Source organism: Chroicocephalus ridibundus, chromosome 1, assembly GCF_963924245.1.
Source record: "Chroicocephalus ridibundus chromosome 1, bChrRid1.1, whole genome shotgun sequence".
NCBI lineage: Eukaryota > Metazoa > Chordata > Aves > Charadriiformes > Laridae > Chroicocephalus > Chroicocephalus ridibundus.
The window spans coordinates 134,024,221-134,168,399 of record NC_086284.1 but is presented as its reverse complement, the minus strand read 5'-3'; the positions used below and the strand labels follow the sequence as shown (position 1 = coordinate 134,168,399).

Here is a 144,179-nt window from a genome sequence, read left to right as displayed (position 1 = left end):
AAAGGGGATTTTTGATGGAATCCTAATCAGCACCATCTGGTGATCCTCACTGGGATTCTCTAGGAGAAGATAGAGAGAAAAGAGTCAGGCAACACAGCACATCTAAGAACAGGTAACCACATGGCCATTGTGGTGCCAAAGTGTATTAGTGCATGGGTGAACAAACCTACTGCAGCCTGGCTCTGGTGAAAATTAATATATAGCTGAAGAAAACCAGTTTGCAGTTGCAGATAGTGTCATATCATCTATGCTTTTCCTAATTAACAGCATTTACACTTTCAGAAAGTAGGATCCAGATAACATTTTAAGGAAAAATGCCATTTTTCCAAAGTTAAGTGCAGGCAACCTAGTGCTGACTCTGAACTATAACACTCGATGCAGAAAGTGAAAATAGAAAACCAAATGTTAAAATGCTAGTTACATTGAAATACATGATAAAGCTTCCACTAATTTCATTAGAGTCAAAATTCCACCCTCCGTTTTTAGTTTCAGTCTAGTTTCTTATGCACTACTTAGAGTCATTAAAATTATTTTTACCAGGACGTCTTTAAGCTGTCTACGATGCTGTCTGGCTATTCAGATTTCAGATGTATACACTGGATACCTAGCAGACAGATGGGGAAAGAAAAAAGTGGGGAAGGAGATGGTCAAATGAGTCTAAAAAAGAAAATCAGGAAAAATTAAAAATGCTGATGCGGGACATAATTCTGTAAAGTCATCCAATGAGGGTGTAAGAAAAGATAAATAGGAAGAATCTGAATTGAAGAGGTTATATCACAGAACATCTCTGTATCAGGGGAAAAATTCATACATAATGTACACAGAGAACCACAAAACTCAAGCATTCATATTTTCAAACACAGACAAACAGAGTTTTGGCAAGAGGCATTATTGTCTAGCATTTAGCCCTGTTTTTTTCTGATCTCAATTCTTTTCTGCATTGCCATGAGCTTATGCAAAAAAAAAAAAAAAAAAAGAAAAAGGAGATAGTTTTAATAGAAATGATGGAGCTCACAAATCCTGTGACACTGGCATGAGAAACACAGTTGATGTACCATTTACCTCTTTTCATAGACTTATAAACTTAGTATCCTTATTGGCACCAAGAGAAGTCACCAGGGATCTAGCACACTTATTTTTCCTCAAGCAGAGTGGAAATAGTATTAGCACGGCAGAATCAAGCCTTCATCACAATATCAATACTTATTTTGCTCTATAGGTATGTGGGGTGAGGGGTTTATTACTCTGTTATGTCTTTGTGCTCTGGATATGAGCAACATTTTGTGACAGAAACTAAGCTGACTAACTTCAGTAAGAAAACATGCTCTACTATTTCTTTGCTAAATAACAAAACACATTCACTCTTGGCTTTTTTGGGAAATTTTGTCGGTTAAAGATTTTGTAGGTTATACGTTCAGGGGGCAGTCAATTTCTGTGCTTGTTTCTTTTTATTTTTAAAACTTTAGGATAAGGAGGAGAGATTGAGGTGAAATAAACCAAGAAATTTCAGAAAAATCTTGACTCAGAAAACTATCAGAGAAGTGCTAGAGCTGAGAAGTTTGTGTACATCATGCTCATTTTCAAGAGTGTTTTGTATGGGATGTTTGTGACGGGGCTGATGCTGAAGGGAGCTTCTGTCTAGCATAGCCAGAGTTTTCTACAGAATGGGGCAATAAACAGGTCTCAGCAGAAAACAGTACCTCAGCATCAGAGCAGATGATGTGTCAAAATGTGCTTGAAAATATCTCTTTAAGGGAACAGAACTTGAATTTTGGCAAAACAGGATGCGGTTTGACATATACTCAAAAAAACACATTTTGATAACGCATCAGCCCTTCTTACCACAACACCACACCAGCCTCTCAGGATGCGGCACAGGGTGCAGCTCTCTGTTCACCGTATTACAGTTGGACAGAAATAGTGACACATACGGGCTTTATGAAAGCTGGTGGGTTTTTTGGCTCATGTTATCACACAATCTTCTTGTTACTGAAGTCTGCAGATGGGTTTTGCATGCGCAGCTGCTGTTTCTGTTGTGCAACACACAAAAAATGAAAGACTTGTAGGTTTGGGGGAGCTGCTGACCTGCTTTTGCAAATTAAAAAAAAAAAACGAAAACAAAAAAACCCCAACATGTTTTTTCTAGGTATCTCAAAACAGCAAAACAAAATGATAAAAATCATATACTTGCAGAAAAATTTTGATGTGAGAGGACTCTGGGCTACCTGTTGCGACTTCATCACCATCCACATGGAAGAGCAGCAGTGGGTAATAGTCCGAGGGCCGTACCAGGCTAGGAAGTTTCCTAACGATGTCCTTAACCTGGACACCTTGCTGGAGCTTGTTCCCACTCGCTTCCACTGTGCCTCTCCAAAGGCCCCTCTGTTTAGGCAGCTGGAATCATGTAATTAGCCAACCTTTAGCCTTCTCCTCTGAAGTTGAACAAAATCAATTCCCTCAGCCTCTCCTATTATGTTTCTGCTCCAGACCCCCAATCATCTTAGTGACCCTCTGCTGGACTCTCTACTAATTGTTGATATCTCTGTTGTACTGGGGCTGGGGCGTGGTAGGAGTGTCTATGGGCAGTAGAGGTAGCATTTAAAATACAGCCTCAGAAGTGCTTCAACATGTTAATTGCATTCTTGCTAAAATGCAACCAAAAATGTAATTAGACCTCATTGCTGAAAGGGCTTGCTGCTTATTCATAGTCAATTGCTTTTCTGCAAAGCTGCTCCCCAGCCAGTCAGCTGATATTTAAAGGACTCAAATAAAGGTTCTTTCGCCTTTTCTCCAGGGGATGTGTCTGTAATCCAATAACTTCCAATGAAGAAATGCTGCACAATAATCACAAATTGAAATTTTCCTTTGAAGATCAGTACGTTTACCCTGAATATGTGGTAATATATCCTTTGCCCTACAGCATTTACAATATAATTTGACATAATTCAGAATGGGATAAGAATAATCTCAGAATGTGGATGCTATGTTGAATGTTCCCATTCTACATCCTTTCTTTAAACCTTTCCAAAAGACTCTGACTGGACACATTATTATTCTTCTTTATTTCAGAACCAGCAAATTATACAGTGACTTTGACACATCACAAGACCCTGCTTAGTGCTTTCTTGCTCTAGGACAATTTAGGACAATTTGTTATATTATCATCATGGAATGTTTACACCAAAGAGTATTTCATGCTATCACTAATCCTTCTGCATCGATGACACTATCTGGGAGAATGATGTTGCTGGGAAGACACTGTTATGTCTTTTTGTATGAGACACAAGGCTTTTCACACCAAGCCTGAAATATTCCACCGGGAAGAGATTATATGATAAACAAAATTACATTCACATCCTGCTTGTTCATCCCTCTACGTTTTTGTTTTCAAGATAGGGATGCTTTCTGGATCAGTGTTAGTTTTAGGGCTTAGATCAAAGTCAGACAAAGATTTTGAATGAGAAACATCACAAAGTTGCCTGGGAGAAAAAAACCCTCAGAACTCACCCATAGAGAGAAGGAATAAACCAGATTAATATAAACTGTGTTGCTGCTTATTAAACTGTGAGAGAGGTATAAGCATCAGGCATAAAGAGATAGAAGTGACACACACATCATGTGTGTCACTATGTAGCCAGAAGTAAACTGGATAGTTAGAACAATTTCTGAATAAATGGAAATCTACATGTTATTTTACCTGAATGTGAATGCATTCTAAATTGCATACTACATTGTACTATCTCCCTTTCCTCTTTACACCTCCAAACACATGAAACTTTTCATGACTGTGTCTATGCACTTGCAGACCATGGTAATGGCTTCTCTTTGCAATTTTAATCCAAACTTTTGCATATTAGTTCTGTTATATCATCTTTTTTTTTTTCTCATTACTATTGACAATCTTAGTTCTACAGATTTCTTGTGATTATGGTAACCTTTCCAAGCACAGTGAAAAGCATTGTGCCTTTCACTGCTTGATAATATTCAAAGGGGAATGACAGTGCACTTATGAGACACAATATAGTATTTCAGACTTAGACATATGTATATTTCAAGTAACTGTTATGTGTCAGGTAACAAAAAGTCTTACGGACAAATAATCTGTGGCTGTGTAGATTGCAGTTTCCATTTCCTTTATTTAATGTCTGCATTTTGTTAACAATCTTTATTGACTGTTTTGAAGAGATAGAAAATAAATGGATTGTGGAACCAGAAAGCACCTCACTGCAAGCAGGCTGCCTTAGCCACTCTAGGAGAGGTCCCCTTTTGTGTCTATCTATGTCTGCACTTTGTTAACAATCTTCATGGATTGTTTTGTTGAGATAGAGAGAGAGATTTCCCTGATCAGGAAAGAGGAGTTCAGCAATTCAGCTGCACTTCAAAGACCTGTTCTGAGTGGCCAACTTCTCGGCAGCACCCGGTTTGTGAAGAGGCTATTGGCCTACATACCCTTCTCCTGTGCTGAGAGCAGCTCCCCTCTGAGGGAAGGTGCTGCAAAGGAGAGAAGTTTATGTAAAGAGAGCGAGTGACTTTGAAGTGTTGTGTCCAAACTGCTGGCACAGAAATAGACAGCTGAATGGTTCATCTTCACAGACAAAATATCCAAATGGAAGTTTGTGAGGTTTAACCGGTTAGCTTTGTATCCCGTGGGAATGTCACCCTCTTGTTCCTGATTTGCACCAAGGGAATAATAGATCAATTGCATTCCCTTCCCTGGCTGCTGCAGATACCAGAACATAGTAACGTGATTATTATTCTGACTGCATGTCAGAGTAGCTTTCTCATCTTCTTTCACCACAAGACTTGAGGTTTGGGTGATTTCAGCTCCTATAAGACAAAGCAGAAGAAAAAAACACGGTAAAACAAGTAAGCTACGTTCTCCCAGCAGCAGAGCAGTTATCATGGCTCTACTGATGCCTTACGTGCTCCAAAGAAGTACATGGCCACACACCAAGCTGTCCACACCCTCATTTCTGCCTCAGCAGTCAGTGAGCATGCCCCTGGAAGGGACTTATATAGGTCCATTTCACACGGTTCTCTTACACCAATAGCAGAGATCCCTGTAACAGCTGAATCTATGCTGAAAACCAAGCTCCTTCCTGCAAGAAGAGTCAAGCAAGAGTCAAGCAAACTCTTTGTTTGAAGTGTTTCTGTTGAAAACACAAAGATAGTTTCCGATGGGCTCAGGTGGAAGTTTTTCTTATTCTCTCAGGCAGAGTATTGTCATACATGGCGACTGTCTTTTGATTTACCCTTGTATATTTTATTTTGCCTTTTGATATTGTGTTTCCTGAATAAAATGGAAAATATTCAGTGTAACCGAGTAAAGCTCGGGGTTTTTTTTGTATTGGTGACTGTTGGATTTTTCTTTGTGGACAAAGAGCAAAGAGAATACGTATGCTCAGACCTTAATTAGTTTGCTTGAGATATTTGAGATATTAGGCACTTTGTGCCAGGTGTTCTATCTGTTGCCTTGATTTTGCTTTTTCCAATCTCCAGTAACTCAGCCCTCTGCATTTGCTACTTGGCCATGCTGTGTCTCTTACTTTCCCTCCTTTTTCTGGACTCTCCCTCTATTCCTGGGCCTCCCTCTCCCATTACCTTTCCACCTTCCTGAAAAATTAGAAGGTAATGCTATTCCAATGGTGCTTTTTAAACATTCATCTTCCACAGAATCATTTTACCATATTTTTCCTCAGAGAGTAACTCAAAGCCCAGTAGAATGTTGAGTTTCAGCAGGTGACTAAAAAGCACTTCAGATCACGGGAACGACAGAAAGTCAGGAGATAGAACTATTAGACTGTTGTAGACTGAATATAATTGTAAGGTCAGCAGATTGAGGCAGGCTGCCGTTTGGGATACAGGTGAGGGAGAGGGAAGAAATGGATTTGTAGAAAGCACGAGAGAGGTCACTGGGGATTGGGGCCTGTGCCTAGGACACTGAGGTAGAGGGAAAGACCTAAGTCCAGTTTATCTATGGCAAATACCTCTACAGATTCTGGTCAGTTGCTCTTCTGGCTGAGGTTATAGGCCTGGATTCTTAAGTCAAATCTCCTATTCTTTTACTGTCGGTATGGGACGTTCTCAGCTTTCCCTTTTGCTCCTGGGCTTGAAAACTCCCTGGCAAGACAGTGTTTTTCCCTCCGGCATTGAATCTTTCATGCCTTCATGTGCCATCCTTGAAGTAACACGGTTAAAATTATCTCTGAGCATTCAATTAGCAGCACAAATGCTGCTAAAGCAAGCCTCACAGCTAGCCATAAGCACAACAAAGAGCGGCTCTGCTTACTGTTGGCTGAGGTCTGAAAACCAAAACCACTCCCTAGCCCAGAACCCAGCTTACTGCCTGCCTGCCTCTGACTGTTCCCTAAAGAGGATTTATCTTGTTCTGGAACGCCTGCTAGCGCTCTCAAGACCATCGCTAACCTGTTCCACTACAGAGTTAAACAGATCAAAGGTGCCATGCCGGCTTGGTGGATGGCCACACCACGAGGTTTCTCAGCTTCCACATTTGTCTCAACAACAGTCTTGAATGTACCTGAAGGTGCAGCCTTTTCTCGAAGCTGATTTTTTCTCTGAGACAGAGAATCCTTGGTCAAGGATGCAAACTGTTGCAGGTACAGACCAAAATCTTTCAACCACCTCCACGCTCATCTTGTTGATTGTGGAACCAGAAAGCACCTCACTGCAAGCAGGCTGCCTTCGCCACTCTAGGAGAGGTCTCTTTTTCTGTCTGTCTACGTCTGCACTTTGTTAACAATCTTCATGGATTGTTTTGTTGAGATAGAGAGAGAGATTTCCCTGATCAGGAAAGAGGAGTTCAGCAATTCAGCTGCACTTCAAAGACCTGTTCTGAGTGGCCAACTTCTCGGCAGCACCCGGTTTGTGAAGAGGCTATTGGCCTACATACCCTTCTCCTGTGCTGAGAGCAGCTCCCCTCTGAGGGAAGGTGCTGCAAAGGAGAGAAGTTTATGTAAAGAGAGCGAGTGACTTTGAAGTGTTGTGTCCAAACTGCTGGCACAGAAATAGACAGCTGAATGGTTCATCTTCACAGACAAAATATCCAAATGGAAGTTTGTGAGGTTTAACCGGTTAGCTTTGTATCCCGTGGGAATGTCACCCTCTTGTTCCAGATTTGCACCAATGGAATAATAGATCAATTGCATCCCCTTCCCTGGCTGCTGCAGATACCAGTACATATAATCGTGATTATTATTTTGACTGCATGTCAGAGTAGCTTTCTCATCTTCTTTCACCACAAGACTTGAGGTTTGGGTGATTTCAGCTCCTATAAGACAAAGCAGAAGAAAAAAACACGGTAAAACAAGTAAGCTACGTTCTCCCAGCAGCAGAGCAGGTATCACGGCTCTACTGATGCCTTACGTGCTCCAAAGAAGTACATGGCCACACACCAAGCTGTCCACACCCTCATTTCTGCCTCAGCAGTCAGTGAGCATGCCCCTGGAAGGGACTTATATAGGTCCATTTCACACGGTTCTCTTACACCAATAGCAGAGATCCCTGTAACAGCTGAATCTATGCTGAAAACCAAGCTCCTTCCTGCAAGAAGAGTCAAGCAAACTCTTTGTTTGAAGTGTTTCTGTTGAAAACACAGAGCAAGTTTCCAACAAGATCAGGTGGAAGTTTTTCTTATTCTCTCAGGCAAAGTATTGTCATACATGGCGACTGTCTTTTGATTTACCCTTGTATATTTTATTTTGCCTTTTGATATTGTGTTTCCTGAATAAAATGGAAAATATTCAGTGTAACCGAGTAAAGCTCGGGGGTTTTTTTGTATTGGTGACTGTTGGATTTTTCTTTGTGGACGAAGAGCAAAGAGAATACGTATGCTCAGACCTTAATTAGTTTGCTTGAGATATTTGAGATATTAGGCACTTTGTGCCAGATGTTCTATCTGTTGCCTTGATTTTGCTTTTTCCAATCTCCAGTAACTCAGTCCTCTGCATTTGCTACTTGGCCATGCCGTGTCTCTTACTTTCCCTCCTTTTTCTGGACTCTCCCTCTATTCCTGGGCCTCCCTCTCCCATTACCTTTCCACCTTCCTGAAAAATTAGAAGGTAATGCTATTCCAATGGTGCTTTTTAAACATTCATCTTCCACAGAATCATTTTACCATATTTTTCCTCAGAGAGTAACTCAAAGCCCAGTAGAATGTTGAGTTTCAGCAGGTGACTAAAAAGCACTTCAGATCACGGGAACGACAGAAAGTCAGGAGATAGAACTATTAGACTGTTGTAGACTGAATATAATTGTAAGGTCAGCAGATTGAGGCAGGCTGCCGTTTGGGATACAGGTGAGGGAGAGGGAAGAAATGGATTTGTAGAAAGCACGAGAGAGGTCACTGGGGATTGGGGCCTGTGCCTAGGACACTGAGGTAGAGGGAAAGACCTAAGTCCAGTTTATCTATGGCAAATACCTCTACAGATTCTGGTCAGTTGCTCCTCTGGCTGAGGTTATAGGCCTGGATTCTTAAGTCAAATCTCCTATTCTTTTACTGTCGGTATGGGACGTTCTCAGCTTTCCCTTTTGCTCCTGGGCTTGAAAACTCCCTGGCAAGACAGTGTTTTTCCCTCCGGCATTGAAACTTTCATGCCTTCATGTGCCATCCTTGAAGTAACACGGTTAAAATTATCTCTGAGCATTCAATTAGCAGCACAAATGCTGCTAAAGCAAGCCTCACAGCTAGCCATAAGCACAACAAAGAGCGGCTCGGCTTACTGTTGGCTGAGGTCTGAAAACCAAAACCACTCCCTAGCCCAGAACCCAGCTTACTGCCTGCCTGCCTCTGACTGTTCCCTAAAGAGGATTTATCTTGTTCTGGAACGCCTGCTAGCGCTCTCAAGACCATGTCTAACCTGTTCCACTACAGAGTTAAACAGATCAAAGGTGCCATGTCGGCTTGGTCCATGGCCACACCACGAGGTTTCTAAGCTTCCACATTTGTCTCAACAACAGTCTTGAATGTACCTGAAGGTGCAGCCTTTTCTCGAAGCCAATTTTTTCTCTGAGACAGAGAATCCTTGGTCAAGGGTGCAAACTGTTGCAGGTACAGACCGAAATCTTTCAACCACCTCCACGCTCATCTTGTTGATTGTGGAACCAGAAAGCACCTCACTGCAAGCAGGCTGCCTTAGCGACTCTAGGAGAGGTCTCCTTTTGTGTCTATCTATGTCTGCACTTTGTTAACAATCTTCATGGTTTGTTTTGTTGAGATAGAGAGAGAGATTTCCCTGATCAGGAAAGAGGAGTTCGGCAATTCAGCTGCACTTCAAAGACCTGTTCTGAGTGGCCAAGTTCTCGGCAGCACCCGGTTTGTGAAGAGGCTATTGGCCTACATACCCTTCTCCTGTGCTGAGAGCAGCTCCCCTCTGAGGGAAGGTGCTGCAAAGGAGAGAAGTTTATGTAAAGAGAGCGAGTGACTTTGAAGTGTTGTGTCCAAACTGCTGGCACAGAAATAGACAGCTGAATGGTTCATCTTCACAGACAAAATATCCAAATGGAAGTTTGTGAGGTTTAACCGGTTAGCTTTGTATCCCGTGGGAATGTCACCCTCTTGTTCCAGATTTGCACCAATGGAATAATAGATCAATTGCATCCCCTTCCCTGGCTGCTGCAGATACCAGTACATATAATTGTGATTATCATTTTGACTGCATGTCAGAGTAGCTTTCTCATCTTCTTTCACCACAAGACTTGAGGTTTGGGTGATTTCAGCTCCTATAAGACAAAGCAGAAGAAAAAAACATGGTAAAACAAGTAAGCTACGTTCTCCCAGCAGCAGAGCAGTTATCACGGCTCTACTGATGCCTTACGTGCTCCAAAGAAGTACATGGCCACACACCAAGCTGTCCACACCCTCATTTCTGCCTCAGCAGTCAGTGAGCATGCCCCTGGAAGGGACTTATATAGGTCCATTTCACACGGTTCTCTTACACCAATAGCAGAGATCCCTGTAACAGCTGAATCTATGCTGAAAACCAAGCTCCTTCCTGCAAGAAGAGTCAAGCAAACTCTTTGTTTGAAGTGTTTCTGTTGAAAACACAGAGCAAGTTTCCAACAAGATCAGGTGGAAGTTTTTCTTATTCTCTCAGGCAAAGTATTGTCATACATGGCGACTGTCTTTTGATTTACCCTTGTATATTTTATTTTGCCTTTTGATATTGTGTTTCCTGAATAAAATGGAAAATATTCAGTGTAACCGAGGAAAGCTCGGGGGTTTTTTTGTATTGGTGACTGTTGGATTTTTCTTTGTGGACGAAGAGCAAAGAGAATACGTATGCTCAGACCTTAATTAGTTTGCTTGAGATATTTGAGATATTAGGCACTTTGTGCCAGATGTTCTATCTGTTGCCTTGATTTTGCTTTTTCCAATCTCCAGTAACTCAGTCCTCTGCATTTGCTACTTGGCCATGCTGTGTCTCTTACTTTCCCTCCTTTTTCTGGACTCTCCCTCTATTCCTGGGCCTCCCTCTCCCATTACCTTTCCACCTTCCTGAAAAATTAGAAGGTAATGCTATTCCAATGGTGCTTTTTAAACATTCATCTTCCACAGAATCATTTTACCATATTTTTCCTCAGAGAGTAACTCAAAGCCCAGTAGAATGTTGAGTTTCAGCAGGTGACTAAAAAGCACTTCAGATCACGGGAATGACAGAAAGTCAGGAGATGGAACTATTAGACTGTTGTAGACTGAATATAATTGTAAGGTCAGCAGATTGAGGCAGGCTGCCGTTTGGGATACAGGTGAGGGAGAGGGAAGAAATGGATTTGTAGAAAGCACGAGAGAGGTCACTGGGGATTGGGGCCTGTGCCTAGGACACTGAGGTAGAGGGAAAGACCTAAGTCCAGTTTATCTATGGCAAATACCTCTACAGATTCTGGTCAGTTGCTCTTCTGGCTGAGGTTATAGGCCTGGATTCTTAAGTCAAATCTCCTATTCTTTTACTGTCGGTATGGGACGTTCTCAGCTTTCCCTTTTGCTCCTGGGCTTGAAAACTCCCTGGCAAGACAGTGTTTTTCCCTCCGGCATTGAATCTTTCATGCCTTCATGTGCCATCCTTGAAGTAACACGGTTAAAATTATCTCTGAGCATTCAATTAGCAGCACAAATGCTGCTAAAGCAAGCCTCACAGCTAGCCATAAGCACAACAAAGAGCGGCTCGGCTTACTGTTGGCTGAGGTCTGAAAACCAAAACCACTCCCTAGCCCAGAACCCAGCTTACTGCCTGCCTGCCTCTGACTGTTCCCTAAAGAGGATTTATCTTGTTCTGGAACGCCTGCTAGCGCTCTCAAGACCATGTCTAACCTGTTCCACTACAGAGTTAAACAGATCAAAGGTGCCATGTCGGCTTGGTCCATGGCCACACCACGAGGTTTCTAAGCTTCCACATTTGTCTCAACAACAGTCTTGAATGTACCTGAAGGTGCAGCCTTTTCTCGAAGCCGATTTTTTCTCTGAGACAGAGAATCCTTGGTCAAGGGTGCAAACTGTTGCAGGTACAGACCGAAATCTTTCAACCACCTCCACGCTCATCTTGTTGATTGTGGAACCAGAAAGCACCTCACTGCAAGCAGGCTGCCTTAGCGACTCTAGGAGAGGTCTCCTTTTGTGTCTATCTATGTCTGCACTTTGTTAACAATCTTCATGGTTTGTTTTGTTGAGATAGAGAGAGAGATTTCCCTGATCAGGAAAGAGGAGTTCAGCAATTCAGCTGCACTTCAAAGACCTGTTCTGAGTGGCCAAGTTCTCGGCAGCACCCGGTTTGTGAAGAGGCTATTGGCCTACATACCCTTCTCCTGTGCTGAGAGCAGCTCCCCTCTGAGGGAAGGTGCTGCAAAGGAGAGAAGTTTATGTAAAGAGAGCGAGTGACTTTGAAGTGTTGTGTCCAAACTGCTGGCACAGAAATAGACAGCTGAATGGTTCATCTTCACAGACAAAATATCCAAATGGAAGTTTGTGAGGTTTAACCGGTTAGCTTTGTATCCCGTGGGAATGTCACCCTCTTGTTCCAGATTTGCACCAATGGAATAATAGATCAATTGCATCCCCTTCCCTGGCTGCTGCAGATACCAGTACATATAATTGTGATTATCATTTTGACTGCATGTCAGAGTAGCTTTCTCATCTTCTTTCACCACAAGACTTGAGGTTTGGGTGATTTCAGCTCCTATAAGACAAAGCAGAAGAAAAAAACACGGTAAAACAAGTAAGCTACGTTCTCCCAGCAGCAGAGCAGGTATCACGGCTCTACTGATGCCTTACGTGCTCCAAAGAAGTACATGGCCACACACCAAGCTGTCCACACCCTCATTTCTGCCTCAGCAGTCAGTGAGCATGCCCCTGGAAGGGACTTATATAGGTCCATTTCACACGGTTCTCTTACACCAATAGCAGAGATCCCTGTAACAGCTGAATCTATGCTGAAAACCAAGCTCCTTCCTGCAAGAAGAGTCAAGCAAACTCTTTGTTTGAAGTGTTTCTGTTGAAAACACAGAGCAAGTTTCCGATGGGCTCAGGTGGAAGTTTTTCTTATTCTCTCAGGCAAAGTATTGTCATACATGGCGACTGTCTTTTGATTTACCCTTGTATATTTTATTTTGCCTTTTGATATTGTGTTTCCTGAATAAAATGGAAAATATTCAGTGTAACCGAGTAAAGCTCGGGGGTTTTTTTGTATTGGTGACTGTTGGATTTTTCTTTGTGGACGAAGAGCAAAGAGAATACGTATGCTCAGACCTTAATTAGTTTGCTTGCGATATTTGAGATATTAGGCACTTTGTGCCAGATGTTCTATCTGTTGCCTTGATTTTGCTTTTTCCAATCTCCAGTAACTCAGTCCTCTGCATTTGCTACTTGGCCATGCCGTGTCTCTTACTTTCCCTCCTTTTTCTGGACTCTCCCTCTATTCCTGGGCCTCCCTCTCCCATTACCTTTCCACCTTCCTGAAAAATTAGAAGGTAATGCTATTCCAATGGTGCTTTTTAAACATTCATCTTCCACAGAATCATTTTACCATATTTTTCCTCAGAGAGTAACTCAAAGCCCAGTAGAATGTTGAGTTTCAGCAGGTGACTAAAAAGCACTTCAGATCACGGGAACGACAGAAAGTCAGGAGATAGAACTATTAGACTGTTGTAGACTGAATATAATTGTAAGGTCAGCAGATTGAGGCAGGCTGCCGTTTGGGATACAGGTGAGGGAGAGGGAAGAAACGGATTTGTAGAAAGCACGAGAGAGGTCACTGGGGATTGGGGCCTGTGCCTAGGACACTGAGGTAGAGGGAAAGACCTAAGTCCAGTTTATCTATGGCAAATACCTCTACAGATTCTGGTCAGTTGCTCTTCTGGCTGAGGTTATAGGTCTGGATTCTTAAGTCAAATCTCCTATTCTTTTACTGTCGGTATGGGACGTTCTCAGCTTTCCCTTTTGCTCCTGGGCTTGAAAACTCCCTGGCAAGATAGTGTTTTTCCCTCCGGCATTGAATCTTTCATGCCTTCATGTGCCATCCTTGAAGTAACACGGTTAAAATTATCTCTGAGCACTCAATTAGCAGCACAAATGCTGCTAAAGCAAGCCTCACAGCTAGCCATAAGCACAACAAAGAGTGGCTCTGCTTACTGTTGGCTGAGGTCTGAAAACCAAAACCACTCCCTAGCCCAGAACCCAGCTTACTGCCTGCCTGCCTCTGACTGTTCCCTAAAGAGGATTTATCTTGTTCTGGAACGCCTGCTAGCGCTCTCAAGACCATGTCTAACCTGTTCCACTACAGAGTTAAACAGATCAAAGGTGCCATGTCGGCTTGGTCCATGGCCACACCACGAGGTTTCTAAGCTTCCACATTTGTCTCAACAACAGTCTTGAATGTACCTGAAGGTGCAGCCTTTTCTCGAAGCTCATTTTTTCTCTGAGACAGAGAATCCTTGGTCAAGGATGCAAACTGTTGCAGGTACAGGCTAAAATCTTTCAACCACCTCCACGCTCATCTTGTTGATTGTGGAACCAGAAAGCACCTCACTGCAAGCAGGCTGCCTTAGCGACTCTAGGAGAGGTCTCCTTTTCTGTCTGTCTATGTCTGCACTTTGTTAACAATCTTCATGGTTTGTTTTGTTGAGATAGAGAGAGAGATTTCCCTGATCAGGAAAGAGGAGTTCAGCAATTCAGCTGCACTTCAAAGACCTGTTCTGAGTGGCCAACTTCTCGGCAGTACCCGGTTTGTGAAGAGGCTATTGGCCTACATACCCTTCTCCTGTGCTGAGAGCAGCTCCCCTCTGAGGGAAGGTGCTGCAAAGGAGAGAAGTTTATGTAAAGAGAGCGAGTGACTTTGAAGTGTTGTGTCCAAACTGCTGGCACAGAAATAAACAGCTGAATGGTTCATCTTCACAGACAAAATATCCAAATGGAAGTTTGTGAGGTTTAACCGGTTAGCTTTGTATCCCGTGGGAATGTCACCCTCTTGTTCCAGATTTGCACCAAAGGAATAATAGATCAATTGCATTCCCTTCCCTGGCTGCTGCAGATACCAGTACATATAATCGTGATTATTATTTTGACTGCATGTCAGAGTAGCTTTCTCATCTTCTTTCACCACAAGACTTGAGGTTTGGGTGATTTCAGCTCCTATAAGACAAAGCAGAAGAAAAAAACACGGTAAAACAAGTAAGCTACATTCTCCCAGCAGCAGAGCAGGTATCACGGCTCTACTGATGCCTTACGTGCTCCAAAGAAGTACATGGCCACACACCAAGCTGTCCACACCCTCATTTCTGCCTCAGCAGTCAGTGAGCATGCCCCTGGAAGGGACTTATATAGGTCCATTTCACACGGTTCTCTTACACCAATAGCAGAGATCCCTGTAACAGCTGAATCTATGCTGAAAACCAAGCTCCTTCCTGCAAGAAGAGTCAAGCAAACTCTTTGTTTGAAGTGTTTCTGTTGAAAACACAGAGCAAGTTTCCGATGGGCTCAGGTGGAAGTTTTTCTTATTCTCTCAGGCAGAGTGTTGTCATACATGGCGATTGCCTTTTGATTTACCCTTGTGTGTTTTATTTTGCCTTTTGATATTTTGTTTCCTGAATAAAATGGAAAATATTCAGTGTAACCGAGGAAAGCTCGGGGGTTTTTTTGTATTGGTGACTATTGGATTTTTCTTTGTGGACAAAGAGCAAAGAGAATACGTATGCTCAGACCTTAATTAGTTTGCTTGAGATATTTGAGATATTAGGCACTTTGTGCCAGGTGTTCTATCTGTTGCCTTGATTTTGCTTTTTCCAATCTCCAGTAACTCAGTCCTCTGCATTTGCTACTTGGCCATGCTGTGTCTCTTACTTTCCCTCCTTTTTCTGGACTCTCCCTCTATTCCTGGGCCTCCCTCTCCCATTACCTTTCCACCTTCCTGAAAAATTAGAAGGTAATGCTATTCCAATGGTGCTTTTTAAACATTCATCTTCCACAGAATCATTTTACCGTATTTTTCCTCAGAGAGTAACTCAAAGCCCAGTAGAATGTTGAGTTTCAGCAGGTGACTAAAAAGCACTTCAGATCACGGGAACGACAGAAAGTCAGGAGATAGAACTATTAGACTGTTGTAGACTGAATATAATTGTAAGGTCAGCAGATTGAGGCAGGCTGCCGTTTGGGATACAGGTGAGGGAGAGGGAAGAAATGGATTTGTAGAAAGCACGAGAGAGGTCACTGGGGATTGGGGCCTGTGCCTAGGACACTGAGGTAGAGGGAAAGACCTAAGTCCAGTTTATCTATGGCAAATACCTCTACAGATTCTGGTCAGTTGCTCCTCTGGCTGAGGTTATAGGCCTGGATTCTTAAGTCAAATCTCGTATTCTTTTACTGTCGGTATGGGACGTTCTCAGCTTTCCCTTTTGCTCCTGGGCTTGAAAACTCCCTGGCAAGACAGTGTTTTTCCCTCCGGCATTGAATCTTTCATGCCTTCATGTGCCATCCTTGAAGTAAGACCATTAAAATAATCCCTGAGCATTCAATTAGCAGCACAAATGCTGCTAAAGCAAGCCTCACAGCTAGCCATAAGCACAACAAAGAGTGGCTCTGCTTACTGTTGGCTGAGGTCTGAAAACCAAAACCACTCCCTAGCCCAGAACCCAGCTTACTGCCTGCCTGCCTCTGACTGTTCCCTAAAGAGGATTTAGCTTGTTCTGGAACGCCTGCTAGCGCTCTCAAGACCATGTCTAACCTGTTCCACTACAGAGTTAAACAGATCAAAGGTGCCATGTCGGCTTGGTCCATGGCCACACCACGAGGTTTCTAAGCTTCCACATTTGTCTCAACAACAGTCTTGAATGTACCTGAAGGTGCAGCCTTTTCTCGAAGCTCATTTTTTCTCTGAGACAGAGAATCCTTGGTCAAGGATGCAAACTGTTGCAGGTACAGGCTAAAATCTTTCAACCACCTCCACGCTCATCTTGTTGATTGTGGAACCAGAAAGCACCTCACTGCAAGCAGGCTGCCTTAGCGACTCTAGGAGAGGTCTCCTTTTCTGTCTGTCTATGTCTGCACTTTGTTAACAATCTTCATGGTTTGTTTTGTTGAGATAGAGAGAGAGATTTCCCTGATCAGGAAAGAGGAGTTCAGCAATTCAGCTGCACTTCAAAGACCTGTTCTGAGTGGCCAACTTCTCGGCAGTACCCGGTTTGTGAAGAGGCTATTGGCCTACATACCCTTCTCCTGTGCTGAGAGCAGCTCCCCTCTGAGGGAAGGTGCTGCAAAGGAGAGAAGTTTATGTAAAGAGAGCGAGTGACTTTGAAGTGTTGTGTCCAAACTGCTGGCACAGAAATAAACAGCTGAATGGTTCATCTTCACAGACAAAATATCCAAATGGAAGTTTGTGAGGTTTAACCGGTTAGCTTTGTATCCCGTGGGAATGTCACCCTCTTGTTCCAGATTTGCACCAAAGGAATAATAGATCAATTGCATTCCCTTCCCTGGCTGCTGCAGATACCAGTACATAGCATTGTGATTATTATTTTGACTGCATGTCAGAGTAGCTTTCTCATCTTCTTTCACCACAAGACTTGAGGTTTGGGTGATTTCAGCTCCTATACGACAAAGCAGAAGAAAAAAACACGGTAAAACAAGTAAGCTACGTTCTCCCAGCAGCAGAGCAGGTATCACGGCTCTACTGATGCCTTACGTGCTCCAAAGAAGTACATGGCCACACACCAAGCTGTCCACACCCTCATTTCTGCCTCAGCAGTCAGTGAGCATGCCCCTGGAAGGGACTTATATAGGTCCATTTCACACGGTTCTCTTACACCAATAGCAGAGATCCCTGTAACAGCTGAATCTATGCTGAAAACCAAGCTCCTTCCTGCAAGAAGAGTCAAGCAAGAGTCAAGCAAACTCTTTGTTTGAAGTGTTTGGGTTGAAAACACAGAGCAAGTTTCCGATGGGCTCAGGTGGAAGTTTTTCTTATTCTCTCAGGCAGAGTATTGTCATACATGGCGATTGTCTTTTGATTTACCCTTGTGTGTTTTCGTTTGTCTTTAGATATTTTGTTTCCTGAATAAAATGGAAAATATTCAGTGTAACCGAGGAAAGCTCAGGGTTTTTTTTTGTATTGGTGACTGTTGGATTTTTCTTTGTGGACAAAGAGCAAAGAGAATACGTACGCTCAGACCTTAATTAGTTTGCTTGAGATATTTGAGATATTAGGCACTTTGTGCCAGATGTTCTATCTGTTGCCTTGATTTTGCTTTTTCCAATCTCCAGTAACTCAGTCCTCTGCATTTGCTACTTGGCCATGCTGTGTCTCTTACTTTCCCTCCTTTTTCTGGACTCTCCCTCTATTCCTGGGCCTCCCTCTCCCATTACCTTTCCACCTTCCTGAAAAATTAGAAGGTAATGCTATTATAATGGTGCTTTTTAAACATTCATCTTCCACAGAATCATTTTACCATATTTTTCCTCAGAGAGTAACTCAAAGCCCAGTAGAATGTTGAGTTTCAGCAGGTGACTAAAAAGCACTTCAGATCACGGGAATGACAGCAAGTCAGGAGATGGAACTATTAGACTGTTGTAGACTGAATATAATTGTAAGGTCAGCAGATTGAGGCAGGCTGCCGTTTGGGATACAGGTGAGGGAGAGGGAAGAAACGGATTTGTAGAAAGCACGAGAGAGGTCACTGGGGATTGGGGCCTGTGCCTAGGACACTGAGGTAGAGGGAAAGACCTAAGTCCAGTTTATCTATGGCAAATACCTCTACAGATTCTGGTCAGTTGCTCTTCTGGCTGAGGTTATAGGCCTGGATTCTTAAGTCAAATCTCCTATTCTTTTACTGTCGGTATGGGACGTTCTCAGCTTTCCCTTTTGCTCCTGGGCTTGAAAACTCCCTGGCAAGACAGTGTTTTTCCCTCCGGCATTGAATCTTTCATGCCTTCATGTGCCATCCTTGAAGTAACACGGTTAAAATTATCTCTGAGCATTCAATTAGCAGCACAAATGCTGCTAAAGCAAGCCTCACAGCTAGCCATAAGCACAACAAAGAGCGGCTCGGCTTACTGTTGGCTGAGGTCTGAAAACCAAAACCACTCCCTAGCCCAGAACCCAGCTTACTGCCTGCCTGCCTCTGACTGTTCCCTAAAGAGGATTTATCTTGTTCTGGAACGCCTGCTAGCGCTCTCAAGACCATGTCTAACCTGTTCCACTACAGAGTTAAACAGATCAAAGGTGCCATGTCGGCTTGGTCCATGGCCACACCACGAGGTTTCTAAGCTTCCACATTTGTCTCAACAACAGTCTTGAATGTACCTGAAGGTGCAGCCTTTTCTCAAAGCTGATATTATCTCTGAGACAGAGAATCCTTAGTCAAGGGTGCAAACTGTTGCAGGTACAGACCGAAATCTTTCAACCACATCCACGCTCATCTTGTTGATTGTGGAACCAGAAAGCACCTCACTGCAAGCAGGCTGCCTTCGCCACTCTAGGAGAGGTCTCCGTTTCTGTCTGTCTATGTCTGCACTTTGTTAACAATCTTCATGGACTGCTTTGCTGAGATAGAGAGAGAGATTTCCCTGATCAGGAAAGAGGAGTTCAGCAATTCAGCTGCACTTCAAAGACCTGTTCTGAGTGGCCAACTTCTCGGCAGTACCCGGTTTGTGAAGAGGCTATTGGCCTACATACCCTTCTCCTGTGCTGAGAGCAGCTCCCCTCTGAGGGAAGGTGCTGCAAAGGAGAGAAGTTTATGTAAAGAGAGCGAGTGACTTTGAAGTGTTGTGTCCAAACTGCTGGCACAGAAATAGACAGCTGAATGGTTCATCTTCACAGACAAAATATCCAAATGGAAGTTTGTGAGGTTTAACCGGTTAGCTTTGTATCCCGTGGGAATGTCACCCTCTTGTTCCAGATTTGCACCAATGGAATAATAGATCAATTGCATCCCCTTCCCTGGCTGCTGCAGGTACCAGTACATAGCATTGTGATTATTATTTTGACTGCATGTCAGAGTAGCTTTCTCATCTTCTTTCACCACAAGACTTGAGGTTTGGGTGATTTCAGCTCCTATAAGACAAAGCAGAACAAAAAAACACGGTAAAACAAGTAAGCTACGTTCTCCCAGCAGCAGAGCAGGTATCACGGCTCTACTGATGCCTTACGTGCTCCAAAGAAGTACATGGCCACACACCAAGCTGTCCACACCCTCATTTCTGCCTCAGCAGTCAGTGAGCATGCCCCTGGAAGGGACTTATATAGGTCCATTTCACACGGTTCTCTTACACCAATAGCAGAGATCCCTGTAACAGCTGAATCTATGCTGAAAACCAAGCTCCTTCCTGCAAGAAGAGTCAAGCAAACTCTTTGTTTGAAGTGTTTCTGTTGAAAACACAGAGCAAGTTTCCAACGGGCTCAGGTGGAAGTTTTTCTTATTCTCTCAGGCAGAGTGTTGTCATACATGGCGATTGTCTTTTGATTTACCCTTGTGTGTTTTATTTTGCCTTTTGATATTTTGTTTCCTGAATAAAATGGAAAATATTCAGTGTAACCGAGTAAAGTTCGGGGTTTTTTTTGTATTGGTGACTGTTGGATTTTTCTTTGTGGACCAAGAGGAAAGAGAATACGTATGCTCAGACCCTAATTAGTTTGCTTGAGATATTAGAGATATTAGGCACTTTGTGCCAGATGTTCTATCTGTTGCCTTGATTTTGCTTTTTCCAATCTCCAGTAACTCAGTCCTCTGCATTTGCTACTTGGCCATGCTGTGTCTCTTACTTTCCCTCCTTTTTCTGGACTCTCCCTCTATTCCTGGGCCTCCCTCTCCCATTACCTTTCCACCTTCCTGAAAAATTAGAAGGTAATGCTATTCCAATGGTGCTTTTTAAACATTCATCTTCCACAGAATCATTTTACCATATTTTTCCTCAGAGAGTAACTCAAAGCCCAGTAGAATGTTGAGTTTCAGCAGGTGACTAAAAAGCACTTCAGATCACGGGAACGACAGAAAGTCAGGAGATGGAACTATTAGACTGTTGTAGACTGAATATAATTGTAAGGTCAGCAGACTGAGGCAGGCTGCCGTTTGGGATACAGGTGAGGGAGAGGGAAGAAATGGATTTGTAGAAAGCACGAGAGAGGTCACTGGGGATTGGGGCCTGTGCCTAGGACACTGAGGTAGAGGGAAAGACCTAAGTCCAGTTTATCTATGGCAAATACCTCTACAGATTCTGGTCAGTTGCTCTTCTGGCTGAGGTTATAGGTCTGGATTCTTAAGTCAAATCTCCTATTCTTTTACTGTCGGTATGGGACGTTCTCAGCTTTCCCTTTTGCTCCTGGGCTTGAAAACTCCCTGGCAAGATAGTGTTTTTCCCTCCGGCATTGAATCTTTCATGCCTTCATGTGCCATCCTTGAAGTAACACGGTTAAAATAATCCCTGAGCATTCAATTAGCAGCACAAATGCTGCTAAAGCAAGCCTCACAGCTAGCCATAAGCACAACAAAGAGTGGCTCTGCTTACTGTTGGCTGAGGTCTGAAAACCAAAACCACTCCCTAGCCCAGAACCCAGCTTACTGCCTGCCTGCCTCTGACTGTTCCCTAAAGAGGATTTATCTTGTTCTGGAACGCCTGCTAGCGCTCTCAAGACCATCGCTAACCTGTTCCACTACAGAGTTAAACAGATCAAAGGTGCCATGTCGGCTTTGTCCGTGGCCACACCACGAGGTTTCTAAGCTTCCACATTTGTCTCAACAACAGTCTTGAATGTACCTGAAGGTGCAGCCTTTTCTCGAAGCTGATTTTTTCTCTGAGACAGAGAATCCTTAGTCAAGGGTGCAAACTGTTGCAGGTACAGACCAAAATCTTTCAACCACATCCACGCTCATCTTGTTGATTGTGGAACCAGAAAGCACCTCACTGCAAGCAGGCTGCCTTCGCCACTCTAGGAGAGGTCTCCGTTTCTGTCTGTCTATGTCTGCACTGTCTTAACAATCTTCATGGATTGTTTTGTTGAGATAGAGAGAGAGATTTCCCTGATCAGGAAAGAGGAGTTCAGCAATTCAGCTGCACTTCAAAGACCTGTTCTGAGTGGCCAACTTCTCGGCAGTACCCGGTTTGTGAAGAGGCTATTGGCCTACATACCCTTCTCCTGTGCTGAGAGCAGCTCCCCTCTGAGGGAAGGTGCTGCAAAGGAGAGAAGTTTATGTAAAGAGAGCGAGTGACTTTGAAGTGTTGTGTCCAAACTGCTGGCACAGAAATAAACAGCTGAATGGTTCATCTTCACAGACAAAATATCCAAATGGAAGTTTGTGAGGTTTAACCGGTTAGCTTTGTATCCCGTGGGAATGTCACCCTCTTGTTCCAGATTTGCACCAAAGGAATAATAGATCAATTGCATTCCCTTCCCTGGCTGCTGCAGATACCAGAACATATTATTGTGATTATTATTTTGACTGCATGTCAGAGTAGCTTTCTCATCTTCTTTCACCACAAGACTTGAGGTTTGGGTGATTTCAGCTCCTATAAGACAAAGCAGAACAAAAAAACACGGTAAAACAAGTAAGCTACGTTCTCCCAGCAGCAGAGCAGGTATCACGGCTCTACTGATGCCTTACGCGCTCCAAAGAAGTACATGGCCACACACCAAGCTGTCCACACCCTCATTTCTGCCTCAGCAGTCAGTGAGCATGCCCCTGGAAGGGACTTATATAGGTCCATTTCACACGGTTCTCTTACACCAATAGCAGAGATCCCTGTAACAGCTGAATCTATGCTGAAAACCAAGCTCCTTCCTGCAAGAAGAGTCAAGCAAACTCTTTGTTTGAAGTGTTTCTGTTGAAAACACAGAGCAAGTTTCCGATGGGCTCAGGTGGAAGTTTTTCTTATTCTCTCAGGCAGAGTGTTGTCATACATGGCGATTGTCTTTTGATTTACCCTTCTGTGTTTTATTTTGCCTTTTGATATTTTGTTTCCTGAATAAAACGGAAAATATTCAGTGTAACCAAGTAAAGGATGGGTTTTTTTGTATTGGTGACTGTTGGATTTTTCTTTGTGGACAAAGAGCAAATAGAGTACATATGCTCATATGCTTTATTCCTTCTCCACCTGTCAGAACCAGTATGCATGATCTTATTTTTGGAAGAGCTTATCTGGGAGCCTGCTGTAGCCTTAGCATGCACCAAAAATAAAGGAAACTTGGCTTGTTCCTGAATCAAACATCTAAAAATGTCTTTTCCCTTAGTTGTCCCAGCAGTACCTGTATGAATTGTAAACTCGACTTCCAGCATTCAGAGTGATACCACTCTGACACACTCTTTTAACCTATGGTAAGAAACTGATCATTGTCCTATCATGGTATTTTGGATGCACAGTGGGAATCATCACAGCAGTCCTATTTGCCTTCTATAGCTTTGAAATGAGGCCCCAGAGATGATTGCCAAAATCAAACAGATCTGTGCTGCTGAAACTATTCTTTCTTATTTAAGTGAAAGGATACCATCTGGTGGAATGAAGGGTGTTTACAGTGATCCTTAGGGGATGAATTTCCCACAGTTCTCTTTTGTTGCATTGGCAGAACTGCAGGGAAAGGGAACTGGAACTAATGCACCAGAGATACCTATCTCTGTCCTTAAACTGGTTACTGTGAATTGCTGAATTGAAAGTATTGACTCAGAAATACACAAGTTCTTTATTTGCAGGAGAAAGATCTCAGAGCTGATGTTGAGAATGGCATTTCACAAAGCCAATATAATGAAGCTGAGGGAAGAAACGAGTGTGTGAAGGAGCTGATGAGGTACTTAAATAGATATGCTGTAAAAGTTGTCCTAAGGTCCAGGTAAATGGGCTGGAAAGAGAAACCTCCTTTCAAAGAGAACACATAGTTAGCGTTTTCCTCCAGGCTTACGTGGACTGGAGGCAGAGGAGTGGTCTACAGCAATAGGTAAGACATTCAAGGAAAGTATCTAGATTCGAAACGACGTTGCTGGTGTTTCAAGCCAGGATCTGAATCCAGACAAACCAACTCTCTAGTGTACTGTGTTGTAGGGTTTCTTTTCAGGGAGAAAGCCTTTAGATGAGCCATCAGGAGACTGCCAACATGAGAACAGCCAATTTGTAAATATGTTCCATGAGAGGTCACTAGCGCTTTTTCTAACAACAAATGCAAAGCGGGATCTGCAGGGTAATGGTGCATCTCACCCAGTAACACAACAAAAAGTATCTTCTGGGCAAGCAGCTTGCAGCTCCTCCTAGTAACTGAATGTATTCTCTTACTGCAGAAAGACTCCAATGTTGCTGATACAGAGCTGTGCACTACAGATCACTCGAATCACGGAATCACGGAATCACGGAATCTTCAGAGTTGGAAGGGACCTCTAGAGATCATCTAGTCCAACTCCCCTGCTAGAGCAGGATTGCCTAAAGCACATCCCTCAGGGCTGCATCCAGGCGGGTCTTGAAAATCTCCAGAGAAGGGGACTCCACAGCCTCCCTGGGCAGCCTGTTCCAGTGCTCTGTCACCCTCACTGTAAAGAAGTTTTTCCATGTATTTGAACGGAACTTCCTATGTTCTAGCTTGTGCCCATTGCCCCTTGTCCTGTCGCTGGGAACAGGACAGGAATAAAAATGCCTCACTCACTAATGCTCAACCAAGCTGCATTTCACCCTGGTTTTGCTTTAGAACTCAGCATCGCCTTCCTTTTGCACACCTCACATGATTTTTTTTACAAAGGAGGTGTCCCTCCTAGTTTACTGGTCTGGATGTGTGATCGTGCTGCCCTCTGCTGCCCCTTATTTTTTTTCGCTGTCTGCAAAAAAGACAATGCTACTAACACTAGCTGAAAGGGCTTTAGATCATGTGACAGAGACACATCACTGAACAGATTTCTACTCCTAGATGCCTTGGTTTTTAAAGTGTTTAGTCTAGGATTCTTCACATCTTCCAGTTAGTTAGCACAAAAGGCCAAATTGGTGGCCTTCTATGATGGTGTTACAGTGTTAGTGGTTAAGGGAAGAGCAACTGACATCATCTACCTGGACTTACGCAAAACATTTGACGCTGTCCTGCACAGCACCCTTGTCTCTAAATAGAAGAGACATGGATTTAACTGATGGACGGCTTGGTGCATAAGGAACTGGCTGGGCGGTTGCACTCAAAGAGTTGTGGTCAATGGCTCAATGTCCAAGTGGAAACCAGCGATGAGTGGTCTTCCTTAGGGCTTGATAGTGGGACCAGTCCTCTTAACATCTTTGTTGGCGACATGGATGTTGGGATTGAGTACACCCTCAGTAAGTTTGTTGACACCACCAAACTGTGTTGAGGGGTTAACACACTGGAGGGAAGGGATGTCATCCAGGGGGACCTAGACAAGCTTTAGAGACAGCCCATGCAACCCTCATGAAGTTCAACAAGGTGAAGTGCAAGATCCTGCACATGGGTTGAGGGAATCCCAAGCACAAATACAGGCTGGGCGGAGAATGGATTGAGAGCAGCCTTGAGGAGAAGGACTTGGGGGTGTTGGTGGATCAGAAGCTCAACAAGAGACAGCAATGCGTGCCTGCAGCCCAGAAAGCCAACCACATGCTGGGCTGCAGCAAAAGAAGCATGGACAGCAGGTCAAGGGAGGTGATTCTCCCCCTCTACTCCTCTCTCGTGAGACCCGACCTGGAGTACTGCGTCCAGTTCTGGGGCCCCCACCCCCAACAGAAGAAGGACATAGACCTGTTGGAACGGATCCAGAGGAGGGCCATGAAGATGTTCAAGGGGTGTGAGCACTTCTCCTATGAGGACAGGCTGAGAGAGTTGGTGCTGTTCAGCCTGGAGAAGAGAAGGCTTTGGGGAGGCCTTATAGAGGCCTTTCAGTACCTGAAGGGGGCCTACAAGAAAGCTGGAGAGGGACTGTTTACAAGGGCATGTAGCGATAGGACGAGGGGTAATGGCTTCAAACTGGAAGAGGGTAGATTTAGATTAGATATCAGGAAGAAATTTTTCCCTATGAGGGTGGTGAGGCAGTGGAACAGGTTGCCCAGAGAAGTTGTTGAGGCTCCATTCCTGGAAGTGTTCAAAGCCAGGCTGGATGGGACTTTGAGCAAACTGGTCTAGTGGGAGTTATCCCTGCCCATATCCAACAATGCTGTAACCCCAACATAGAAGGCCACCAAATTTTCCAGCACAATTTGCCCTTAGTGAAGCCATGTTGGCTGTCACCAATCACCTCCATATTTTCCATGTGCCTTACCATGGTTTCCAGGAGGATCTGATCCATGATCTTGCTAGGCACAGAGGTGAGACTGACTGGCCTCTAGTTCCCCGGGTCTTCCTTTCTTCCCTTTTTGAAAATGGGGGCTATGTTTCCTCTTTACCAGTCTGCAAGAACTTCACCAGACTGCCACAAGTTCTCAAATATGATGGATAATGGCTTGGCAACTTCATATGCCAGTTCCCTCAGGACCTGCGGATATATCTCTTTGGGTCCCATAGACTTGTGCACCTTCAAGTTCCTTAGATGGTCTTAAACTTGATCTTTTCCTACCACAAGTGGTTCCTTATTCTCCCAGTCCCTGCCTTTGCCTTCTACAACTTGGGTGGTGTGGACAGAGCTCCTAGCTGGTGAAGTCTGAGGCAAAAAAGTCATTGAGTACTTCAGCTTTGTCCAAGTCCCAGGTGACCAGGTCTCCCATTTCCTTTTGGAGAGGGCCAACATTTTCCGTAGCCTTCCTTTTGTCACTGACATACATATAGAAGCCTTTCTTGTTGCCCTTGATGCCCCTGGCCAGATTTAACTCTATCTGGGCTTTAGCTTGCCTAACCTGGTCCCTGTCTGCTCAATTTCTCTGGATTCCTCCCAGGCTACCTATCCTTGCTTCCACCTTCTGTATGCTTCATTTTTCTGTTCTAGATTATCCAGGATCTCCTTGTTTATCCATCCTCCTGATGCTTTTGCCTCACATCCTCTTTGTTGGGATGCATGACTCCTGAGTTTGGAGGAGGTGATCTGTGAACATTAACCAGCTTTCTTGGGCCCCTCTTCCCTCCAGGGCTTTATCCCATGGAATCCTACCAAGCAGATCCCTCAAGAGGCCAAAGTCTGCTCTCCTGAAGTCCATGGTACTGAGCCTGCTGCACAATTTCCTCGCTGCCCTAAGGATCTTGAAGTCTACCATTTCATGATCAGTGCAGCCAAGGCTACCTTTGAGCTTGACATTCCCCACTTGCCCCTCCTTGTTGGTAAGGACAAAGTCCAGCATAGCTACTGTCCTCCTTGGATCCTCTACAACTTGGAGAAGGAAGCTGTCATCAATGCATGACAAGAACTTCCTGGACTGCTTGTGCCCTGCTTTGTTATCCCTCCAACAGATATCGGGGTTGTGGAAGTCCTCCATGAGAACCAGGGCCTGTGAACGTGATGCCGCTCTTATCTGTCTATAGAAGGCCTCATCCATTCCACCATCCTGGTCAGGTGGCCTGTAGCAGACCCCCACTGTAATGTCACCTGCCCCTGTGTTCCCTTTAATCCTGACCCATAGGCTCCCAGTCAGCTCCTCATCCACTTCCAGGCTGAGCTCCATGCACTCCAGCTTGTCATTGACATAGAGGGTGACACCTCCTTGTCTCCCCTGCCTGTCCTTCCTGAAGAGCCTGCATCCTTGCATTCCAACACTCAGTCCCGGGAGCCACCCAACCACATCTCCGTGATTCCAGTAAGATCATAGCCCTGCAGGTGTGCACACGTCTCTGACTCCTCCTGTTTTTCCCCCCTTATTCCTGTTTACATCTCTCCTTCTAGTAAATGGTACTTATGTGAAGCATCCGCTGTAAGTCAGTGGAGGCTGATACCCCTAACTGCACGTTTTGGTGTGCTTTGGGATGCTTGGACGTTGATCAGCGTGTTCTGTTAGCTAACAGTACCACTTCTGTCCACCTAGTGGCAATGTTCAATTACAGAAATACAAAGTGAGGTCCTCTTCGGGGCGTTAGAGGCCCCTACACGCGGCTTTTGAAAGAATCACTCCTGAATTGCACGCTTCATGTGATTTTACACACATAGTGGACTAGACTTCCATTCTGTCTTGGAAGAACTAGGGAAATGCTAGACCCTCCACGTATTATCTTTGGCCTCCGAACTCCTGTATGCAGACTTCAGCACAAGGAAAATTCTATTACTCATTCTCAAACACCTCCGCTGGCTCTCTATTGTCTTGAGATCCAGTTCAAAAGCACACTCCCTTCTCCAAGTTCTTCTTCAATTATTTTTCCTATCTTTTTCACAGACATTAGTCCTCTCTGTTCACATCCTGGACTCTAATAGGACAAGAGGCTGGAGAGCAGCCCTGCAGAAAGAGATCTGGGGGTCTGGGTTGATGGCAAGCCGAATATGAGTCAACAGTGTGCTCTCACAGACAAAAGGGTCAACCATGTCCCGTGGTGCATCAAGCACAGCATAGCTAGCCAGTGGAGGGAGGTGACTGCCCCACTCTACACCGCACTGGTGCAGGCCGACCACAAGTACTGTGTGCAGTTGTGGGCACCTCAATATAAGGACATCAAACTGTTACAGTGTCTCTAGAGGAGGGTGACCAAGATGGTGAAAGGTGTCAAGAGCAGGAGGTCACTTGGTTTGTTCCGCTTAGAGACAAGAAAGCTGAGGGGTGACCTCATCGTAGTCTACAATTTCTCAAAGGTGGCAGTGGAGCTGGAGGTGCTGATCTCCTCTCTTTGATGATGAGTGATAGGACATGAGGAAATCATAGAATCATTTAGGTTGGAAAAGACCTTTAAGATCATTGATTCCAAATGTTGACCTAACACTGCCAAGACCACCACTAAACCATGTCCCTAAATGCCACATCTACATGTCTTTTAAATACCTCCAGGAATGGTGACTCACAGAAACACAGAATCACAGAATTTTAGGGCTTGGAAGGGACCTTTGGAGATCATCTAGTCCAACTGCCCTGCCAAAGCAGGTTCACCTAGAGCAGGTTGCACAGGAATGCATCCAGGTGGGTTTTGAATATCTCCAGAGCAGAAGATTCCACAATCTCTCTGGGCAGCCTGTTCCAGTGCTCTGTCACCCTCGAAGTGAATAAGTTTTTCCTCATGTTGAGGTGGAATTTCCTGTGTTCCAGCTTGTGTCCACGGCCACTTGTCCTGTTGCTGGGCATCACTGAGAAGAGCCTGGCCCCATCCTCTTGACACCCATCCTTTAGATATTTATAAGCATTGATAAGATCCTCTCTCAGTCTTCTCTTCTCCAGGCTAAACAGACACAGCTCTCTCTGCCTTTCCTCACAAGAGAGGTGCTCCAGTCCCTTGATTGTCTTTTTAGCCCTCCGCTGGACTCTCTTCAGTAGTTCCCTGTCCTTCTTGAACTGGGTGGCCCAGAACTGGACACAGTACTCCAGATGTGGCCTCACCAGGGCAGAGTAGAGGGGTAGGATGACGTCCCTTGGCTGACCATGCTCAACCACTTCCTTCCCTGGGCAGCCTGTTTCAATGCTTGATAACCCTTTCAGTAAAGAAATTTTTCCTAATATCCAATCTAAACCTCCCCTGGTGCAACATGAGGTGGTTTTCTCTTGTCCTATTACTTGCTACTTGGGAAAGGAAACCAACCCCCACCTCACTACAACCTCCTTTGAGATAGTTGTAGAGAGCGATAAGGTCTCCCCTCAGACTCCTTTTCTCCAGACTAAAGAAACCCAGTTCCCTCAGCTGCTCCTCATAAGACTTGCTCTCTAGACCCTTCACAAGCTTCATTGCCCTTCTCTGGACCCGCTCCAGCACCTCAATGTTTGTCTTGTATGAGGTCCCCAAAACTGAACACAGTATTTGAAGTGCAGCCTCACCAGTGCTGCGTACAAGGGGATGCTCTCTTCCCTTATCCTGCTGGCCACGCTATTGCTGATACAAGCCAGTATGCTATTGGCCTTCTTGGCCACCTGGGCACACTGCTGGCTCATATCCAGACAGCTGTCGATGAACATCCCCAGGTCCTTCTCCACCAGGCATCTTTCCAGCCACGCTTCCCAAAGCCTGTAGCATCGTGTGGGGTTGTTGTGACCCAAGTGCCAGACCCGGCACTTGGCCTTGTTGAACCTCATAAAATTGGCCTCGGCCCATCCATCCATCCTGTCCAGATCCCTCTATAGAGCCATCCTACCCTCAAGCAGATCAACACTCCTGCTCAACTTGGTGTTGTCTGCAAACTTACTGAGAGTGCACTCAATCCCCTCATCCAGATGACTGATAAAGATATTAAACAAAACTGGCCCCAATACTGAGCCCTGGGGAACACCACTTGTGACCAGCCACCAACTGGATTTAACTCCATTCACCACAACTCTTTGGGCCTGTTCTTTTACCCATCCAAGCCATGAGCAGACAGTTACTCTAGAAGAACACTGTAGGAAATGGCATCAAAGGCTTTACTAAAGTCTAGGTAGACAACTTCCACAGCCTTTCCCTCATCCACTAGCATGTCACCTTGTCCTAGACTAACCATAGATCAGGTTAGTCAAGCAGGACCTGCCTTTCATAAACCCATGCTGACTGGGCCTGATCACCTGGTTGATCTGTAAATGCTGTGTGATGGCACTCAAGATGATCTGCTCCATAAACTTCCCTGGCACCAAGGTCAGACTGACAGGCCCGCACTTCCTCAGATCCTCCTTCCAGCACTTCCTGTAGATGGACATCACATTTGCTAACCTCGAGTGAACTGGGACCTCCCCGGTTAGCCTGGACTGATGATAAATGATGGAAAGTGGCTTCGTGACCACTTTCACCAGCACCCTCAGTACCGTTGGGTGGATCCCATCCAGCCCCATAAACTTGGGTATGTATATGTGGTGTAGCATGTCACTAACTATTTTTCCTTGGATTATGGGGGATTATTCTGCTCCCCGTCCCTGTCTTCCAGTTCAGGGGGCTGGGTGCCCCAAGAACAACTGATCTTACTATTAAAGATTGAGGCAAAGAAGGCATTAAGTACCTCATCTTTTTCCTTATCCTTTATCACTATGTTTTCCCCCATATCCAATAAAGGATGGAGATTCTCCCTGTCCCTGTTTTTCTCACTAATGTATTTATAAAAACGTTTTTTTATTGTCTTTTCATTCCATTGAAATGGAATGAAACTGCCGCAGGCAAAGTCCAGGTTGGACATCAGGAAAAGGTTCTTCACTGGGGGGGTGGTTGGTCACTGGAACAGCCTCCCCAGGGAAGTGGTCATGGCACCAAGCCTGTTTGTGTTTAAGGAGCATCTGGACTACGTTCTTAGTTGTATGGTTTAGTTTTAGGTAGTCCCGCAAGATTCAGGGGGCTGGACTCGATGATCTTAAAGGTCCCTTCCAACCTCAGCAATTCTATGATTCTATGATTCTATGATTTCCCACCCCCACACCCTTAGTGTTCAGCAGATTTACTGAACAATGGCATTTCAATAATTTCTGGAGGCATTTTCAAGTTTAGCTTTAGTTTCCCACATAGTTTCTGAAGGATTTTCTTTCTTTTTCCAGCTTTATTTTTGGTGGGAAGAGAACAGTTTCAGCCACAGACTGCAAGAGCAAGGGGTAGTGAAAACCCATCCCTATTATGGGATACTTAGTATTAAAGGCCTCATACTCTGGGGACTGGCATATGTCCATTTTAAGGTACATCAGCTGGGTTGCTGCTAAAAGGGGGGTTCTTGCCTGCCCCTCCCCAAGCTGCACATCCTCTGCCTTACCATCCATCTTCCAGCTCTAGCATTTGTACAGGTCCATAAAGCTTCCTACATGTACTCCAAAATTTTACATATAATTTTCGCTGAATTAGTTTTCAGACAGATCAGTTCCTTAATCCAGGTCACTGCACAAATCTCTGCTGTCAGCACAGAGAAGGTCAGGAGGACATACAGCTCAGGGCAGAGAAAAGAGAGCCTAAGGTTTTCTATCTCAGTAGAGGCTCATATTCTTGTGGAGTTGAAATGTCTGTGGGACAACAGCCGTAAAAGCAGTTCCCATTTTGCACTACGGTGATTTTAAACTGTTTTCTACAAATATGTTGTCACCACCAGGTTCCTGAGCATGCCTGTCTGTGCATGGGAGGTGGAATGAGTGAAGGGAGAAATTAATGTTTCCTCTTGAGATGTTTCCATGTCTTACAAGTAATTAAGCATTCCCTGGGGAACAAACTGGCACGGAGGCTATAGACTGGGACCCAGGAACTGCCAGGCTACAGAATTGTTCTGTCCATGAAACGCTTCTTCTGCCAGCAGCTTTATGTATCTAGCCATTCATTTCCTTCTCTGAATAGCTCCTGAAATAAGTAATCAATAATAAGTGAGTGTTTCATGCTAAACAAAATGAATTGCTTTAACACTTCCCACATTCTTTTTCTATCAGAAAGAGAAGATTTTTATTCCAATCCAAACTAATTTTGTAGTTCTCCTTTCCTATTCATCTTTTCAGCCCAGAGCTAAACTGAATCTGCAGTTATCTATGTAATCCCTTACCATAACCTTGAGCAGGCTCAGAGACCCTGTACTTTGACATAGGGTGGCGCAAGCTGCCCAGTTTGGGAGCCAAAGAGAAACAGTCAGTTGGGAGCTTACATTCTCTTACAGAACCTCAGCTCCCTTCCCTTGCAGCTTCTTGAGAGCGTTTAAAACTTCACTGCTCTGCCTTTCAGCTCCAGTAACTTACGGTCCTTATTTTTCTACTGGGCTTCCAAGAACAAGTTGCATGTTATGGGATCTTTTTAGCGGGGCAATTTTGCTTAAACCCCAGGGCACTTCAGAAATGTAACTTCCCTTCACATCTACTTAACTGTTGATCCATTTTTTCGGCTTGAGCATAAGCATGCAACAGAAAGCAAAGCTTTTTGAAATCTTATGCAGCTTTCCGGGGTCATTCTTCAGATGAGCAACAGTCACCTGAATCTAGCACAGAACTGCTTTAAGTATGGAATACTTCCAAACACTCTTATTGAAGCAGCAAAACACTAGGATAATTGCAGTTTATTTGAGCCCTTCTTCCTTGCAAGTCAAACAAACAATACTGAAAAAAATGCAGTGGTACTTTGTCTATGCTATTCCAACAGGAGTTTGCAGTTCTTGTTCACAAATCCAGCAGAAATTAGAAAGCTCATACTTAGTCAAGAACCAGGGTCACAGCATATCTCCAAAGGAAGTGAGTGAAGTATGAAACATGAATCAACATGGATCAGCAGGTAGAAAAGGCTAGTCCCAGGTACTTGATAGAATACAGAAAAGACAGCAAGAGATACATCTACCTTTATAAGAAATATACCTGTACATTCATAGTTTCTAGGAAGTTCATAAGACTTAAGTAACAACACGCACAACATAAATATACATCTCCCTCACTTAGGGCTGCACATTTCCATTCCTGACCCATGGCTGTATGGCTCATGAATTTTAGTCTTTCCCCCTTTGGCAGCTTCAGAAACCCCGTAGTGTCTCATATCCCAGGAAGCTCCAAATTAATTTATTAGGTCTGAGCATTCAGGTAAAAAGCTAGCAGCCAATATTGAACTTCCCCAGCTGGATTGCAGGTCTACAGAGAAATGACTAAATATACTCAAAGTGCCCAGTCTCAGCATGGAACTAGGCTTGCTGCAGAACCAGTCATGAATTCCCAGGCAGCTATTTCTCCTTTTAAATGTTCCCCAAATCCTGGTCCACAGCATAAATGACTGGTTTTCTTTCCGGGTATTAGCATTACGAACACTAGCACTCAATCTGTGTGATGAGCGTGTCAAAACACTTGGATTGTATAGGCAGACTGCTAGAAAATTGATAGATAAACAGACATTTAGACTGCAGCTCCAGTGAATTGGCACAAGTCTAGCTGTTTCTCCACCTTTGAGAATGTCATGAAAATTTGCAACTGGCCCATGCCAACTGGGGAGAGAGTTTAGGATGTAAAGTATAGAATTACAAGGGTAAATATTAATTAACGTGCATGAGGTGTCTCAGCTGAATTGGGGCAACCTGAATGTGGTTTTACACATGATTCTTACACCCTTTAAACGTTTGGGTACTACATGATTTGACTAATCACTAACACCCACACTAATAATTACTAATCATAGTAAAACTCTGCAAAGCAAATATATTTTTTGCAGCATTCTTGCTGCTTGTCTGTTGTCCAGACGTTCCTGGAGTCAGTCTTGCTAAAATTACTTATCTATGAAGCCAGATGATGCTGGGAGGGTTTCAAAGATTTGGGCTAGGATGGTGGCGTTATCTTGGTTGTCCAAGATATCCTTTATCCTTCATGGAAATGGCAAGCTTCCAAGAAGCAAAGTCCTTATTTCCAGGACCGGGCTGTCCTTTAATTTCTTTTACTTAAGCAGGAACAATGATAACATCTTCATTAAAATTTCACTACCTTCTGACAATACAGTGTATAATGTGAACTAATATATATATATATTTTTATTAACAAAGTTAATACATTGTCATACTATAAAGACTGGTTGATGCAGTAGTTAAGGAAGGGAATTTTCATAACAACTGATACAAATGCTTAATAAAAATAGTCATTAAAAATACAGGTGGGTGCACATTTGGCTAATGTAGATTGTGGTTTTTCCTCTCTTTGGTTTAGATTTATTTCCATTAGAGTTCAGGAAACAATGCTTTAAGCAGAAGTGAGTGATGGCAGAGAAGGAACAAAGCGGAGAACAAGTCTGCTCTGTAAGCAGAAACACACTGCTTATTTCAAGGCAGAACTTAAACCCATACGACGCCTCCTTACTTGTAGAAAATCTAATTATTTGTAATAAAGATTAAAAAGTAAACAAAAAAAGATGCCTGACTCTATACTAATGGCTACCGAGGGCCAGTGTAGAGACTGTGAAGCTGCAGGGACTGGTCTTTCACACTCCACTTGGGGCTGCCCCTCAGTGCTTTTCCACTTCTGAACTTCCCTAAATTGTCTTCAGTTCTCTCTTATTAATTTTCTGTAAGCTTGTCCTCTTTCTATGCGGGGCTTTCTTAGGGAGAAAATACCTTTGTACTTCACCAAACACATCAACAAACAAAATGAGGCCATAACATATGGCATCTGTATGATTATTTTTCAGAAATCTGTGAAGGAAAATGTGCTATTGTAGACTTTTGAAGCGACACATCTGCCCTTGAAAAAAATCTTCTTGAGGATTTTATCCACTGAAAATAGTTCTGCTTCAAAACTGCTTGTCAAACATGTCCTCTCATGTATAAATAGTACCCTTCTTACTCTTTCCTCTGCTTGCTATTCTATTTGCTGTTCCCAGCTCCTCCCTTTCTTCTTCAGATCCCTTTCTTTCCTTGTCTGTCTTTTATAGTTGCTATGTGTATCTTGCTTTCTCTACCTCTGTCTCCCACCTCTCTCACTCTTACCCTCCTTTTTCTCTCTTTTTCCTTTGAAATTCTATTCCCCTCGTGTTAGCCTCACCCCGCCCTTTTATCCTCCTCAGCTATTCTCTCATGGGTGGTTTTTTTTTTTCCTTTGGTCTGTGTGGCCTGCCCTGCACATTCCAACTCTTTTCTCTTCAAGACCTAACATGTTTCACACAGTGAGGAGATTATTTATGAAACGGATTATGCTTTGCTATTCTGACGATTGTTTTAATAACTGCACCTTCTTCTTTTGCTTTAAATATTACGAGATGTGTTTGTGTGTCTGGGTATTTGCAACTCACTATTGTGTAGAATTCTGTCTCTATAAAATGAATGTCTATGTAAGTTGGAGCACATGATTGTCTGCTTCAGTGGTCTCCAAACTTTTTTGATCACACACCCCTCTTGGTAAAAGACTTTAGTATACACCCCCCATATACATATATTTACTTATTTATAAATTATATAAATGTACAACAGAAGTTCTAATATTATCTTCCTGCACCATAGTGGGTCTTCTCGCACACTCCTTGGGATGCATGCACCCCACTTTGGAGACCGCTGATGTATATCTTGCAGCCACACTGTTGCATAAATTATGCTGGGTTAGTCACATTAAGATTGACCTGAGAATCGGATCCATCCGTGGTAGTTTGGGATGGAGAGCTTTTGTTTCTCTGTTTCTGTCATGTCTGGGCTGTGATTGTTTGCATTTTGAGGGCTGAGTTTTTCTGGTGTGATGTGATAATCTGCCTAGTAGAGGAAGGTTTCAGAAACTGGAAAAGTTTTTCAAGATATAAATGCACACATTGCAAAATGCTGCAGCATTGAAGAAAGAACATTTAAACACTGCCTTAAAATTAATCCCTAGTGAAGGTCTGACTGTTGTCTTGTCTTCCACCAAGTGAGAGTTTAAAGAGGGTTTGGATGTTGCATGTGCATGTGTGCCTCCCTGTAGCACAGGAACTTTTCCCGAACTTCCCTATTCAGAGTAGCAGCTCACTCATGCTTGGCTTTCATTCCACAAGAAGGAGGAGAAGGAGGAGGAGGAGGTTTTGGGGGGAATATTTCATTACCATAAAGGGGAGGAAGTGTTTCTGCAGCTATTGAACAAAGCAGCTAGTTAACCTCTTTCCCGACCCCGCTGCAATGGTACAGTCCCACCGCTCCTTTCTAGGGGCCAGATGCTCCTCGTAGTACTAAAACGAGGAAGAAAGGAAAACATATGTGCAAAAACGTACTACCGAACTGAGTAAGGACGAGATTCCAAGAGGAGCTGAGTATCTGCAATTTCTCCCGAAGTCAATTTCTTTTAGTCTTTTAGAATCCGGTCGGGGAAAGGTGGTGGTGGGGGGGAGTTGGAAGGAAAGAGGTCTGTTGTAATTGGTGTCTAGAACCCCCACAGAGAGGATTAAGAAAGAAACTATGCTGTCTGGGAAGAGGTAGGTATTTGTGTTATTCTGCATTTATACAGAACTACTAAAAAAGGCTGTGCTCTGTGGAAACTATCCCTAGCTTTTTAAACGCTGGGATGTGGCACTATCTGCTAATAGTACTTCTTTTAAGCAGAAGTTTATACATTTTACCATGCAGTGGGGTGTCATATGTGCATTTGTGCTTTTGTATGTCTAACAGTGCTTTACATTGAAGGGAATCATGGTCACTTGATATTGTATGTAACGTGAAGCTCATACTTCAAACCAGAAGAAGTTACTTTGGCAGCAGAAGCCCCAGATTCTGCTCTGTGTTATCACAAGTATTGGTGAATTGTAAGCCACTGAGTTTTGATGTATTTTCCATTTGGTCCTAATGGGCACTCTCTGCTTGCACTGTAGCCGACAGTACCTCATTTTCTGCCACTTGTCTGTGTAACTCACTGAACAGTAGGTACAATCAGAGGGTTATGCAGCATGCCTCATCCTCATCCTGAATCCTCCATATTCAGCCCAGTGACATTTGCAGATTGACTCTTGTTCTTACACTAGCAGGAGATGGGAGTGACCCAGAAAGATGCTCCCATTCCTTTGTTTCTACATTGGAAGCTGAGGTTGCCCTTTGGGAGAACTGAGGAGTGCCGGTTGATCCCGCCACACCATTTCTGGTTGAGTTGAGCTTTGTTGGTACCTAGAATCAAGGAAGCACCTAGCCTCTGTGACATTTAATTGCGAGCGTTTGGAAGTGGACCGCGAGCAAGCGCATGTGTGCCAACTTCAAGCTTGGCTGCCACAAAACAACAGCAGACGCCGTACAGCCACATGGATTTCAACCATGTCAAGAGAGACTGACCAAGGCTGTGAGTCCTGTCCTGCCGCACTTGTAGCTGGTGGCACAAACCTAGAAGGGGGGCAGGCACGCCTTGCGGCCACGCTCGGGCACCCCCACCGAAAGCCTGGCCGCAGCACGCCGGCGGGGCGGAGGAGGCGCAGGCCAGGCCAGGGGAAGGGAAGACCCACTCGGAAAATCCCCCCCTCTGGCTGAAAAGACGCCGGGGCGGGGGGAAGCGGGAGGGAGCCTGGGCAGCAAAGACTTGAACGGAGGACGGAACTCGGTGCCCGCCCAGCGGAGCCGCTGCGAGAGGAGGGCGGCTCCGTTCCCCGCTCCATCCCCTGCGAGCCGCGGCTGCGGCGGCCGGCGGAGGGGCGTCCGCGGCGGCGGGGGACGAAGGAGCCCCGGCGGAGGGGGGGGGAGGGAGAGGATGGTGACCGCCGGGGAAGCGACAGGAGTGGCTGCCTCGGCCTGTGGGATCTGGCAGTACCCCCAGCCCCCCATTTGCTGCGCCAGGCTGGGCCTCTGCAAAGGAAAGCAGGTCGGGAGGGGGGGAACGGGCTAGAGAGAGGAGGAGGAGGAGGGGCACGGCGAGGAGGGGAGGGAGGAGAGAGAGAAAGCGGGCGAGCGAGAAGAGCCCGGAGAAAGGGAAAAGGCAGATCCTTGGAAGCGGGGGGAAGAGAGACTCCTGTAGGAAGAGGGATCCTGGGCGGGGAGAGGAGAGAAGGAAAAAAAAAAACAAACAAAAAAAAACAACAAAAAAACCCAACAAACCCGTTCCCAGAGAAGGGCCTGGAGAGGAGCGCAAGGATCGGAACTACTCGCAAGCATCCGAGTTGTAGAAGGCATCGACCGAGGGCCAAAGGGCTGTGCCCGGGGCCGGGGGACAAAGCGGCAGTGGGTGCAGAGCGAGAGGGACGACGTGGCGCTAAGCCCGTCAAGATGGTGTAGCTCGCACGGTGGAAATGGTCTTTGTCCAACTTTTCTGATGCCGGGAGGCCGGTCGGCACGGCTCTGAGCGGGAAGGAAGGGCTCCTGCGAAAACTGCTTGAGTAATGCTGGGAAGTGAAAGGGGTGTTGCTGGAGTCCTGCAAAAGGTATTGTGGCGGCGAGCGGTCCGGCGGGGAAGGGCATTGTGAGCCTGGCCGAAGAGATCTGAGGAAGGAGAGCCGTGGTCGGCGGAGATCCTCGGGTCTCCGCCCTCCGTGGCGGGGTGAGACGGAACAGACGAGTGCTACTTCTGAAAGGGATTACAACTCCTAAGGTTGTGGGGGTTCCTGTGCTCCTTCCCTGGTGTCTGCTGTTTAAAGGCCGTTTTGCAGGGACCCGGAGCGCCCATCAAAGACCCTCCCCCAAGCGCTCCTCGGCTGTCAGGTGCCGCGTGTGGGCAAGGAGAGAAAAAGCCTTTTGAAATCGGGTCACGGTTTCTCTGCTCACGGAAATTACTATCAAAACCAGTATCCTCCACACATGCGTGGCGTGCTCGGTCTGCTCCTGTCCGTGTTTTTTCTCTCTCTGTAGCTCCGTGAAGAGCCGTGGTTAAATGCTGCTTTTGAAGTCTCTGAAGCAGGAAGGCAGGGGTAGATGTATGCTGGTGTAGGTTCCCAATCCTCGTGGAACAATACAAGGAAGGCTTTGTGGCCTTCTCTGTGGGCCTTCTCTGTTTAATGCTTTTGTGGGGGACAGATGGCTGTATAAGTGCTTGTTGCAGAGAAAAGCCACGTTAACCTATTTTTCAAGGAGATGATGCAAGTTACTACTACTCATGCTAAATAAATCTGTGAATGTGGGAGGGGCCGTTGTGATGGGTAATTTTAAATTTGGCTTTCGTGGATCCACTGAGATGATTTCACTTACTCCGAAGTTTCTCTTGCTATTGCCACAGTCATTCAGTTGGGGAGAAGCGTGAATATCACCTGCCTCCCCCACAAGTTCTAGAAATAATAGAGTAAAGATGGGGAAGCAAATCTTCCAAGAGGCATCCTTCTTTAGCAGTGATACCAAGTCATGCAGATTGATGAGGAAGGAAAGTGAGAGGGCAAATGGAAACAACAAAGTCAAGACAGTGGGAAGAGTAGCTGCCACCAGACACATCTGCTACAGAGACCGATCTGCAGCCTCAGCTGGGATGAACAAGGGAGGCTCCCTTCCGTGTTATGTAGGTTATAATCAGAAATGTGGAAACTGGATGTGGGTGCACCTCTCGTTTAGTCATAGCTGATCCACCTGCCCCAAGCCACTAATACAAGATTTAGCGACTATTTTTAGGTTTGTCTTCATTCCCAGTTTGAAATAATTCCAGTGTTGAGGTCCCTGTGGGAGCAGGAAAGAAAAAGATAATCCACAGTCTAATCATCCTTTTTCTTTGATGTTACCCGATCTCTGTGCTAAAAAAAAAAAATAATCTGTTTTTCTCTAGAAGTTCATTCCCTAAATTCAACACCTTGCACCACTTCAGTTTATTGTGCTAGTGTTTTGGCAAGCCTCAGATAACTGCACGTAATTGCATCCTTTCCTTTTCTGCCTTTTGCATGTATGTCCTCTTAGCCAACTTACAGGTGTAGTTTTTAATTCCTTGACATGTATGTGTGTGCCCGTCTAGCCACTAAATGTTTTTACTTGTCTTCTGAATTCTCTCCTACTTGACTTTCTTGCACTGAGCTGCACAGAATTGTTTCTATGGCCATGTGTTTTGATACTTGGAAATACCATTACTTTGGGGTATTGGAGTTTGTATGAAGCAGGATTATATCCTCTTCCAATCACTGAAACCTTGCAGAAAGGCATGTTGTCTTTGTTCTGAGGTTCTCAGCTCTTCCAAGCTGGTATCTGTGGCAAGAACAGCTTGGGTTATAGAGGCTGGTTTTGGCAGGGGTTGAGGGAGAGATTTCTCCTCTCTTTTTCTCTTGCTCAGGGCTGCTATTGTATTGTAATCGCCTTCTGTATTTGACTTGCAGGCTGACCAATGACACAGTGTAAATGTGTTTTGAGGGAAAGGCAGCTGGTGGCTCCAAGGAGGCAGCTGCGTATTCTCCAGCATGCTCCCATAGGCTGCCAGCAGATGTGTCTCACAAGAGAGCCAATCCCTCAATCCATTGGGAATTGTCGTCTTTATGCCTATACAAATTCACTGGGTACATTCCTCTTTGTGCCCAGGTGCAGATGTCTTCTTCTCCCCTTTGATACTGCATGTGCCATATGCAGAGAGTCATGTAAGAGATCACTATAGTTTCTCACCCCTTACCTTGTGTGCCTACATTAACATAGAGTTGCTCTGTGGTCAACTCTTCTTCCCTGGATACCTGCACTGTTACGAGATTTATGCATACTTTTCCTCTGGCTTCAGGAATGCTTCCCTCTATAGGTCTGCTCCCCTTAAAACCTGTTTTTCCTTGTTATCCATGCATTATTCGTCAGCAGCCTCTGTGCAGAAGGTTCTCCTGAAGTCCCTACAGATGAGTGCAAATTTAGAGCACATTTAGGGTTGCATAGTTTATTTTTATTTCTCATTTTTGTGGCCATGTTGCGTATGTTTACTGCACACACAAACAATATAAGATGGAAGAAGTAGAAACTGGTATGTATGATCAAGCTAGATCTTTATAGTGTGGTTTAGCCACCAAAAAAGATGGTGATATTACCCAAAAAGGGCACTATTGTGAAAAAGGATTTCTTAAGAATATACAGATTGGCTGTTCTGGGTCATAAACATATAATGATTTTTTTTTCAAAAAGCTAAGACTCATTTCTATGAAGAGAAAAGTTGATTAAAGCTTCAGGAGGAAACTTATAAGGCTCCTATAATTTTGTCATTATTTTCTCTTATGTTTTCTCTTAAACCTGTTTTAATGTTATATTACTATCTTATCGTACTGTTTAAAAAAAAAAAAGGAAAATTTGTATTTTGTTAGGAAGTTTTCCATCATCTTACAGCAATATAGTTAACGTCCTTTTCCCAGCTACTGACTCCACAAATTCAGCAGTCTTCCAACTCTTTGCAACCTTATCATTTAGCTTTTGCCTGTTAAGTCTTGGGCTGGACATCCCTCATCTCTCCCTATTTGCTCTCTTTGGCTACCATGCAGTGTCATGGACTTCGGGGGGGGGGGGTGCACAGGTATAATTTATGTGGATTTTGTAAATAATTCTGTAGATATTGTGCAGCAGCAAACTAGCTCTCTGTCTTGAGTGATGCCAACTGTGCATCTGTCTGTGTTAATAGACCCCTAAAAGGATAAAAACTCCTTAATTACTCATATCAGCCACGGTACTTTTGACATGTGAGCAGCAAATCTGCTGAGTAAGAAAATGCCATTTCATGTTGTCGCTCTTCTCGCATTTGATTCATACAATGAGCTTTAAACTTAACAATGAGAAGAACGACATTAGTACTTTCTTCCTAGAAGCATGTGTTGTGCTTTCAAGAAATATTCCCCTGCTACCAGGAATAGTATTTTATTTAAAGTGTACTATTAATACATGTGGTGTCTAAAAAAAAAAAAAAAGTGTGTACTTTATGGAGGTACTGGCACAATGTTTTTACGGAAGACACTGTCTTGCCTCTTAAAAAGTCACCATGGAGCAGGCTGATGCTCCTGTCGTGGAGGTGCTACTTGAAGTTCTTTCTTGACACCACTTCTGATAAAAGAAGCAGCTTTGGAAGTCAAGCTCTTCTAGTCACTGGTTTCAATTTTCCATGCCTCCAGAGGCCCCTGTGCTTTCTGCTACTCAGGACTTGCTTGTCAAGAAAATTTTTGTTCAAATGTTTCACATGCGCATACCCCCTCCCATATGCATCCATATATGCACATGCCCATGTATGCACACGACAACAGTTAAGACAGGAGAAAAAAAGTGCTACCTTGGGAGTAGAGAAGATGCTGGATACTATGAGAACACAGCTTATCCAGTCTGAAAACTATAGTCTTACATATGAAGGCTGTATCCTTAAGGTCTTGGTTCACCTTAGGATGGAAATTCTTGCCAGCCCAGACCTGTATATTGAAACATACATGACTTCATTTTCAGACAGGCTTTTTCTTTTTTTTTCCTCCCCAAGCTTGCCAAGTAAATGATTCCTCTGCTGATTCTGCAATTTCCAAGTGCAGTTTTTTTCTTGGTGCCATGTCTCTGGAAAATATCCAATGTGTTTAAGTCATGTAATTAAACTCTAGAAGCTAGAGACTGAGGACTACTGACTCCTTATAACTTATTTCTGGTTTAGCATACTGACGTTCCTCCAAGTTACTGTAAAGCTTTCAAAGCTCCCTAAATGACCTGATCTCTCTCCCACTTACTGTAAGACACTCACATGATACGAATCTAGTTGGCCCAGCTGACCACTTCAGAGGCAGTGTGTAGAATACAGACGCCTATGTGGAAGCCTTTAGCATCAGGCTTACCACAGGTTGTTTCAGATCTTGAGGATGTCTGCAAATAGAAGCAGGATTCCTTGGCAGAACACTCTTATCTTCCTAACTATTCTTTATGAAGAGGGTGGGATGTCACAAGAGGGATATTGTTGTGGAGATTTCTGTGCAGGTTTTGAATAATTTCAAATTGGAAATTCACATTGGACTGTTTATAAAACTGTTTGAATTTCCAAATGCTAAGTTTCGCTCATGGCTAGGATCAATTTGATTCCAGTAAGCAGAATCTGAAATGCTTTCTGCACAAGGAAGATGTTTGAAATTATTCCTTGGTTTTGAGCCAGGAAGAAGCTGCTGGAAGCACAGCTGGATTGGGATGCTTGCCTGTAGTTGTCTCCCAGATGGTCCCTTCCCTTGCTAATGTCAGTAGGCTTTGAGCTGGTGCCAGCAGCAATGGGAATGCAAATATGTACTGGCATTTTCACTTTTCAGTGGGTTTGCTAATCCCGTTTGGAGCATGTGTTGTTCATAAAGGGGCCACCATATCAGCAGTTATCACTGCCACCATTATGGTATCAGGAATGGAATAGTCCTTCTGAGGAATGTTCATTTAATTACTAGCGCAGAGAGGATCTTAGTGGCCTTCCCTTCCTCCAGTATGTAAGCATGGTAGAAATCGGTAAAGGTGCAGTACTACATGATTTGAGAACAAATTGTGCTGATGTGAGTATAAATTGGCGGTCTGTTAAAATCTTGCAGATAGATAGAGGCTTGACAGAGGGAATTTTCTGTAGTTTGCATGTGTCTTGGTGTTGTGTTCTGCCGGGACACGTATGTGGAGTCAGATGCTGAAGAGTAATTAGTTTTCGTTTGGAGCCTTACTGTAGCACCTTTTTGCTCAGGGCCCCAGGCAGGGCACTGGAAAGACATTTGGTGAAATAACGTAATGGGAATGATGTATGACTTGTGTTCCTTGTTTCAGTCAAAAGTCCTTCTAACTCTGACTGGAAGAATCGTGTTGACTATTGCTTGTTTCTCATGGATAATTTTACCTATCTTGAATTCGAAGTGGTTCTGGATGGTGTCAGAGAGCTGCAGGTTCCTGCAACTAAGGAAATCACATTAGTGGCTAGATCCTTGTTACCTGAAGAGAATAGCTTAAAAAAATGTTTACTAAATCGATTCTTTTGATTCTGTCTAATGAATTGCCCCCAAAAGTGTGTGTGCAGTGGCAGGGTGTAAAGAAAACAAATCTGTCTTTGGAAACAGAGTAAAAATAAAAATGTTCAATTATTTTAAAGAACTAAGCTAGTGGAAGTTTTACTCTCTCTGGTAAAATAACACTTACTGGACAACTCTAATAGAAAGGATCAGAATAGGCTTGTGGAGTTGTTGTACCTGTCTTGCTTCTCTTGACTGATAGTCTGTACCAGCCCACAGTGTCTAACAGTGTTGCAAAGAGCTGTGTAAACAGAAATCAGAGTGGGAACGGGGAACGTGCATTAAAACCTCAGAAAGTTATTTTAAAATTAGTTTTTAGATGATTCTTTTGAAAAAGGCTTTGCTTCCCTGTCCCCACCCCCTACTCCCCCCCCCCCCCCCCCCCCAGATCATAGCAGATCAGCCCAGTGTTTTCTACTGTGTTTTCTCGGGGGTCTCCAAACCTGTGGTGTTGAAATTGGACAATCCCTGAATGTATGACACTAATGCAAATGGGCTATTTGTATTTGACTGTGTGAACTTCTCTGCCATGGCACTGATGAACTGGAAGCTCATTGAAGAGCGACAGAAGTGATTAGGACACTGTAGGGAATTTTTGACATGCTATTAGAAAGAATTATCTTAATAATGACTGAAAAAGCGTTGCTCTGGAGTATTTATAGTACCCAGGAGACTTATCGACAGGATCCTAGGAAATGTGGCTAAAGTAAAAAGCCTGGCTCAACTTGCCCAGAACAGATGATTTCAGGTTCAGTATTAAGACATATTTTCTTCCAGAAGGGTCTAAGTAGAGTGTAGGAAGTTGTGGAACAGCAATAGCAATAGGAAGCCCTATTGCTTATGTCATTTAAAAATATAACTAGGAAGTCCTAAAGGAATATACAGACAAAAATCCTCCAGTTGACTGAAAACTGTAGGCCAGATGCCCAGCCCGCTCTCTTAGTTTCGATTATTACAGTTTCACCAGCAACTGAGGGAGGGACTATTTTCCCAACAGAAAATGCATCTTGGATCTGCTGCGTTACAACCAAGACTGATTGGTATCCAAGGAAGGGAAGTGGTGTGTTGTACTTGCTCCATTTTAGGTGTAGTCCTTTGGTTTTGAGGTTGGACGTGGCTGTGGAAGAGCAGGGAGCCCCACCATCCACACTGAGATATAAATACGCCTTTGAGACACAGAGGAGGCAGGATGAGCTCTGAGATTTATATGTTATTGCTTTCACCTCTGGCACGAAAAATAATACAAACATGCATTAGAAAGAGATGCTATGAGCCTGAAATATCTTTCTACTGTAACCCGCTTGGCCTTCCCTTTTCCTCTTAAGACTTTTTCTGTTCTGCTGACGTATTAGTGGCACATAATGTTCCTATTTCCTGAGGGTGGGAACAACAAACTGGAAATGTAGGATGGAGGAGGAGGGAAGGAGCCGGGAATGGAAATGGCTGCTCTGCAGGCTCTGCCAGTGGCAAGTTCAAATTTTTGGTGGGGCTCCCTAACCTGCTTTCATTACACGTGGGCTCCCCATGATGCTTCACTGAACTCAGCTAATTGTTTCACCCAGTCATTCCCTTCCAGGTCATCTCTCTCTTTGTTGTAGCCTTGATGTCACTTCTTTTCTTCAAGCTGCCATTTCTGCCTCATTGCTCTCTCAGCTGTCTCTTAGACAAGAGCCAATTTTGGGCAACCTGATTCCCAAAATCAAAGTGAGAGCCTGGTCTAAGCCTTGGACCAGCATGAATCATTAATATTGTCCTTTAAATAAATATCTATTGACAAAAGGTAAAAGAAAATCAGTGTTAAAGACCAAGTCAGATATTTCTGAAGTTGAATGGGACCCTTATATTGTGTGTTCTCGTTGCTCAGTTCAGTTATTTTAACAATGAGACCAATGTACTATGAGAGAAGGATACTGAATCATAGAATAATTTGGGTTGGAAGGGACCTTTAAATGTCATCTAGTCCAACAACCCCTGCAGTAAGCAGGGACACCTTCAACTAGATCAGGTTGCTCAAGAGTCCCGACCAACCTGACCTTGAATGGTTCCAGGGATGGGGCACCTACCATCTCCCTGGGCAACCTGTTCCAGTGTTTCACCACCCTCATTGTAAAAATGAATGAAGATTATGGATTTGGAGACTGGAATTGAAGAGAGCAGAACTGGGGAAATCATCTAGTTTCTTAAAGTTTTCCCAGAATAAGTTCTAGGTTTCATAGTTCCTGTGCGTGTGTTCTTACAGTGCCTTGAGAGATTGCTGCGGATGTAGCTCCCTAGTTGCTTGTTACTGCACAATGCAGTGACACCTCCTGCAAAAGTGGTTATAGACAGACTATAGTTAGTGTGGATGTGGAGTTCTGTGGAGTATGATCAGTGCCGTGCAGGATTATTTTGTACTGGTTTAGTGCCTAATGGGAGCATGAGGCTCAAACTAATGGTGGATCAGACAGAATTCCCATCTAGGCAAACAGTGGTGCTATAAGGATGAAAACTGTGTGGTAGAAGTCTTCACTGAGCCATTTTCTCTCTCCCTCATGGCTTCCTACTTTTGTGCATGTATTTCCACATCAAACGCTCTAATTTGCATGCTGGAGCTAAAGCTTGTGTATTGTATAGCCTGTTTGTGTAGTCAGCAAAATGTAAGGTAATCAGCTTGACTGAAGATAATTTCTTATTCCCACTTCCATTGAGGGAGTATTTTATGTTACAGGCCTCTGTTATGGCAACCTTATGAACTGGCAAACTGATATTTGCAATAAGTGTGGAGGTATAATTGGATGGAAGCTAGCTGGTAATCAATTGCATGGAGTGAGGCTGGGAGAGGAGGTTTGGACAGCAAGATCAGGGCAATTAGCAAATCAGTAAAGTGATTATGCTTCAGTGCTTTTTTGTCTTGTTGTTTTACAAAGAAGCATTTTTTCCTTGCTTCTCTTAACAGGAATAAAAACACTGACGATAAATAATGCTAATAATTAAATAGTTTTAAAAATGTAAGTAGGCTTTATCTGCAAATACAATTTGCCAGCAATTTGAGAACCAAGCTCTATGACAGCCCAAGGCTGTGAAACTGATTAAAATGGAAAAAAGTAGTTATAATTAACCCTTAAATCATGAAGCACATTCTCTGAAAACCCAAGTAGCCTCCTTGAAGCCAGAAAGAAGGCTAATAACAAGAGTGAGCAGCACTTAAATGAAGATGTTGTAATATTATTAGTTCTTTCTGTAGTCTGTTTTGAAATGCCAGTTTCTCTCATGGAATGAAAGGCAATTTCAAAATGCAGGGAATTCCCATAGAAGATGAACATTATCTTTTAACCAACTGTCAGTTCTGCCACTGTCTCCTAATGGAGACAGCGTAAGTTTAGACACTGTGAATATGAATAGCACGCATTTTCTGCTTATGCTAAGTGTTCCTTACAGTAAAACCCTCAAAAAGTCAAAAGCAAAATTGGAGATGAAGACAGTTAATTATATTGTTACAAAAAATGAACATTCTTTACCACAGCTGAAAAAAATCTTAGTCCTCACTAAAAGGCTTTGCAAGCTTTTGTCCACAAAGAGCAGTTTAAGAAAAGTATTCTCAGTTTGTTTTTTGCCCTCCATTGTATGTTTTGAGTGTTTGTGCATAGGTCTTGGTTCCTATATTTCTAGACATGCCATGTTAGGCTACATCCTTAGTTTAAAATGGGAAACAGCGTTAGTATGAAATATCCCCCTTCTTAGGCTTATCTATTTATTATTTTGTAAGCCACTCTCAGTTTTCCCCCAACCCAACACTTCAGGCCCTTGATTTCTTTTCCAGCATCCTGACAGTGCCTTTAAGGCCCTTTTGCAGCTCTGTGCTTGGTTTGTCTATGCAGATTTGCAGATGCGCTCACAGACTTGGTCAGCAAATGTCAAGGTTATTTGTCTGATTTGTGGCGTTGCTTGTCTGACCATTGCTAACACTGTGCTTGGCCTCTTTATCATTTTCCATCCATCAGCAATCTGAACTCGGTATATAATAAAACTTTAACTTCAGATTAAAAAGAAGCAAGGTGAGCATTGCTGAGTAGATGAGAACATGATTTTAGGGACATAATCTTTACGTCATACATCTTTTGTTTAAATACTATTTCTGAAAAAGTCTTATTTCCCTTCCCTTTTTTAATGACAAAATAGTATGCATCTTTTTCCTTGTATTTTCAAACTTGTTCTGTCATAAAATTACTGTGAAATTTGAAGCATTTACTTAAATTTAGCTGTTGCCAGTTGTACTGGAAAAGGAACTGTCAATTGTCAAAGAATTCTTACTGCCTCAGAATTTGTTCACCTAGAAGTTAATAATATGGCCATCTTCAGGGATACTGAAGTCGAATCCCCTAAACATAACATTCTGTGCTTAGAATTTTGGAAATACAACCTTTTACACAGGGAGGTGTAAATTACCTATTTTTTTCCTCTCTGAAGCCTTATGTCTTCATTTTGTACAGGTAAAAGTATGCTTGTTAAAGGTAAATCATGCTTGAAAACATCATGTTTACTTCCACATAGATAAAAGTGCATTGCAAGGATCTGTGCACAGTTGCACTGAAAGAAGTTCGTTGAGAAATTAGAGTAAAATTGATAAGAGCACAGGGGAACCATATGCAGTAGGTACTGCTGTTATCTTCTCTTTCCATCAAAGATATATAAATATGATGGGATGCTGCTGATCCTTTTTCACCCTCTTCTTTCTGTAGTCTTTTATTTATTGTATGAAAATTCAAATGGAGTAATTTCGGTATCACTCCAATTCTTATTATTTTTAAGGAGAGTTTCTGTCAGCCAGTGATGGATAACATATACAACAATGCATTTCTTCGCATTTTTCATTGTATAACGTTATTAATATTCTAGAGCTGAGATTTTGCTTCCAGGTTTTAATGTTAGAAACTTGGGTATAATTACCCATGTTTCTTTGAAAAGTACATGAATCGCTATAAAAATTGTCAGTTAAGTCAAGTCCTGTGAGGTGGGAAGAGATTTTATTCAGGAGCTTTGTTGTACTAGATATGCATATAATTCAAATACCTAGTAAGCAGGTGGAAGAAAGAATCTGTATCTTTAATTAAATTTTTTTTTTTTAAAAATTGCAATAGTTTCAAGAGATCAGTGTCCATCTTGTTAGGCATAGCAGAAACATGATGGGGAGGCACTGAGAGAGTCTGCGGAAACACAAGGAAGCGGTGAATTAACTTTGGTTAGGAAGATAAACCAGGGTCACAAAGCTGTGAGGCATCTCTAGCCAAGTGTATGTGCTGTAGCAGAGAAGAGACGTTTAAAGGAAAACACTGTGGTTATCTAAAGAAATGCTAACATGGCCACCTGTATGGGTTAGAAGACAGCACAGAGGCTCAGAACCTCCCCAGATATCTTTAGGCTGCACCTAAGGAGTCATTTGGAGGGGGCTGTTTAGCAGTCCATAGCTCCCTTTTTAAATTAGTACAGATCTTGGGTACCTACTGAAGATGATTCAGCTCAGTCCACTGACTGTGGATGTTGTTTGAGTGATTATGCTTCTAATTTGGGCACCCTATCCGAGCCTCAAGGGCTTAATAAAAATTCATGAAAATAAGCATCTCTTCCCTTTAAGGGCTATGGAAGTCCTTAACTTGGATTCCCTTAGGAAATGTATAATCAGAGCATGGAAGATCAGCTTCAAGACTCCTGGTGTTTCCATGGTAAACAAGGAAATAAATCCCTTTCTTTGGAAAGCATTCAAAATCAACCTTTGGATTGTCATTGTAAACTTAAAGAGTCTCAAAAGACGCCAACACAACCCTGTTTAGATAATCTGTAAGGAACAAATGATCAAGCCAGCTAGAGGAAATCTTTTATGAAGTACATTGTTGAGGAAGAATTCCATTAAGCTTAGTTATACATTAGTACCTAGATCCTTTCTCTCAAAATTAAATTAATAAACTGAATGGACCATAAAAAATCCACAAGGCTTTGTTACAGCTTCTACTCTCTTCTTAGATATTTTTGAAGTATTCTGGAGTAATTCAAAATAATATCATATAGTAACAGAGGATAAAAGGATATACAGCAATTATTCAAATAATTTACATATTTAATTAAATATTTCTCTGTGCTGCTATATGTGCCCTAGTGATTTTTTTTTTTTTTGAAGAAAAACACATTAACTTCATAATATTAAAACCCTGAGCGATAAATTATGTGTTGTCCTCCCCCCATTCACTTCCTGTTTAGGGTGTAAAAAGATTTCTATGAATAGCAGTTACTGTAATTACTGCCTAAGAGAGAAGGTAGGCAGGATTATGTTATGCTCAGTTTTGCACAGGCATTGAGTGACAGCTTTTCACAACAGCATTGTGAGATTTATCCTACTGAGACGCGTGACCTTAGTTGCAAGGGCATCTGAGTGGTGAAGGAGCAATTATAGTAGAAGAGAGCTGGGGAGAGAGGAGGGGGGAAGGCCTGTTGCTTGGTGTATAACGTTATCATGGTTCCCTGTTTATCATGAATGAGAAGAAGTTTTAATTCTTCTTTTTGTACTTTGCCTAAAAGTGATGAATCAATGTGTGGCACAAATTCGTTGGAATAGTAGTTTATTGACTCTCCCAGGTGCTGTGCTTATTTATCTTTCTACTGCTTATCACTGAGAAATAATATTAAGCTATTATGAGTCATAGTGCAAAACGTGCAAGAGGAGGAAAGATTGTGCCTGCAAAGGTACAGCATTTTCTCTGCCCAGAAGAATTTTTGAGGTGCATTTGTTTTGCATCTAGATGCTTTGTGTGAGGAAAAAGTATGACAAATATGAGGGAAATCTCTTGAATTGAGGGTAGCAAAGGGAAGCTATACCCATATAATGATTTCTACTGTGAAATACGCCTAGAGGAGTCAGCTAACAATGAAAGAGGAAGAAGCATTGTCCCAGTGGGAGGAAACAAGATGATTTGGAAAAGTTCTTGGGACAGTTAAGAGGAAGAGAAAAAGTAAAAATCTGGCATTGTTATGATTTCAGCTTCTATTAGTAGAACAATTTAAAATACATAAAAGTACTTTGTTGCACAGGGATAGATATCTTTTCAAATCTGTTGCAAGTTCAAAACAGGGATTAGATAAATTCATAAAGACATACTAAAGGGAATAGATTGGGGTATATGCTCTATCGACCCTACTTAAGTCTTGTATTTGTGGATGCTGGAGGAATAGTAGGGGATTGGACTACATAGAGATTAGGCTTGCAAGCTGTCTCCAAATAAAACCTCTTCCTGGCACTGGAGACCTAGAGAAACTTGTCGTTAGATGGATGTTGATCTGCTTCAGTGTTCTTTCTTGTGTTTTGAAATGTAGTTTGCACTAAAGCTTACAGAATTGTTGTTCCCTTGACTACACATTGAAAAACACAAGTGCTCTTCATATAAGGAAGACCGTCAGGAACTCTTCACTAAGAACTGACAATTTTTATATTGTGTTGACAGCACCATTGTTTCTATTTGCCTCCATGCTTCCTGGGAACAAGATACTTGGACCAATATTAGAGCTGGGATTTCTGCAAAGTAGTGCGGGATGGAGCATCCTCTCTGCAGTGGATCAAGCTCATATTCTTTTAGGGAACAGAATATTGGAGCTGACCTTAGGTCTCCTGTAGGAATCGTGGGCTATGTGACTAGTAGTTCTTGCTGCCTCTTGTTTGCTCTAATTTCACAGAACTCAAAGAAACAGCTACATTCCATTCATGGAGATGAAGAACCTGTCAGGCCCTCATCTTTTTTCTAGGAGACTTGTGCAGTGCCTGAACAATCCTAGCTTGTTTCTTAGTGCTAAAGGCATACCCGAATTCGTCCTGCAGGACCCAGACAAATGCATGGTTCAGATGAATGCTTAACTGCTCTTTGAGGTCAGGTTCTGCAGGTGGTATCTGTCAGGGGGGAATAGGGTCAATGTGCATTGCTTTCTGATCTGTGGCTACATGTTGCCTGCATACTAAGCTAGAATGTGCTTCAGCAAAGGTCTGTCTGAAGATTTATGGGTGGAATCAAAAGGGTCAGATAGAAAGCAAGGGTTTTCTTTAAACTTTAGGCCCACCAGAACCTGTGGCCAGCCGAGAATTAACACAGTTTATCTAGCTGTCACTGTTCTTGATCAGTCTCAGGGTGCCAGGCAAACTCAGAAGAAAAAAAGTAGTCCATTCTAAGGAGATCCCCCTTAGGCTTGTCACGTGCATGACCAGCTCTATCAAGACTCAAGCCTTATGCCACTGGAGTAGTCTAAAAAAAGTGACTACACAAACCTAGGAGCAAATCTACTTCCCTTTGAGTAAAAACACATGCACTGATGGAAGAGAATTTTGAATCAATGCTGAATCATTTAGCAACACTTAGTGCCCTGTCACTCTTCAGGTGTCATCCTTGACAGTGCTTGAACTTTGAGGGAATCCTTTATGTGCATAAGGGAACTGCTGCAGAGATACTGGCTGCATGAAATATTTCATGTTTGCCACAGTTTAGGTACAGGATGGGCACACAGCAAGCCCCCTTTGTGACAGAAATCTCACAAGCACAGACCTGTACAAGCGTCAGTTGTCCTAGTACATACGGGAGCACTGTTGCTGTCTGTCCTGTAGCATTGAGCATCATTTGCCTGGAGACTGTACTAAACTGTTCCCACTTCAAGACTGGATTCAGAAAAAGTGAGAAATTACAGCACTGTCTCTGTCTGGTGAGAAGAAACAGGCTGCAAACAGTGCCAGTTAAGCCAGGCATACTATGTCTCACATTCAAGGCTTTCCAGTTTAAGTGGTTTGTGTTTGCAGTCTTGTGTAGAAGCAGCTTTGAGGTGCTGGGCAAGAGCTGACTCTTTTCTGTTGAGATATGCAATAGAAGAGAGCAAGGGAGATTCTTACTATAAATAAGGAAGAAAAAACCCCCACCCAGTAGTTCAGCACTGGAACAGATGCCCAAAGAAACTGAGGAATCTCCATCCTTGTAGATGTTCAAAACTCGCCTTGACAAGCTTTGCGAAGAACTCTTCTCCCTCACTGGTTGTTCAGCTAAGAAACCAGGATTCTTGAAAATACTAGTGATAATTGTATTCATTTCTCTTTTTGGAATCTTGAACATAATTAGATTTTGGTCATCCAGATACCACAGTGATGGTGCCAAAGTAAACAATCATCACAGATTGGTAAATAATGTAAGCAGATAACCTGGAGGCATCCATCTCCTGTCTCTTGGAGCTTGGTACTAAAGCAAATGCAATATGATCTTTTCTGACTGCTTGGGATCTTCACTGTTTTATAGGGTTGAATCATTAAAAGGCATTTGGATCCTCGGGAACTGTCATGTTTTTCAGATGCTTTATGATTTTCAGGGCTTTCAAGGAGTTGGAGATCATTCCACTAGCCAAGGAAGTATTGCCCCCAAATGGTTTAGAATCCTTTATGGAAGGATTGACAGCTGGTACATGGGTGGCAAGTTCTATGTAGCTGGGAGAGAGAGAGATGAGAAGGGGAATTTAAGGAAGTTTGTTGAAGGATCCTGTGCAGGTAAGGTGTATTACTCTGCAGCTGGATTTGGAAGAGAATGGGGGAAAATGGATTCTGTATCAAGGAGATGTCATCCATCTGAAAGCAGTTTTGGAAGAAGTAACAAGCTGAGAAGGCCATGGAGAGGTGCTTGTGTGAACAAGAGAAGAGGGTGGTTGAAAAGTTAGAATGGTTTGAGGTTTCTGTTTAAGTAGTTTGGTGTAGGGAAGAAATAGTAGGAGAACTGAAGAATGAAAGATGAGTGTCTTTGGGTGTAGTCAAATTCTGCACACATCAAGTGCTGGGGGGAAGGGCAGGGCAGTGGTTAGCAATTTAGGGGCTTGGTACTCTTTAATTCAGAGAGGCTAGCGCTTCCCTCCTACTCTCCCTTAAATGCTTTCATAATGTTATCCTCTATCCTTCATTGTGGAGTAAGCATTTTTAATTGAGGTGTGCAAGAGGCAGAATAAAAAAAATAAAAAAAGAAAGATAGATTTATCTTTCTAACTGCTAAATCAAATCCGGCTTTTTGGTTTAACCACAATTTATTTCAGGGAAAAATAATTTTCCAGTCTACTCCAGAAAAAGGCTGTATGATGCCTCATGAAGAGCAGCGCAACTTTGCTGGGATGCAGGGTCTACCAGGGTAAGCTGAACAGATGTTGTAAGAGAGATGTGCAGGTAGGGAGGGAAGGAGAACAATTGGTTTCCTTGGAGCCAGAAATGATTTTGTGTCTGCTTCTTGGTAGCAGAGTTTTTTCAGTTCTATCTGTTTTATGGTAGCAAAATGATTTCCTCCTTACATGTTACCTAGTAATTTCAAGACTTTGGCCTGAGATCCAGCAGCCAGAATATATTTGGGTTCTGTTTCTTGTTCTGCCACTCAGAAGTTACGTGACATTGAGAAGGCCTGAATTGTGGGCTGTTTTCAAACCTTCTGTAAATGAATACTATCCCGTTGACTGAAACGAAAGTTTTCTTTGGTTTATTTGACCTCTGTTTCTACATTTATTTGCCTTCAAAATGAATGTTTAAAAGTCCCCATCTCTCAGGACTTGGCTGGCCTAAAAGAAAAGTTTTTAGGTGTTACAGTGTTATGTATTGACTGGCAGTACAAAGGCTGAGTATTTATATCTCCATGTAGAAGATTGACTGGCTTGATTCCAGTGTACCCGGTCTCGGGCAGTAGTCTTTAGCCCTGTTCCTGGAGAACACTGCTGTGTGCTTGGATAGTTCTTTCTCTAAAGAAGGGTTTTCTGATCATTCAGCCTGGAATAGTCTCCTTTTTACAGTTTCATCCAGTGGTGTTTTTCTTCTGCGCTTCATAAAATAATAAGTAGTATCTGAATTATATCATTCCTCCCATTTAAGCTTCATTTTTCCTCAGTTATACTTCACTGATTTTTTCTTTTTCCTTTTCCTCATAAATAATGAATCAAAGTTTTTGCTTCTTCCTGAGGTCCCTTAAGTAATGTAAGTTTCCTTACTTAAGAAACATAAGTTTCCTTACATTTTAGTGATGCCTAGGGTGTGTTTGGTTTATCTGTGTCTGGTGCTCTGGGTTCTTATTAGGGCCAGTGTAAGAGAGCTATTCCACCCTGTCCAGTAATTTCTCCCCCTCTTTAGTAAGGTAAATCAAATTGCACTCCATTGCCTTTTCTCATACTCCCCATGCTGCTTTTTTCTCTGCTGTGCTGAACTTGCTCAAATCCCCCCTCGCTAGGTTTTCAGATAATTGCAGTGAAGCTGCCCCTTTTAATTACAACTCTTCTCTCCCGTATTTCAGCCAGGTTATTGAGCCATTTCTCTATATTGCCTGAGACATTTTTCTTTCCCTTTAGCTACGCTTCACTGTCTCACTGAAGACATTGAAGTGTTTTCAATGCTCTGTGCAAAGAGCACCTAAAGAAACAAAACATACTGGCTTTTTGCATGTAACCTACATATTACCGTGATATTTCTCTTGTGGGCTGAGAATTGGGCAGATGGAGTCAGAAATACCTTGCTTAGCAAAATTATTGGGCTGGATGGATCTAATGCAGTGCTGGATTAGGCCACATGCTGCTCCCTGACTGTGAGACAAGCCTTTATGTCAGGTTCTTAATGGTGGCGGTGGAGTTTTGTTTGGTTTTGTTTGTATGTTCTCCCACTTAAGACAACAAATTTGTACTTGTGAGCTTTTCCTGGCTCTAACACAGGCTCCCTATTTGACCTCAAATATCACAATGTTTGCTTCCTCACCTGCGACATATTAATGGGAAAACACTGTCCAGCTTCAATAGTGTTGTACAGTCATATGCTTACGGGGACAAATGCCTGCATCTGAAATGCAGTTACAAGTCTGTCAGGTGTGAAGATTTGTATTGTCAGAAACGGCAAAAACTGTCCTGTCTTGGCTACTGCCCTGCAGACCCCTGAAAACGCAAAGTGTAAATTATAGGAGATAGAATTTGGAAAGCATGCAGGGGAAATGGAACGGACATCTTCCAAGAGACATTGCCAAAGATGCAGAGTCAGGACTTAAGTAAGAATACAGTCTATATTGTGGGACAGATTAACATTCATCTGGAAACTCCACTCTCACTGATGCCATGAAAGTCTCAAAATCTGTGCATACTGTCAGGGTTGAAAACAACTGGGGCTGAAGTCTTGAGGGGTGGGAGGTGTGGGTATAGGGTAAATACTGGGTCTGTGCTACTCTTTTTCACCTGTATCTCGAAAGTAGTAAATAATGGAGATGGTGTGTAAAAACTGCCAGTTCTGTATTACTGTGACCTGATTTTCGTTTCCACCTTCTGTTTTTTTTTAACCAGTATTTCTCTGTGAAGGCGTCTGTGCTTTGATTTGGGAAGATATTAAAACACTCCACGAAATTTCTGACCATTTCAAGGGAGTGGTGTGTGTTCTTTTGAGATGGTGGTATCTACAGAGAATCTTCATGTATTCTAATGCTGGCATCAGTGCAAGAAGAGTGGCAGGAATGGGTTGGCTCTGGATGGTCTGCTTCTTTCATCTAGTCACCTCGCTAGAAGGTAAGAACAGATTTTATATAATGCAACATCTTAAGTAAGTTTTCTCTAGAGAGAAAAAAAAAAGTGTGTTCTCCAGTATGCGTATCCTAGTTCAGATGAGCATTGAGCACGTCTTTCTATTTGAAGGTTGATCACATCTCATGAGATGTAAAAAGATATTAATATTGTTTCTAGTGGGACGGGCAAACCTTCTTATGAAGGACCATTAATAAACATTTCTACTAGCTATCTCAGAGCTGACAGTCTGAAAGAATAATTTTTTTGCCCTGGGAATAAGATCCTTGTTTATGCTTTGCATGTATTTGATTCTTGTGTTCCTGTTCTTGCACACTGTTTGTTTTGTGAAACAATCTCTCGATGTTTATGCTGTTCTACAAGGCAGCAGCCAGTGAGCTGAAATCCGGTATTTTTGTCTCTGCCATCTGAACAACTTGCCTTATATAACAGATATGGAGAGAATGCTTTGCATTAACAAGAAGAGGCAGTTTGTGTTCAGCCAGCAGAGGAGAGGAGGTAGAAAGCAGTGAAGACAGGATAGAGAAAAGGTGGGCAGGGGAAAAGAGAGGCCCAGAAAATGTGAGAAGAAAGAACAGGTTATAGGAGGAAGGGTGATGAGAGCAGGAGATAAAATGAGAGCTACAGGAGAGAGTCAGAGAAGGGCAGAGGTATTGTAAACAATCCTTTTGTTTGTTCCAAGAAACATCCTTGCAGCTACATGTGCTCAATGAACTGCACCGCTTTGTGATGAATGTTCATCTCTTGCAGATGTGAAAGCCTCTGATAAAGGAGGGGAGGGAGAGAGGGAATGAAAAGGAGGCAAGGAAGGAAAGACCTGGAGTAAGGGAAAGGAGAATAGTGTGAGGTCTAAGAAAAAGAGAGTGAAGATTTGGAAGAAAAAAATATTGTTTTTTTTTCTTATTAATCGTGAAAAGAAAAGCTTGTTAAAGTATCGCTTCTCTTAATAGGAGGGGAATGCAGAGAGGAAATAATTGATGTAAGATTGTAATACAAATTCTTAAATCTCTGCAACTCTGTTAAGTGCTGATTCAAAAATGATTTTACGAAGTACTATGTTATTCCTTAGTGTAACTGGTAGAGGAACTGAGATAGAAAAAGGGAGAGAAAATGTCCATTCTCTGCAAATATAAAGTAACTCAGTGATGCCTTGAGGAACTTACATTTTTGGAATTCAGTGATCCTTCCTGTAAGTTTGTAGAGATAAAAGAATATAGAAAACACTCTGTGATACAGCTTCACAGATCTCATGGTTGAATTGCCTGGATTAAAATAGGACAGTAAAATTCTGCCTATGGAGATCAAATAGTACAGTTGCCCATGAGCTGAATTTCAACTCTCAACTCAGAGTCAGGGGAGTCAGCACCTTGCATTGTGACTGTACTACATGATCCTAGGATTGCACTCCAAAGCTAATTTGCATCTCAGAGGTAAGTATTTTTGTTGTGGTGAACAGGCAAAGAAAAATTATGCATTAGGGGAAGGAAAGCCCGATGATACCTATATAGAAAGCTTTGGTTTTAAGGAAGAAAAAAGGCCCATGGCCGTTTCATTGATGCATTATTATATATAGTGGAAACTTGAACTTCATGTTTCAGATTCAAGTTGAAAAATATAGGGAATATCCAGTTTGGTCTTTAGTTTTTATAAGGTTTCTTAGAAGTTTTAGGTGGTGTCTAGAATACATCTTGCCTCTAATTGTAGAGGATTGACTGAGTGGGAAAATCAATCAAGGTAATTTTTCTCCAAGTGTTTCTCAGGCATTTGAGTTAGATTTAAGCAGTCCGAATGTAAATCACTTTTTGTCTCAAACTAAGCTTTGTTTGAAATTTTCTAACAGGGGAAAAACAATATTGATAAAACCTTAATGTAAATCCTTCAGAAAAGAAGAAGCTTTCAGAATAAATCCTTCAGAAAAAGAAGAAGCTGTAGAGAGAAGAAAAGTAGTCAGAGCATTCAAACCATTTTTCTATGCATTATGAAGGGAGCAAATACTTTTATGTAGAATGCTTTTCAGAAATAAGGAAGGCAGTACCCTTTTACAGGACCTAATGGGACTTTAAACCCCTTCATGACTCAGAAGTAAAGAAGTTCTTGTAAGCAGTTGAAGGTGTTTCTGTTGTTATTATTGTTGTTGTTTTTAATACATAAAAATGAATCATTAGGCTGAACTTATTTGATACAGATCTAGTATTTGGACACAGTGATTTCACTAGGAATGAACATGTCTGTCCAAAATTTTCCAGACACCATTTTTAGACTAAAAAAAAACCTGCATGGGAAGCATGAGGGAAAACTGTTTTGGAAACAGAAGACATTTGTAAACTTATTATTTTAGCTTTATGAAAGGAAACAAGATTGCACAAAAGTTTTCATTAAGATTTCATTTCCCAATGTTTATGGCTCTGCAAGAGTTTTTGAGGTTTTAGTTTGGGGAGCACTATTTTTGAGCTGGGTGCAAAAATAGATTTTTTCCTTTTTCTCAAAAATACATTAAAAAATACACTGAAATGTTATTTCTGTGAGTATCTATATAAGTATGGAATTACTGTCTACAGTTTTTCATTTAGCATTTTTGTAGGTCAGCCTTTCTGATTGTAAAAGTTAGTGAAGCATAGAATTTAAGAATGCCTGATGCGCTACAGTCAAAATAGCTGAGAGCAAGTGTTAACTTGCTAATGAAATAGCTCTTACTAGGGCACAGACTTACATTTTCTGTGGAATATTGGTTTTGCTTTGACTGAGTTATAGACGTTTACAGCTGTAAACACAAGTGGAGTTCATTTTGCAGAACTCATTAAGTATGTTCCAAAGGAATGATGTGTTCTGCATGTGAGTGACTGCATTTATTTTACAGCAAGCTCTCCAGCCTGCAGAATGGCTGGACAGCCTTTCTAAATATCTTCTGGAAGTTCAAGATAAAGAGGATAATTATTCTGCTTTGGTAGAAACTTTTTGCATTAAAAGTGTCTCCTTGGCAAAAGGGAACACGCAAGGAAAAGGTTTTGAGGTCGGGTATTCTTATTTCATTTTTCCCCCTGTCTTTTCTAGTAACTGGTTGTCATCTTGGGTTATTGGAAGTAATGTATTGATTGCTCAAATTGGCTTGATTTTGAAGTGGAGGAAAACTATTACCTTCCTCAAAGGTAATCTTTAGACTAAAAAATACCATTGCCTTTTGTTTCATTATGTCCAAAGAAAGGTTTAAATGGATGTTATTTTACTTCAGGGGAAAAAAATTAAAATTAACTTTTTATTTCAGTTGCTTGCGATTCACATGAGTTATTAAAATCCTAGCAAAGATTTTCCGTTATGTTCTTCCCAGTTCTGTCACTGACGCTTCCCTGCATGCCAGAATCTTTGCCACATGCTTGAAAAGCCCAGGGCAGAGGTATCTTCTGTTGTAGACATTCAGAAGGTGAATGGGACTGAGATGGACGTGGGGCTTGTTTGTAAGGGGAGGGGTGTCTGAGTTATCCCATTGGTCAGTCTCAGCAGCTCTACTTGGTTGGTTTTCTCCCATAATAGATTACTCTGTAGTCCTCATGGTAGGACATCCCTGTTCCCAGGTGTGTACCATAGCCCTTTGTTGAAACTGTTCACAGGCTGCAGGCTAGCTCTTGCTGCTTGCAGGCCAGTAGGACAGTAGAGGCTATTTATGCTGCAACTAACAGTGTTTACATTAAAAGTTAATTAAAACTTCAAAGAAAAGGAATAGCGTTCTTATAATACACAGCATCTGGGACTTTCAGTATATGTTTCACTGAAACTTTGGAAGATCCAAGCTCCCTTTTTAATGTTTATGAAAAAAAAATAAGCAGGAAAACATAGTTAAACTTTAAAAATCACGCTGTACTGTCATCAAAAGTAGCCAGTTTGATGGCAGTGGCAGTTGGATAAGTTCTAGACTCAATAGTGGGTGTTTGCAGAATGAATCTCATAAGCTGCGTAAGAATACCTATTATATTATATTATTAGGAAAGCTGTAGATAATAATTTAATTTGATTGCTTATTCAAAGTTGAAACTAGGCATTTAATGTCTTTTTTTTTTTTTTTAAATTTCCTGATGTCTGCATTTCCTGACATCAGCAGAGGAATTAGTGCGACATGCTAATCCTGGCAGTTTCCCTAGAGCTTTAACAAAAGAATAGGGGAGGTAAAGAGAAAAATACAGTCGTTCATAAAGCTTAAAAGCTGTGCTACCTTGCAAATAGCTGTGTATTTCCATATCTTAGATCATTTGGCCATCATTTCTCTCTTTCACAGACGGTACATAACTCCTGATTGGGGTGTGAGAATTACTCCTTGTGCATGAAAACTTCAGTGTTCTGATAGTGTCAGCATTTTGCTCTGACATAGCAAATAGTTAAAATATATTATACTTCATGGAACTCACTAAATACGTATCCCATTAGCTCCAAATAGCTTTTTTTATTAATTGCATATGAGTACAAAAGTAATCCAGGAACATTCATTGCAGGAATGACTTCACAATGTAGATTTATCCAAGAAAAAAATCAAACTAATTTGTCTCATATAGGGTAGGGTTGTATATATTCTCTTTACATTAGGAGGCATATTCACTAACTCTGTAGCTTGCTTTTTCATGTTAAGTCATAGCTGAACTGTGAAGAAGACATTTTTTGTTAAAAATTAACAGCAATCTTTGTATTGAGTAGTTATGAACAACTGGGGGGGTTTTGGCTATTTTTGTTTGGATTTTCACTTGTTTCATCACCTTATTCTTGAAAAACAAAATTCTTGTTACAGTTGCATGTGTCACTAGCCATTGATATATTAGTTACTTCATCACAATAGCTGTTTAGTTTTGGAGGAAGTTCAAGTGTATTTAAGGCTTCCCAAAGGTTTCACTGTATTCTGTCTCCAAGTGATAGCCCCCATATATAAATGTATTTGTTCGGTTGCGTGATAAAAGGCTCCACTCCTCACACTCAGAGGAGCAAAGTGGAACAACGAAAAGCAGGGGAACCCGAATAACCTAATAGAGAATAAGCACCCAACTTCTCCTAGGGCTATCACAGGAATGTGATCAGCCCATTGAGCGGGAATGGAACCCGTTAAGATAAGTCAGTGGAAGCTCAATTGGGAACACCTTGCAGATTGAGGGGGGTTACTACCAACAGGGGCACAGGAACTTATTATGGGATGTAGGAAAGATCATCTGTGGCTTCTGCAAAACTTACTGTGGGTTGTTTAGGAAGAGAACCGTAGGTGGGGAAAGTGGCGGATCAAGGTGGTTTCGGCGAGGATCAAATGTGAGAAAATAAGAGAGATAAGGGCCCAGTCATGTGTAAACAGGCTGTTGGTCAGTATGCCCGTGAGGCCTTAATCTGCACCTGATCACCACAGTCTTTCTTCTTCTTAAGTTCAATTTTTCACTAGTTTCCTGGATGAGGGGGCTTTATTTTGTGTGTATGTGTGTATATGGACATTTAAATGCCAGCAACTGGAGTTGAACCACAGGTCATAGGGGCCCATGTGTCAGTGCTGCCAGTAACTGGAGAGCCTGGAAATGATGAAAATCAAGTGCCAGGAACTCACGTTTTACCATAGGTCATAAGATCTGCATATCTGTGATGCCAGCAACTGGAGTGAGTGAGCTTATATGACTGAGTCTGTGATCTCTAGCAAATACCAAGCCAGACTAGCTGGTTAGTAGAGTAAGTGGGTTGGGAAGCCAGGGAGAGACCAGAGAGTGTGGGGGATGAATGAGACACCTGTTTGTGTGTCTGTGTCTCTGTGAGTGAGACAGCTGGAGGAACTATCTCCTTAGTGGATCAGGAGGTCCAGACCAACTAGTGGGGAGACCATAAGTTCTGGGGGTTCTTTGAGAGCCCTATCTGTATATTGTGTTTCTCTGTGCAACTGGAGACAGGATGATCAAAGGCCAGCTCCTGGGAAGGCTAAGTGTCTAAAGGCCGGTTACTGGAGGGATCTATAGTGCGTGTAGCTGTGCATATGCTTGTATATGTAAGCGGGGTTAGGTGGAGTGGGGCAGCACTACAGCAACGGGCTGAGGGCCTTGGTGGCTCACATGTCCAAGTGCCAGCAACCTAAGAGAAGAAGAATCCAGGGCCAGCTACTGGGTAGACTGCATGCCTAAACCAGTTAGTAGAGGATCCATAACGAACCTCTGTGTGTGTGTGTGGAGGGATGTATCAGTGAGTGAGGGTGTCTGAATACTAGGAACAGGAGTTGGGCTACAAGCTTCAGGTGCTTCTATGCGCAGGTGCCAGCAAATGGTAAGTCTGCGGACACAGAGGTTAGCTACTGGATACTGAATGTTTAAGAACAGTTATTGCAGGCATCCGTATTGTATATAAATGCATATATATTTCCCACTAACAGACCTTCATCCTGACCAGCCAGAAAGGGGAGCAGAATGAGGCCGTTAGTGGTGCTATTTCTGTTTGCATGACTGGTGAGTGTTTCTGTCTGTGTTGATCTTTGTGGCTGGCCATTTGTATATGTGCAGTGCCTACATGTATTTGTGCGTGTGCCTATTGGGAATATCCACTCAGCCTTGCTATTGGCTGGACGTGCGGACATGTAGCTGCAGCAGCCTTGCTTATGTGAGGTTACTGGACTGGGCAACCCCTAACAATATTTTTGCACGAGCCCAGAGAATTCTTTCTCTTTCCAGCCCTCGTAGAGAGCATTCACAGTCTTCCTACATGTTCATGTTCAAGGCATGATCATACAAGACAGAATAAGCCCAGTAATATTTCAGTTGTTTTCAAGAAGTCTGTAAACCCAGGGAGCTTTGCTGCTTGGGGCATTCAGCTGCATAGCAAAGCAAACTCTCTGAATGTTACCTTTTACCCTAGTGCCCTTTGCCTTATCTACCATTACGTGTGTACAATTAGATATATTCAGAATTCAACTGGACAAGGCCTTGAGCAACCTTCTGTAGTTTAGCCTGGCCTGCAGAGGCGTGTTGATCAAGATGACCTCTTTACCTCCCTTCCAGCTTGTTTCATTCTGCGATCCTATGATCTGGTCATTCTTAGCACCAGCTCCTCATCCCACAGGTAAAAGGATCCTTTTGCTGTCTTCTTAGGATCAGCTTTCTACTCAGTGGCTGTAGTTTGCCTAGACTTGGGTTGTATAATTCCCTCTTGCACCACTCCACTGTTAAGACACTGAGGACAAGTGTTCTTCAATCCAGAAAGCTGTTAGGCCATTTTTGCAATCCGGAAAGCTGTTAGGCCATCTCTGCCTTCATGAAGTTTGTCCAGCAGTTGATCGTCCTTGGGTGAATTGTCATCCTCTTGCATCAGGGGAAAATTTTGCGTGTAAGACAAGCACTAGAGTGTCTTGCTTGAAAGTATAGGCTAACCAAAATCTGAAAAACGTTAACATACCTATTCTGAACAGTCTGATCTGTAATAGCAACTTCCAACCTCTGCCCAATTGATCTTGACGCTGGCATTATAGTATAGTGCAGCCCAAGAGATTGGTTTGTGGCATCAGTATAGGCTGGTACTAGCATAAGTATTTGTGGGGTTTTTTTTTCACCCTTTCTGGCCTGCAAGAACAGAGGAGATACTGAAATGAGAGTTTAGTTAATTCTGAATTTTGTTTTAAGAAGAGTGTAATGAATCCATTTGACTCTGCTATAAAAGATGATGGTTTTTTTTTAGTTTAGGGAAGACAAGTATAGGAGAATCTCTCGTCAGCTTTTTTTCTCTTCTTTGTACTAAAATAGCAGTCTTAATAAGAAATTGGAATCTCATTCTTCAAAAGTGTAAGATTAAAGCAGAAGTCAAAGAAGAATTGCTATTGTTTTGTGTGTTTAAAAGTCTCCAGATTGCTCAGATACCTTGGTTATTCCTTATTTTTAATCCATAGTGGAATATTGTTCTGTTGGTACTCTGAGGTCGCCTCAAGAAGTGCTGTCTCTAGCAGGATCATGGACTGTCCTGGGCCTGGGTCTGATCTGATAATGCAATACCCTTGATTTTGAGCAAAATAGAAAGGGTGTAAGCCATTTTTATTCCAGGTTGGTAAATTCAGATGAACAGACCATTGCTATCTGCACTGAAGAGCGGCAGAATACTGGTCTGGCCCAGCACACTGAGGATGTAGAATGCTACATCAGTACTAATAAAGTGGCAGAGTGAAGGCTTATACCAGTACACTGGTATGTGCTCATTCATACTGTTAAGTTACTAGCACAGTCATGGGTTTGGCCCATGCCAGCTAACCTTCTCCTAAACAGTGCCTAGGTGTAGGTCAGAGGTTGGGATGGACCAAGGACCATTCCTGAGAGATTGTTTGGGTGCCACCATGCACTTCTGTGGGGTTGGAGTTTTCAGCCATGTGAACATGAGCCATACCATGCCTTTTGTCCTCAGAACGTAGTCTAACAGCTTGTTGGATTTACAAGTGCACATGCAGCTAGTGTGACTGGGGATCTGCTTCAAGGCCTACAGCCAGTAGGAAAGGGAGAAAAAGAAGAAAAATAATGAGGGACTTCTGACTGTGGGTCACAAATGAGATTTATGCACACAACATTCTTGTTTACTTTCCTTATTTTTCTAATGCTTCCTGACTTAAAATATTCGTTGTGAGAGAGGCAGTTCTGTCTGCTTTGGGCTGCCTCTATCTGTTCGCCTGTGAAGTATTCATGTACTTGATAAAAATTACCTTGCTCACTGGTGAGAAGCCCTCTGGAGAATACGCTTCCTGCTAGTCATGGCAGAGCCCAGGCTGCTAAGCAAGTCTTCTCTATTTTCTCTCCTCTTCTTTCCTTTCTCACTTTTTGTCTGGCTTCCCATACCCTGACTAAATTTTTCTCTATTTTATTTTCTCCTAGAGTGTCCACGGGATAGTTGCATTATACTTTGGTGAATGGGAGACTCAGACCTGACTAGAAAAAATGTTCTTTCTTTGTTGAAAAATTACCATAGTATATTATTCCAGCATATCAAAGCCATGTTTGAGAATCCAGTGGCTGAGTACTGACATGACGGAGTGCAACCCCTGTGCCAGACTGTGCAATTGAGACAGTAATGTGCAAGGGGGGAATGCCAAGTCCCTCTGCTGCCAGGACAGCCTAGGGGAAGACTAAACTTCAAGGAGGCATAGGGCTTTCACAGATGTTTTGCCACTCAGAGGAGCCATCTGAGCTGAGCTATCCTCAAGTACTGAGCTGCTCAGCACTTCCTGAGGTTTGTTAGGCAGTTTCAGTGGGGTTGTGCTTTAACTGTAACCAGTAGCTCTTTCCAGTTCTGGCAAGCCAACCCAGATAGTTTGCACTGCTTTTGGAGCAAGGAACTGCATTGGCTGCTTAGGAAGGTCTAAGAAATACATTGACTCCTGTAGGAATATAGGCAACATCATTTCGGGGATATTGATGAAGCCTGAGGTCTGGATAAACTTGCTCACTTGATCATGTCTGCCCCAGGATGAGTCTAGTCTTTCCTTTCTGCTGATTAATGTGGAGTGAATCCCCAGCAGCGCTGATGGGGATAGTGAAGTCAGCAATCTGTAATTTGGAAACAGAAGCTATTGAGGATCTCCCCTGTGTAAAACAGGGGACTATCACGTTGTTAAACCTTTGCAAGGGGAATAATTAAGCCTGTTTGGAAATAAGCTGCATGTTCATGTTGGTTTTCGATTTTTTGTTTGTTTGAGGTTTTTTTGTTGGGTTTTTTTTGTGGTTTTTTTTCTAAACAAAGACACAATATAGAAAAATGAAAATTAAGCAGACAAAAGAGACTGACTTCCCAGAATTTAAAAAAAAGCAGTCAATTTGTACAGTATGTATCAACGCATGTAAATACCTATTTGATAGAGTCTTTTTCTTTCCCTATGTCCTCACTGTAAATGTACCCAGAAAAGTGCACATGCTTGCATACCAGTGACTTCCAGGGTGGTCTCGGACCTTGACGTTCACTTCTGGAAAATACTATGTGTATAGCTTGCACTGTCACATTCTCTTCTGTATTTCTTTGTGCCTGAACAGAGAATAACATCTCCAAGAGCAGTCAAGACTAGTACCTGTCTCCAGTGGTAGATGAAATAGCAATGGTAATGCAGACTAGTCGTGGGAATAAACTAGGCCTGTGAAGTTCTGCAGGTACCCTACTCCTGAGTGGTATTAATGCAAGACACTATTTAATACTGATTTTCTGATAAAAACGGGACTCATAGGAGGACTTGCAGCCTAATGCCCAGCTCCAGAACAAAGTGAATCCATTACAGGATCAACTGGGTCATCATCCTAAATTCCCACAGAAATCCGGTTCCAGAGATGGAAACAAAAGTGCCTTGGCCTTGTGCCCACATTTACACCTGCAAATAAAATGGACAGCCGTGGTCCTGAGGAGACTGGCATGCATTCATATAACTCATCATTCTGTCCCACCCTTTCCTTTCCAAAAAGAGGGTGGCCTCATCTGTACTGCTTATTGTGATAACTCTGCTCCATGCTGTCAGTGTGCTTAAACTTTGCCTTGGGAAAGTTTTTGTCTGGCCAGAATATTGCCAAGCAACTTGCTGACCGTGAGTTTGCAGGATTACATGCCTAGTGCCTCTGTGCCTGTGTTGGCGCTGCTTAATCTGCTAGTATGGATGTAGCCTGTCATACTTAATCTCAAAACATTAATGTATATTCTGGATGTGTGTAAGCCCTCTACAAGACGTGTTTTGGGGTTTTTTTTCAGAGACAATCTTGTGAGAGACAGATGAGATTTTAGTCTGGCTTGGAAAAGCACAAAACACTTTTTAAAATGTATTTATTTTTTTTAATATAAACAGAAATACTTCTGGATACAACTGGAGAGACCTCAGAGATTGGCTGGACCACCCACCCTTCTGATGGGGTAAGCATTTCCCTTGTCATCTTTTTGACTGCACCTTTGCTGAGAAGGTGTATATGCATTGATGAAGAAAGGGAAACTGGAACCAATGAGACATGTTTTATGGATGTTGTACATATGAACAATTTGAACATGGTACATTGTGCAAATCCAGATTGGTAAGAGAGAAGGATACTAGGTGGGATACTATTGCCACATCCTTACCCCCTTCCTTCCACCCTCCTTCAGAAATACTCATGAGGTCTCCAGCCATTCCTTTCACATGGACTAACTAGAATAGAATAGAATAGAATAGAATAGAATAGAATAGAATAGAATAGAATAGAATAGAATAGAATCATAGAATCTGTTAGGTTGGAAGGGACCTTTAAAGGTCATCTAGTCCAACCCCCCTGCAGTAAGCAGGGACATCTTCAACTAGATCAGGTTGCTCAGAGCCTCATCAAGCCTTGAATGTCTCCAGGGATGGGGCCTCCACCACCTCTCTGGGCAACTTGTTCCAGTGTCTCACCACCCTCATTGTAAAGAACTTCTTCCTCATGTCTAATCTAAACCCACCCTGCTCTAGTTTAAAGCCATTGCCCCTCGTCCTATCACTACATGCCCTTGCAAACAGCTCCTCCCCAGCTTTCTTATAGGCCCTCTTCAGGTGCTGGAAGGCCACTATAAGATCTCCCCGGAGCCTTCTCTTCTCCAGGCTGAACAATCCCAACTCTCTCAGCCCATCTTCATAGAAGAGGTGCTTCAGCCCTTGGACCATCTTCGTGGCACTCCTCTGGACCCACTCCAACAGGTCCATGTCCTTCTTGTGCTTAGGGCTCCAGAGCTGGACACAATGTTCCAGGTGGGGTCTCACAAGAGGAGAGTAAAGGGGGACAGTCACCTCTCTTGATCTGCTGGCCACGGTTCTTTTGTTGCAGTGCAGGATGTGATTGGCCTTCTGGGCTGCAAGCGCGCATTGTTGGCTCATGTCCACCTTTTCATCCACGAGTACCCCCAAGTCCTTTTCTGCAAGGCTGCTCTCTATCATGTCATTCCCCAGCCTGTATTGATAACGAGGGTTGTCCTCACCCAAGTGTAGGACCTTGCACTTGGCCTTGTTGAACTTCATAAGGTTTGCTCGGGCCCACCTCTCTAGCTTGTAGAATAGAATAGAGTAGAATAGAATAGAATAGAATAGCATAGCATAGCATAGCATAGCATAGCATAGCACAGCATAGAATATTTCAGTTGGAAGGGACCTACAACAATCATCCAGCCCAACGGCCTGACCAATTCAGGGCTGACCAAAAGGTAAACCATGTTATTAAGGGCATTGTCCAAATGATGTTGACAGGCATGGGGCAACAACCACCTCTCTAGGAAGCCTGTTGCAGTGTTTGACCAACCGCTCATAAAGAAATGTTTCATACTTTCAGGTCTGAACCTCCCCTGATGCAGCTTTGAACCATTCCCATGTGTCGTATCACTGGATACCAGGGAGAAGAGATCCTGTATTTTTGTTGCAGTTGAACTCAATCCATGTTTTTTTACTATTTGTTCTTCCTTTTCTCTCCTATATATCCTTTATAGTGGGATGAGGTAAGTGTCCTGGATGACAAGAAGCGCCTGATCCGAACCTTTGAAGTCTGCAACGTGGCCGAACCAGGTCAGAATAACTGGTTGCGTACTCACTTCATAGAGCGACGCGGAGCCCACCGAGTCCATGTCCGCCTCCGTTTCTCAGTGAGAGACTGTGCCAGCATGCGCACCGTAGCCTCTTCTTGCAAGGAGACTTTCACACTCTACTACCACCAGTCAGAGGCAGACATAGCCTCTCAGGAACTGCCAGAGTGGCGTGAGGGCCCCTGGACCAAAGTGGATACTATTGCAGCTGATGAAAGCTTTTCCCAGGTGGACAGCACTGGGAAGGTGGTAAAGATGAATGTTAAAGTACGTAGCTTTGGGCCTCTCACCAAGCATGGCTTCTATCTGGCCTTCCAGGATTCAGGAGCCTGCATGTCTCTGGTGGCAGTCCAGGTCTTTTTCTACAAGTGCCCAGCTGTGGTGAAAGGATTTGCCTCCTTCCCTGAAACTTTTGCCGGAGGGGAGAGGACCTCACTGGTGGAGTCACCAGGGACTTGTGTACCAAATGCTGAAGAGACAAGCATGACTGGGTCTTCAGGTGTTCGGTTGCACTGCAATGGAGAAGGAGAGTGGATGGTGGCCATTGGACGATGTACCTGCAAGGCTGGCTACCAGCCTGTTGATGATGAACGAGCCTGCCAAGGTGAGAGTCCCTTTTTCCCCACCCCTTTGGCAGCCACTTCTTTGTTGATTCTCTGTATTGGTATTATTTGACATTTGCTGAAAGTTCACAGATCTAGGAGATTAAATAATTTCTAACAGCCAATGGTTACTAGCAACCTCTTCTGACACTTTTAGCGTCTCAGACTGGATTTGGAGCAACCACTTCTTGGTGCCAAGAACATGGTTGGAAACTCCACTCAGGCCTTAGTTCAAGCTGCCGCCAGAGACAGCCTGTCAGGCTACATATACAGAATTAGCAGTTGTAACTGGCCAGATCTAACATAGTTCCAGTTCTTTACCAAGAGGCAACAGAGTTATAGTAGTGATGCCACATAAAGCAGAGCTGAGCCCAGAGCTAATACACTCTGTCATCCTAACTAGTTTGGACCCTTTTGCCAGTGCTCTTGGAACTAGTGATTAAAAAAAAGAAAGGGGAAATGGCAGCAGCCTGGTCATGGGATGGGGAACATGCAGCAGGGATCTATGAGCCTGGCTCAATAAGAAAAAACAGTCATAATGGTATTATCATTGCCTCTAATGTGCTCTCTGCCCTGGGCCCCATGCTATTTTCTGTGAAATGTTTGTAGGAGGCAGTAGAATAAATTACGTATCACCCAGTAATGGTATTGGGCCAAAATCTGGTCAAGTCTGAACGCCTAGTCTAATGGCATGACTGTCTTCATGTCTCAAGCTTACGACAGTCCATTAGACCAAACTGCTGATGTTGGCTATATAATTTTATGTGTAATGTTCTTCTGGTGCTTCCTTGGTTTTAATATGTGTCTACTCAAGATCTCTCAGCAATGCAAAGTGTTGCTGCACCACACTTAGTACTCCAAAAAATTAAATGTAATGTGGAATCCAGTTTTGGTGGCAGACACAATTTTAAAGTTTGATTGTAATTTATTCAAATAAGAGTTCAACTGGGACATCGAGGGTACAAATATTCTGGTTAACACCAACTACAAGTGCAATGGATAGTTAATAGCTGTCAATATGTTACCTTAAGTTCCTGTTTCATTAAGTGATTGGGGTCATGCAAAATAACTTTTTGAAAATACAGTTCATTGTGCAGGAGACTTACAAATCAATTAAAATTGATAAGTGCCTTTTATTTGTTTAAGCTTTGAAAATTATTAAAACGTGCGCACCTTATTATCCTGCTCACCCTGAAAGAAATGTAACTACATTCATGTAGTGCTGCTCCTGAGACACAAAGCTCAGACGGACATAGAGGAGCTCAATATGGTGCTAGCTTTGTTGTCTGCATCAATAGCATGACAACTTCACAATTGAGGTAAACTGCCAGGCAATAATTTATCAGATAGTAGTGTTAAGCGCTCAAAAAATGTGGAAATTTGGCTTGGCAAATAAAAATAGGAATTTTTAAAAAAATCTATCTTCCCTTTTGTAGCGTTCAATGAAAGCTGATATTCCTTTGCAGCCCCAATATCACAGAAGCTGAAGATAGATGAAAATGGTAAATATTTTAAGGAATAACTGAAATAATCACAGCCTATCAAGGCACAAAACACTGTTCCCATCATTTACTTCCTGAGATTCCATGAGCAGCATAGAACAGCCAAGACAACCAAATAACGAATTTTAATGTTAGAAGGTGTTTTTTTCTCCTCATGTTTTACGTAAACTCGTCTGCCTTGTTCACTATTTGTGATCTCTTCTCCTGCTAACAGTATGTTGCTCTCCTGTCTGAATGGAGACATGTTCAGCTAGTGTAATTTTTCCCCTTGCTTGGTGTTTCTTTGTGCGGAGTCCTTTCCAGGACTACTTCTCTGTATGTTCTCCCTTCCTAAGAACAGAAGTACACTGTGATACAGAGTAGCTACAGTGCTCTAGATGAAATACAGAGCAAAAGCAATAGGGCAAGGGCAGATTTCTACTGATGATCCTGCAGAGAGTTCTTCTTAATAAGACTGAAGAATGAGCCAAGGATAGGAAGGAGAAGCAAGTTTCCTTCTTACACTTTACTAGAAGAGTGTGTGGGCATTGCCTTCCCCCTCACCATATGGAAGCCTGTGGAGTCCTTCCTGGACCAGCTGTTACCTCTTTATTTATAACAAAGAATCTGACAAGAACCATTCTGAGCAGATAGATAGAAAGCCCTTTTTTTTTCTTGCCCCCTATCATCAGTTAGGATATTTTCTTTCATTAGCTTCATAAGACTGCCTGCAGTTTCTTACTATATGGACAATTTCTCCAGCTAAATAGAAGAGTGAAACAAAATCCTTTAGTAAGCCCTTTAGGTGATGTGGGATGTGATCTGTGTGGGATTCGCTTTTGACCTTATCCAAATAAAGTATCTCATGCTGAACAGTCAGAAAGGAGAATGTCAGTTTACCGAGGAAAAAGGAAGTCTGGGACCTTAGCTCCTTTTCTTTCTGTAGATGTAGACACACGGGGTGCCCTGCCTTGCAAGGTTTCCTGCGACTCTAAGTGTTTTTACACATAGAAGGCCAGAAATGGAAAGTTCTGGGTGATCGGACCATCCTAGGCTACTGATTCCCAAAATTCTGGACTGACTGGCTGTTCTCCCACATCTTCTCTCAGATTCATTACTGAAAACAGTTGTTCCTGCATTCCACATCCACAAACAATTTTACAATATAGTATGTTTCTTGGGATTCACCGCCCACTGCTTATCGTTGCCTTTCTTGCTAAAAGTCACATGGGATTTAAGTTACCAGATGCTTTTGAAGATAGTACGTAGAATTCATGACTGAGACATTTTTAAAAATATTTCAAAAATGACAATGTGGAGAAAAAAGAGAAGAGAAATGACTGCTTGATAAAGTGTTAAGCAGATTTCCAAATGAAGAAGTGAGCTCTTAGCTTGAAAAATCACTGAAATAGAACTATTAATTTAATAATACAGAGTTTATCTTTTTTTTCCTTTCAAGTCCAAATACGAATTAATTCCAAGTCAGTTCTGCCAATCAAGTTCCATGTCTGGTTTTCTACTCAGTCCCATAGTGGTATCCAATATGATGTTTGTCCTACATCACTGAAAATGTGCCATTACTATACCAGTATACCCGTACATCTGCAATTACTCTCCAGCTACCCACCAGCTGTTTCTGTAACTCAAAGGACTGACTCTGCTCCCTTTATCCAGCTTTGATGTCTGAGGAAGATCATGGGACTATAGGAGAAAAACATAGATGGAACCATACTTAGAAAGGGATAGAGTGGAGGGACCCCTCTCAATCATGAGACTGGGGGCAGGTCTTTTCATCCTTGTTGAAGTCCCCCTGTTGGACCTGGACTGCTTTTGGGTACCATAGTGTATTTGGTTTACGTGGCAAGGTTCTGGTGGTGGAGAGTCTGATGGGGTGCCCTCTGTGAGCAAGGGCTATCCCCTACCAGACATAACTTCTTCCAGACAGCCCAGCGATGGACCTATCACAGGACAGAGCTGAGCTCATTAGCCATGTGTGTGGCACCTCTGTACAAACATATTTAAGAAGGGGCAGAAAACACCAGACAGAGAAAGTGGGAGGGAACAAAAAGAATGAGAAAGAGCAGAGGGAACACAAAGGTCAGAGGAGGAGGAGGAGGAGGGGAGGCACTCCAGGCACTGGAGCAGATATTCACTGCAGCCCGTGGAGGGTCCCACACTGGAGCAGATGGATATTTCCTGAAGAACTGTGACTCGTGGAGAGCCCACATTGGGGTAGGGGAAAAGTGTGAGAGGGAAGGAGCACACCCAGTATCCTACCCTGTGATGCTTTGGTGGAGTACAAGTGTTTGGAGTGAAAAGAGTTGAGTTGAGCTTGGGAGAGGGGGGAGAAAAGGTGTTTTAATGTTTGTTTTTATTTTCTCATTATCCAAGTCTATTTTAATCAGCAATAAGTTAAAATAATTTTCCCCAAGCCAAGTCTGGTTTGCCTGTGATAGTAATTTGTAAGCAATCTCCCTGTCTCTATCTCTACCCATGAGCTTTCTCATCCTGTTTTCTCCCTACGTCTTTCCGAGGAGGAGGAGTGAGAGTGGCTGGGTGGGCATTTGGCTGTTCACCAAGGTTAACCCGCCACACAGCTACTTCTCTCTTCTTTCCCTGGATGTTTCTGAGAGTATTAAGGGAGCAAAAGGTCTGCCTGTCTCCTCTAGTAGCTGTAATTGGCTCTTCTGTAGGATGCAAGGGTGTACAAAGAAGTCAGATGGAGGATTCCATAAAATTGCCCATGTCCATGGCCATATGTAGTCCCTTCTGATTGTAAAAGGTATCACATCTGTATTACTGATAACTACAGGAGCTATTAACCGTGCACACAGTTGAGGGCTGTTTGAGGGCTCATTTGGGAAGAATATTGCGTGGTTATTTCCATATTATTAAAAGATGCCCCTCCTCACCAGCCTGGATAATTTTTTTTTCAGTGTGTGAGGCTAAGGAAATGTTAAGATTTATGCTAAATCATAAGCTTCAGTAGTCTGCTAAAAATATGCATATATTATTAGCCAAAAAAAAAAAAGGCACAATAAGCTCTTATCAAATTTTAATTGCTTAAAGGTGCTTCCTTTAAAACCATAGAAAAATGTACGTTGCAGGGACCTGTGGAAGTTTGCTGCTACAACACCTTAATGCTTAAAGCAGGATCAAATTGGGTTAGGTCACTCAAGGTCTATTCTAGTCTAGTTTTCATTATTCCTAAAGATGAAGATTCCAGGATGTCCCTGGGCAACTGTTCCAATGTTTGACAACACCCATGGTGAAATTTCTTTTTCCTATATAGAAAGAGATTGTAATAAGATGTATTAAAACTTGTGTCAGTTGTTTCATGTTCTATCACCTTATGCCTACACCTTCTTCATGTCCTCCCATTAGGTGGCTGATGCCAGCTATAAATTTCCCCCCTCCAGCCTTCTCTTCTTTAAAATGAACAAACCCAGTCTTGGCCCCTCCTGAGTAAGAGCTTTAACTTTGAGGTAAACTCACAGTTCATAATAATGTTTGTGCTAGATTACCTTTTTTTTTTTTCCTTACATATTGCTCCTTTCATCAGCTTCTCCAGCCTTATTCTGCTACATGCACATATATTTGGTGGTTTTCAAGCAGTTTTCCTATATTCAGTGGTTCCTCTCTACTCATATTCTATTCTTCCCCTGCCCAAATCTTTCCTCTCTTGTTTTGTCTTTTTTTCTTCATACAACCCATTCCCTGGCCATCTTCCCAATGTATAACTAGCTAGTAATGGCTTCAGCTCCACCTCTTTTACCTAAAAATCAACTTACTCAACTGATCTCCTATCAACAGTTCAGCAGGAAACAGTTCCTAGTCACTTCATGTATTTTATCTCAGTTGATTTGATGGTCTCCTTTTCCATTTAAAAAAAACCAAAAGCCACATGCTTCTCTCCTTATCTTTCTTTCATTTTCCACTATCTCTTCCCCACCTAAACAGTTGTAGAAACTATGATGGTGGAGAGTCTAGTGGGGTGCCCTCTGTGATAAGAGGGCAGGGGCTGTCCCATGCCAGACATAACTTTTCCCAGACAGCTCAGCTGTCTGGAAACAAACTATGAAACTCCTGGTCAACCTAGGGCCCTATCATTTCACCATGCCTTGCTTCTAACTCTGGCCGATGCCGCCTTATTCAGAACAAGATGCAAGATACACAGCAGCAGTCACTGTGGAATAGCCTGCCCTGGTAGGATATTACTTCCTATCACCATAAGCTGGTCATAGGCTTACATCTGGGAAAAAAACCTGCCAGTGTTTTATCAAAGTTACTTCGATTTTTCTTTTATAGTGTGTCTTCTGCATGCTAATTATGCCATCTTTCTTGCAGTATAAGAGAATAATCATAGAACCATAGTATCATAGGGTTGGAAGGGACCTCTGGAGATCATCTAGTCCAACCCCCCTGCCAGAGCAGGGTCACCTTAGAGCAGATTGCACAGGAATGCATCCAGGCAGGTTTTGAATGTCTCCAGAGACAGAGACTCCAACACCTTTCTTGGCAGCCTGTTCCAGTTCTCTGCCACCCTCAAAGTAAGGAAGTTCCTCCTCATGTTTAGGTGGAACTTCCTATGCTCAAGTTTGTGCCCATTACCTCTTGCCCATTACCTGTCGCTGGGCACCATTGAAAAGAGCCTGGCCCCATCCTCCTGACACCCACCCTGTAAGTATTTATAAGCATTGATAAGGTCCCCCCTCAGCCGTCTTTTTTCCAGACTAAAAAGACCCAAATCTCTCAGCCTTTCTTCATAAGAGAGGTGTTCCAGTCCCCTGATCATCTTCGTAGCCCTTTGCTGCACCCTTTCCAGCAGTTCCCTGTTCTTCTTGAACCGGGAAGCCCAGAACTGGACACAGTACTCCAGATGTGGCCTCACCAGGGCAGAGGAGAGGGGGAGGATGACCTCCCTCGACCTGCTGGCCGTGCTCTTCTTGATGCACCCCAGGATGCCGTTGGCCTTTTTGGCCACAAGGGCACATTGCTGGCTCATGGTCATCCTGTTGTCCACCAGGACTCCCAGGTCTCTTTCCACTGAGCTGCTCTCCAGCAGGTCAGCCCCCAACCTGTACTGGTGCATGGGGTTATTCCTCCCCAGGTGCAGCACCCTACACTTGCCCTTGTTGAATTTCATAAGGTTCGTCTCCGCCCAACTCTCCAACCTGCCTAGGTCTCTCTGTATGGCTGCACAGCCTTCTGGTGTGTCAGCCATCCCCCCCAGCTTTGTGTCATCAGCAAACTTGCTGGGGGTGCACTCTATCCCCTCATCCAGGTCATTGATGAATATATTGAAGAGGACTGGGCCCAGTATTGACCCCTGGGGAGCACCACTCGTCACTGACCTCCAACTAGACTCTGTGCCCCTAATCACAACCCTCTGAGCTCTGTCTTTCAACCAGTTATCTATCCACCTTACTGTCCATTCATCTAACCCACTCTTCCTAAGCTTCCCTACGAGGATGCTGTGGGAGACCGTGTCAAACGCCTTGCTTGATTTTAATGTGTAAATCATGTTTCTACAGTATTATAAATTATTAAATCCTTTCCATCATCCTGTTCTCTGTAACTGGCAAACTCCATCCCTCTTTGCAGTTGATTCAGTTCAGGGCTTATTCTAGCAGTGCCTCCCATTATCTATTAAAATAAGTGACATGGCCCATACCAGTTATCTTCTCTTGCTGATCTGCATGCCCGTTCTGCTTTCCCTATTGTCCTTGTTTGAAGTAAAACAGAATGAACTTTCTGTTCAGTAATTTTACACCTAGAGTCATTCTCATTTGAGGCCCTCTGTAGCTATGCACATCCATTTTTCCCTAGGCCTCAAATTCGGCTATGGCCATTCAACCTTCCTAGTTTGACTCCAATGCCAGCTTTGACAGTCTGTTCATTTTTGATATTCTCACATCTAGTAGTCACTCTTGCTGCCCCACAGCACACCTGGGAGCAGAACTCCTATATCAGAAATAGATCACTTGTCTCAGTCAAGAAGAGAGCAATTTTATACTCTTTTAAACGTCTTCCTATGTCCCAGCTCAGTTCCAAATCATATCTGGGTACAAAAAGTCAGTGTCACCTGTGTCACATTCCCTAAAAACACTGCTGGTTTTACATAAAGCTCTGTTGAAGTTTCCAACTGCCTTTTTGGTCTCTCTTCCCTTGCTGTATTTTGTTTGGCTCTCAGAATATTTCCTCTCTGCTCTTATTGTCCAAGTAAGCTTTCCAATGCCTCTTTCTCTCTTTTAGCTTCTTTGGTTCTTGGTCTGTTCCCTCCCCATTTTCATTTTCTTCACACATACACCCCTCCATAATTCCAGCACTTTTTCTGCTGGTGTTGATGTTTGTTATTGTTAGAAGTCTGTCAGAAACTGCTCCTCTGCCCTCCCGGGTGGAACTTGTCTCTAGTGAGCAGTCAGGCAAATACAAGCAACACAGGGGTGAGTGTTGTAGGGGGGAGCTGAGGAAAATTGGGTCAGTGTCTCTGAGATGAGCTGTGCCCAGCTGAACTGTTGTGGCATTCTGACACTGTGCCAAGATATGAAAAATGACTGAGACAAGCTGAGGGGAAAGCGCTTGCGCACTCCGAACTCTGCCTTCTCCTTTCATAGTAACCTTGACTTGATGGGAAGTGGCAGCTTGCTCTGTTCCCTGAGGTGCTAGCTCTGCAGCCCTCTGTCCTTGCATTGGATATTGTGAATCAATGCTGTGATTTTCTGTGTTTTCTTGGAAAGTACTGGTGCCTGGGGGACGATGAAGCTGTACTGTCCCCAGTGACAAGGCCTGTGGCTTAATGGGGGTTGGGGTTTTGTGTGAAGTTATTTTGCAGGCATACAGTAGAGGTGTTTCAGGAGAAGCTGCTCTTGTTCAGGCTTTCTCTGGGATGGTCTTGAAATGGTAATGTTCACTAAAGCAAAACATGCTAGTCCTGGTGGTGGTGGTAAGAAAAGTTTAGGTATTTGCCTCCAGTGAGCACAGTAGTCATCTGCAGAGATTATAGGACCACAGCAAGTGGACATAATGCCATGATCTGCAGTAAGAAGGGAATGCAGGGTAGATGAAAACTGAAAAATCTTATGGTATGAAGAAAGGGATCCTTCAGAAACAAATGAGAGGTGGATTCTGTCTGTGTGTGGAAAGACAGCCCTAGGCTCACTGCATCTGCTGAAATAAAAGGAAGTAGCTTTTGCCTATTTAGATTGCCAGGAGATTTTTTTCTCTTTCCTCGCACTTGACCTTTTATATACTATTTATAGAATGACTGGAATGAGGCAATGCCAGGAAAAGCTCCATGTCATGGGAACAATTATTGTTGCCATTTGTGGGCTAAAGTCCTAAGTGCAGGGAGCTAGTGTATATTAGGCAATTTTGGAAAGGGATAAAGGTGCTTGTGAATGTAAGGAGCTCCCTGACTGGATGTAGAGGCAGGGTTTAGGTGGAAGCAGAAGGTATGTGATAGCTACAGTCTCTGCCTATAGAGGCCATTCTTTAGCTACGTGGAGGCCAGTTAGTGTCTATTGTAGTCAGTCCAGCCTTATTGGTCAAAATTGCAAATGTAAAATACAAGTAACTACGACTGTTTCCTTGTGTTTCCTTGTGTTCAGAGGGACCTCTGAACCTCATGTTTTCAGTTTGTGCCCGTTGCCTCTGGACCTGTCACTGGACACCACTGAAAAGAACCTGTCTTCGTCCTCTTTGCATCCTCCCTTTAAGTCTCACTTCATAGTCTTTTTCTTTTTTCTTTTTTCTTTTTTTCTTTTTTCTTTTTTCTTTTTTCTTTTTTCTTTTTTCTTTTTTCTTTTTTCTTTTTTCTTTTTTTAACTATCTTTTCATTAGGACGGTACAGGAGATGTGAATCATGTTTAATCACTGCAAATCAGCTCTGATTGTGGTCTGCTGTATAATTTCGTTTTGCTGTTTTTCTGCTGGAAGTAGAAATACCCAGCGGCAGAGGGAGAGTTTGAAAGCATGATCTTTTCTCTCTATCTGCCATTCCTCCTGGAAATACCAGCATGAGATTATAGGTTTATGTAGTCATTCACTTTTTTCACTAGAAAACACAAAAATAGTCACTGTGGAGAGATCTTTCCTCCTAAATTGCTCCAGATTCCACTCCATAGTTCTTCAGCTGCCATTTTTGTCATGTGAGTTGAACTGGGCAGATAAGTCTTTTCCTTTTTGCTTTCCTTTACTCTTTAATCTGTCTCCTTTAAACTCTTTTCTTAGGTTCCTACCGCAGAGGGAACCTGCCAATCCTATTCTTATTTCTTTTCATAATATTTGAAATGAGATGTAGCCTAATGTCAAGATCTTTCCTTCATTGTTTCCTGTCCACCCACAATCATGTATGTGGTGGAGGATCTGGCATTGGGGCAGCCAAGACAAAAGGGATTTATCCACACATTTTAATTTGCATATATTTAAGGGAAATCACAGAATAGCTGAACTTGGAAAAGATCTCTGAAGGATATCTTCTCCAGCCCCCTCTGCCGTGTCCAGTGCTGGTCTCCCCAGTTCAAGAAAGACAAGGCACTAGTGGAGAGAGTCCAGTGGAGGGCTACGAAGATGTTCAGGGGACTGGATCATCTCTCTTGTGAGGGAAGGCTGAGAGACCTGTGTCTGTTTAGCCTGGAGAAGAGAACACTGAGAGAGGATCTCATCAACGCTTATAAATATCTAAAGGGCTGGTGTTGAGAGGATGGGGCCAGACTTTTCTCAGTGGTGCGCAGCGACAGGACAAGCGGCAGTGGGCACAAACTGGAACACCAGAAGTTCCATCTGAACATGAGGAAAAGCTTCTTTACTTTGAGGGTGACAGGGCACTGGAACAGGCAGCCCAGCAAGGTTGTGGAGTCTCCTTCAGTGGAGATATTCAAAACCCGCCTGGACGTGATCCTGTGCAACCTGCTCTAGGTGAACGTGATTTAGCAGAGGGGTTGGACTACACCATCTCCAGAGGTCCCTTCCAACCCCTACCATTCTGTGATTCTGGGATTCTGGGATACAGTGTTGAAAGCCTTATTGAGGTCAAGGTAGTCAATATCCACTGCTCTCCTCTCATTTACTAAGCCAGTAATTTCATCATAGAGGGTTGATCAAGCCCGAGTTCCCCTTTGAGAATCCATGCTGGCTACTCACAAATACCTTCTTGTCCTTCATGTGCCTGGAAAAGGTTTCCAGGCTTAGTTGTTCCATCATCTTCCCAGGGATCAAGGTGAGGCTGAGCTGCCTCAGATCTGATTTCCAGTAGGCTTTGGCTTTCCTAACCATGTCTCTGCATGCTTGGACAGTGCCTCTCTGTTCCTCCCAGGTTACCTGTCTGTCTTCCACCTTCTGTGTACTTCCTTTTTTTGTTCGAGTTTAGCCTGGAGCCCCTTGTTCAAACATGCAGGCCTTCTGGCATTTTTTGCCTGAATTCCTGCTCGTTGGTATGCACCGCTTTTGCAGCTGGAGCAGGTAAGCCTTGCACATTACGTCGCTTTTGGGGGGCCACTCTTGCCTCCAGGGTCTTATTCCATGGGACATCTCCAAGCAGATCCCCAAAGGGCTTGAATCTGCTCTCCTGAATCTGGTGTTGTGAGCTCGATATTAGCTCTCGTCACCCCTCTCAGGATGTTAACCTCCACCATCTCATGGTCACTGCAGCCAAGGATGCCTTCAACTTCACATCACCAAAGAGCCCTTCCTTGTTTGTGAGCATGAGGTCCATCAGGGCAGCTCCCCTCATTGTCTCCTCTATTGCTTGAGTCAGGAAGTAGTCCCTGATGCTTTCCAGGAACTTCCTGGATTGCTTATGGCCTGCCGTGTTGCTCATCCAGCAGATCTTAGGGTGTTTGAAGTCCCCCTTGAGGATCAGTGCCTCCGAACGTGAGGCTACTTCCAGCTGCCAGCTCCATTCAGTTATTCCCATGTAAGCATCTAAGTCCCTCTGAGACACCCTGGTGTAGCCAAGACATGTACTCAGGGCTAGCAGATATGGCGTAGGAACAGCAGAAGACCCAGCACCTACCATGCCATCTGGCTGACAGAGAGAATGGATACGAGGGGCCTCTCAAATGGATGGGTAACTGAATTGCTGCTTGGGTCTTTGCTTTAGAGTGAGCCTTATTGCTCATTAGGTTGCACTGATTGTATTGACTGGGGATGGGAGTCAGCTGGCTAGCACGGGTATCTGCACGGAATATGGATTCTATGTCACTCACATGCCAGAGATGGTCTTGGTGTCCTGAGAATGGCACTTGGCTGTGCTCTGCATAAGTGGGGATTGCCATGTAATTTTATACTAGTCTGCTGTCTTGACTTTTTTTCTTACAGGGAGCCTTCTTTGCTCTCTTGTCTCTGTGATGTGGTAACAGCATTTTAGGGCTGGGTTTTTTGCATAGAAAACCATTTAACCATCACAGTTGTTGTTTTTTTGTGCTTGAGTCACCTTGTAAAAATTATGCATCTTAATGGAGACTTTAACTTACTGTTTGTACCCCTCGCTTGTCTGTTTCTCTGGGTCACTGAGGAGGAACATGATAGTCAAAATGACAGACATTTCACCTCTTCTCCCAAAAGGGAGGGAGCATGTGAGGACAGAGAAATATTACTGAAATTTGTTTTGTTGATGAAACAGCTGCAGTGGAATTTTATTTGTGCAGTTCACTCAGCTGTAGACGAGTACTTATAAATAAGCCTATGTGGCTGCTTCACTCTTTGCTTATGTTAAATACAGGACAAGGCACCGTTGGACCTGGAGACATTGAGAGGGGGAGATATGTTTACATTAAATCTCCTACTTTTCTCTCAATGGCAACTATATCACAAAACCACTTCAGAAATGGGCGAGGTTCTTTGTTAAATGTGGTTAGGCTTTTGTTTGTTTGTTTGTTTGTTTGCTGCTTGTATTGCAAGTTTTTCTCAGAAGCCTGCTGCTTCTGGTGGAAGCATCCGTCTTATTTAAGTAATTTACTGTAAAGTCACCTGTTTTCAGGCTGCGTTAGTCTTCAGCATAAATAAACTATTCTTCGCTCACTGACTTTTACAGCTCTGGGATTACATTCAAGAACAGATGCTGCCTCAAAAAGTTAGAGAGGGAATAGATAGCAAGAAACCGCTGAAGAGTGACAGCATGAAAAGCATGGCACACTGGGCAGCGCTAGGGGATACAGCAGTAACCTGCCTTGCACATGGTGCAGGCATACAATGGCAAGCAGGGTGCATGGGTGAAGAAATTAAATTTTGTGAGGCAAGTAAGAAAGAATATCTGGAAGTATTTGATCTCTAGTATTTGTTACGAGTACCTTTTCCAAATTGTTGTCTCTATAGTATCGTACTCCATCTGTGGTATGAGTAGGTAACATTGTTATCCATTAGCAGACACCATGTTGCGATACAAAGGTTTGTTTTCTTGCTGCCGTGGTTGCTTGGGTTTTATAAGCAGCTGTTGAATGCTTCTCGTCACTTGTAGCGACTGTCCATAGCATTAACGAAAGCTTGCACGGCCTTTTAAGCAATAGACTTACTCTGCCTTTTTTAAACTGCCTCTCTTTACTGAGGTGGTAGTGCCATTCCATTATGTAAAACTTACAACACTGCACTTGTGCCTAATACCTTTGTCTAACTAACTCATCAACAGTGTGCCATCCCTGCATCCCCAGACTCAACAGCAAGTTGCCAGTAGACTTCAAAGCACCATGTAAAAATAAGTGTCTGTTTATTTTTAACACAACCATGTTTATTTTAAAATAAATTTCATTCACTAAACACTGGACGAATTCTTCATTCACAACTTTGTCTAGCTTACATATGATTTCCAATTGGGCTAGAGCTTAATCTACCTGAATTCTCTTAACACTATCCTTGTAGGGTAAATATGTGTTTTTCACCGCAGGGGTAAAGTCTATATCCTGTACAGATTTCCTTTGAGCATCACATAGACTCCAGGCATTATCATTATCTGTTCATTTTCACTATTGTGACTAGCAGCAAGGACCTTGTCCCTGACTTGATGTCAGGCTCTAGTACTGAATGAAGAAAAAGAACCGTTCTCCAGGGTGTACCTTGACAAGTGGAATGAATGTGCCAGTAGTTCTAAACCTTGACAAAAGCTTGAGAAGGAAGGGGTTTGATGCAAGAAAATATGGACGAAATAAAATTACTTGTAAGAAAATAAAGACGTTCACATTCACTTCAGCATTCTCAAATTTGAAATAAATAAAGGAAGATCCCTGAAAGTGTTAAATTTTGGTTGAATGACTATGCAGGGAGCTGGATGAGGACTTCCCATTCATAATACTCATAATTTCAGTACTGGTGCATTTGCCAAGAAATGTGAGAATTATATTCTACATCTGTGGCTGTTAGCAGAGCCTTACACTGAATGAAAGGAACATAATTCTTAAAGTGGACAAAATCTTTCTTACTTTTTTGTACATAAGAACACAGGGACAGATCTTTCCAGATGAGAATAATTTTATTTTCTGCTGAATAAAGGCCTGAAGGCAAAGGCAGTTGCTCTTTTCTTACCATCATCCATCACGTGCAAAATTACAATCTCTTCCCCCTTCCTTTTCATATGGCAGTGTATCACAGACTGAACATTGTCATTTTCTGAGTGCTGGGAAGAATCGGCGTTCTCCCATCTAATAGCTATCATTCAGAGTTATTGAAGTCCCTTTTGTGGTCTGACCTGTTCCAGGACTTAGCACTCTTATCACAGTACATGTGGAGGTTACTCTGCAGCCAAGAAGACTCCTGACAGAGAAAATTAAGTAATATAACAGGCGTAAAGCTGATGGGACTTCACAGATATTACTGGCTGTTATGTCTGGACTGTGGCTGTAACGTTTTCAGCTCTGTTAAGGTTTGCATACCTGCAGTCCCACAGCATACATCAAAAATTCTATAATGGTCTTTGAAAACCCAAAGGAAAGGGAATCAAATACAAATGAAAACAAGGTTAGATAATAAGCAAGCTACTCTTCTTCTGAAGTTGTTTATTTACTAAGAAAGATGCATCAATGGCCATTCAGCACCTAGAAACATTTCCAAATAATTATTATTGGAGGTGAAAGCCTGCAAGTACAGTAAGTAATAACCAGATGGGGTAATTCTGCAGCTTCTGGTGTGGTGTTCCATTTTGGAGCATTCCTTAGATACCCTAATTTCATCTTAACACCTGTATGCGATATTCTTCTTTTACACGTTTTTCCTTTTTTATATAACTTTTTGCTATCCACAATCATTTGGAATGTTCTGACTATGGTAATCACCAGCATAGTTCTTCTCTTGAGTGTGTCCCTTGTGTCTTTTGACATCAAACTCTCATCTGAGGTCTATCTGAAAGTTTCCTATACCCTGTAAATGCTCTATGTATTTTGTGGTTAACTAACCAAATGTCAGTCCACAAATGAACTTTCACCTGAGCTTGCTGGTCCATAAAATCAGAGCTGTATCTATTTATATAGAAAATCAGCTTTAGAAAACGTATATAAAACTTACATAAAAATTGTAAAGGCTTTACTCTAGCACTTCAATGTAAGATCCAAGCACCTTCTGTTAGGTAATTCAGCATAGCATCTTTGCCAAATGTAGAATGTGCCATACTCCCATTTTGTTAATAAGGTGTTTTGGGGTTTTTTTCTTTTTTTTTTTTTTTTCTTTTGCTGTAGGATGAATTTCCATCCTTGTTTTAGCTTTTTGCATAGGCACGTTCCTATGCATTTGCAGATTAAATTGGACTAAATTAAGAGGGTTTTATCTGTTATTGGGAAGTTTCCAGACCTACACGAAAAGAATAAGACTGCCAGTCGGCGTGCTTGTTTCTAATTTTGGTGCAAAACCAGCCACGACGGCTTATATTACTTTAAGCAATGAAACTGTTAAAGGCAGCATAAAAAATCCATTTTTGTGGCTGTGTTGGGTGGGGAGAAGGGGCTGTGGATAATACCTGTAACTGTCATGGCTATTTCCAGGTAGATCACGTGACTCTGCTCTTTCGCTTCTCCAATGCTAAAGCTCTTTGAGTGAGTAATGAGAAGACGATTATTTCAGATGGTCAAAGCTGTTTCTGGACTGGTTCTCTTTCATCTACCAGTGAATCAGTTTAAGTACAGAATGAAATAAACTGTTTTGAAATTGCAACTTTAACAATACATGCTCCATAAAGCAACAAAACCAGTAGTAGCTACTCTATGTAGTAACTTCTCCCTAGAGCAGCAGAATGAGTTAAATGTAAATAAAATTGCATTGTTTCTGGAATCTGAATTAATGAGTTTCCTGCCTTTGCTTCTCTCTTTTCCCTCCTCTTAGCCTGTCCCCTTGGTTTCTTTAAAGTATCTGTGGGAGATGACCCCTGCCACCCATGCCCTGCCCACAGCCATGCTCCACTGCCAGGTTCCAGAGAATGTGCGTGTCAGAACCGCTACTATCGATCTGCTTCTGACAATTCTGAGGCTCCCTGCACTGGTAAGTATTTGGATGGAGTGTTGGAAAGCAAGAAGGGCAGTTAATGAGAGAGAACGTGCCCAAGTTGCGATTCACCTCTCCTCGTGACCTCTGAAATAACCCAGAACTTCCCTTTGCCCCTTCAGTTGCCTACAGGGTGTATCCACTGGCTGAAAGTAGATGAGAAGGCAGATGAGAAGGCATGTTCCCACATGCGTTTTTACAATGTTGATACATTGCTGAAACTGTGTTTTGAGAATACTGGGGTGTTGCAATACTAGATGCTCAGAGTCATGCAGCCTTAAATAGGTCCACTGCATAAGTGTATGCATAAGGTCCAGCTTTTAATGAGAGAATAATATGCTAATTTCTCATGAAATACTAAACTAATTTAATACATGGGGTAAATATTGTTCATTGAAGGAGTTAACCAGTATTTTCTTCCCTTTATCATTGAAAGTGTGAAGACCATATTTACTACACAGAATTCAAATTCTTCAGATTTTATTTATGGGAAAATAATTAATTTTTTCATTGGTTTCTCTGTGGTTCTCATCAGTTATGACTTTTCACAGTCATTGATTATGAATATTAATCGTTCAAGAAAGAATAATTAGATGCAGAAAATTAAATAAGGTTAGTGATTAGCAATCAAAAATATAGTTTAAATAATATATCAAACATCACCCTTGAATTTTGTGTAAGCGACAGGGAAAAAAATTTAACTTCCTAAAGCGTCTTGCAAACACTTTATGGCTCTGAAGTTAAACACTCAGAAATTAGGAAATGGGATTGTGAGGTTTTTTTCTGTAATCCCTTGTTTCCTATACTGCATACAATCCTTCTTCTGCAGCATCAAGCAATCTTTACTTCACAGGGATTATTTTTCCTGAGCAGTTGTCTATACTTTGCACTGACTGTGATAAGAATCCTCAGGGAAAACTAGTATGTGATCATGCAATTAAATACTATACCACAATGCAAATGCTGAACAGCCCAGTTAAGATCACAAAAGAAAATTTAATTCTGACATTTCCTGATGTGCAAATGCTTCATCTTGTCAGTAATACAATTTTAAAAAAATCTTCTCTGTGCAATTTTCCAGCATTTTTTTTTTTTAACAACACTGGAAATGTGTGTCCCCAGGGAAATACACCTAATGGAAATACGCAAATGCTCCAGCAATGAACTATATTGCAGCCAGAGAAATCCCCCACAAAGGCCTCATCCACCTGTACTAACAAAGGGCATCATCCTTTATATTGATCAGCGTTAGACAGAGAAATAGTTCATCAATATTTCTTGACTATAGATTAATGGTGAGAATGAGTATTATTGGATTTCATTACAGCCTTTGGAGGGAAATGTTCTGTAAATCATGTTTCTCTTGACCTTCCCTGTTACCCAGCTCAGCCTCTCTGTCCCTACCCTTCCAGTCCTCCTTCACATCTACGCCCAGGTTTAGCAGTGCAACACTGCTGCTTATTTTTAGTTGTCTGAGCTTTTAACTTTCTAACTCTGGTGTCTTGTCCCATTCTCATCACCACGCCGTCTTCTCACCCTCTGCGTTTTCCCCCATCTCTTCACTGTCTCTGTGCCAGCAGGGGAAGGGTTGGATGCACAGAATGGGCAGTTTTTCAGCTGTCGGAGTTTACGCCTGACACCATTCAGGAATCTGGCTGGCAGCAGGAATAATCATTAGGAAACTGGTGTTCAGTTCCTGCAATAGGTGGAACAGGCTAACTGTCCAGAGATATTAGGTGCCAAAGGAGAGAATTAGAGGTCTCGGTAGAGACGTGTTTTTACTAAACTTGTGCAAAATTTGACATTTCAAAGGCTTGGAAGTTCCCTAAACATTGGCTATTCTTTTAGGGAAAAGCAAAAGTCACACCCTTGAAACAAAAAGCCTTGTTAATTTTGTTTCTTTAAAATGTGATAGTACAGTCGCTCCTTAGTGTATGTAATTGTATGTTTGATGTAGAGAAGAATATGTTTTTCTTAGCCTTGTTCAAATTAACAACTAGAGAAGAGTAAGAATGAGAAGAAAAAGCAACTTGTTCTTCTGTTCTTTTCCCCCTGCTTTGTCTTCTCCCCTCCCCAGCCTCTCTCCCATTCTTTCATGGGATTTTGATCTTTCGTTCTGTGTTCTAGGCATCCCGTCTGCTCCCCGTGACCTTAGCTATGAAATTGTTGGCTCCAACGTGCTCCTGACCTGGCGCCTCCCCAAGGACCTGGGTGGCCGCAAGGATGTTTTCTTCAACGTCATCTGCAAAGTATGCCCAGCAGGGTCCTCAGGGCCATGTGTGCGTTGTGGGGACAGCATACAATTTGAACCACGCCAAGTGGGCCTGACAGAAAGTCGCGTGCAAGTCTCCAACCTTTTGGCCCGTGTGCAGTACACCTTTGAGATCCAGGCTGTCAACTTGGTGACTGAATTGAGCTCAGAAGCACCCCACTATGCCACCATCAATGTTAGCACCAGCCAGTCAGGTGAGGAGACTCCTGCATCTGAGTCCCAAAATTTCCACTTCTGTCTCTCATTTGATTTGCTTTCATCTTTTGAATCTTGGAGCTTTGTCTTCTTACTTCTGTGTTGTGCTTTTTTTTATTGTGCCCTGCTAGTTCCATGATTTCACTTCTGCCCTTCTCATTCCTTCTTTCTCTGAATGGGCTTTCCTTTCTTCCCTCTTGGCAGAAAAACTGAGTTTAGCAGCTGATGTGGTTGTGTAATGAGAAGAGTTGTTGGGGCAGAAGCTGCCCTGGAGAACATGGCAATGGGAGATGTAGTTCTGTGAGTCAGACATATCATGTTGCTTCATAGTGCAGGACAGGAGACACGATTAGGATTTGACAGGGATTTTGTGGGCATCAGGCTGCCACAGCAGCTCATAGAGAGCATTTCTTCATTCCCTCTTCACCTTCTCTATATCCTACTCTTCTCCATTTCATCTTTTATACTTCAGTCAGTCTTCCTAGCATTTTTTCATCTGTTCACTTTTCTTTTTTTGTCTTTCTATGTTGCGAGGTACTCTGTTTTTCCATCCTTTCTTGTTCCTGTACACCACTTTCCATTCTCCTCATTTCAGTTCATACTCTACTGCACTTTAACAGGTGGTATTGAGTGTTTCATCAAATCTGTCCACCTTTGCCTTGCTGCATATCAAAGCGAGGAAGTGGGAAATAGAGAGACAGATAGGCACTGTCTAAAGATGAAGATACAGTTAAAGATATAGATAGGCACTGTATGACAAGAAAGAATGTATACACTGATATTTACTTGGCAACTAAGTATACATGACCTTGGGATGGTGCATGTTAATACTGTGTGGTCCTGTGGTCATAAAAGAATATGAAAACTGCAGTTTTTACAATTGTTGGGGAGTTGTTAAACTGAAGTTTGATAGAGGATCCAGAAGCAGAATCACCACTCCAATTTTACTGAAATTACTCTAGGTTCTTCCACATGTCATGTATTTTCTTCTACCCTGTTCTTGCCTTTTCAACCTTGCTGTTCTGATAAGTGGTCTTGGAATATTGTTCTCTTGTCAATAGGAAACAAAGTGGGATTTTTGTTCTTTTTTTTGTTTTTTACATGATAGAGATATTAAAATGTGTTGATGTGTTGTACTGTTGTATCAAAGCTGTTGTGATCCCTGTAACTAGGAACGAAACGACAGAGATGACTAAACTAAAATACTAGTGGCTTGTGTGGGCAAGCAAAGGAAGGGAAGAGATTAAACAGTGGAAGAGTAGGTCATATGGATGGGTAGCATACAGAAAGCTTTAATGCAGAGGAGAATGGAGACCAGCATTAAGCAAATTCTGATTTTCTGTAAATATCATATTCAAAGACTGGAGCTGGAGAGAGCCACACGCAAACGGGCATACGGTTCTGCTAAATGTCGGCAATAAGAGACTAGGCATATGTTGTTCTTTACAAGCATGTATAAGCTGGTACGGAGAGGAATTGTACACAGCTTCTTTAAGAGGATATAATGAGGACTAAAGTGATGAGGAGGAGAAAGAGGGGGAATAATTTGAAATGAGTGACAGAAAATGTCTGTAAACATTTAGAAATGTGTAAATGTTAAACTCAAACAAATTCCTGATGAGATTCCACAGAGTAGTTGTGGAAACCATTGCAAAACGAGGCTTCAATAAAGCTCAAGAGAAGTGCTGCAGAGCCAGATGTGGCATCTTGATCTTGATTAAATCACATCTTTTAATTTCTGCTTCTATGCTATGGAAAGGATTATATATACACCCCAAGTAATTTCCTACTGTTAGCAGATGCCAGGGGTTAGACAATGTCCGGTTTTTCCATCTGGATTGTTACCTGACAGGCACTGAGTAGTAGCGCATGTATAGGATACTCGGTCCCCTTAAAAGGCTGGCTGCAAGTGGGTGATCCGCGTTTGTTTCCAGTAAAAGATATGTCTGGGTAATTTGTATAGTAATTCCAGGCAGTTCATTTGACTTCTACTGGAGGCAGGTGGGTGTTCTATTAACATCCTGAAGAGTTATCTTTCTTCGTGCTTCACATCTCAGCCTTCTTCACCTATATCTGAGGTAATGTAATTGAGTAGCTGCTTCTTCTCCTACCTGGAATCACCAAATCTGCCCTCTTCTTTTGCTTCTGTTTGACTTCTCTCACCACTCCTATTCCTCCAGGTGTCTGTTGGTGTCTCTGGGTGTGTTGGTTCTCTCTCTTTTTAAGGTGCCTCTCTTGTGCACAGATGGAGTTTCAGGGGAGGCCAACTGTCTTAAAACAGCAATGTGTACTGAGTGACTTCTTTTTGTGTTTCACATTTATTTTCCTTGCTCTTCCTCAAGATCGTTAGGAATGAGCTTGAGATGAGCTGCCCTCGATTTGTAGTGACAGCTCATACTAACAAGGCCCTGCTTCCTCTGTCACGTGGCATGTCTCATCCATACCCCCTCCCTTCAATCCCTTCAGCAGCTTTTCACTTTAGGGTGGCTTATTGTTGTTGTTGTTGTGTTATTATAACAATTATTATTATTACTATTATTATTATTCAAACAGAGACGGACGTTTCAGGATCTTATATTCTGAAAGAGACAAGGAGGGGGCAGGAAGGCATGAAGGGTGTAAAAAAGCAAAGTGGAGAAAGATAAGCTTTTGGAATAAATGGCCATAGCAAAAAATTTCTCTACATTGAATTAAAGGCGACCAAAGAAAGACCCTCCGGCCCTGGCAATTTCTCAGTATTCTGCTTACTCATGCATCTTGCTTACTCCAGTTGCTGATCAAAAAAATTCCTCCTTCTCACCCTCTGCCCCTTTGTTAGACATTTCTTAGGCAATATTCTGTACTGGAACAGTTCTGCTTTGCTTTTTCCCCTGCTACCTATTTGTTCTTTATCACTGTCTCCAAAACAATGTTCATCTAGGAATTTGCTTACCCCTAACAGTCTGCTAGCCCTGCTTCGAAGTGTGATAGGATCCTTTGGTTACACAATCACTTTTTTCTGTGGTAGCCTGATTATGATGTTCCTACTCTTCAGTGACTATGTGTTTGAAGACAGGATAAGAAGGGCTGGCACTGAAAAACTGCCTTTAATATAGTAATACCTAACTTTCCATAACAAAAAGCATCTGAAACCTTTTTGGATAGTAATAATAAAACCTGTTTGGATAGTAATAGTATGACATGCAGATTACCAGAAGGAAAAACTATCCAGAGATGAGACAAGAGAGAAGGGAATTGCTCTCAGCTCAGGTTTGAATTGCTGAGGGTGAATACCTAAAGAAGTGTCAGAATATATAGAAAGATGATGTGAGGCTGTTCTGGAGAGCATGAAGTGCATGAGGAAAGGCTATTATGTAATTGTAGTAGAGTTATGCATCTTCACAGAGGGGAACCTGACACAAAAAAAGCAAAGAACTTAAAATCCAACCATATTGTTAAAAAAAAAAAAAAATCTGACTAAGATTTTAATGATTATTTTAACATCTCGGAGTGTACTTATCAGGGTAAAAAACAATCTCTTCTCATGTCTCAGGACAGAAGTCAGGTTTTCATTTAAAGGATTGTGAAAAAACTTTCTCTGTGCAGAGCTGTAAATACCTGTCCATTTTTTTCTTACATCTTCCGCTGAAGCATGTAGTAATATCTGTTGCCAGAGACACACTACTGAACTTATTCATTCAGGCAGTTGTTACCTTCCTAGAAAGAAGAGGAAGAGATAAAGAAAGCAAAGATTCAAATGTTGGAGCAAATCTATGCAGGCTTTAAAAAGCAAGTAGATTTTTTTAACTGAATCCAGACATTATGAGAGCAATGGAGATATGTGAGGATAAAGGTTATGTGACCAGGTTGCCTTGTACCTGTGAAAAGATTTGTAGCAGCTTTCTACATGAGTTGGACTCAGAGCAGTGGGACCTGGCAATACCAGAAGATCTGTAGAACTGCAGGAATTAAAGCCAGACAGTCTGAAGGCTTGTGTAAGAGGCTGAATGGGGACAAGGACAGTTACGGGTAGTGCCAGGAAATTTAAGAGGACTTGACAGAAGATTTTCAGGTGAAATGGTGTGAGAAGAGGAAAAGAATTAAATGCCAAGTATGATTACGACATTATGAAGGGAAATGGATGAGTTGCTTGAAGATGTTTGCTTTTTCAAAGAGAGACAAGAGAGTCCAGTAGACTTAGCTGGCAAGAGCAGGGACAGAGGCAAGGCATTTTCTTGATCAAAACAGGAAAGGAATAAAAAGAGAGCTGTCAAAAGCTACATACTACTGTGTTTTGCCAGGCTAAAACCAGCAAGTAAAAACAAGTAGAGTGTGAGCTCTGTGTTCATTGTCTGCTGAATGAACTGCATTAATTTTCAACATAACAAGCGGTTTGAACAACCCTGACCACTTGCCAAAATCCCTAAGAATTTAACAGTATTGTTTTGTTCTTACATAGGAACAACAAAAATACTCTTAAGGTTTAATTTTTCCCTTAGTTATATTAGTCAACTTTGCCCTCTTCAGCGTATTCGCCTAGTTATGACTGGGACTTCATAAAAATTTCTATGATCACTCCACAAAAAGAAACTATTCCAGTTTCTCTCTTTACTATGTCCTATCTCTGCAGCATGAGCAGAGAATGAATGTGCTTGTTTTCACATTTCAGGTTTCAGCAACTGCTTAAACGAAGATGGAAACTTTTTGAGCAAGTAGAAATAGGAGGTGCATAGTAAAACATGGCACCCTGTGGCATAAAAGAATTTTTCCTGTTTATTAGGCATGAGTGGAACCCATACACAAAAAGTAGTAATAACAGAGGTAAGGGAAGTGAAAATAGCTAATTTGCCTTTCTAAAGTACTCTTCATCCACAGGAAGTAAAGTACAAGGTTATGACAGAAGACAACCCAAGACACTTTTAAAGGATTTTCAGGTATTTAGAGAAAGGGTTAGAACTAAATTGAAGTCTGTGGAAAAGACATAGGACATTTTCAAAATAATGGTAAGATATTAAACACATAAAGAAGGAAATTCTATGCTGTATTCAGATCGATCTTCCTTGAAGATCATATGTGGGAAGATGTGTGGAACAAAGCTAGGGTCTTCATGCCATTTGCTTAGAATATTAGCATAATAGGATACCTGAAGAAGTAACGAAGGAGAAAGAAGAATGTGAGAGTGGTAGATTTGGGTCTAGTATTAGAGAATATAGAGGCGTATTAGAGAACATCAGAGGCATAGCTGAGGTTGATCAAACCATGTGAAATATAATGAGAGAGACACTGGATGCTTTCAGAAGCTTATGGGACAGAAGGGGAAGAAAACCCATAAATACCTAGAAAGCACACACAAGCCCTGGCAGGGTTTAGCTTGAATCCCAATTAAGTGGTGACCTGTGAGCCAGTTGTCTGAATTCCTGTTGTAGCCCATGGATGCCTAGTCAGTAATGCAGAATGAATGATTCAACTGTCAGGTCACAATCAGAAAATGGCTAAGCTTGGAAGAGACCTCTGGAGGACATCTTCTGCAAACCCCCTCTGCTCAAGTAGGGTCACCTTGAGCAAGTTGTTCACGACCACATCCAGAACACTTTTGAATATGTCCAAGGAGGGAATCTCCTCAAGCCCTCTAGGTAGCCCACCCCAGTGCTCGGTCACCCTCATGGTAAAAAGCGTTTCTTTGTGTTCAGAGGGAACATCCTGTGTGTCAGTTTCTGCCCATTGCCTCTGGGCCTGTCACTGGGCACTGCTGAAAAGAGCTTGTCTTCGTCCTCTTTGCATCCTCCCTTCAAGAATTTGTGCACGTTCACGAGATCACTGGAGGCCTTACTTCTCCAGGCTGAATGGTCCCAGCTGTCTCAGCTCTCCTCCTGTGAGAGTTGCTTCAGTCCCTTAGTCATCTTTGTAGCCCTTTCCTGGATTCTCTCCAGTATGTCCATGTCTCTTTTCTACTGGGGGGCCCAGAACTCGGCACAGGACTCCAAGCATGGCCTCACAAGAGTAGAGGGGAAAGGTCACCTCCCTCGACCTGCTGGCAGCATTCCTCCTAATGCAGCCTAGGATACCATTGGCTTTCTTTGCAGCAAGGTCACATTGATGGCTCATGTTCAACTTGGTGTTGACCAGGACCTCCCAGACATTTTCTGCAAAGTTGCTTTCAGGTGGTCAGGCCCCAGCATATACTGGTTCATGGGATTATTCCTCTCCAGGTGCAGGACTGTGCAGTTCCCCTTGTTGAACTGCATGAGGTTCCTGTCAGCCCATTTCTCCAGCCTGTCGAGGCCCTCTGGACGGCAGGGCAACCTGCTGGTGTATCAGCCACTCCTCCCAGTTTTGTGTCATCAACAACCTTGCTGAGGGTGCACATTGCCTCATCGTCCATGTCATTAGTGAAGATATTGAACAGTATTGGACCTGATATTGACCCCTGGAGTACACCACTAGGTGCTGGCCTCCATCTAGACTTCATTTCACTGATCACCACTCTCTGGTCTCAGTTGTTCAGGCAGTTTTCCATTAACCTCACTGTCTGCTCCTCTGGCCCATACTTCATCAAGTCGTCTATGAGGATATTAGAGGAGTCAGTGCTTAAAGCCCTTACAGTGTTCTCCATGAGGATATTATTGTTCAACATGTGTATCAATGACCTGGATGAGGGGACAGAGGCTGAGCTGCCTGCATTTCCCTGGGTCCGCCTTCTTGCCCCTCTCGAAGATAGGAGTGACATTTGCTTTCCCCTAGTTCTCAGGCACCTCTCACAGCCACCAGAATCATTCAAAGATTATCAAGAGCGGCCTCTAAAGAACATGAACGAGCTTCCACATGGATTCATGATCCCTATCAGGGTGGATGGAATTATGTAGGTCCAGTCTGCCTAAATATTCCTGGCCCTGATCGTCTACCAGGAATAAGATCTTCCTTGCTTCAGACTTCCCTACTGGTCCGTGTGACCTGGAGCTCCTAAAGGCTGGTCTTGCTAGTAAAGACTGATGTGAAGACGACATTCATGTCCTGTGATACCAGGTTCCCTGTGCCACCCAGCAGCGGTCCCACAATTTCTCCAGCCTTCCTTTAGTCATTTATGTACTTAGAGAAGCCCTTCTTGCTTTTGACATCCTTTGCCAGATCCTTTGCTGATTTCAGGCAGGCTTTGGCTTTCCTAACCATATCTCTGCATGCTTGGACAGTGCCTCTCTGTTCCTCCCAGGTTACCTGTCTCTGCTTAACACCTTCTGTGTACTCCCTTTTTTTGTTCGAGTTTAGCCGGGAGCCCCTTGTTCAAACATGCAGGCCTTCTGGCATTTTTTGCCTGAATTCCTGCTCGTTGGTATGCACCGCTTTTGCAGCTGGAGCAGGTAAGCCTTGCACATTACGTCGCTTTTGGGGGGCCACTCTTGCCTCCAGGGTCTTATTCCATGGGACTTCTCCAAGCAGATCCCCAAAGGGCTTGAATCTGCTCTCCTGAGTCTGGTGTTGTGAGCTCAATATTAGCTCTCGTCACCCCTCTCAGGATGTTAACCTCCACCATCTCATGGTCACTGCAGCCAAGGATGCCTTCAACTTCACATCACCAAAGAGTCCTTCCTTGTTTGTGAGCATGAGGTCCGTCAGGGCAGCTCCCCTCGTTGTCTCCTCTATTGCTTGAGTCAGGAAGTAGTCCTGATGCTTTCCAGGAACTTCCTGGATTGCTTATGGCCTGCCGTGTTGCTCATCCAGCAGATCTTAGGGTGTTTGAAGTCCCCCTTGAGGATCAGTGCCTCCGAAGATGAGGCTACTTCCAGCTGCCAGCTCCATTCAGTTAGTCCCATGTAAGCATCTAAGTCCCTCTGAGACACCCTGGTGTAGCCAAGACATGTACTCAGGGCTAGCAGATATGGCGTAGGAACAGCAGAAGACCCAGCACCTACCATGCCATCTGGATGACAGAGAGAATGGATACGAGGGGCCTCTCAAATGGATGGGTAACTGAATTGCTGCTTGGGTCTTTGCTTTAGAGTGAGCCTTATTGCTCATTAGGTTGCACTGATTGTATTGACTGGGGATGGGAGTCAGCTGGCTAGCACGGGTATCTGCACGGAATATGGATTCTATGTCACTCACATGCCAGAGATGGTCTTGGTGTCCTGAGAATGGCACTTGGCTGTGCTCTGCATAAGTGGGGATTGCCATGTAACTTTATATTTGCCTGCACTTCCTTCACATTCCTTCCTTACCTAGTCTGTCGATTTAGGTAGATTTTTAGTTTGCAGCACATGTTGCTGGTCTGGGGAGATACTACAGTCAAGGACCTCATCTTTTCTCGAAAACAGCAGAAACTTTTCAAACATTAGTAGTTCAGAGAATGTAGCATTTTCAATGTACTCAAAATATCTTAAATCCACCCTTGTGTGCTACCAGGAAAAAATTTGTCCTGCCATGTAGAATAGTTGCAACTGACAGCTCACAAAAAAATAGAGTCTGGGAGCTGTATTTAAGTGGAGTTTGACAGCTTTACAGCTTTAATTAGGTTTTATATGTGCATGATTTTTTCCATACATTTGCTATTTTATAAATAGTATACAAAAAGTAGCCCTTTTTCAGTCTTGCTTAGCGGTTTGATCTCACAACATGTTGTTTGCACTCATTGAATAATTAGAATAGAATAGAATAGAATAGAATAGAACAGAATAGAATAGCATAGCATAGAGGGGGAGGGGGAGGGGAGGGGAGGGGAGGGGAGGGGAGGGGAGGGGAGGGGAGGGGAGAGGAGAGGAGAGGAGAGGAGAGGAGAGGAGAGGAGAGGAGAGGAGAGGAGAGGAGAGGAGAGGAGAGGAGAGGAGAGGAGAGGAGAGGAGAGGAGAGGAGAGGAGAGGAGGAGAAGGGAGGAGAGGAGAGGAGAGGAGAGGAGAGGAGAGGAGAGAAGAGAAGAGAAGAGAAGAGAAGAGAAGAGAAGAGAAGAGAAGAGAAGAGAAGAGAGGAGAGGAGAGGAGAGGAGAGGAGAGGAGAGGAGGAGAGGAGAGGAGAGGAGAGGAGAGGAGAGGAGAGGAGAGGAGAGGAGAGGAGAGAGAAGAGAAGAGAAGAGAAGAGAAGAGAAGAGAAGAGAAGAGAAGAGAAGAGAAGAGAAGAGAAGAGAAGAGAAGAGAAGAGAAGAGAAGAGAAGAGAAGAGAAGAGAAGAGAGGAGAAGAGAGAATACAACAGAGTAGTTCAGTTGGTAGGGACCTACAGCGATCATCTAGTCGATCTGCCCCGACTGGATTGAGTGAGGCCCTGTGATTTTAGTTGTTGTTAGAGACAGACCTAGCATATCTCCGTTTATAAAGCCCATGTGAAAGGAATGAATAAAAGTGATAAATCAACATGGAACTGGACACTTGTATGTAGGAAACGAGCTCTGAAAGCAATGTCCTGTTATAAACATTTGAAAGTCAGCATGCATACAAAGGAAAATACTCATCTAGCACTTCTGTGGCAGCAGAGGGTAGGGTAGTTTGGGTGTTTTCTTAAGACATAAAACCTTGACCTTTGTTTTTCCTAATTTATTAACACCAGGAGTGTAACTTTATCATACACTTCTGACAAATAGGCACTTATTCCACCCACAAATAGGTTCACACTTCACATCACTGTAGTAGTAGTGTTCACATCACCTTAGTATAAATTTTTTCAAAGAAGAAATCTAGATATCTCCTTTACTTGAAGTGGTGGGAGAGCTTCCTGGCAAGTGTTTCATAAGTTTTGTCCTTAAAAGAGAGGCAAACACACCTATCAAAATCTGAACTCTGTCTCAGAGAGGTAGATTAACTGTCTTGCGTTGATTCATAGCTATTTTTATTACTGAGCATTTTTACTGGTTTAGGCTTCTGCCTAAGTAGTTTCTGCTTATTAGGTACGTACCACTGAAATGACTATTTTTAATACAGCAGACTGCATTATCCTGGGCATCCCCACCCACCACCATCCGATTACCCTGAGTGATGGACATACCTGGATAATAGGGACATTCTAGAATGCTGCGCTGCATGGTCGAGAGATACACACAGTGTAACTCTGGGTAAAGCCACTCCAGTGATTTTTTTCTTATGTTTCCAGTATTTCTAATTCGACTAGTTGTGCTGCTTCTGCATACTGCCCATCTGAGTGGAGTACTGTGTATCATCATCGTTCTGGTGCCGATTTCGCTGTGCCTAAATGTGCTATGCACAGTGCCAGCTCAGCTCTTTGTACTGTTGGCAAAAGATAACCTGTTGATGGGTAGCTGAAAATTGATAGTATATATTAAAATCAGAATTGATATATTTTAACTAAAATACAGGTCAGATGTCGCTACTTGACCTTGAGTATTCCTTCCAGGTACAGGAAAAATTGTGGACTGGGAAGAAATTAGAAGGGTGGGAAGAACAACTGCTGGAGGTGGGAAGGAGAGGAATGAAAAGAGGTGGGGTGGGGCAGGAATGGAGGGGAGATTTAATGCCAGTCATTTTGCAAAATTCGAAACTAGAAGGAAGTGGACTCTTCGGTTACAGTGTAGCTGTGAATTTAGGTTTGCACCTCTCACACATAAAGTGTGTGCTTTATGTCCCATCAGAAGGAAGTTAAACTTTGCATAACATTAAAATGTAGCAAACTCTGTCTCGATCAAATGTTAACTGACCAGTTATCCCATTCTCCTCACATCATCATTTGAATACAATATTCTTGATTTTTTTCTTAAATGCTACATACGGTCTTGATTAATTGCTGCTGTCTTCCACCCTTGTTGAAACATTGTCATCAGCAGGTGAATTAGTTGTGCAATCTTGTTTGAAAGACAAGCAATTGTAAGAAATAAAGCGAATAAGGATGAAAGCATTTTATTGTTTATACTCTTACATTTTTATTTCATTTACATTTTTAACTGGTTCCCACTTGCCTGAGCTGTTTGGATCCCATTTGAATTGTGTCTTTCAGAATAATTGTATCTTGTTATTAAAAACATTCCTTTTATCCTTTTCATGATTATGAGGGGAAAAAATGCTATTCAGCAGGTTTTGATCATTTACCAAATGTCTCTGCCTCATTCCTCACTTCAAGGAAGTTTATGTCCGTTGTGTAAAACCAGTGGATTTAGGTGTCAGCTTTTCATTGGCGTGCTTTTTCTGGAAGATGTAAATGTTGCTGAAAATATTATTTCCGTGAGGAAAACGAGCGTTCTCTAGCCCTCTATGTCGAGGCTTCTTGGCAACATGACATTTTGCTTGCAGAAGGAAAGCAAAACTTGAGAAGAGCTTTATGGACAGACAACTGGCAAGGTGAAGGATTCTCTTCCAAGTACCCTGAATTTTTTCCTTGGAAATATCTTCCTAAGAAGAAACTCATATTCTTTTAGCTTTCACACAAGCCTGGAGAGTGTGTGTGTATGTATAAATTCGTGGATGTTTTTTGTAGAAGTGGATTTTCATTCTTGAGAAAGCTTCACATGCAACTTCCTTTAATAACCATTTATCCCCCTTCCTGATCTGAGGACATTTTTTGGAAGAAGTAACTACTTCAGGAAAGGGGCTGTTATTAAATAGGTATTCTGTACTTTTGTTGTCTTCAGAACATGTGAATGGTGCTTCCAGGAGGACAAAGACATGGAAAGCAAAACTGCCCCAAATAGTAGCTTGGATTGTTTCTCATTGCAATGTAATTTTAGTTCAGTGAACAGTGTTTGAAATCATTAATCATATTATCTTCAATATAGTATTTTGTTTCCTTCCTACTGATCTAATGAATTTCGGGTTAGTGACAAGTAATGGCAATTACACAAGTCTTGAACTGAACTTCAGGCTTTTAGAATAGCCAGTGAAAACATTTCTCAAATTGGTAGACACAAGCTCTTGCTTGCTTTCTGGTTTAGATTCGTGCTTCCAAAGCCCTCTTTTATGTTTGATGTCCGGATCCTTGCTTTGTACATAAAGGGAAGTTGACATTTTCCCACAGTAATTAATATCAGACACAGATTATAAGAACTTAATATCATAGTGGAATCAAGAGAGCTAACAGCTCCACCTGGGTAGTACGCCAGGCTGGCCTTGTTCACCAAAAGACAAAAACTTAGCAAGCTATTTAAGAACAGACAGAAAAACTATATGTGAAGCTTCCACACTTACACACTTAACAATGATCTTTAGGTGATGGTTCCAGGCAGTAGTGCTAGTTAGAAGCCCATTCAGACTGGACTTCTATGGTTCAATGGCCCAGAATTGGACTGAGAGTCTCAAATACAGTGGCAGTTTTGACATCTGGGCAACAGTCCTGACAGGTGTTGGCCTGAGATCCAGGAGCTGGTCTGAACACAAGGCTGCGTATCAGGCTATGAAAATGAGATGCTTTCATTCTTTGTAATCTGCAACTGAACTGGGATCGCTGAACTGAGCAATGCTTCAAAGTCTGTTCCTTGACGCATCAGTGTTCTCGTCTGCCTCCATCTTCTGGTTTGCAGCCATCATCTGGTAGTGAAAGGCCTCCATTACTCAAGCCCATACTTGATTTTTTTCCCCAGGCAAAGAATTATAATCCGGGGGAGAAGCAGAAGAGAGATAGTATGCTCTGCTTTTTCTCTGACCACTCTCGCATTGTTCCTCCAAGCGCGATCCTAGAACAAGGCAGTGGCACTGAGCAGCTTGTCATCTTGTTTGTAAAAATTGCAAATTTGAAGATCAGGGTAATGTTCCAGTTACAATATGGTTCATGTCATAATTCCTGTGCATGATCAGTTGGATGTGGATTTCTTCATTTTCTTTCTGTCTAAGTTGTCATTGACTGTATCTCCCAGTAGAGTAGAATTGGGCCTGGATTTCTTCTGGTTATTTTATAAAGTACTTCATAATGCAAATTAAGGGAAATTAAAGGAAGAGCTGACCTTACTTATTAACTCATCATAATGAATATTCAATTATAGTTCCTTGTTAAGCTTATTCCTTGGCAATCTCTCCTTCCTCTCTTTTGTTCCAGTCCCCTCTGCTGTCCCTATGATGCATCAGGTGAGTCGTACTACCAGTAGCATCACGCTATCATGGCCCCAGCCAGACCAGCCCAATGGGATCATCCTGGATTACCAGTTACGCTACTTCGACAAGGTGAGCAGAAGGTGATGCAGTGATGATTGTTGTATATCTGTTATGCAAAAGAGAACAGGGAAGTCTGTCTGGGAGGCGCACCCCTGGATCATGATGGACAAGGTGGAGAAAAACGCTTCAATTACAAGGGAAGAACAAGCTGTAGCAAAACCAGAATTTTATAATATACACTTCATCTAACATCAGTCCATCTCATTTCCCACCTTGAAACTGTCTGGGGACAATGCGAATCAAAAAAGAGAAGACACTTGTAGCCAAGCTAAAAAGCCATGGTTAACAACCTAATAAGTTTAGCCCCAGCTGGCACAGGTAACAGTGGAAGGAGCTGAAGTTTCCAAATGTGTATATTGGAACTGGACTCATTGCAACATTGTCATGTGTTTGTGGAGGGAAGTCCTGTGTCTCTAAGAAATTTTGGGAGGAGGAATGCACTCTTTCATTACCTAAGTGGCGGATATCAGTTACCTGTTTAAGTGCTGGAATTACAGGGTGGCAAATATAAAGTTGTTCTCCATTCACATCTTTCATGACTCCTAATCCAACTGATTCAAGGGGAAGAGGTACGTAGAGCTGTTCAGACAAGCTCCCATTCCGTATTCTTAATCTTTCATATAAATATTTTTGCAGGATTTTTCAGGCCTACTGTTTTTCTAGCAATAAATGGGCCTGCTATTTGTAATGACATGTTTAGCAGCTTCCTGGATACAGCATTATATGTTTTCTTGCTCTGGATTCTTATAGGAGAATACATGAGTTTGGAGCTTGTAGAGAACAAAATTTCAGGACAGGCTAGGGGTTTTTTTTATGGATATCCTTATCAAGGAACCACAGGACAAGGTAGTTTTGTCTCTCACTTTTGTTTAGGTCAGGACTGAAGGTCTTGGGCTGAGCTTTGTGGGAAGCCCAGGCCTAAGGGAATGAAAAACAGTAGTGAGGAACGAAGAGCATGCTATGAAGTCAGGCCTGGAATAGCAGTTGTGGTTGCAAGGGTCTTTAACAGATTCAAAGAATGTTGGGCCAACATGGAAACTAGCATTCCTTGATGAGGAGAGCCAGCAGTGTGGGCAGAATTCTCACATTCCTTTTTTGGTCACTATCATTCACAGGCAGAAGATGAGGATAATTCATTCACCTTGACTAGTGAAACCAACATGGCCACCATATCAAATCTGAGCCCAGGCAAGATCTATGCCTTCCAAGTACGAGCTAGAACGGCAGTGGGCTATGGCCCATATAGTGGAAAGATGTATTTCCAGACTTTAATGGGAGGTAAGTGCTACCATTTCGTAGTCAGATCTGCACACAACCATCTTTCACTTGTGTGTGTCCCTGAGTGTATTAGCTCATCATCTGGAGGACTCCTACCAGACACTCCTACTCAACTTGTATTTCTGTATATCATAATTTGCATATGCAGAGTTGTTCAGTCAAAGAAGTTTCATGCTGTCAGAGCGTAATGTTTATGCTAACACCATATGCCCCAGTCCCACTCCTTGTTGCTCTGCGCCTCTGACCAGCCAGAGCAGAGTGGGTCAGTAGAACTCTCTTTAGGAGGGTGTTACAGTACATAGCACTATACACTGCTGCAGTTTGGTCTCCAGCTGTTGGAGGACATCTTACAGCTCTCTGAAAGTCTTAAAGACAAGTGATACACGGAACATACATCCAGAAGCTTGCCTTCCATCAGTATCACCATCCGTCCATGCAGAGAGCAACATATTACCTTGTGATACTCTTTGGTCTGGACCAAAGGTACTCGTATATGTCATCTACAAGCTAAATTAACAGGGGACAACGGGATCAAAGCCCAGGTGTAGAGCTAGCCTATACCTAAGGTGTCAGTGGACCAGGGGAAGGAAAAGTGGATTCAGAGGGAGCACTGGCTTTTCAGAAGTGGAAAGGAAGGCACTGGAGAAGCACAGTGACTGAAGGGGTAAAGGGATAACAAAGTCAAGCATTTATTGAACGGTCAGGACTAGTCTGTGAAGCAAAGGATTGGTAGGGATGGAATTATGTGTAAGACCTAGATGAGTAGAAGGGAAACTCTAACAGTTCCTGTCCTCTGCATTTGTGTGTGTGTATGCATGTGTCTTCCTTGCTAGGGGAGCGCTCGGAGATGGTGCAGGACCGACTGCCGCTTATCGTGGGCTCAGCGCTCGGTGGTCTAGCCTTCTTGGTAATTGCTGCCATTGCCATCCTTGCCATCATCTTCAAGAGGTGAATTCCTTGACCTGCTCATGTGCACTGCAGACAGTGGAACTTTCTTACCCCCGCTACATAACCCCATCCCAAGGGAAACAGCCTGATCTACACTTACCCAGATGTCCTTGAGATGCCATTTTCTAATTAAGGAAAGATCCTGCCCCATTACTCCTACCTGAGGAGCCTCTCCTTTGGTAAACTGTTCATGTACTTAGCTGATATTCGGCTAGTTAGCGATATGAACACAAGGAAAGCATTTTAAAGCTGGCGCTCAAAAGGTATTTAAATGCATCACTGTAAAGAAAGGACTGTGAATTGCATTTTAGACAAGCAAGTGGAAAATGAATCAATGTAGTAAAGAAGGACCGGTGGAATAAATATTTAGATCCACTTATTTAGAAGGTGCCAAATACCCTTTAACCAAGGACCAAGAGACAATAGCTCATTTGCTGAAGAATAAAATCTGTACAACCCCAATGGTTCCATGGAACACTGACTCATAAAATATATGTTAAAGCAAGCAAATACTGCTCCCCATTTTGGAAAGAAAAAAGGGCAGATGAGTCAATGTAGAGATAAACTGTTCTGGCAAAAAAAGGAAATTTTAAAGAGAAAGAGAAAAAAGTAAGGGTTTTGTAGAGGTACAAAAGTGAACACTGGGGGGTTTGTTATTTGAAGAAAAGAAACAGTCATTACCCGCACCTTGAATTTGCTGAGGTTTGAACTTAATCCCCTAGACTACCAGTAATGGATTTCTGTATCTTTGCTCTACTCTGCCTCTGCACAAGAGGGACTTTCTAGCTTTTTCTGCTGACCTAAAAAAAATGTATAAACTACTTAACTTTAGAAAGTGACATCTAGTTTTAGTTATTTCTTTTTTGTTTTCTTCCCTTTTCTACATTTGTTTTCTTCTTCTGTGTATATTCTCTTTTAATATTTTTCTTTCTGGAAAGAAAAGAATTATCAATTATTGTTATACTTGCATTGTTGCCTTCTTTTGTAGCTTTGAACTGTTAAAAATATAATTTCTTGTTACAGCTGGAAATGTAATATTATGTGCACAACTCAATAAAGCGTATATTTTTCTAAAAAAATAAATCAAACCCAGAATAAATTAATATTACCAAGACTGTGTTGGGGAAAGACATTGATGGGTTTCTGTAAATGTATCTACATAAAAGGAAATATCATAAAAAATAGATTAATTTATACTTGAATTGAATGTGCAATTAATGATAGTTGTTCAGAAAGAAGTGGAGATACCAAATTTATATTTTAATTTGTCCTTGATAAGAAAAGTAAGTTTGAAGATGTAGGAAATGAGGAACACCATAGGAAATGAGTAGTTCTTTAAAAGGTTGAATATATATAGTCAAACGCTATAATTTTAACTTGGTTTTGTAAATCATTGGTACACATTTTCCAGGCAGTATACACTGTGAAATACCTATTTTAGCTTATTGGGTTTTTTTTAAAATGATGGAAAACCATTAGTATGTCAGATGATAACCTATAAAAAAACCCATGAATGTATACCTGATGCAACAACAGAATTAGAGCTCGTAGGCCCTCAGTAAAGCCAATTTCTTTTCACAACAGAACAGATTTTGAAGGGAGAACCGTTTCTTTGCAATTTTAGCAGAATCTAAAATCTAAACCTTACAAGTAAGAATAATACACAGAGTTGCCTGTTAGAATGACTGAATTAGTTATGTTAGTAAAGAAAAGTATCATTATGTTTCATGATACTCTGTCTTCAGTTGCTAATTGAATCACCAGCTAGAAGGTCTGGTCCTGAAACAACAATGCATATGAGTCGACACAAATCCATGCGTACTGCAGGGATACTACAGGATACCACAGGGTTTAATTTACAATCTGGTCTAATGAATATGGTTTAGAAAAGATTGTAAACTAGCATGAAGTGTACGTTTCTGGAAAAAAAATATGAACATTGTTGGGAACAAAGGAAGTGACTTGAAAATGGAAAATATGTTTAGAGCAAACCAAGAATAAGATGAAACTTATAAAACAACTAGAATATGTGGGAAAAAATTGTTTAAATCAGATACATTTAAGAGGAGAATGAAATCCGAATAATGCCTATGGTGAGAGGGACCTATGCTTACTGGAAATTAGAAGCATATATGCAATAAATATTACAATAATAAAGACCATATCTGTTTTGATCTGCACATGCAAAAATAGTATAATGGAACAAATTACTGTTCATCTGGCTCTGTGTGGTGGGTTTTGGGTACCACACTTATGAAAAGAATAGTCAAAGTAAATGCTGTTAAGAGACCAGAAGGAAAAATAAATTAATCTTTGGGGGAAATTTATACAAATTAAGCATTAGAGTAAGTAGATCTTGGAATGTTTTTGAAGAACTTAAAAGGCATCACAGGAGATGCCTTAGATTAGTATAAGGATAATTTGTCATAATTTAATGAAATTAAAATGCAAATTTAGCCTGAATAGCAAGAAAACTTCCAAAACGGTAATGTTAAACTATAACATTTTTTTTTCAGGATAGTGCTGGAGGCCCTATCATTTTTCATATTTAAAGTGGGGATGCAAACAGTGGTGTAAAAACTACCACATAGAAAACAAGCATGCACTGGTTACCAAGAGATGGGCGGGATCTTAACACCCATCTTCTATCCCTAAATTCAAGGATTCCCTGAGTCTTGCATTGCGAAGCCTACCCCAACATCCTGTGAGAGGCTCTTGTGTGTGTGTCTTGACTTTTCTTTCCTTTATGTCCTGCAGTAAAAGGCGAGAGACTCCATACACAGACCGCCTGCAACAGTATATCAGTGCACGAGGTAAGTGTTCTTAAGCAATGGATGACAAGGGTCTATCTCTTCAGGAGTCATTAACACCCGTATCTCTCAGGGTTTGATTCTGGTGATGTTTTGGGCTGTCTCCCCCACTGCAGGACTTGGAGTGAAGTATTACATTGATCCTTCCACCTATGAAGATCCCAATGAAGCTATTCGAGAATTTGCCAAGGAGATTGATGTGTCCTTCATCAAGATTGAGGAGGTCATTGGATCAGGTAGTGTGAGAATCTGCAGATTTCAAAGTGCCTTCTTGTTCACCTTGAGACCTGGCACACTGCTGGCCTGAAATGGACCCAACCATGGTACATCAAGTGTCTCAGGATAGCTAACCTTCGTTTTTACCAAAATTCATCTTCACCTACTTACCCTTAGATGCTGGCTCCAAACCAAGTCTAAAACACCCTTTGAAGATCCAGAGCTCCTCATTTGAACCCTGAAGATGTAGTCTCCAACCTGACTGAATTCAGAGCCTTCATCGAGAACTTTACCTTAATCCAAACAGTCCTAGTAACCCTATTTCCAAGCAGCACCTGAAATCTTACACAGTGGAATGTTTTAGTGCACCTAACTAAAATTTTTTGTTGTGTTTCCTTACTTGAGGTGTGTTTCTTCCTTCCCTGACAGGAGAGTTTGGAGAGGTGTGCTTTGGGCGCCTAAAACACCCAGGGAAGCGTGAATACACAGTAGCTATTAAGACCCTGAAGTCAGGTTACACTGATGAACAGCGGCGGGAGTTCCTGAGTGAGGCCAGCATCATGGGGCAATTTGAGCATCCCAATGTCATCCATCTGGAGGGTGTGGTCACCAAGAGCCGACCAGTCATGATTGTCACAGAGTTCATGGAGAATGGATCACTGGATTCCTTCCTCAGGGTACCACAACCAGAGTCTCCCACAACCGTTACCTCTTCATCTTGCTATGTGCCGGTCTCAGATCTGATAATTTTGCCTGTCCTTCCTCTTCACTCCTGTTTCTATAAGTCCTCAGTTGCCCTCTTCAGGTGCAATAGAAATGATAGCAAATTACCAGAGTAAGTGGTTTGGGGCCAACATGGTGAAAATATTCCAAAATCTCACCCATCATAAAATTTCTTTATTATTTTAGACTTCTCCAGCCCAAATAATTAATAGTAAACAGTACTAAATTGTTTATCTCTGTACACAGCCTTACAGTTCCTTTTGTGTGTGCTCCAAAGTTTTCCTTCCTAATAATGATTTTCAGACTTTATTCCACTGAATGTTGCAACATTATAATGAAGTAATGAAACTTGTAGTTATTTTTGGACTCAGGGTTTCCAGTGTTTTTTCTAGTAATGAAACATAAATACAGATGTTTTTGTAGTATAGACGCTTCACTTGGTTTTTTTACTGATTCATATGCTAATTCAACCACAAATGCTTTGGCAGGTACATTTTGAAGAGCACATGAACCCATTGTGTAGAATTGCATAGAATCCATTGTAAAGATCTTAAAGCAGTAGAGCAGATTTGCTCATGTTTATTTAACCATCTTAGTTGTTAATGAGACTAGGCGTAGGATACTAAAGGAGGATATGGCCACAAGATGAGATTTCTCTTCAGAAAAAGATCACCAGTGTCTGACTTCATTTGAGATTCATTACCTTAAGCCCACCCTTCTTTCTTATTTGCTGTCCCTGAACCTTCAGATTTTGGCTGAAGTTAAGATGTATGTTCTCTAACTTCATAAATTCACCTTGTTACCTTGCTCTTTGTTAGTCTTCCCTGTTGGCTTCATGTTCTGTGGTCATAAAAACCTATGTTTGCCTCCTTACTTGCAGCAGAAGGAGGGACAGTTCAGTGTGTTACAGCTGGTGGGAATGCTACGGGGGATTGCAGCTGGCATGCGCTACCTTTCAGACATGAACTATGTGCATCGTGACCTGGCAGCACGTAACATCTTAGTCAATAGTAACCTTGTGTGCAAGGTGTCAGACTTTGGTTTGTCCCGCTTTCTGGAGGATGATGCTTCAAACCCCACCTATACTGGAGCTCTGGTGAGTTACAGCTATGGAGTGCGTTACTGCAGTGCTGCCGGATACGATTTTTTCCTATTTTCCTCCTTGATTTGGTGTACCCATTTTAGTCCATCTTGAGACCAGAGAGACCAGTGGGCTAGAGCTTTCTGTCTATCTTGTGGGCTATCTGTTCCAAACCAGTAAAACCCAAAAATAACTGAATATTTGGTCCACTCTGGCATGAGAAATGGAGTCTCGGTGCCGTTCTTTGTGGAATGATGGTGAATAGGACAAACCCCATAACAATGTAGGAGTTATCAGAAAGTATAAAGAACTGAAGGAGAGACTGAAGTCCCATACTACCACCCTTTGAGGAAAGAGCTGGTTTTTTCCTACAGAAAAGATAACTGACATAAGTATATTTATGGGCTTACAACAAACCATCAAATGAAATTACTGCCTATGAAGTTCTGATACCTGTTATACATACCACAAAAGGGGTGCGAGTATAACAGGCAGGTTGAAATTACCATTTTGTATGTGAGGGATGACAAAGAATTCAGTCACTGAAAGGTGAAATAAGTTTTAGATGTATGTGTTTTTAAAGAACCAGCACCTGAATGATATCTCATTTGGCAGGTCATACCTGCGATCAGAGAGGTCAAGATGGAAAGAGGAAGGAGTTAATGCTAGCCACTCAGTGTATCTGTCCTTGATGTTACAAGTTGGGATTGTTTAAATGGGTTTAGATTTCCAAACAGTTGTAACTTTCAGGAGAATTTTACTATCTGCCACCTCTCAAATGCTGCAAAGTAGAGCTATAAAAATGAAAATCTATTATATCATGGGACTTGTAACAGCAAGGAGGCACGATTCTGTTTTTTCATCTATGTTTGTCAATAGAACAAGGTGGAAACCTTGAACATAATTTAAACAAACAATGTCTACAAGATGGCGTCAACTGGACAGGCGCCCCATGCTCAGAGTTGTGTCGTGCTACAGGCATCTGATCAGTTCAGTGTTGTCATTTTCACAAACAGTCTTTATCTCACTGACATTCTGGTTGCTGTCTGACTGCTTTCTAGGGCTGCAAAATCCCCATCCGTTGGACTGCCCCTGAAGCTGTCCAGTATCGCAAGTTCACCTCCTCCAGTGATGTCTGGAGCTATGGCATTGTCATGTGGGAGGTGATGTCCTATGGTGAGAGGCCTTACTGGGACATGTCCAATCAGGATGTAAGTTTTAGAAGCAGTGAGAATGCACATCTACCTCTCTGTCCTGTATCAGTTCAAGTAGAAGAAAGTCATACCTCATGAAGTGATTGAAGCTTGTTTGTCTTTTATTTTCCCAGCTGTGATAAAGCTTTGTTCTTCTTTTCCTGTAGGTAATTAATGCCATTGACCAGGACTATCGCCTGCCACCACCCCCCGACTGCCCAACTGTTTTGCACCTGCTGATGCTTGACTGCTGGCAGAAGGAGCGGGTCCAGAGACCCAAATTTGAGCAAATAGTCAGTGCCCTAGATAAAATGATCCGCAAGCCATCTGCCCTCAAAGCCACTGGCACTGGGAGCAGCAGGTGAGACAAGGATTTAGTGCAGAAGAATAGGGCTTGTGTCTCGGTAGGCATCAGGAGGAAAAGAAAGCAGTAAATCAGGCTATATAGTATTTTTTCCAACCCTCTCGTCTAAGGCTGGGAACAAAAAGGAAGGAAAAAAAATGAGGGGGAGTGTTGGAAAAACTGTATTTCCTGGTTCACTTAATGGGTGATGAGAAGTTGTGAGTGTTGAATGTGAGGGGAGATAAATCTCTTGATGAGGAGCACTGAGGATGAACATGAGTGAGTGAGGGATGTTAGGGAATGAAGGGAGGGACACATCTGTGTGTGAGCACAAAAGGTGATGAAGGAAGAGAAGATCATGGCTTATGGATGGAAGGAAGTCTGTAGCTAAGACTAATCAGAACTGCGGCTTGCATCCCGTATTTTCCCAACTGCATTTTGCAGCCTTATGGAACCAAAGGCAAGAGGTCAGCAAAGGACAAGTCTCTGGGGAAGTAAATGGCACCAAGATTAGATGGCTGTTGGGCTGATGACGGAACTACATCCTGCTGGCCTGGAGGTTTTTTCCCTGTGGTTATAAATCTTGTCTCAGTGGAATGTACTCCACAGCTGAGGGGGGGTGGTGGGGGGAGGGAATTGCCTAGTCATGCCCAGTTTACTAAAAACAGCACATAAAGAGAGTTATAGCTTTGGGACAGAGTCAGATGATGGGGAAAAGAGCAAATGCTATGTATAAACAGTCATTTATTTGGCCTTTTACTGCTATGCTTTTATCTAGTGGGTGTTGGAGCTGAAACAAGGCACTCATTGTCTCATAGGTTACTTTCTGATCCAAGGAGTGCACCTAGGAGAGGGAGAGCTAGTCACAAAGGTAAAAAGGTATAAGGTCTCATCTCTGCCTCAGAAGCCTCCTTACTGCAACTCTTTGTCCAGCTAATAGGTCTAGACCCAGAAAGCGTGGAAAGATGTGGGGCAACAAGATGAGAATGTGCCTGAGATAGTATAAAATGGGAAGGAAGTATCAATTTCTTGGGCTGGGTTGATTGTTTTCATGCAGAAAAAGGAACACGGGTAGTCTAGAAACAGGGCATCAAGGTGGGGCTTTAGAAATTAGGGCATGAAGAAAATTATCATTGTTCTCCATTCTGTGCTCTTCAGAGGTTGCATCCTCTCCCTCTCGTAACTCTGACCTTATTAATGCGGTCAGATGATGTTGATAACTTGAGTTTTTAGAACCTGCCTCTTTTGCAGACCATCTCAGCCTCTCCTGAGCAACTGTCCTCCAGATTTCCCTTCACTCAGCAATGCCCATGAGTGGTTGGATGCTATCAAGATGGGCCGTTACAAGGAGAATTTTGACCAGGCTGGTCTGATTACATTTGATGTCATATCACGCATGACTCTGGAGTAAGTACAGGGGTAGAGAGCAGATACCAGACACAGTTTTCCATGCAGAAAGTGAAAGCAGTCTGAGAAATATTTAATAAGGGCTATAGGGAGAATACATACACATGAAAAAGGAGAGGGAAGCCAGAGCAAAGTAGCTACTGTTTCTTACATGTTATTAGGGCTTCTGGACACTCTCCATACTACTGTACATTTGTAATATGTCTCTATAAGCACAAATACTGATCCCATGTACACTACAAAACATATTGTCAGTGTTGAAGAGAGGTTGTTACATCAGAATGTTCATGACAGCTGCCACAGGTAATAACCACTTTTAAGGGGATGCGTAGAACCAGCCATGCCATACACTGTGTTGAAGTGCTACATAGAAGACAGGAGCCAGGAAAAGGAGCATACATAGAGTCATAGAATTGTAGAATGGTTTGGGTTGTAAGGGACCTTTAAAGATCATCTAGTCCAGCCCCCCTGCCATGGACAGGGACATCTTTCAGTAGATCAGGTTGCTAAGAGGCCCATCCAACTTGACTTTGAACACTTCCAGTGAAGGGCCATCCACAGCTTCTCTGGGCAATCTGCTCCAGTGTCTCACCACCCTCACCACAACCAATTTCTTCCTTATATCTAATCTAAAGCTACCCTTTTTCAGTTTAAAGCCTTTGCCCCTTGTTGTATCACTACAGACCCTAGTAAAACGTCTCTCTCCATCTTTCTTGTAACCCCCCCTTATGTATTGAAAGGCTGCAAGAAGGTCTCTCTGGAGGCTTATTTTCTCCAGGCTGAACAACCTCAGTTTTCTCAGCCTTTCTTCAGAGGAGAGATGTTCCAGCCTGCTGATCATTTTCATGGCCCATTTCCACTGCTTCTTTTTGTATCATAATCTACCAAGTTCTGCCGACACTACCTCCACCCACACACATTTGCCAAGCAAAAGCAGCTGCCTTGTCAACTGTTTCTCAAAGATGATATCTGTGCACATTGATTTAGATTTACAGGGAAAGGGACTGGGACTGTTGAGAACAAGAAGCCCATTTTAACACCTTCCACGTCCTCTTTTCTCTTGCAGAGATATCCAACATATTGGCATCACCCTCGTGGGTCACCAGAAAAAGATTCTAAACAGCATACAGCTCATGCGAGTCCATTTGAATCAGCTTGAACCAGTAGAAGTGTGATGTTTACACCATCGTTATTCCACTAGTCTCAAACTCTGGAAAGGTTCTGGAGGAATTCAGAAGGATTTTTGCTGTAAGAAAAAGAGATGTCAGTATCCTACTTGAAGACTTACTGCACCCAGAGTGTGCACACTACATGTCCTGTTCCATGAACAAAAACAAAGACTTGCCATGATTCGAAAGCAGAGCTACATAACTGGTGGCATTTAAACGCGGCTGACATCATACATTGGGAATGGGTTGGGGGAGGGAAAGTTATAATAATACGGGAAGGGGATGAAATAATAGCTTGGACAGATCACAAGCACTTGTTGTCTCTTCTCTGCCAACAAAAGGTATCAGACAACTTTACAAAGCCATCAGCAGGCTTTATCAGTGGCTGGGTGCCCAGCAAAGCTACAGAGACTTAATAAAGGGAGCAAAAAATTACCATTTTTTTTCCAAAAGAATCCTGTCATGGTGTGAGAAATTATTACTGATAAGCATCAATCTGTCACTTGATATGCCAGCTTAGTGGGGAGCCCAAGTTCCAGTTAGTGCACAATATGTGCTAAGCAATAGGACATGTCACCTGGTGAAGAGGTTGAGAGTAAAGGGCTCAAAACTCTATGCTATTTCATGTGCAGTTCTTGGGTCTGCTCCACGGTCTAGGAGGGAAGCTTACTAATCCACTGTGCTGTCACAAGGAACAGCAAGTCCCTTGTGCTATGCAGCTCTGTTTATGGGACTGCAACAGAATGGAACAATGAGGATTCCTAGGATCCATCCTCATGGATCTTCCAGTGGAGAGGGAAGCATAGGTTCTGGTCCTCACAAGCCCATTCTTAAGAGGAAAGGCACAAGTTGTGACATTCTGAAATCCTGAGCACCCAGGATTTGGGGTTTGTTCTCTTCTGACCCCCTTACAAATAGTAAAGAGTGTTACAGAAAAAAATCTGAAGCCCTTTGCTGCTGAAAAATACTTGTTCTTTTTTTCACGCTAACCAGCTGCATCAATGGGCACAGTTGGTTGAAGATTCTTTCTGAAGAAAATGCAGACCTGCAGAAGTCAACTCCAAATAGACAGCTGGAATAAGGAAGGTGAAACTCTTTCACAAGTTCTTGCCAAGAGTGATCAGGGAAGGGTACCAGTCCCACAAGTCACTTCAGTCCTTAAAAACCGTATAACAATGTCCGTGGAATAAACAGTGGTGCATGACAACGACCAGAATGACAGAGCTTATATCTCCCTTCAGACAGATTAGTGCCTGATTAAGGAAAGATCTGCTTTGAGGAGGAGCAGAGCTTCAAGACTGTATTTCTGTATCTATCCGTATGCAGGAGTATGAAAACATGAATCTGAGCTTGAGAGGAAACCTCATAAACTGTACACTTGTCCACCTGACCAACACATAGGAAGGGAAATGGAAATGGCCTTGTTAAGGAAGACCCCAATGAAGACATTGCATAAAAAGGTATCTTCTTTGTGTCTATAGAGGAAATAATGCCAGCTGTTTCAATCTGTGCCCATCTGTGAGCTCACTGTGAACTAGTCGTCAACTTACTGTATTTCTCCAGCTGTCAAGGTTAGAATACCACAACTTCTGCCGATACCACTCCTGTAAAGATTTAAGGATTCCCCCAGCCATCCCAGCAACTGAAGGCTGAGAAACCATGTTTGATAGTTACTGAAGAGTCCCATAAGATGACAGGAGGTGCTCCAGAATAGTTGCACTAGAATAGCCAACACAGTTCAGACTCTTTATTACAACATTAGAGCAACATATGTTGGGTTTTTTTAGTTGAAGAGGGAGAATAGCAGTGCATTCTTTCGAGGTATGAAAAGTCAATACAAAAACAATACAAGGAAACAGGAATAAAACATTCACAGCAGTACAAAGACAGTGTGAAGATTAAGAAAAAACCCACATAGACTGGAGTGAAACCCTAGAAAATTTTGAGTCTGTTGCTTTTTAAGGGGTTTCTACAAACTTGTAATACTTACAAATCCAGTTACGTGTATACTGACTGTCAGCTCCACCTACAACATCTGAGACTGAACAAATGTTGTCCTCTTCAGAAAGCATATTGAGCACAAGATGTTGCGGGGAATCTGTGGTCTCTAGCATCTTCCATATTTATTCACCAGAGAACAGCAATGCATATATAGGCGTTCATGTATGAGTGTATTCTTGAAGCTTTGTGGCCCATTTGGGGAAATACAGCAGGCTATATTTTCCATGTCTTGGGTGGTCAAGATTAGTGGAGAAATTGGTCACCTACTTAAATCCTATGGCCTCTTTGCAGCATAGTGGAAATTTACATGCAGAAAGTACCTTCTCCCTATGCAATGGGAGAAAAAATGGGAGCCTTGTCTGAATCTCATATCAATGATAATGAGGCTTAGTAGCCCATTATAGGGAGCTGCAGTGAAATTAAATGCTTGGTGGTAGTTCAATCAGTAGGACATTTACTTTTGCATATGAAAGCTATGGCAATGTTGTTTTCACAGTCAGAGGAAAGGGATTTACTTGCTATACAAAAACAGACATAGATTTCTTCGTCCTCCTGTTCTGAGGCAAGCTTGAAGTGTTCCTATGATAGTTCCAAGGGGTTGAGTGTCAGGATGTCCTAGCTGTGGCTAGAACTGCACAGGGACAGATTTGAGGTCGCAGAATGAGCATAAAAAGGTGACTGTTTTCTGTAAGAAGTCTGACCATTCTCTTTATTCTCAGGATATTCGTTATTTTCAGACTACTTCTTCCATAACTTGGGATGTGAAACCTCTTGTATTGCAATGCATCTTGTGTTATTTCATAGAATCATAGAATGGTTTGTGTTGAAAGGGATCTTAAAGATTTTGTTCAACCCCCTCCCACTAGACCAGGCTGCTCAAAGCCCCATCCAACCTGGCCTTGGACACTTCCAGGGAAGGGGCATCCACAACTTCTCTGGGCAACCTGTTCCAGTGTCTCACCACCCTCACAGTAAAGAGTTTCTTCCTCATATCTAAACTAAGTCTCCCCTCTTTCAGTTTAAAACCGTTACCACTTGTCCTATTGCTACACTCCCTGATAAGGAGTCCGTCCCGATCTTTCCTGTAGGCCCCCTTCAGGTACTGGAAGGCCTTCTCTTCTCCAGGCTGAACAACGCCGGCTCTCTCAGCCTGTCCTCATAGGAGAGGTGCTCCAGCCCTCTGATTTGTCATCATGTCAGTCCTCAACTCTGCAAGCATGGAGGAAAGGCAGTCGTGGCAAAAGCATTAGAAATATCCTGATCTCAATTTTCTCAATCTTATGTGAAAACAGAAATCCTACATTCTGTTTCCGCAGACATCATCTGGGATGTCCTGCAGTGTGCACCCTCAACAGGTAGGGATGAGAGTCGGGAGGGAAAGGAGTGGGACTCACCTAGGCACCTAATATCTGTCTTTCACCAGAAGAGTGAGAAACAATGCACAAAAAAAGACTTACAGAGCCATAGTCTTTGCCAGAGAAGCAATGAGAGATTAATAAGTTATTGCTCACATTTAGTCCTATGGTATCTATAATATGCAGCGCATAAGAAGACTGAGTAAATTAAATGCACAGGTATCAATGCATAGACTTTCATGAGGGCATTAAGCATTTGTATGAAAACTCAGAAGACTCATACTTACAGCTGGAAAGAATATATTCAAATAGCTCTTCTGCTTGAACACCAACTTTTTACTATCTGGAAACAGGAAGAAACTTCACCTTAAGGCAAGCTGTTTTGTAATTACTCCTGGTGAGGTTCTTTGCACCTCCCTTTTTTGGTGTCTGTTGCTGGACGGTCTCCCAGACAGACAATTGGGTCTGCACCAGTATGTCAGTTAACACATTGTGCTGCCAAAGAGCACATCAGGCAAGCAAGTTCCCACCTATGCTGCTTTGGCAGCCAAGTGGAATTCTCAGCCAGGAGCTACATGTCTGTGCACCCCCTGCCTCACTAAGCCATGGCATGTTTATGGCAAAAGCAGGCCCTGCTCACCCAGATTATTTGAAGACAAGCACTTAAGCTAAGGTATTTGCACCCATGCCTGAAATGATGTTGAGGAAAGGCTTGATGACAGTATGACTTACACAGTGATTTCTATGTTTGGCACCCAAGTATCCTCAGTGCACGTGCAGATGATATGGCTTGCAGCCCCCATTTTTTGTTTTGTTGGTTTGTTTTAAATTCCAAAATTTTTAAAATTTTAATTTTTAAATTCAAGCATGCGATAGTGCATACTTCGACAGCACTATATTAAGGCTAGTTAGGGGAGCACAAGTTGCTTAGTGCTACTGAAGGAGAGCTGAAAGAGACTGTCTGTTTAGTACAAATGCATTCAGCACCTGGGACTAGCTAGAAAGAAAGAAGCTGCTGTAGCTTCCTTAGTCCCAGACAATACCCATGTTATTAAGCTGACTGGCACCTCCCTCAGAATTTACTTTTTGTTGTGGTGTTCAAGACCATCACGCTCCGCTCCGTGTGTGAACCTGTTCCACCTCTGTGTTACTGAAGGGCTGCACTGAGCTAATGAGAAATCACTGTGTCTTCTTCTAGAGTTTGCCATTTTGCAACTTGGACCGGTTCAAAGAGGAATTACTCCCCCCTGGTGTTCTATCTATCTGCTACATGAAACACAGAAGAGGAGGCTTAACTGCCTTGTAGCTTATATATTTTTATAATTTATCTCCCTTTTCTGCATGATGAGAAAACTTTCAGTTGAAACAAGTAGATTCATGAAAACATATAAAGATTTCTTTCTAGTTTCTTCCATGACCTTTGTTCTTTGCATGAACAATGGGTTGGCGTCTTGGCATCTATGCCTCAACTATTTAATAGAGTTCGGTCTGTTATTTGTGCCTCTTATACAGGACCAAGTGTGCTTAGCTAACAGAGCAATGCTGTTTATTTCTGCAAACTAATCCCTTAAACTCAGGCCATGCTAAGTAAGGTTGGATTTTTTCTAGTTTACAGTGGCACTGGAAATTCTACATACTGCTGGCTAAAACTAGAATTTTAGTTACAACTATGCAATTCTCTCATTGCATTTTGCTAACTTTTATACAAACCGACTTCTGTTCATGCATTTGGACAGCTGTAACAGATTGATCATTTATAAACAATCCTGTTGCTGAGAACAGACTCTAGTCTTCTTCGAACCATATTGACTCTGCAAGTGAACAGGAGATTAAAAAATAAGAAAATCAGGTTCATTCAGAGAAGTCAGATAGTTTGAAAGATATGAATGAGAAGGCACTATCTGAAATAAGTTATTTATAAATATATCTGTTAGTGTTGCTCTGTTAAAAAGGACAGTAATTATAATGTACATCTAATGTGTACATGTGTACATTAGGCACCTCGTGTGTCTACTATGAGTTCAGTTGCAGAACTGTTGCTATTTTTAACCTGTCATCTCTGCCGACTCATGACAAGAATAAACCAACAGCAGCAATAATAACGATTATGAAGATAAATAAATGTGGTTTTCCGCAATGAAGAGAACTACAGTAAAAGTAGCAGTAGTCCAACAACTGGGTTGCCTGAAATTTGTACTGAGAAACAATATATTTTTTTGACAGGTGAAATATTATTGCAAACTGAAAGATCAGTCTATCAAACCTAACAATTAAGAAAGTAAATGTCAGGCTAGGGACATACCTAGATTCATGTGAACAGCCGCTTAACTGCATGCACATAGAACTTAGTGAGGATGTAGTAGTTATTGTTAGGACTGCTAGACTGGTTCTATTCAAATTTAGGATGTTTTTTAAACTTCTCTAGGAAATAGCACTAAGTTATTAAGCTAACACTGAGGATCTTAGGTTGAGTAGCTTCACGTAAATATATAACATAAAATCAATGAACTGTTCTTAAGACTTCTCTTATCCAGCCGCAGTCAAAGTGTGGCACAACTGGCAAGCTTGGACTGTAAATTCAGCTTTCAGTACCACAGACCTAGGTGAGGTCCCTTTTCTTATGATTATGAAATGACTCCTTCCCTTCAGAAAGGAATTTGATATGCTTTTTGCGTGCAAGCAATAATATCTGTCCTTAATCTTTGTTTGACGAGGTCAAACAATGAGAGAGAATTTCCATGCCACCTGGGTATCATCCCAAGTCATTTAGGTAGGACACAGGAATTGTTTAAAAGAGTGCAGTTCAGGAGTGGGAGCGAATGGAAAAGAACTGCATGATACTCAAGATTAAGCATGAAGAGACATTTTCTAGAAGTGATGGTTTATGGGCCTGTGACTATGCTGAGCCATTTGGTTAGGACTCCTATAAGCTGTGTTGCTCACTTCATGATGTATGCTCCTCACTTTGTGATGAACTATAGATAAAAATTCTCTACTTGGGGTATAGGTGTGGGACCTAGTGTCATATAACAATGTTTTTAAAGCTCTGATTCCATCTTTTTCCTGGTTCTTGTCCAGCCTCAGATTTCAGAACTCCACAACAGATCCCAACAATCCTATCCGGCATTACGTGGTTTGTTTCACTGGGTCTGACTTCTTAGAACAGAGTAGCCCTTCCTGATAGATTTACACATGAATTTACCGTGCTGTCTACTCTAACAGAATTTACTTGAGATACTACCTGTCCCCTAGACCATATTTGTGCCAGGACAGAGGCATCATGGAAGCTTCCTCTCCAGCATGGCAGTATTAGAAACAATCTGCAGTAAATAAATAAATGGATATGCAAATATTTGCAGGCACTGAGGGATGCAGAAACAGAGGAAACAGAATATTTCCATAGTTGCCATGAGATCAAAGAAGCAAAGATAAAATTCGCACTTCTAATCACCTTTAAATTCATGAAACATTTACACATACTTCTCATCTAGCCCTACCTTTGCTCATAAGAATTCAGTTCTTACCTCCATAAGAAAATACACAAATCTTCTTAACTGAACATACCTCACTTGTCAATGGGATCCCAAATCGGCCCCTTCCAGGACTGGCAAGCAGTCTGTCCCTTCCAGCGCACTCTTCATAATTCACAACAAGGAGTTACATAGTCAAACAATTTTCTCACCTGTGCTCTACAGGATGACCTGTAGAGCAAGGTCATCCTACTCATGGCATGACTGGATGGACAGATGAGGTGAGGGCAGTAGATGTGGTCTACCTTGACTTAAGCAAGGTGTTCGACATGGTCTCCCACAGCATCCTCATAGGGAAGCTTAGGAAGCTTAGGGCATAGGGAAGCTTAGGAAGAGCGGGTTAGATGAATGGACAGTAAGGTGGATAGATAACTGGTTGAAAGACAGAGCTCAGAGGGTCGTGATTAGGGGTACAGAGTCTAGTTGAAGGTCAGTGATGAGTGGTGTTCCCCAGGGGTCAGTACTGGGCCCAGTCCTCTTCAATATATTTATCAATGACCTGGATGAGGGGATATAGTGCACCTTCAGCAAGTTTGCTGATGACACAAAGCTGGCGGGGGGGGATGGCTGACACACCAGAAGGCTGTGCAGCCATACAGAGAGACCTAGACCGGTTGGAGATTTGGGAAAAGAGGAACCTTATGAAATTCAACAAGGGCAAGTGTAGGGTGCTGCACCTGGGGAGGAATAACCCCATGCACCAGTACGGGTTGGGGGCTGACCTGCTGGAGAGCAGCTCAGTGGAAAGAGACCTGGGAGTACTGGTGGGCAACAGGATGACCATGAGCCAGCATTGTGCCCTTGTGGCCAAGAAGGCCAACGGCATCCCGGGGTGCATCAAGAAGAGTGTGGCCAGCAGGTCGAGGGAGGTCATCCTCCCCCTCTACTCTGCCTTGGTATGGCCGCACCTGAACTACTGTGTCCAGTTCTGGGCTCCCCAGTTCAAGAAAGACAGGGTACAGCAAAGGGCTACAAAGATGATCAGGGGACTGGAACATCTCTCTTATGAAGAAAGGCTGAGGGATTTGGGTCTTTTTAGTCTGGAAAAAAGACGGCTGAGGGGGGACCTCATCAACGCTTATAAATACTTAAAGGGTGGATGTCAGGAGGATGGGGCCAGGCTCTTTTCAATGGTGCCCAGCGACAGGTAATGGGCAAGAGGTAATGGGCACAAACTTGAGCATAGGAAGTTCCACCTAAACATAAGGAGGAACTTTAATTTGAAGGTGGCAGAGCACTGGAACAGGCTGCCCAGAGACGTGGTGGACTCTCCTTCTCTGGAGACATTCAAAACCTGCCTGGATGCATTCCTGTGCAACCTGCTCTAAGGTGACCCTGCTCTGGCAGGGGGGTTGGACTAGATGATCTCCAGAGGTCCCTTCCAACCCTATGATTCTATGATTCTATGAGCCACTCTCCATTGGGTGCCACCCTTCTTGGCAATGAGCAAGTTGGGCATAAGGAGCCACAACAGCAACGGCTGAGTAAGCGATGCCATACATGAAGGGCAGGTCCACTTCATAGTTGTCAGGTCCATCAATAATGGTGAGGAAGAGCTCAAAGTTGCTAAAAGTGCCATGGGCTAGTTGTGGAAGTGGCCCAACTCATGGGGATCCTGGGTCTGGGAGGTGGTATAAAAAGCTAAGAGAAAAGAGAGGAGGAAAAAGAAGAGGGAAAGGAAAAAACCCCAAGACTGTTATCATGGGCTTGGCCAGCATAACCTGATTGTCTCTGTAAACTACAGCATCAAATTTTAGCCTAAACAATAGGACAAGACAGCCATGTCTCCTTTATATGTCTCAGTGTATTTACTTATAACTCCTTGAATTAGCTCTTCTTATGGTCTTCAATGCTCCTGAGTTCAGTGTCCTATTGTGTACTGATGGGCCAATATTCTGTTCTCACCTCCTGAGTTACCCAAGCAGGCTGGAATGAAAGAAGTATAAGGTCTACATCATGCAGACATTATATTGCAAGACAACTACAATGCTTGGCTATGCTGCATTCAATCATCATACATTTCATGAAATTTTAGGGAACACATCAATAACAACAGTAAATCCATATTACTTCTGAAGAAGAATGAGAATGTATATTCTTTCTTACTACAGGTATCAGAATTTTTCAGAAATTGGGATCAAATTCTAGCAGTCCTCTTCTCTTCCTCTGAATTCTTATCCTGAATTTAGATCCTCTGAACAAGCCCTCCCTTTATAGACCTAAATCTGCACATGAGATCTCCAAATATCATCTTCAGGTTAGACAAAATACTAGCAATAAAACAAAGTCTTCTCACAAAGAACCATGGGCATATTGCCATGGAAATTCAGGCAGAGAGGGAACACTGATCATCTAGTCTGATCTCCTTTACCCTCCAGGACATCATATTTCACCTCTTTACCCACTGTTAGTCAATTTACACTCAACTGAATAATCTTGGCTAGAAAGGCATCTAATCTTGATTAATTCAGGAATAATGAATCTACCAGAACCTTGGACTGGTTTTCCCCATGGCTACTCAATCTTACCTTTACGATAATTTTTAATTGCAGTTTGCCTGGCTTTTTTTGTACACTACACAATTAGAATAAAGAACTGTTTGTAATCTGGTATTTCTGCATTTTCCACCATCATCAGGTCACCTATTCACTTCTTTATACACTAAAAAAGTGAAATATTTAAATGTCTCTCTGTCACACATCTCCTTTGGCCCTCCCATCATTGTTATGGTTCTCTTCTTCATCACATTTTTGGCCCTACTTTTTAAGAGGAGAATATCAAGAATACGCGAAACCAGTCTCACTGATACTATACATGGGCAGGAAGCCAGCCTTTCACAGTGACTCTATTCACTGTTTATTCACCCACAGACCACAGTAAGCCTTTCACAATTTTCTTTGTGGACAGGACTGTGTGTGCGAGGACACACAGATACTTCTGACATAAGTGTTTTTTTTAGGAAATTCATTCTATGTATATAGAATGTGCACTCTTTTTTTCCCAGCAGTGAAGGACTATCCTTGGATGAGAGTTTTCAAAAAATGGATCTTTGTATTAGTATTTTACAATGTTAAGCAGTCTTTAATCAGTATTATCAATCTATTCTGCAAAATAATAGACCAAAAAATCTTGACTGTGATACTGCTATAATATGGCTATTGATGTTTATGATTTAGGGCAACAATTTTATAGAGCAGGAAACAGTCTTATTTTATAGCCACTTCTTACAGACACTTCAACATATTGATTCAGAGTGTCAAGTCATTCTGCTGTCAGCCTATTAGAGTCCACCCACCAAGTACCATTTACATGGTACATTTCATCCTCAGAGAAAAAATATTCCTCGTGTTATTCACTGGTACACTAAAAACCTGAAGAAAATGAAATCAGTTCTCCAGTTTACATTCATGGGACTAGGGAGAAACCTATACTTTGTTTTGCCTATGCTGCCATCTAACCAGATGATCAAACAAGACAGAGGAAATCCAAGAATGGACCTTTGAGTCCAGTCGGTATGCCAAAAAATGAAAAAACAGTGTAGATCGATGACTAGGATATTAAGGATACCATTACTTAAGAATGTAAGAGCAGTTCAGTATCTTGACTATGATATCAGGATCTTGACTATGACGGCTCAATTTGAAAAGAGAACTGGAAGGAGTTCAGGTTATTCTTTATTTCTGTCACCAGATCAAAAGACTAGATAATTCACATGGTAAGTTCCCATGTGAGTGGGATCACAGATCCCCAGCAATGTGTGGACAAACCATTGAGTTGCTAAGATGGAACACATAGACTGCAGTCCAATGCAACCCCAACAGTACAGCATCATTAGAGTTATATAATAAATGACAGGATAATTTTACAGCATGAGCATCCAGATCCACAAAAGACTTTAACACCTGAATGCCCAAGCCTGTGATCCATAGCTCCCCATCTGAGCTATTTAGGTAAGAGGATATAGTTTTTTAAGATTGTGTTGACTGAGGAAATATTATAAACATAAAAAGTTCTCATTTACCTTCAAGATCAATATTATTGTATCCCCTGTCGGTGTGACCAGTTCCCCGACCAGCCGGCGGTTATCTTCAGGAGTCACATAGGATATGTTAGAAACTGATAAAGATTGGAGCCATAAGGCTTCATTTAAGATGTCCCAGTGGTGATCAATACAAACAAATCCTCCTTATGGTATAGCTTCTGTCATAGTTCTCAGTGTCATTATGAAACTCTGCAGCCTGGAGAACTGAGGAGGACTTAGGCTAGGAGAACTGATTTAGGTCTCAACTGCTAACAGAAGATGTCTACCTAATTATCTCACAGTCAGGTTCACAGTTGTAGACAACCTAGTAGCAGATGATTTTGAGAGGTTCTGGGCATTTTAACTGCCAAAGAATTCACCTGGAATTGTGGATACCTACTCCACAGAATATGGCCATGGATATTTCATGTTGTCCATTGAACTGGGGCACTAAAAATCACAAGCAGTTTTCAAAGTGCTAGCTTTTTCTCTTCCATGACTCTCTTTCTTCATCTGTAAAATGGAAATAAATCGTCAGTTTCTGAGAGGTATTGGTAAGCAGAGCTCTCCATTAACACCTTTACATACCTTTCACACACAAGAACAAGAAGAGAATGAGGAAAGAGGTTTTGAATAAAAAAGGCAGACTAATACAGAATCACGTAATAGCCACTTGTTTAGCTACTCCACATGTGGGGGACCTGTCCCCTATCTTGACTATATCATGTAGCCTAAATATCCCCAGAACTGGAAGTAGCCAGCTGTAGAATACCTTAATGTTTTGGACTGTGTTGTAGGATTTAAGTGTGCTTCTCAGGAGGAAGTGCTACTTCTTCCTTTGTAGTGACGCACTATGACTATGAGAAATATTGGATCCCTAAATAATGGGCGATCTATTGCGGTGTCACGCTGAGTTTCAATGTAGGGCATAAAAGCTTATTCAGGAAATCCAAATATGCTTCTAGGACATACTGAAGCCTATGCTGCCTTGTTATTTTGACCTGGGAAAGTTAGGGTGAAGCTCTTGAGTCACTCCATTACGTCTGCAGAGTGTCGGTCTTTTGCAGTCATTCCCAACCTTGGTGGCTGACACTAAGGACTCCCTGTGTAAGCTTAGTCACTTTGGGATATGAAGGGGACAAGAAGAATCAGACACGTGCAGCAGTTTCTGTACATGTATTGTATTGTCTCTTTAATCTGTTTTGGTGCTGTCTTGAAGTTTCAGAGGTCGGTAAATGCAGCACATGGTGAAGCAGATCATGTAGAGCACAAAACACAACCAGTATACAGAAACAGCTACTTCCATATTTATTCCACTTCAGACTCACCAGCTCAGTGACAGGAGTAAGATCAAGGATCACCTGGGCCTCAAAAAAGAAACCAGACTAAATTTACATTGTCAATCAGGAGAAGAGTAACCTATGAACAACTCACCCCAGACTGGGAAGACAGTTATTGCCAAAGTTATCAAAACCCAAGATCATAGAATATCACAGAATGACGAAGATGAAGGTAAACCTTCCAGTCTTAGCTGTACCTCACTCTTACTGTCAAACACGAATGATCAAAATGCCACAGGCAGAGAAAGACTAATAGAAAAAGCAACAGTTTTTCTCACTGGCCTATTCACTCCTTTACTGCCACTACACCTATTTAAAGACCCGGTGTACTCACTAGATAAACACTGCCGTAATAACATCAGAGGAAGAAAATAGGATAAGGGGGCACTTAGGAGGAAAAGAGGACACTGGTACCAGGCCATTCTTGGACATTCAGCCCAAATTCCTCTGAGATTATGCCAGTTGTGATGTTCCACTGTAACAGCTGCACTCCTAGCTTTCAACATGTGGACAGTTCTAATATTCTGGGCTATTTAGAAAGTGTGCAAGACTTTCTCAGTGAAAGAAGAAGTTAGAGATCAAATAATATACTTCTGTCTTCATTGTGTCGATGATAAATTCCAAGAGAGAATCTTCGCATGAGTCAAACTCAGTGAGGTCATACAAGATGGAGGTCGGGGGCCAAAATTTCACTGGACATGTTTTCTTTTCTGCATGAGGTGCTGAAATATCTAATTAATGAGGTGGGAACAATTGAAACAATAAAAACATTTACTTAAACCAATTGGCTTTATAGTCTCCCCAGATTTACCAACTGCCTTGCTCTCCTGCGAAGGGAAAACAGAACTTGTCAGTCTCTGGTGTTAGTTTCTCAGGCTCAGCCTCAGTTTCTCAGGCTAAGTAAGCTGATCGGGGTCAATAGCAAGGTGGACAGACTTCCAAAAATCCCCATGTATTACAAGCACTACCAGTTTAACAGAGGTCCTCTTTTCCCTCATCCAGGATTAACCCAAGCCCTTGCTGTAATGCTAGGTGATTAGTAACAGAAGTTTTGTCTCCTAAGTCACCACTGACCAGACTGGTGCTGTGATACATGGTAGGATAACTTGTCAATGATGATGTAGGGGTTGAGAAGTTCTCTCTGGATCAGCACAGGTCCAGTCATAGCACTTTTTACCTTGGGCAGCTGCATTTCTGCAGCTCCCATACACAGGTAATCCATCAACTCCTTCAGTTCAGGAGGTGATACAGTGGCAACAGTTTTAGGTAATAGCCTAACAGTTTTAGGCTATTCACACACTCACTATCGTGTTGCCTTCCATGCCTGCTAGCTTGAATGGAGTGAGTTGCTTGTTGTTAGGAATCTGGTCCAGGGCTTCCTGCTCCATGTTATTGCTCTCATAAGAAAGGATGAGGTTGTATATCTGACAGGCAAAGGTCTTGTTGGGTTGAAGAACCAGCATATGGATAACAGTGTTACCTGTAGAGGTCTGACAGAAAATGAGACCTTCTATGAAACAATAAGATGAAACCCCTTATCTCCTAGCTAAGGCAGACTCTCAGGTAGTCCCTACTCAGCTTCAGTAATAGCAATTTCTTAGTAACCTGCACCAACTCAGTGCACTACAAACATATCCACTTTAAAACCTAAGGATGGCACCTGCTTTGTAGAGACCTTCAATATACAAAAAAGAAATAAATCAAAAAAGTAGTTTGCTGGTGACTTGAAGTAGATGTGATAGAATATCAGTACAAGAGCCTCTTTCCTTTCTGATTTAGGACTAGTCAGTTTGCAACTGAGCCTTTCTCTGTCTAGGTAGCTCTAGTATCACAACCTCTCCAGAGTAGTTTGTTTTCTCCCCTTGGTTTTCAGTTGGTATTGTTGATACTTTTGAAATTCCAGTCTTGGGCATAATTTTTCATATGCGCATCCCTACAGTGTTGTGCCTTGTCATAAGGGACAGATTTTGCTGAGCTGAAACTAATATTCTTTCACAAAGGACATCAACAGAACTTAGACTTCTGGAAACTGGAGAGATCAGCTGTCCATTACTGATTTACAGATTGTCTTCAGAAACCTTGACATGGACCAGATTCTTCTGGAAGGGCCATATACTGTGTAAAATTTATGACCATCCTTCTTTACTGTTTTTCACTTGACTGTTTGAACCTCACACTTTAGCACTCTTAAAGTGAAGTGATAGCACTCAGAAACAGTTTGGGAAAATGGGATAGCACATCATTTAAGCAAATCTGAAAGAAGTTATTGAACACTTCTTACCCAAGGCATCTTGTGCTCTGATATCAGCTCAATTTTCAATGAGTAAATACACAATTTCCTCACTCCCAGCACAGTCAGCGAAAGATCAAATATGTTTTCCCGAAGAACAGTTACAAGAAATGCAGGAAATAACATGAAGTTAAACAAAACTAATGAAAAAGTCAGAAAAACTCTGTGTCAAAAAATGTCTCCATTTACACACTACCACTTAATTTGAAATTCCCACAACAACATTCCAAATTATTTGCTGAAGGTGAAAGCAGCAGAGGAATGTAGAGGTTTTGCCTGAGAAAGACAGAAAATAATTTTGACGAGAATCAAGTCATAGCAAAGAGTAAAGGCAGAGCAAATGAAAGATGTATGTTCTTCAGAGGAGAAGGCGGAGGGAGAAAGAAGATCTTCCAGGCTGGGCCTGAAGAACATAAGACACAAACAACGAGCAAATCCAGGAAGAATTTTGAAACTGAGAAATTGCTTTGGACCTACAGCCTGAGAATGAACAAAAACGCAGCAAAACTTTTGAGAACAGGGCTAACTAGATTCCACTTCTCTGGGCAACCTGCTCCAGTGCTTTATCACCCTCACGGTAAAAAATTGTTTCCTGATGTTCAGACGGAACCTCCTGTGTTTTAGTTTGTGCTGATTGCTTTTTGTTCTGTCACTGGGCACCTCTTAAAAGAGCCTGGCTCTACCTTCTTTAAAGCATCCCTCCAGATTTCTGTACATGTCGAACAGCCCCAGGTCTCTCAGCCTTGCCTCATAGGGGTGAAGCTCCAGTAACCTAAATTGTCTTAGTGGCGTTTTGTTGGACTTCATGCAGCAGCTCCACCCAGAACTGGGCACAGGACTCCAGGTGTGGCCTCACCAGAGCTGAGTAGAAGGGAATGATCACCTCCCTTGATCTGCTGGCAGCATTCCTCCTAATCAGACCAAGGTACCATTAGATTTTTTTGTGGCAAGGGCACATTTCCGGCTCATGTTCAACTTGGTGTCCATCAGGACCCCCAGGTCCTTTTCTGCAAAGCCACATAGACAGAGGCATGATTTATAACAGGTTTTTTTTCAGGAGAGAAAGAACTGTTCGTACAATGACATGCAAGCAGAAGCATAACAAAGAAAAGACTCTATTATTTACAAACATCAGAAAGGACAAACAAGAAGGGAAAGGAATAGTTTATATTAATCTTAACTCCTTCGTATAATCTTAGCTCCGACTTATGGTCTCTATTAACAGGGCAAAACAGAACTACTCAGTATTCATTAAGACAAGTTCATCATGTACAGAGAAGCAGTGCAAGGCCTACGTCCCACTTCATTCTTATTTTATAGTGTGAGTAGGATGTAAAGGAGTTGATAAGCCTCCTAATGGCTCTATTTACACAGATTATTTTTTTCCTCATAAAAGTAGTTCACTTAAAATGCCTTTGCTTCAATGAAATGTCACTATATTTACAGTGAAGTAATTAAGAGTAAAATCAGACCACCATCTGTAGCAAAATTTATCTGAAAAATGTCTAACTCTCCAAAAATTTGCATTCATTAAACAAGTACATGGAAAGATAAGTGACCCTCTTTTGGAAGCTTTCATGCTTTCTCAATCTGAAATTAGACAATGGACCAGTAGCTGTTTTAGAGGACAATGTTGAAAACTCAATGGGGTGGAAAGATCTATGATACTGGTTTCAGTAGGAGTAAATTTTAATGTTATTGGGAAAGAAATTAAAGTAGAAGTTTAATATACACATATGTACATGCACATATAACCTCCATGTACATACATATACCCAACACAGGTATATACATATATACACACCACAGATGTCTGACTGATAAAGAACTGAAGGGTCTGTATAAAAAGTAGTAGTAAATTTCACTCCTAAACTTATTTTCTTACACTGATAGATCATGGCATTGACAATTACTAAGTAAATTGGCCAGATCATTGTCTAACAGAAATCAACTAATGACCTTTATTGCAATATTCCAGTTTTTATCAAATGACAGTTCAGACCAGTAGCACTTAAGGGAAAAACCCAACTTTATAGAGAGAAGAAATATGACCAGCAAGTTAAAGAATTTTGAGAAATGAAAACAGAAATGAAATATGGAAATGAAAACAGTTTTGGGTTTGCATTCTTTTCCATCTGTCCTGCAGAGATTTTCTGCTCTTCAGGGGTAATTCAGATTAACAGTACAATGAAAAGATGATTCCGTCCTGCACCAAGTCACGATGCTGATCTCACATCTTCTCTGTCTTGCCAAATCCTGGCAGCAGATGTCTTCCAACATTTCAGGGAGTGTTTTTTTATTATACACAGATTGATGCTTTGTGTCAAGAGCGAGCCTTACTGACTGTTAGCAAACATATAATTCTTCTTTGCTTTTTCTGCTCTAGTTCTAAGTGACCAGTGCTTTGTCTGCTAATTGACTAATATTCTGTATCTCAAATTCTGTACTATCACAAATATTTCCTAATACTCAGACTACACTTTTGCTTATCAAATTTCAATCCTTTACTTTTTGTTATATTTTCTGAGACCTTTTTGAAAAATTGCTCTCTATGGTTGTCGTATGCTTCTTTGAAGCATATGATGAGGTCATGAGATGAGATGATGAGATGAGATGAGGTGAGGTGAGATGAGAAGTGGTGACAGGATATGACGTGATGTGACATGAAGACTATAGGAAAGAAGAGCAGAAAGAAATAGATTCACGTGAGAAAGAAATAGGAAAGACAGATGACTAAATCATAAGTCTCTGTGCAGTCTGAAACAATGATCTTTAATTTCAAAATGGTAGATAAATTCTGTGAATATTTTATATATATATGTGTATATATATACTTTCTGACAGTAACATTTTAAGTGAACAATATCACTGACACAAAGCCATCTGCATTATATTAAGGGACAAACCATATCAAATATCAAATATTTCCTTACAACACATGTGGACCCACAGAAGAACAGTTCCATTTGAGAAGAAAACATTATTCAACAGTATGGATACATTTGCACATTCTACACTTTTGTTCTTCAGATAATTTTTATGCTGACTTTAGTTTGGTATTACTTTCCACACACAGCAGAATTTCATATTGCATAATTCCATTCACAGTTGAGGTTGCTGAATGTTTTAATAGTTGGACATGGAAGAGCTGATGCTCTTGGGCACAAGAGCAAGCACGGTATGAAGTTTCAGATTAGTTGTATTAGTGCTGTAATGGTTGATAGTTAATGACTACATTAACAGCTCTTGTCAATATCATTATATTACAGAGTCAACACCCAGGATTAAAGTTTGGTCCATCTTTTAACTGTATCAGGCTAACTGCAGGCTCAGACAGGCATTTCTCCATGGGTAACAGTTCCACTTCAGTACATGGACTAAAGATTACTTCCTTTTTTAACGAAGACCAAACCTATGGAGCAAAGTTCTCTGACAAGATTTGCCTTCCTTGGCAATTCTGAAGTTAGGGCTTATGGAAGACACATGGATGTGCTACTGATTAGACAGATTGATAGAAAGAGGAAGAAAAGGAGCACAGATGCAAAGACACCCAGCTAGCATGTCACGGATGAAAACATCACAGCAGTTTAGGCCACAGGTAAATACCAAAGTAGATGAGATGGTAACTGTTGTGTCTGAAAACTTATCCCGTGGCCCGAGGATTCTTGACATCAGCTCCCTTTTCCATTCTTGCCTTCACCAAACTGATGGTTTCATTCACCACAGCAATGTGAAGAGCAGTCTCCCCTGTAATACACAATTTGCTTGTTGTCTATCATAGCATACCAAATGTGCCAGAAGCACTACAACAATTAGACATCCACAGCACAGCCACAGGCATTTTATCAGTGGAAAACTGAGAGATACTTGGTAAAATACAGGATTTAAAGAAATTTCCATGGGAATGAGTAACGAATATCCATGGAACTGGGGACATGAAGTGTATGATTTCTCTAGAGTCTTGAAATTCTCAATTCAGACTCTCATCTCATTTACATGTTAGGAGTGACTTTGTAGAAGACAATCTGGATTTTGTCGTGTGAGAGGGACCACAGGATCTGGCCTAGTTTTTCAGCCATGCAGTCTTTAATTTGTTTTGACCTGAAGGCAGATACTACAACTGTGAAATGACTTGCCACTCAGAATGAATGATATTCATACTCAGCATTTCTCAAAGTGTTTTAGCACCTTGTTTATTCCACTTATGTTCCTACTCACATTTTTACGCTTCTGTAATAACTTCTGTGTGAGTATCTCAAGCATTGGAAATGTTCACCAAATTTTACATCAGCCTTTGTTTACGACTCTGAAATAATTCACGGTATTTTGCAGATGGAGAAACTGGGGCATAGAGAAATGAAGACCATTGTTCAGAGACAGGCAAATGACCATAGCTAGGTTTCCCACATAAATCACTGTATTTGCTACTTCTTTTCAGTCTTTTTCTGAAATAAGGGGATTCAATTCTCACACAATGTACAGAGTTGCTACAAAACCATTCTAAAAAAGCGGCATCCTCCTTGAAAAATTCACAGAGTTAAATGTAACGTTCACACTGAAATTTAGGCAAAACAACTGGATCAGTACTGCTGCTCCTGAGGGCTACATGAATGTACAAGAAATTCAGATGCGTTCTCCTCTCATTGAGTGTGTTTGGTCAGGGAGGAGGCTCCTCCCCAGGGCTGCTTACATTGCTTCCTCTGGCATGTCTCTGTGTAGCAACAACTGTGAGAATGAACTTCCGAAAGGAAAAGCATCATTTTATGAATCCATACTGCTTCTTGAAGCACTGAAACATATCTGCAGAGGTTATCAAGAAGTGATCTTGCTCAACTATCAATCCAGACAAATCAAATGGGAATGAGAAATGGGGAAAAAAGGCTGAGAACAGGATATATTCTAAGGACAAAATAAACTTCTGGGCTACTTAGGTCAGCATATATACACAGTTTTTTTAGATCAGTGTAGGTACACAGTTCACTTCTTGGAATGAGAGCAGAGTATCCAGAGGTGTCAAGCAACCGAGTCAGGGGACAATAAAATCAAACGTCCTTGAGTAGATAAGTTTCACTGGCTGTTTGGGATCCTGAGTGATTCTCTAAGATGGATCTGGACCATTATTGGACCGTTTTGGACCATTTGGGTGTTCTGACACTCTCCTTTCAGCTCATCATTTTTACCTGCTTACAGCTCAGATGTCATTACTTCATTGACAAGCTCCAGGGATGCCTCCATCACAGCCTGAGCAGCATCCACATTGCCGTACCAGGCAGCCACATGAAGGGCTGTCTCCTTCATTGCACCTAGTGACACAATAGTAAGTTAACCACCTCAGTGCTGAATGCCCACCATCCAGCTGTTTCCACTCCACCCTGGCAAGTTTATTCTCTGCCACAGTTGCAGCCCTGAGCCCGTTATCCAAACATGCCGACCCCAGAAGTTTTCTTCTCAAAAGTATTTCAGACAAGGCTAGTATAGGAAGGGGCACTACCACTCTAATGCATACCACAGGCTTTACAAGCAAGAAGTTTCTGAATAGCTTGCACGTCATTATCCTTCGAGGCCTGGAGCAGGGGAGATTCCCGGAGCCTGGAACAATAAAAATTCCCCATTCATAATCTTAAAAAAAAAAAAAAAAAGTGATAATAGGAAACTAGTTTTGCTGCATCAGCAAAACAGACTTGGTTAGAGGCTTTTGTTCTTAAGATATCAGACACTTTTGGGAACTGTCAAGACACATACATGAATGATCCACCTTTTAAAGGTCAGACATTTTGTATAACCAGAAGATCTATAATTCGGCTTTTAAATGACTAGAGAGCTGATGAAAACATCACAGAGGAAATATGATTCTCACTCGGGTGGTAATTTAGCATTCCAGGGTAATTGCACATTTACTGTACTTGACTAGCTTTTGTACAAGGTGTCAAATTACCTTCAATCTTACACTGTCAGGCCTCAGCATTTTTTAGCAGGCGACATCTGAGATCCATGCAGAAATTGCACATATTCCCTGCATTATTTCTGGATTTTTGTTCCCATTTCAAGTTCATCAGCCAGTCTCAAGTAGGCTGGATCATTGATTCTTGTCATAATACAAAATTCAGTAACCAAATCCTTTCTTTCTGACAGATGGAAATACACTGGCAGAACACAAACTGTCTCTTTGACTCCCAGCCCTCTGCTCTAACCAGGAAACTCGCGTAGAAAAAGAATCCTAATTAAATATGCAAACCTTTCATCTTGCTCCATCCCAGCATGGGAGCTTCAGCTGAATACAATGCATAATGATCCCTCTGGAAAGTTTGAAAATAAAGACATCATTGTTAACAGAAATAAATAATTTTTAAGAAAAATAAAGATTGGCTGCATGCCCATTGCAATTATCTCTGATGCTGAGAGCCACAGGGGTTCTGTCTGTCTGTAACCAGCCAACTTAATCTGCCAAAATGAAAAAAAGAAAGAAAGAATCTTCTTCTTCATCAGCTTATTAACTTAAGTAAAATAAGGTGATACCCTAAGGAAATGTACTAACAACATGCAGCATCATGCTTTTCATAAGGAGAGAATGAAAACCACTCCGCCTGCTTTTAATGGGGCAGGCTGTGCTTAAGAAAATGAGAAGTCAAGCCTGAAGTTACTGGCAAACCTGCTGAAAGGGCAAGACTGGGGTAACAGAGGATCTTGCCAACAGGTATTACACCACGGCTATACAAGGTTGAAGAACTAAATTAGGAAAAGGGCTATGTCTCTCTGCTGACCTGCGTCTGCAAAATGGCATGCAGAAACCGAAGACGAAAGAGCAGAAAGGATGCAGAAGAATACAGGAGTATGCTTGAATACATGGTCAACACTTGTTCAGCATTCATTGGCATTGCGTAACACTAGGTAGTGCTGTCAGCTACTCATCTTTGCTGGCAATGCAATACCTGATTTATTAAAATGATAGATAAGATAAAATGGTTGTAATAGTTCCTTAATTGTTCAGTGGGTAATATAAACATCTGCAGTTACAGTCCAGTATCTCTGTTTCACTGCCTCACAATGCCCAAGGAAATAAAGGTATTAAGTGTGAGTATTTGGATGCTAGTCTCAGTGAAACATTGAAAGACGACATAGGGCTCATCATTTATGCTAAATCTATTGTGGAAGGTGGGCCCTGATCCTCCAGAAGTATCCCAGAAAAAGATGGGAGAAATCTTTCTACCAAATCTTGTATGTTCCCTTCACGTGTTTCCCCTTGGTTTCCATATACTTCATAGGAAAGGAGCCTGCTCTGAAGTCGTTACAGCTTCTCTCTATGCATACAGACTATGATGTCTTCAGGGATTAGGAATAGACAGCAATGTAGATGGCAGAAACTAGCGCTCTCCTCCAGGAGGAGCATGGAATAATAGTTCAACAAACAAATAGCTTTCATTCTTCAATGAGCCAAGATGAATATTCTAGGCTGATATTGCAGCTGCAGAAGGCATACAAGATATACAGAGACTGAAAAAGAAACAGTTCTCCCACAAAATGCAATTTTAGGATTCCCCTTCAACCTGTAGTTGGTTGCCTGAGCTAACTGTAGAAGGAACAGCTTGTTCATGCAAGGCAGGTAATAGATGACATTTCTCATTTCAAAATCTTTGAATGTTCCTCAGTTTAGTAGGTTCTTCAGGAATATTGATGAAGCCTTCACAGTCACCATCCCTTCCTGACAGTTGTTACTCCCAGACAAAGTCAAGAATGAACTAAAGGTGTTGAACCTGAATGTTTGCCAAAGAATCGGCAGGCTGGAAATCTGCAATATCTCTGTGCAATGTTTATTTAGGGAGGAGATTCCAGTCTCCTGGGTTATCACTTGGAGTTCAGCAGTTCAAAACAAAATACATCTAAACGGACTATGTTCAGTCTAGCAAAAGAGAATGGAAGTCCTAAGAGTCACCATGGAGTAGCTGTTCACCATATAGAATCTTCTTTGGATGGTTTCTGGTCAGGGAAATATCCAAAGCATTCTTCTATCCCAGGTGCAGCTATACAGCAGATGCACTGCACAGAACAGGACTTGAGCACATGAAATGCCTTGAGGCTGATGGCTGAAATCCAAGGGAGGGAGATGGCCCAAGGAATACTGTAGGTTACTATACATCTAAAAGGTGAGAGTGAGAAATCAGAGAGCTGACAAGAGCCAGCTGGCTCTACTGTTCAGGTTGCTTTTACACTCTCTCCAGAATTGACTCTAAGAAGTCTCTGAGAATACTGTAAAATCTCTGCAAAATTAATACAGTCCAAAACTAATTCACCTCCTGCTTCAGACTTCACAACAGATCACATCATCTGCAAATTTCTGTGACGACACAAAGAAGACATTGGGCAGAAAAGGCTTTCCTCTCTAGCTAATATTCTCTAGACCCACAAAGGAGATGCTCTGCTTCGCAAAAAATTGCTACCTCCAAAGGGGATTGTTGAGGTTCTTCTGTCCCCCAATAGTCAGAGTATAAGGTGGGAGGCCTGAATCTAATTCAGACCAATCAATTAGAATTTTTAGAAATGGAATTAGTATATCTCTGAGGTTAAAGTGGATTTGATACCTTTATGAAAAATTGAGTCTGAACTATGTGTAAGATAAGGAAAGAATCTGGAAGCTGATTACAGAATAATTAAATATTTGAATGTGGAGTTGCAGGAAATAAAAAAATGGTCAAAAGTCAAACTTGAAAAGAAAATTTATCTCAGAAGAAAATATACATGAAAGTCTGGAATGTTATTTCATTGTGATCTACCCTGGATAGTCCAAAATCACACTTTCTTCTTGGGCTTCTGTGCTTGAGGTGACTGTTTCATAGACTTAGAGAGCTGTAATTGGGCAGAAGGATCTCTTGTCATCCTGCCTGAATCTTCTGGGTTTGCCTAATCGCTTCCTTTAGTTCTCTGTGTTCTTCCAGACCACCCTAAACAATTTCGATTGCTTTAAGGATAAGAGCGCTGTCTATACAACTTTACCTTTGTCTTAAAATTGTTTGTACCTATGCCTAATGTGCTCTCCTTCTTTATTCTTGACAGGTTGTTCATGATACTAAAATGCCTAAAATGAATTTTTAAAGCCCACCATTAAAATTTTGTGAAGATGCAGTATATGTAATATCCCTGAATTAATACATTAATGAAACTTCAGTAAAATATATTATATATTATTTGGAATAATTTTTAAACCAGGTGCTCTTCATCTGATTGGATATGTGCACTTAAGGCTGGATAATTGCATAGATCTGATGAACTTGTCTAACAGGACTCTGAAAGAGTGTGTATGTGTTGATTCACTACCTATGAAGTGTCCAGGAATTAAGACGTTCCTTTCTTTTATTATGGAAGCTTATTTTTAGCATGCTAAAGTTTTCTTCAAAGGAATTAATCTATCCACAGAAAAATAGAAGCCCACAACTGGAAAAGGTAAAAACACATGGTTAATGAGCTAGGGTTCTTCAGGGTTTCTATTCCTATAGTCATTTTAGAAGCAGCAGAAAGGCTGGTGAGAATTTTCACCCTTCAGTGAGCTAGGAAAATGACTTGATCAATCTTTAGACATGCAACTGTTCATAAAAGTCATTCTGCTGACGAGAGGATTTCTTGCTGTTTCTTCCTCTGAGAAATATGTATGTTATGAAAGCGGCCTGTTTATTACTTACATGCTAAATAGTCTGTTTTCACAATTTACCTTCCCTTTGGCATTGGCGATCTAACTTTTCCAGATAGGCTAACTAGCCTAACAGCCTAAATAAGATTGTTCTTGTTGAGGTAATTTTCAAATACAAAAAAAAAAAAAAAAAGACAAGCTTGAATCAAATATTATCTTCTCTGCTTTAGATAGCTAGTTAGAAATAATCCACTTGCTCAATGAAGTGAACAATTTTGAAACATTTTAGGTGGGAATTCTATTTATTGTTATGTGTCTGAATAACAGTTTGGGGAAAAAAATAGAAGGGAAACTAAAAATATGCCATTAAGGTGTTCAAGGCTAAGTCCCACATCAGGAATGGAACTAACTTAAGCCTCACTTCAGGCCAGGGACCGACTGACTGACGGGGACAGCTCTGCAACAAGACTTTCAACTTGAATGTGCGTCAGCAGTATAGTGTGCCTTTGGGATAATGCCGTTTATCTGCTTGGTGTGATGTATTAGGAAAAGCACAGCCATCAGGGTAAGAGAAATTATTATTTGCCTCAGCACAGATGAGGTTACATCAAGAAAAAAGTCTTGGGTTGAGCTTTGCAGTGCAAGAGAGACAATGATGAAGTGGAGCGAGTACAGTTAACAATCATTATGATGCTTAGGGTGCTGGAGCACATGACACATGAGGAGAGGCTGAGGATGGCTAGTTTGTTCAGCTTGGAGAAGCCCGGGGGAGATATAATTACTATCTTCCAATACCCATGGGGGGAGGAAAAAAATGAGGAGTCAAACTCTTCTCAGAACAACACAGTGAAAGAGAGAGGTGACAGGAACATGTTGCATTAAGGGAAATTCTGAAAGAGCATGAGGAAAAATTTCTTCTCCTGAGGGTGGTTCTGGCTCTGCACTAGAAAAGGTACCCAGAGATCCTGGGGAATCTAGATTCTTTGAGATGTTCGGAAGCCACCTGAACAGCCTGATCTGGCTTTGGAGTCGCTCCTGCTGTAAACTAGGATTTGGAGTAGAAAATTCCAGAGCAGAAACCACCAAAGGTCCTTTCCCATGTAAATATTTGTATAATGGAACTAGGTTAGTTATTTACCTCCCCACCCCTTGAATCTTGTCTCTAAATCAACTATTTTTTCCAAGTAATAAAAGCCTAATTTTGAGAATGGTTAAAAAATTTTAATTTCAGTAAAGAAACGTTTAATATATTTTAATTAAAAATGTAATGAAGAGTGTCAAAGCACCACGTGCCTGGTACTTCCATGCTCTAAAATAATATTGCTAATCTGTAGTGAAGTTCCAGTCAATGGAGGAAGAGAACAGGGAGAAACTCCCTGCTTCTGTGTCCTTCCTACCTTTCAAGAGAGAAATTAATCTCAGCTCATGCCTCACTAGACTTATCTTCATTATTCCCAGACATGTTTGATTGATTGTGCTACTTGCCAATTATTCATATTAAGATGACTCAAGCAATGAGGTTCTCTCACTTCTCTTGGAAGCACATGGCAATTTAAAGGCTTCTTATTGTTTCATTATTAAACCGTAAAGCAATCATTAAAGCCTGAAGGTTGGTCACTAATTATGATTTCGTCTTGACTGTCAGACAGCCTTTCCAAATTTTGAAGCTATCATTCCATGTATGTTTGTTTAAATACTCCAACAATGTCACAATACGTAAACAACAACAGAACTTCAGGCCTCCAAAGTCGCATAGCCCAGCCTTGCTTTAATTTGAACAAACAGAGGATGTACGCCCTTTGGTAGAAGAGTTGCATCTTTCTACACAGCACTTCAGTGGTGGTCTCAGAACTGGTGCCACTTCATTCACCCATCTCTTACCCAAACAGCTGCCTCACAATACCCAGCTGGGGTCGGCTTGGCTGATAGTTTAGGTAAGAACAGTTCTGACAGGTGTGTTAGTGGCCTACAAAAGATAAACATATAATTTTGTCCAGGACACAGAGCTGAGCAGGATGGATTTTGCTGGGAAAAGAGCAGCGGGATACATATATGGACCACCTTATTATTGCAGTGCTTTAATTTGTTTAGGGTTTTTTGTTTGTTTGTTTCTTCTTTTTTTTCCCCCCTGAAAAGATTTGGTGATACTGTCCCTGAGAAAACAAGCCGGCAGTAAATCTGGTGCCAGATGGAAAAGGTATCAGATATAGGCAGGTGGATGTGAACTTCTCAGGCTTGCAAAAGCTTGAGAGTTTCACAGAAGTACACTTATTTTGCACAAAACTTGTATTTCTCTCTTCCCACTGGGCTGGAAAGACTGTATGGATGAAGTTGCCTCCATGCTAAAGAGACAGAAAAAAGGTCCAAGGCAACATAGGCGGGCAGATTCAATGGCTTGTTGGCCTGAACGGGAAACCTGTTTGCACAAATTTCTACAAATCCACAGACAGATTAAAAAAAAAAAAAAAAAAAAAAAAAAGATTGAGAATGATCCTAATACTAAAAAAACCTACCCAAATTTGCTAACAGTCCAGAAAGGAATCCTGAATATCAGTTTCTATGCAAAGGCTAAAGATTTAGGGTTTGGGGTGATTTATTTTTTGGAAATAAATGTAATGAATTTGGTCTGGGGCAGGAACAATAATCTAGTCTATTTTTAACACTAAAATCTGCAAAGAATGTGTTGAGATGAGAAACGTGTACCATGAACCAGCACAAAACCTCAGATGATTACCTCAAATACTTTTCTAAATTTGAAACTCTCAGTCTTGATTGTTACTGAGAAAGAGCCTAGTTTCGTGGTGAGGATACAACCATTCTGCTGCAGTGAAACTAAATGACCACAAGGTAGCAGCAGAGATCAGAGTGGGAAACAGGAAGGGCTTGGTGAAATTCATCTCTACCTGAACTCAAGATAAGGGGACTTGCTCGCTATCTGTCTGTTTAGAGAAGATATATATGTGGCAACCTCAATTAAATACAAACCATTTGAACTAGGGTTTAGTTCAAACTGCTACAAACATCAGCGTAACCCCATCTAGAGGGACTTGGGGATGTTGGTGGATGAAACGCTCAACATGAGCTGGCAATGTGCGCTCGCAGCCCAGAGAGCCAACCGCATCCTGGGCTGTACCAAAAGCAGCGTGGCCAGCAGGCTGAAGGAGGTGATTATGCCCCTCTACTCCACCCTGGTGAGACCCCACCTGGAGTACTGCATCCAGCTGTGGGGCCCTCAGCACAGAAAAGACATGGACATGTTAAAGCAGGTCCAGAGGTGCGCCACGAAGATATCAAGGGCTGTAGCACCTCTCCAATGAAGACAGGCTGAGAGAGTTGGGGTTGTTCAGCCTGGAGAAGAGAAGGCTCTGGGGAGACCTTATAGCAGCCTTCCAGTATCTAAAGGGAACCTACAGGAAAGATGGGGAGGGACTCTTTATCAGGGAGCATAGTGATAAGATCAGGGGTAATGGTTTTTAACCAAAAGAGAGGAGATTTAGGTTAAATATTAAGAAGAAATTCTTTACCCTGAGAGTGGTGAGACACTGGAACAGGTTGCTCAGAGAAGCTGTGGATGCCCCATCCCTGGAAGTGTTCAAGGCCACACTGGATGGGGCTTTGAGCAGCCTGGTCTAGTGGGAGGTGTCCCTGCCCATGGCAGGGGGGTTGGAACTAGATGATCTTTAAGGTCCCTTCCTACTCCAATCATTCTATGATTCTATGATGCAGCATTTAGACTTCTGTTTAAAAAAAAAACCTGAAACAACTAACTACTCCAAAAGCCAGCACAATTTGACTTTCCTACACCTTGAAATACAGGAAGGGAAAGATGAGATTTTACCTTTACAGATGAGAAAACATTTTGAAGGATTTTGAAATACTGAGAAAAACAAACTGATTGAGGAATTCTACAGCAATGTGATCCAACCAAAATTTGGCCTGTCTTGAGTCCATCTTTCTCCCCAGTACCAGTGCTGGTATTCACCTATTTGTGCAGAGAATCAGTCTCAGGAGAGAGTGACTAGTGACTGGCTCAATAGATGGTTCTATGGGCTTCTGCCCAAAAGAGGGCACAGAGCACTGCAGCAGCCTGCAGCAGCCTTCTTTTGGTTTGTGCTTTGAAGGTGTGGAACCCCCATCCTCAGTCACAGTAGCAGATCACAGTAAAATAACACTGCTAGAAAAGGGAAAATCATCAAATATTATGGATCAGAAATGACAATTCTTATCTAAAATTTCCTTCCACTTTATCCTGAATGAGAGTTATTTCAATGGGTGTGTCCCACAGTAGTGAATCTGCTCTCTGATAAAACATAGGATGTTCTGTCTCTGTCATACACAGAATTATGCCTAGAAACCTAAATTCTGTAACTTTTGAGGAAAATACCTTTAACATATGATGTAAAGGAGCATGTAAGAGTTATGGGAAAGCAGACACTAATTGCCTTAGCCCCAGCCACTGAAACTCAAGGTGGTATTATAATCCACTAGCCAATATCCAGAAATAATCAGGACAGAGGCCTGTGATGATGTGTATTTCAACTAGACGTGTACTGTGCAACCAATTCTTGCACAATATACTATCTGAACAGAGACAAGAAATTCTTCACTTGATTTATTCTCTTTTTAATATGTGGCACCACTATTTGGTGCCATCTTACAGGAAGAACCTTCATGTGTGATTATCAAGCCAGCAAGGTAAACTTAAGTAATTCAATGAATCAAAATATAAGCAAAACACCTCATATGACTGACAATCTATGGTCATGCCAGAGTTAATGCACCAGATAAGAAACTAAACCTCGATTTCATCTGAACTAATGCTAGATGTCTTCTATAGAATTGTAGAATAGGTGTAGATAAACTAAATTTCTAGATTATCGTTAATCTTTGGCACTTCAGAGGTCAAGGTGTGATTCTTCTTCCCACATATAGGTGTCTAGTTTAGAGTTAAATGAGCTGTGCTTCATTTTATAAAACAATATAGCACAATGAGCAAAACAGTTTCTTCTGCAACATAAAAAGAACAGCTTAATGAGGCACAGGTGTTTTTCTTACTGACTTAATAGCTCTCCAGCTGACTAGAATAGTAATGATAGCCTAGTGAAATTATAGGATATTCTCCACCTCTGGGTTTTGCCAGGGAAGAGGGCAGGACAAGGATTAGATGGGCTTTATCTCTTTATTACCGTTTTGGCAGAAGGCGATGCTCTTACATGAAAAGTTGTGATCTTGGTAAAGTGTAGCTGTTCCAGCCTTCCTTTTTTCTCCCTACCCTTCTCCTCCACCCCTTTTCTCACCTAGACTGAATTTGTGTTCCCTACTTGTTTGAAATGAAGGTGATTATTAGATTTTAGGCCAGAAGCAACCCTAAAATCATCTAGTCTGACCTTCCATATATCTTAGACACTTACAATTCTCCACATATCAGGGATTTGGGTAAATATCACATATCAGGGATTTGGGTAAATATTTATAGATAGAGCTTTTCTTGCAGAAAGTATTGGAGATGGAAAAATTACCATTTCTTGAGGAAATTTGTTCCCCAGTTAATCAACGTCACTTTTATAGAAACTATCACTTTTTGTGTTTAAAATTAACATTGGCTTAAGCTCCCAGCCACTGCTTCTTGGTATGTTGTTCTCAGCTACTTTACAGAGCAAACCTGGCATTTTCTCCTCATGAAGGTATTTACACTTGTAAGGTGGCATTTCTCATTTTTTATATATGTGCACAGACTGCACTTTTTAAGCTTCTCAGTGTCAGGCAAGTTTCTCTGATCAGTTATTCATTTTTAGGGTTCCCCTTAAGAAGTTTTTTAACTTTTCAGATGCTTTAACGATTTACATATTAATTAAAAATTTACATTCTTTCTCCTGCGTAATACTTTCAATACCCATGCCAAGAGATTGCGGTAGTGTTTTTTACAGTTTCACATTGACTGTGATGTTGATTTATTTGTCCTCTACTGCCCCAAAATGGTTTTCAGTGCCAATGCTTTCCCCCACACCCAGTCTGTTGCCTTAGATAGCTTTCTTCCTTAAAATCTATAAAACTTTGGTTTCTTTGGCTGTATTATTAAAAAAAAAAACACAAACCACCTAAGACTAACTGTGTATAGATCCAGGTTGCCAAAAAAACCACAGCGTCTTGTAAAACTGCTCTGTTTTAATCTTTATTTTGTTTACTATTGCATCACTGATGACACGTTTAACAGCAGTGATATGCTCCTTGTCTCTTTTTGCTAATATCCTTGTTATCCAGTTTCACATTAGGCTTGCAGTGAAACCTGAAAGAGAACCCTGGAGCAAAAGAATATATTCTCATTTCCCATTCTCCCATCTTCCCAACAGACTGACTAAACAATAATTGGAGCAATGCCCTGGTCATAAAGTGTTCATGCACAGATACTATCTGCTGCCTTCTTACCTTACCTCCTGCTATAAGCAAGCACTGTCCTAGAATTTCTGTATTTTCCTACACCACCCGTTCACCACGCCCCATGGTATGAAGCCAGGCTAGAAATGGTTGTCTATCCCTCTGGAATAAAATAATTCATTCTAAAGAACAGCAGTTAGCGTCTGCTCTCAATTAGGAGCCCTGCAATTTTTTGTGAACATGTGGTCAATGATAGGATTAATACACAGGGTTAATTCCTTCCTCTTTAGGAAGGTCAGTATAGAAAGTAAGCTGAATTTTAAGTCTTTTTCTTCGCCTTTTATAGAGGCTTTGCAACAAAGTCTGGAAAGGTTTAAACACATGCAAACACAGTGGCATTTCTTGAGCTTGAATAATTTCAGTTATTCAGTTATTTAATTACACACAAGGCAAACAGGGCAACCAATGGAACTGATTTGCCTGAAGTTCTGTTTGTTGATGCCCTTTTGTTTAACCAATAGGAAAATATTTCCATGGGCTTGTGGCAAAACTTCTTAAGAAAAAGATAGGAAGAAAGAAGGGTAGAAGACAGGGAGGAAGGCAAGAAGGAAAAAGGCCTTGAGAATGATCGTTAGAGCAGACACTGCTTTGGTGGTACGTCTGTTAAATAATTCTGACAAAGTAGAATATATACCCCTTCTACACACCATCATAATATCTTCAGATGGGGAAACTCATACATACAGAGGCATATGATGTGCCTAGAGCTGTAGACATATCCATTGCATGTATTAGATCTTGACCGTTTCTAAATATCAACACAGTGCTGCTCCCAGTCAGCCGTAGTGCCTCTCCAGCCCCAAGGGCTTACAATTATTCAGAATCAGAACTTGCATGATAAAAAGTATGACTGATTCTTTTTGACATTATCTCAAAATCACTTCAGGATTGTTTTCTTTTAGATTTGATTTTTAGGAATCAAATCAGTTAAGGAGTTTGAAGAGCTGTGGGTAGAAGAGGAGCTGAGCATAGGACTTTTTTTTTTTTTCCCTACTTTTACTTTTGTATCTATAACTCAGGCCAGGAATACAGCAATTCCAGAATTATAAAACAGCAGATTGATGGGCGTTTTCTTAATTTGTTCCCATTCCCTATCACTACCCCTCACTGCAGATCATCTCTCAGAACAGAACTGAAGCCAGCACTATCCTATTTTATATCTATGATATGCTATTGCTGCAATACTGTTCAGCAAACACTCTGGGTGCATATGGGTCATAAACAAAGGCATTTTATGACTTCACAAAGATGTAGATGTGGTTCAGATACTTTGAATAATAGGGCGTGTCTGAACTCAGTGGATTGCCTGATGTCAATCCAATATTTGCTGCTTTTCTAGAATTTTTGCCCTACACTTTCTTCTCTGGCATAGCACAATCCTGCTATTGTTTCAACTAGAAGGAGAATCCCTAGTGAAGAACAGTGAAGCCTACAAATGGCTAGGCAGCTTGGAACGGGACTAAGTCAAATCATGTACCAACTTGCAATCACCTTCATCCTCTCACACTACACTCAGCAAGATCCTCTAACAAGGACTTGGTACTTTCCACAACACACTGGAT

The 144,179-nt window shown here is 42.1% G+C and overlaps 1 protein-coding gene, 1 pseudogene and 1 gene segment (V, D, J or C); 1 reads left to right on the top strand and 2 right to left on the bottom strand.

Moving 5' to 3' along the window:
- Window positions 1-19,164: 19,164 nt before the first annotated feature.
- On the bottom strand, window positions 19,165-19,694 carry LOC134523288 (T cell receptor beta variable 6-1-like). The segment is given in 2 exon segments: window positions 19,165-19,550; window positions 19,646-19,694. Coding segments are annotated over 2 exon segments (435 nt in total).
- Window positions 19,695-37,572: 17,878 nt separating this feature from the next.
- Window positions 37,573-112,887, top strand: LOC134524399 (ephrin type-B receptor 5). 5 transcript variants are annotated; one of them, XM_063354449.1, is made up of 18 exons: window positions 37,766-38,231; window positions 56,052-56,270; window positions 62,656-62,728; window positions 67,072-67,136; window positions 68,706-69,402; window positions 85,183-85,338; window positions 87,469-87,807; window positions 100,743-100,867; window positions 101,974-102,136; window positions 102,970-103,084; window positions 105,842-105,897; window positions 106,011-106,130; window positions 106,540-106,787; window positions 107,714-107,929; window positions 108,976-109,125; window positions 109,275-109,468; window positions 110,702-110,857; window positions 111,924-112,887. In XM_063354449.1, the coding sequence occupies exons 3-18, from the start codon at window positions 62,722-62,724 to the stop codon at window positions 112,030-112,032; spliced, it is 2,916 nt and encodes a 971-aa protein (XP_063210519.1). In that variant the 5' UTR covers window positions 37,766-38,231; window positions 56,052-56,270; window positions 62,656-62,721; the 3' UTR covers window positions 112,033-112,887. The 5 variants fall into 5 exon arrangements, with proteins under 5 accessions (XP_063210511.1, XP_063210519.1, XP_063210502.1 ...); XM_063354441.1 differs by lacking the exons at window positions 37,766-38,231; window positions 62,656-62,728 and adding an exon at window positions 37,573-37,675; XM_063354432.1 differs by lacking the exon at window positions 62,656-62,728.
- An 11,163-nt stretch (window positions 112,888-124,050) lies between these two features.
- LOC134522754 (transient receptor potential cation channel subfamily V member 6-like) lies at window positions 124,051-132,815 on the bottom strand (annotated as a pseudogene).
- Between the last annotated feature and the right edge of the window lie 11,364 nt (window positions 132,816-144,179).

Bases quoted from the DNA above. Each gene is read 5' to 3' on its own strand.
- LOC134524399 (XM_063354418.1), top strand. From the start codon at position 53,842: ATGAAGAGCAGCGCAACTTTGCTGGGATGCAGGGTCTACCAGG. The intron at 69,403-85,182 runs GTGAGAGTCCCT...CCCTCCTCTTAG, and splicing joins TGATGAACGAGCCTGCCAAG to CCTGTCCCCTTGGTTTCTTT. The intron at 109,469-110,701 runs GTGAGACAAGGA...CCTCTTTTGCAG, and splicing joins ACTGGCACTGGGAGCAGCAG to ACCATCTCAGCCTCTCCTGA.